General features: G+C 33.8%; 9 protein-coding genes across 22 annotated transcripts in view; 6 read left to right on the top strand and 3 right to left on the bottom strand.

Moving 5' to 3' along the window:
* Positions 1-21478: 21478 nt before the first annotated feature.
* Positions 21479-25705, bottom strand: fd102C (forkhead domain 102C). The gene has a single exon (XM_033334212.2). The coding sequence runs from the start codon at positions 25403-25405 to the stop codon at positions 24188-24190; it is 1218 nt and encodes a 405-aa protein (XP_033190103.1). The 5' UTR covers positions 25406-25705; the 3' UTR covers positions 21479-24187.
* A 248-nt stretch (positions 25706-25953) lies between these two features.
* Positions 25954-39660, top strand: LOC117156911 (putative mitochondrial import inner membrane translocase subunit Tim17 1). Its single transcript, XM_033334425.2, has 3 exons — positions 25954-26124; positions 38893-39178; positions 39461-39660. The coding sequence occupies exons 1-3, from the start codon at positions 25954-25956 to the stop codon at positions 39658-39660; spliced, it is 657 nt and encodes a 218-aa protein (XP_033190316.2).
* Positions 39661-56254: 16594 nt separating this feature from the next.
* fuss (SKI family transcriptional corepressor fussel) lies at positions 56255-77796 on the top strand. The gene is made up of 6 exons (XM_033334449.2): positions 56255-56350; positions 57003-57304; positions 57663-58255; positions 59577-59902; positions 74962-75091; positions 77696-77796. Exons 1-6 carry the CDS (start codon positions 56255-56257, stop codon positions 77794-77796), a joined length of 1548 nt encoding a protein of 515 aa, XP_033190340.2.
* Positions 77797-85229: 7433 nt separating this feature from the next.
* EndoA (SH3 domain containing GRB2 like, endophilin-A) lies at positions 85230-115604 on the bottom strand. Of its 11 annotated transcripts, none has more exons than XM_076617751.1 (13): positions 115513-115604; positions 106939-107036; positions 96202-96270; positions 95725-95941; positions 95343-95476; positions 95116-95182; positions 94098-94163; positions 93414-93514; positions 93137-93240; positions 92471-92589; positions 91589-91681; positions 90767-90882; positions 85230-90354 (listed from the first exon to the last, which is right to left on the bottom strand). In XM_076617751.1, the coding sequence occupies exons 2-13, from the start codon at positions 106981-106983 to the stop codon at positions 90235-90237; spliced, it is 1251 nt and encodes a 416-aa protein (XP_076473866.1). In that variant the 5' UTR covers positions 106984-107036; positions 115513-115604; the 3' UTR covers positions 85230-90234. The 11 variants fall into 11 exon arrangements, with proteins under 11 accessions (XP_076473866.1, XP_076473868.1, XP_076473867.1 ...); XM_076617753.1 differs by having other exon boundaries at positions 92492-92589; XM_076617752.1 differs by having other exon boundaries at positions 93414-93499.
* A 419-nt stretch (positions 115605-116023) lies between these two features.
* Positions 116024-120897, bottom strand: Impbeta11 (importin beta11). 3 transcript variants are annotated; one of them, XM_033334446.2, is made up of 18 exons: positions 120746-120897; positions 120528-120654; positions 120224-120324; positions 120020-120133; positions 119532-119938; positions 119185-119448; positions 118955-119110; positions 118828-118868; positions 118541-118723; positions 118356-118467; positions 118063-118283; positions 117811-117975; positions 117473-117665; positions 117162-117399; positions 116998-117094; positions 116639-116916; positions 116413-116554; positions 116024-116302 (listed from the first exon to the last, which is right to left on the bottom strand). In XM_033334446.2, the coding sequence occupies exons 2-18, from the start codon at positions 120648-120650 to the stop codon at positions 116198-116200; spliced, it is 2940 nt and encodes a 979-aa protein (XP_033190337.1). In that variant the 5' UTR covers positions 120651-120654; positions 120746-120897; the 3' UTR covers positions 116024-116197. The 3 variants fall into 3 exon arrangements, with proteins under 3 accessions (XP_033190337.1, XP_033190338.1, XP_033190339.1); XM_033334447.2 differs by having other exon boundaries at positions 116413-116539; XM_033334448.1 differs by lacking the exon at positions 120746-120897 and having other exon boundaries at positions 120020-120122.
* A 528-nt stretch (positions 120898-121425) lies between these two features.
* Positions 121426-126828, top strand: LOC117156937 (small ribosomal subunit protein eS6-like). Of its 2 annotated transcripts, none has more exons than XM_033334468.2 (5): positions 121426-121527; positions 124397-124601; positions 124716-124861; positions 126274-126474; positions 126575-126828. In XM_033334468.2, exons 1-5 carry the CDS (start codon positions 121522-121524, stop codon positions 126770-126772), a joined length of 756 nt encoding a protein of 251 aa, XP_033190359.1. In that variant the 5' UTR covers positions 121426-121521; the 3' UTR covers positions 126773-126828. The 2 variants fall into 2 exon arrangements, with proteins under 2 accessions (XP_033190359.1, XP_076473798.1); XM_076617683.1 differs by lacking the exon at positions 121426-121527 and adding an exon at positions 121700-121820.
* Positions 126829-128166: 1338 nt separating this feature from the next.
* On the top strand, positions 128167-131331 carry LOC143302545 (small ribosomal subunit protein eS6-like). Its single transcript, XM_076617682.1, has 5 exons — positions 128167-128273; positions 128898-129102; positions 129217-129362; positions 130777-130977; positions 131078-131331. Exons 1-5 carry the CDS (start codon positions 128268-128270, stop codon positions 131273-131275), a joined length of 756 nt encoding a protein of 251 aa, XP_076473797.1. The 5' UTR covers positions 128167-128267; the 3' UTR covers positions 131276-131331.
* Positions 131332-132669: 1338 nt separating this feature from the next.
* Positions 132670-135834, top strand: LOC143302554 (small ribosomal subunit protein eS6-like). Its single transcript, XM_076617770.1, has 5 exons — positions 132670-132776; positions 133401-133605; positions 133720-133865; positions 135280-135480; positions 135581-135834. Exons 1-5 carry the CDS (start codon positions 132771-132773, stop codon positions 135776-135778), a joined length of 756 nt encoding a protein of 251 aa, XP_076473885.1. The 5' UTR covers positions 132670-132770; the 3' UTR covers positions 135779-135834.
* A 1338-nt stretch (positions 135835-137172) lies between these two features.
* Positions 137173-138239, top strand: part of LOC117156816 (small ribosomal subunit protein eS6-like) — a 3165-nt gene continuing 2098 nt past the window's right edge. The window contains exons 1-3 of the mRNA XM_033334190.2: positions 137173-137279; positions 137904-138108; positions 138223-138239. The exon at positions 138223-138239 is cut by the window's right edge and continues 129 nt beyond it. Coding sequence (XP_033190081.1) covers positions 137274-137279; positions 137904-138108; positions 138223-138239 — 228 coding nt within the window. The 5' untranslated portion in view covers positions 137173-137273. The remainder of the gene's footprint in view (positions 137280-137903; positions 138109-138222) is intronic.

The raw sequence follows: 138239 nt of genomic DNA, 5'->3' as shown, positions 1-138239 counted from the left end.
CGCGCGTGGGCGTTCATTCGTGCCGTGCAATCTCTTTTTTTTCTCTCCTCCCTTTCCTGTTATTTCCTCCTTTTCCATTCTTTTCCATCTATTTTTATTTTCCAGTCGCTCGTTCCTCGTTGACCACAAAAGAAACGGAATGCCAAATTCCTGAGAGTAGAGCCATTATAATTGAACACGCATTATTCTTCATGCATAAAGGATATTTAATGTCGGGAAGCGTCATCTCCTACGGACCTACATATCTTCATTATAGGATCAATTAGAATTACTAATTAAACCGCCCTTTATCGACGTTCGTAGCACGATCACGGAGATCTTTTTTATACACTGATTTTTATTATCCTACACGCACCTAACATTTCGTGTTATTCGTTTCGTTGGAACGAGAGGAATAATAAAATTGTGAAACACAAGACACGATATCAGTAATATAATTTTGGAACGATAATACGAAAGAGACGGCAAAGAAACAACACGTGTTCATGAATTGATGTACATAAAAAGATTAAAGCATAAAAAGGAAAGATACACATACCAAATTATATAAGAATCATTCCTCTAACCAACCTTCCACTCTACTCCGCTGGAACAATTATACAAAAATACAATTTTGAATTTTTCCACAACTATCTATAATACATGTCTCGCTTGGTGGAATTCTTGGTCCCCGATGACAGCGAAGAACGAAAAAAGGATTGAATGGCTCAACAACGATTTTCCGGAGCTTTTTTCGTTTCCCACTCGGCGTAGAGACGTAAATATGGCGGGCGAAGTTTCATCCCCCTTTGTGTCCCGGGGGCAGCAGCCCCGCCCAGCCTGCTATTCCACCCCTCGGCAAAAATAAAGGAACAAACGCCACGGCACGCAATCGTCGAAACATTTTTGACGCTGGCACTCGCGAGGGGATGCGACCAAGATGAACAGAGACACGCGAAACGTTCGAAGAATCAAACAGGCAACGAGAACAGAAGAAGGACGGCGAAGGGTGAGGAAAAACGTGGAGAAAAAGAGACGAGTAGTGATGGCCTCAAGTACGTTACATGTAGGTTTGAACATTGACGTTAACGCATTTTCACTGATGTTTCGACTCCAATGTCACTTTACGTCAAAGGGCGAATATTTTATCGTAAAATAGCAAAAAGAGCCCGTTAAGAAGTTTAGCAGAAGCTAAAGGCGTAAACCGTAACGACAAATTTGTTGATATCTGAAAACATGATATAACAAATTTGTTGATATCAAGTATTTCGGTACTCGGGATATTCTAATATTTCGACGAGCGATATTTTAAAAGTTGCGAAAAGTATTATAAATTTTCTTCGTACTGAATATAAGCGACTCACAGTACATTTCTTTTAAAGCAGAAAAAGGTGCAGGGGAGATGAGCAAAGGAGACTTCGCAAAGTGTGAAATGTAAATAGTAGTTCATGAGATAGTTTAAGGTAGTTTTAAGGAACAAACGTGCTTTATAACAAAACCAGAGACAGCTCTAGAGCTAAGATAATTCTCAAAGAAACATATAATAGCAACGTATGTAACCAAATTAAACTTCTGAGCTAATAAGGTATAAATAATAAACTTCTGAAACGAATAAACTACCATTGCAGTAAGTTTCTTCTTTCTTAATATAATTATGATATAATATACAATAATCCTAATGAAGTACAATTTTAAAAAGTAACATTCTAACTTTATGAGGTGAACTTTTGTTATTTGATTTGACTCAGATTCGTAAGTACGGTATTGAACTTGAGCCCATCGCTAAAGACGAGGCAAATGACGGTGAAAAAAGACGAGGATAAAGAGAGAAAGACACACGATGGGATCGGTAAAACGTGGAGAAAGCCGATGTAGGATGGAGGTGGAGGCACACGAGGTGGAGGGTGTTCGAACGAACGCAATTTGCATGATTTTGCATGTTTTAGCGCGTCCTGGCTGCGCCCATCGGGTTTCAGCTTTCTGCCTACGTTTTCCGCTTGCTTTTCTGGCTGCAGCCAGCCCCGGCGCAGGGGGGTGACGCGAAGGGGTTGCGAGCTGGAAGGTTACAGGCCAGCCGGAGAGATGGGAAATTATTTTTCTTGGTTTTTCTCGGCGAGCGGCCTGGTCGAAACAGCGGAATATTAATCGGAAGACAGGAAGGAAGGGACCGCTGTTGCCATTTTAAAAGAACCATCACCTCCCCCATCCTCGGCTCTTCAGAGGAATTATCGGGAAAAACTTGCAATCGCAAGATGTGAAAGGGTAAAGACCAATTACAGGAAGATGGACGTTGCTTACGAGAATTTGTTAATTTTTGCGTGATTTGATTTTATTAAGGCTTGCGAGTATGGAAAATTGGAATTGAAAAATAGACATATTTATCGCGTAGAAATCGTGGAAACATTAAATTTTTCGGGCGTGCTATCTTTTTGTCGCTTAATGCATCAGTCGTCTCTTGAGAAAACGATTGAAACCCGACTCGGTTTCTAAATCACCTTCGAAACAACGAAAATCGTGAGACGAGTGTTTACGACGTTTACACAGAGATTTCTCTGTGATGTTCGAATCGGAACGGGTCCAGAAGGAAGAAGCGGATGGCCGAGGATGAAGTACCGTTTCGAAACCGAGCACAAAACCATCCGACTCATCGCGCGAAATTACCCAGTCGAGTGGGTTCCATCTCTTGGAATTAGTTGAAATTTTCTTTTCGTTCCATTGTACCTGGTCCCCGATCTGACACTGATATAAGCCCGCTTTTCAAACGTTCACAATGGAGATACGAGGCTAGAAATACCAACCTGGCCGTCTCTCTGTAAATCTCTTGTCTTGCGCTTGTGTTTCGTTTCGAATAAAAATAACAGCGGAACAATATTGTCGGTGATTCGACGTTTATTGAACGTTCGATGTCTGGATCGGTTTTCAACGTGAGTCCCTCGATCGAGCGTTGCTATCATTTACGACATATAATTATGATATTATCCGGCTCTTTTAATTTCGATCTTAAGCCGAATGCCACCAATCTACTCGTCTGTTATTAGCTTCGGAATTATAGAAGCTGAATTATCCTTCCATCTCTGAGAGAACGGTGTTTGTGGTTTGACGATATTTGATGCTACTTCGAGGTGCGACAAATCGCTCTGCTTTTATTTTATAGGAAGTTTGCTATGCAAACGTACGTTCGAGTGGATTCTAAGATTTAAGATTGATCGAAGTTCTACACGTTATTCGAAATAATTTTCATCATAGGATTCTATCGGTATATCGGGAATGAATTTTTTTATAGGTAGAGAAATGTATACGTTTTAAACCATAAATAATGTTTAAGTATTGATTATATTTATTATAACGCACTTCACGTTTTTCCACAATTGAAACCTTTGATTTTTCCCTTAAAATCATTTTAACGCGTGTTTTTCAGTTTATCCTTTTTACTCTTAACGAAAACTTGTCAATACCTCTTTTTACAAAGAGGTAGGCTATCTCGACAGATATTTACTCTCGACCGCATTCCTGAATTGACTTTCGGCTTACATCAACACTTTAATCTTTCGGTCTTTACATAGATCAAACTCATCGGTATAGTCAGTAGTATTTTAAAAGTTCTTACGTGAAGGGAAACGATATCAATAGGTGCTAAGATGTTCCACGATGGCCAGTTGTCGTGATTCGCAACAATGGCGCCGATATTGTCAGACATGGAGCAACTTTCACGATGTTTATTTAACTAACAAACCACGATGCACGTATCAACCTCACGAGCTACCGACGTCATTCTTTGTCGATGATATCGCATGCATTTATAGTCACAAAAGTCTTGTGTATAGACTTTGTGTCTGTCTGTATGTACATGCGTGAATCGAAATGTTAACAATGCTGCATGCTGTTCATAGAGACGGAGACATCGAGTTCTTCTTTATATAGAGAGGAATGAATTTTATCTACGCGCATGATCGAGAAATGAAGTAATCGTTGAAGAGCATGCAGCTCTTAAAATAGTTTTGCCTTGCCTAAAATTATTGATCGATATTAATTACACATTATTGCTACGTATCTTAAAACGCAGTAAAATCTTATCAACTCAACAAACGTTCATCTTGTGTTTTCCTTTTTTTCTTATTCCAGCTACAGATTTCATGATTTCTGCAAGGTATTCATTGTCGTCGTTTTTCAATAATTCTTTTCTCGCAGCCAAGCTATAGAATTAGTTTTAAAGATCGTGCAGGATCTCCCTAGAGGTCCTTACAGTTGGTTAGTTCCGCCAACGTCGATCCTTCTTAACACCGCGACAAAAAGCCGAATTTAATCTTTTTGCTTCCGCTTTTCAAGATTTCACGACCGGCCACGGAAAACTGTACAGCTATGGTACATTATGGAACATTTTATAACGGAGTTGCTCACTCACATTCTACGAGTTTATTATTCGAGTGTACTTTCACGAATAAAATCCCCCTACGATTAAACAAATAGTTGAATCTTTTAATGAGTTTTAATGACTATTTTTTGTATATGTATGTGCCTTATTTCTTTAAGAAAGATGGGAATTCATTATTTTTCTCGATCCTTAATTTTATCATTGAAGAGGTGGAACAAATACAACTTGCAACATAAATATATTACGCGCAAGATTATGTTTCTTTGCAAATGTATATTTCATATCAAATATATTAATATAAGGAAGATGTATAATTATAATTAAGGAAATAAAAAGGATATACAATTTTAATCTCGCCAAACATCGAAATTACAAATCAAACATAAAACAACCAAGGAAACTATACCATAAATCCACCACGTAACACAAACCAATACAGATAAAATAAAAAACGCGTTTTAACCACTCCAGTTCACAACAAAACCGGCTATCTTTGCCCAGTGGACAAGCAAAGACCGCTGATAATGTTTCTTTATACATATAGCCGTGGAGCAACTCACAAAGTCTGAAGTGTGGACACTCCATTACGCGGCGGTAGCAGCGACGAAAACGACAAACGGGCCATTTCGACCCAGCTTGTGTGCTAACGCGCTCACACACTGCCACATCTTCAGATATACTGGGTCAGAGACGAAATCTAGTGGCATAGCCTTTTATGTAGTTGCGATAATTAAGAAGTTTTCTATCAATAAATCTCGATATATTAAAAATAAATCGAAGGATATAAGATTAATTATTTCATTATTATTGAATACAAGGAGATCATTAATTGAAAATTATTATTAAATACAATAAAATACAGAGTGTCTTGGTAATCATGGGGTAATCGACAAAGACATGATTCTACGTGAAAAGATAGTCTTTTAGTTTAATGAAAAAGACGTGTAAGAGTTGAAAAGTAGAGTGGAGTAGCCATATTTTAGTAGCAGCGAATGTGTTAACCCATTCCGAGAAAGTTCAACAGAAGAAGCCAAAAGCATTACACAAGTTTGTGTGCGTGTACTTGGTATACACGGTGAGCTGCTGGATCGTTTACAAAAACTTGGACGTTCGTCCACTTGACGAGTTTCGGAGATTCTCCAGGGATCTGAGGGGAGTTTAAAGGAAATCTTCGAGGCTGACTACCGAATTTGTGTCAACTAATTAACATACCTTCGCGGGTTATTGTTCAAGGTTGTGTAAATTATTAACTGAAATTTACTTACGATGGTGAACGTATAAATAAAGAAATACTTATTCGATTAAATTAAGGTAGAGTTGTATTATTAAGCATGATAGATTCCATATTTAATATCATAAAACTTTATACACTTAGGTATTGAAATCTATTAAATTTACTTTATTAATGAATAATTTTAATTACACAATTTGTTAATATTTAAAAGTTATAAACCTATAAATCTTGAGTAGACGATTTTGTACAGGTTTCCCTTACTTACCTACGTTGACTACGAAAGGTATTGGTACATATGCTTATTTTTCAATGGAGCGTTTTCTTTATTCCGTGTATTTCATTTTCATAGTAGATATCGAATTTTCATAATCACAAAAAAGTATTGCTAAATTAAGTGCGTGAAATTTAATATACTCACTCCTAATTAATTAGTAAGTAAATTCTATAATAATTACAAGAGTATGCCAATATCTTCTACAGTCAATGTACACTCTGTACAATCTTCAATATATCGACAAACGCTTCGACATCCCTTAAAGTTCACGATTTACCATTCTTTTCCTCTCCACCGATCAATCCTCCTGTTACCGTCAAATGTCACTTGTCACATCCTAACGAAGCAACGATTCGCACCTGCTGCAGATGCACAGATAATCCTTTCTATTTCTCAAGTTGACATTTACCGCTGTCCCAACCAACGCTACATGTAGGTAATTAATATTAACGTCTTAATAACAATATTAACGTCGGAACGTCTTAAAATACCCGTGGCGCGTGCCTCTCGATTAAACAAGGAAAGAAAAAGAGACAAAGGAAAGAAAGAAAAAATCTAATGAGCTTATTCAACGTCACCAGTCCTGTAATTACCCGCAGGCTGGCATGTACGACGAAATAGTAACCCTGTCTAGCGATTAGCAGCCCCTCGGTCATTACCAAGTTAGCCTAAATAGGGTATAGTGTTTAGGGAGTCTACGTGGACCCAATGCTAATCGCTGCCACTGTGTAAGGACATACGAGCACACGAGGACGTTTTCGAAGGGTGGCCTGTCGCCGGTTTCGCTATTGTTTCGGGGAAACACGTTCAAGCATAGAGTGAAATAAAGGATACGTTGAATGCGAGCCATGCTTGCCAGTTACGATCTGTATAGGGTTCAGTTTTGGCTTTGGGTTGAGATAATTTGACCGATCTGATGTTTAGAATGGCGTGATGGCAGAATATTTGATATCGTTGGAGACGAATTATTATTACAGTATCTTAACTTAGATTAAGAGAATGGTACGAAGGAAGAAATAGCGATAAGTAGATAGCAGATTTTTACAGAAATTCATATTCTTGTAGATACAATGAAGGACGTATAACTCGGAAGAAGGAAGGAAGATGAAAATTCGTTTTACCTATTAAAAAGTATAACAAGTGAACGCTATACTTTGGACATCTTATTACATTTTGATGCATTTTCTGCAATTTTTGCGTCTTTAAATTTTACATAAATGCATAAGAATCCGCAGTCTACTTATACAACAGGCGCATAATATATTCGCGAAAGGTTTTCAAAAGAGTTGAAATACATTCGTAAGTCACTGTACCGTCGCAGGTTACAAGTCGGAGCAACGTCGTCGACGATGGCACGCTGTGATCGCTGTATACCCTTAGAAATTCCGTTCACGTGCAAGATGGCGGCTGTAGTTTGCTCCCGACATGCACCGCCCCTGACTCTGTCTCCCGTTTCATCCCTCATCCTCTCCTTCTTTCACCATCCCTTTCCTATATTCCATCGTCCTTCTTCTTCCCTTCGACGGCCTTGCCCTTTGGAATGACGAGACGACGCGTTTTGTCGCGACGCCTGTGTCGGTTAAGCGTCCCAACAGTTTGTGACGACATGCCCATTACACCGGGTCGTGCTTTTCGCAAAACGGCTCAGGCAGAAAGTACGTAGCACGATGGAATACCCTTGGTGCTTCCCACCACCACCATCAGACAGACCTATTTGCCGGTCTTTGGAAAATAAACGCTCGCGGATACGCCCCTGAATACTAATTTCTTACCCCCGTAGAATCAGCCACGATTACCAGACTAGAACTCACGGTATACACTGCGTTTCGTAACTATGACATTAACGAAAAACTTTCAATTTTTATAAATTTCCTTATATATTTTCATGTACGAAACACCGATTACGTGGTCAGAAAACAGCGGATGTTCATGAATTTGTAAGAAACTCAAGGGCGCCAAAATGCATAAAATGAGCATAATATGCAAAAATATACAAAGTATCCAAAGTAGAGTACTTGTCGTAATATTTAGTAAGCGAACTGAATTTTTGCTTGGATTCCACTTCTTTAATCGAGTTTATGAAAATACGAATTTACAGAAACAACCGTAGTCTAGTGGTAAGAAAAGAAACAAACCATCTTTGAAATTGTATTAAGAAACAACTGACACAATAAAATTGACTCTTTAAAAAGTAAATGTAAAAAACTTGGTAATTATCAAAGTTTGTGAGGTTTGTTTTATTGTTTAGAAAGCCCTTTATCTAAACTTGATGACGAAATTTATTCCATAATGGAAACTGTCATTAAAAAGCAACATACATATTTGTAACACATTTAAGATAACCAAGATTTGCATCGAGACAAGTAACAAAATTGACGAAAATTTAATCGGATTTTTATAATTTTAGTCAAATAAAAATGTATTATTTAAATCTTGGAAATTCTATAATTATGTGCTGTAATTGCTATTGAAATAGGTATACCTCATCGACTGTAGTCTAACGTTACATTCACCTGTCAAAGATTCTCCCTGTAATTTTTCTAAATACACAAGCCACGTAATTAAGACACAGATACCTATAGATCAAAAAACTACAGAGATTATCAGATGCATAATTACATCGTGTCAGATTAATGGTAATCATTCAGAAGATTCCTAGTATCGTGGAACACACTGCTCTCCAGCGGCAGTGCAATGACATCTGGATTGATCAATTATTCCTCGTGTAACAGCCACGCAATCAGCATCGATCAAGAAATGCCACACGGGAAATTCGATCTAAGCGAATTGTGTCATATTTGATAATATTTATATATCTTCTCTTTACAGAAGCGTGCTAAATATGTAACTATGATTTATTTTCATAACGGTCGCTGTACAAGTATTGAAAGTCTTCGCGGAAAACGTTAGAACGTTTGCGTTGGAAATGTTATTTGATTCGTGCGTCCATTGGACATTCTCTGGAGAACTTGATCTCTTCGACAAACTGTGAATACAAAAAAATGAATACTGTTCTTATTTATTTTGTAACGCTCACTGTGTTTCATTTATAACACGCATGATATATTCATAGAAGGGGTTTCTACACGTACTTTCACGAGTCAGCGTATGACTTTGAAAGAGCTGACTCTCAAAGTTCAACCTCCTTCGACTTGGAATTTTTCGCAACGCGAAGTTTTTGATCTTCGACGAACATAAGTTTAATAACCTAAGGGCGGCTAGTTTTGTCAGGTTACCCTAAACGAAACTCGATAGTCCGATTCAGAGTCGAGGTGCCGATCATGTCCCTTGAGAAGATGGTTGCCAGGCCTTCGGGCAAAATTTTACCCTCTGCTCTCCCGGGACAAGTCGAACAACGAGCATTTAGCTAGCTAATACGCGTATTACAGCAGCATTGCTACTTTATGTCCTCGACCATTCTTTGAACCTGTACGATTTCGCCTCTGCATGGAATGAACTCTTTCAGAAATTTCTCTCTTTTAAAACAAATCTGAGACTATGAAAATGAAACGTATAGAGTCTAATGAAAACAAAAATGCTTCGCTCGAAGGTAAGGATGTGCGACAATATTTTTTATATTCAATATATAGCTTCGCGTAATTGTGGAGCGTTTTCGGTACACAAGGCAGGAAGCAAGAAGAAGTCGCAGGTAAGGGAAGCGAGAAGAGAAGAGAGGCAAGAGTCGCGGATGGGTTTTCAAGAAACGTGGTCGATGTTTGCCGCGGTCAAAGTGGTCTCGAGTGGCGTCCATTAGCCGGCCACGCGGTTACGTTCGACCTCTCGATCCCGGTGAGCGCGTGGAAAAGTACACGCTCGAGGAGCAAAGAAAGCCGTGCGTGTGTAAAGAAATACCGTGGAAGACACCTCGATTGCATGGCTACCGGGAGCCGCATGGCAAACATACGGCAAAAGCAACTGCTGCCTGTGTGTGCATATAATATCTCGTACAAGTGGCGTTCTCATCTTTTGCTCGCTTTTTGAAACGTCTCGAGTAACCAGTATGCCGGTTCTAGCTTATATATGAGTATGACGAGATGAAGCTTTTGAACCCTTTCATCGATTGCAAGATCGATTTCTCGGGTTTGAGTTCGTCCGCGAGGTTAATTGTTTTGTAGTTCCATTGCATCGAGTGCATCGATGGATGGATAAATGGATACGTAAAGACTCGCCACGATTAAACTGCAGATGTTTATGCATTTGCGGTGATCATGCATTGTGCATTTACGAATCTCGAGGATATAGAAATGAACAGAATTGTACATGATATGCAAGAATATATAAATATACAAAATATTGTGCAATCCGTTACAATATATATTCATACCAAGAGTTAGAAAAATATCACTACGCAGTTTCCATTTTTTTAGTTGCATTCGTAAAAATATGGAATTGCATAAAGGCCCGCAGTCTAGCTATGATCGTCGTACATCATCCTCTTTCTCGAATGTCCAATAGAGCGCAACGGCAGGGCACGTAAGCGTCTTAATACACTGGGGTGTTTACGCGAATTCGAAATTCAGGCTGCATAGAGGCGTCGTCCGGGACAATCGGGCTGCGGCGTGTTGCCCTCTCGAGACGCTTTCCATGGGCCACTTTGAATCTAACCAGGCAGCTTCACGCACGGCCGAATGTCATTATGTCGCAGGAGACAATCCCTGCCGGTAGCCCTCGAAACGTGGAGGCCTTTCCATGTCGAATTTGTTTCCGATTTATTCGGCCGGCCGACGGGAAGAGAGTTCTCGAGGAAGAGCAGCCGTGGTCCTGATCATGCGCTCGGTTACACCCTTAAGTACGGTGGCCAATCGAGTGTCCTTTAATACCTCACGAGTGCCCACTTCCCGTTCCCTGCCATCGTCCAGGAAAATTCGAATCGTTCCTTCTGTATATAGGACTCTTTAGTGTTCTAAATTAGGTTTTAATGATGCTAAGTAATGATTTTAAGTGGTTTTGTATAACGATCTTATGATAATATTTGATTACATATTATAGAATTTCATACTAGGCGATAATATGTAATAAATAACATAAAATTGTATACAGTAGAACGTCGTTTATATTTATAACGCATTTCGTTTATATGAAAGACAAAGTACAATGCCTATAGTAACTCCATAAACCACTAACAATAAGCGTTAACACCTAATTGATACTATTAGTGGAAATTAACCTACGACAAATTTAAAGTCTTATGAAATATGATGAAAATGTAATTCTATTGCTATTGTATTAGATATTTAATCATTATGTAATAGAAAAAAAATGAAAAGGTTCATTCGGAGAGTGTAAAACAAGATGATAGAAAAGTTTCGGTGTGTTTTAGGATATATTTACAAGTTTTGGCTGCTTTGTTACACGGTTACGCGAACATACACGCGTAATAAACTCTATTTTCATAAGCCGTTGCTATACCGAGGCTAGCCATAATTTCATAACAATAGTTCCATGCTAAATTTCCTCCACATGGGGAAAATCGCGTTCAGCAATGTCGCTGCGCGAAACTGCGTGCATTATCTTACAGTCACCAATTTCATCAGCCGCATAATTCGCCTGTGAAACGTTATTGCACTACACTCGTCACGAAGAAGTAATAAATGCTCTGCATTTCTGTTTTAAATTGCATTCCATTTCGAAGTACGTCGTCAAATAAGAACGAACATTCCGGTTTTCAAATAATTTCAATAATTTCCAGTTAACTCCAGCCTGATAAAAGTTGCAGATAAAATATTTCATTAAAACACATTTCAAGGTCACAGACATCCCGCAACTAACATAATTATCATTTATCAATTCCAAATATTCCACGTGCAATCGCTTCATACGCTATATATCATAAAACATGAGTCTCCTTTTCGAGCTTCACGATGTTATACAACAAAACCTAATAACATTTTCAATCCTCATTATTGGTCGCTAATAACCGCATATGTACAGTTCACGCGACATTTAAACGCAGAAAGAAAAAATACACCAAATTTTTCCGATACAAAAAACACCATAGCTTACATATACACGTACGTGTAACACTTGATCGAATGGAAAAATGGAAAGTTGCGATCGCTTTAGAGGGTGCATTAACGCGACGATAATAGGCGGTGCAAAGGTTTCCTGAATTTGAAAACCGGGCTGCGTGCGGACTACCCCCGTGCATCCTGTGTTAAAAGTTCTACACAGGATACACGGCAACGCATCGTCGTGTCGACAAATGCGCGTTTCGAATTGAACGCAGCTATTGATTGATTCGCGCGATCCAACGCCGGCTACAGATAAATAAACGGCGTCGATACCGCGGCTCGCTTCGTACTCCCAGCACAGAAAATAGCCGAATTCTCGCAAAACACGACGCCGTTTCATAATGCGAATGTCGCTGGAAAATATTTGCTAACAGCGGCTTGGTGTATAGCAGTGTCTGCCCGCGTTCAGATTTCCCAGAATTTCCACGATTCCATTCTGCCAGATCAAACCAGTTAATTTCGTTATAGTTTCATCGATTTTGAATGCCCCAAATGATTCTGTTGTTTTATTTGTTTCATATTTTATTTTATTTTACTCTTTTCCGTGTTTTCGGTATATAGTAAGATGCGAAGCTGAACGTGGTATTTAAATGGAATTTTTATAGAAATAAAACAACGATTTTCGAATCGTTTTACTTTTGTAGGAATGTCGCATCAAAATACCACATGATAAAGTGCGAAACTTATACGAAAATAAAGCATGAAATGTATGTTTCTTTAAACACAAGTCTAGCCTGAAAAGTACAAAATTTGATTCACGATCAACTATAATATAAATCGTATATTGTTCCTCCTCTTTCGACGCAAATCTAACAAAACAGATTTTCGCTTAGTCCGGCAATCTGAAATAAACGAAAATCGCGATGAAATCCACGGGGTGAAATTATTTCGAGACGAACGAGCGATAATAAAGTAGTTTGCAACAGTGCTGGGTAGGTTCCTTGAAATGTTTTTCAAGCCATTGTCGCGACGTTTGGTGTATTTGTATCTCGCGACGAAGAAATATTCTGCGGATGCAGCTGTTGTCGCCGCGGGGTTCTCGACTTTCGCTGGCAATTCTGTCGGAAGTCCGGAACGATTCAATTGTTCGGAGGTATCGAGGCAACGAAAATCATTCTGGAGGAAAAATAATTGCGCGAGATGGGAACGTTAATGCCCGTAAGCGACAAAAGCAGTCACGGCACGCGTGAACACCACAGTTCAACGCGTCCAATTAACAATATTGTGATTTGATGGCAACGTTCAGTGCAAACGTGAGAGATTATGTAACAGTAACAGTCGCTGAATACTCCCTGTGACTTCCTTTCATATGCAACTTTAAACTCGAGTCTTGTATATTGCATCAATTTAAAATTCTTATTGCAGTACACTGTGTTGAGAAAGAAAGAGCAAAATCTCATTCGAAATATATTAAAAAATGAAGTAATATCGCTTCCAAAGCTTATGTTTGCTATTGTAGAAAGAACGAAACACAAGATATTAAGAATTTTACTTTTCGCAATATCTTTGTTCACAGTGCCGATTAGTATTTCGAACGTAATCCAAAATCCTTCAATAATAAACTAATTATGAAACACCCAATAACAGAGTAATTAATAAAATAATCTTCCCAAAACCTTCAACATCCACCGTTGTCTAACCGGAAGTAACTTTTCATCTCTCCAAAAACTCACACCTCACTTTCAAGAACCCACATCCGACCAGAAAATACCAAATGTTTAACCGCCACCTTCTTTCCGCTGTATTCTTCCATCTCGCCCTAGCCATTTACCTTCTCACCGCTCAATTTTCGTTTCATCATTCATCATTAAAAATACGATTCTTTTGTAAAATGTTCGGCGTGTCGCCTCTCGTGCACCGGAAACGCGCAAATAGCCAGATAAACATCTTCGCTCTCGATTCCTGAATCACGATCTATTTGTCAATTGCCGAGTGGGTCGATCCTAAAAATACATTGCAGGACAGCCAATTTTGACAATGGCGGCTATAAATGGATTATTAGGCGTTGGAATCGCGCAACACCTGACACGAAGGGAAGACCAGACCGAGTTCACGCCATAGCATTCCAAAGGCTTTTGGTTCGTGCAGCCAACCGCCAGGGAGTTCCCATTTTACGCGTCCTGTTCGCCGCTCGAAGGATCGACTAATATTTTACCTGCGTGCCGCGGGACAAAAGTGTTGACCGAGGCCCTTCGCATTCATTCGGTCGTGTCTCATGGGAAAGTGGCTCGCGATATTTCGTAATGAGTAGACTGCGGATTTTTATACGTTTATGGAAAATTGGAAAGCATAAAGGTGCACAGAATATATATAAATAATAGGATAAAATATAGAAAATATGCAAGATATAGTATTTTCTATAATATTTAGGAGATGACAATTTTCTTAATTATATTGATAAGGATATGAATTCGCATAAATATTCACAGTCTATTAAGGAGCAACAATTAATCAGTTGGTTTTCTCTTTTTACATAGAAATTGAACCGTAATCACGTATGCAAGCCAAAAAGTTAAGAAAACGAAAAGTGAGGCCGGTCAGTTTAGTTACTGAAAGGCTCATATAACCTTTGCTACAAATTTCTCTTAAGGGAACCTCCATCTATGACAGTTAATTAATGGGTAACCAATTTTCCCACCCCCAATTAACGCAATCAAAAAGCCTCATAATCGACAAGCAAAACGATCAAACCAACTACGTACTTCGATTAATTCAAAGGCTACTCCATAATGATAACACAATACCGCCTCTTCCGACAAGGGAAGCGGAAAGCATCCTTGGCGTCAGTGGTCCGATGCATAGGCGATCCTAATCCACGCAGCCGCAAATCCATTTGCAGAGTAACAACTATCGAGGTAACAAGATCACCGGCCGATTCTGCTCTACTGTACCTTCATCATCTATGATCGAACTCTGTCTGCATACATACCTGCGTATATGTGTAGGTATCTGTGTACATAGGTCTATATGTATACAACGTGCTACCAAAATCATAGTTGCGAAAACGATGACTCCCTGTGTAGAAATAAATCGAAAAGTGTAACGTTTCTTCGTACCACCTTTTTCAAAGCAACAAATTCTTAAAGTTCAATGATTCTAAAATTCCGAGAAAAATTGCTTAACCTGACCCGAATATTCTTCTCCGATTCAAATACCTAACCCTGTCTTATCCTTCCAAACAAATTTTCAAATTCCATTTTCTCCAGAACGGAGCGTCCTCTAAAGAAATCTTATTCTAAATTTCTTACTTTTTCTTACGTTAAGATTCACGCATCAAGCCCAGTTGCAGCCCGATTTTGGAATCACTCAATACGTATTTGTGCGCGCGCGTATATGCATATGTATACAGGTGTGCGTGTATTCTACTCCGTGTGCATACGTGTACCACGGTGCATCCGGTGTGTATGACACGGGTCGCATCGTAGCCAGTTTCACTACATGCATACGCTCTAGCTCCGGCTGCATCATCGGTTATGTGCATGTATATGCATGACGCGTTGCAAGCGTGTAGCAAACAACGCGAACGGACGCGGTCGATCCGGCAATCTGATCTAAATACGTCCGGCGACGATACGCATCGCGAACCTACGCTGATTTCCATCCGATTTTCCTACTTTTTATCTCATACTCGCGATCTTTCTATCGATTTTTAAAAGGTTGAGCTGTTGGCTGAAAGACGTGAAAATGGAGCAGGTTTGACAGTTGTCTTCCTGTTTGTCGAGGAATCGCGGAAGCGCGGCATGAGAAGAATTTGTGGAAGTTTCTGAATTTTTGCAGTTAGGTATTATCGATGGTGGGATTGTATAAAGTGAGAATTTGAATTCATAAATACATATTGGAATATTTATGAGAAATGAAATGGCGAGCCACATGAGAAATTATTAGAACTTCTAACAATTATTGCTTTATGTGTGACCTTACACTGTACGGAATTTATATAGTCAATATTGTATATAATATTATGAGATTCATATCTACACGAATATAATTATGAAAATTGCACCTAAATAAAGAATTGTTTTTATCTATCAGATATTATAACGAATGCTATCGTTTGCATAGCGACAATGAGCCATTCTATGCTGACATTTTATATTATATTTTATGACAAAATATGTCTGCAGTTTCTTTTGATAAGGTAAATACACATTCTATATACAGCATTTTAATAAATAATTTGTTTCGTATAAAAATGACATCTCAGAATTAGACTAGATACAGGATTAGATTAGAATATTTTAAACACTTGTTCGTGTTTCACTAACGTTGTCTAATCTTATCGCAAATAATGCTGAATAGATCTTCCCTAACGAGAAAGACATTAGTTCTAAGCTGTTGTTTGAAAATCCGTAAGATAATCTGTTTTCCTTGAACGGTTCTTAACTGTTTCGCTCATAATGGATCTGATAGTTATGTGAGGTGCATCGAGCACGTTCGATGGAGTAGTAGATGTATAACATTTTACAAGCCGATTTCCTTTTTAACGTTAAATAACGTGTAATTCTGATAAATAATTCGTTAAATATTCGTTTATGAGGAATTTGTTAAATATTCATTATAACATAGAAATGTTTACGTCACAATATCAGGCGGTACTTCAGTATTCTAATTTTCCTGCGAGTTCTTTGCCAGCAACAATACAAGATTTACCAGTTCCTGTGACAAAGTGTTCCATTGTCTCTTGATTCATCAAATGAAACCTTAAACGATCGTATTGCGAGCGACAACCTAATCCTCAATAGTACACTGGCACAGAGGCGGGAAGCCCCGCGATGAAAACGAAAGCAATTTGTTAAATATTGCTTCCGACGATGACAAACGATACGGACACGGGACAGGATGTTGTTCGTTTCTCCAAGATTCTGAAAATATTTCAACGTGGATGAATCACAGTAACTCGGAATTTCGACTATATAGTAGTTACACATCCCTTAAAATATCGTTAATAATAGTGATTCAAACGATATTAGCAATTTTTTAAAGAAATAATCTTTCTTCGGAGGAATGTTTTTCTGAAAAATAATTAACAACCCTGTATTAACAATTCGGTACGAAAAATTGGAAAAATTCGATTAATGGCAAATATTTATGTGGTTTCATGTGGTTTTAAATATATAGGTTTGTGAATTTCAAGCTTTTCACCGTTTGATCAAATACCATAATAGGTTGAACTTTATAATTTTTGAAAAAGATTGATCTGTTTAAAGCTTGTTAAATAATCTTTTATAGAAGAGAAATTAAAACAGTGGTTAACGATAAGACGTTAAATACAAATCTTCGGAACGTGCTTTGTAAGTTATGATACAATAATATAGGCAAGACAACATTTCAGATAGAAAAATTAATTGAAAGTTTCTAGGCTTTAGACATATTTTACCTTCTATCGTTAAATTTGGGAGAATTATAACTTTACGTAGCAGTTATACATCAGGTAATACCTTTCCTTCAAAATTTTTACTTTGTTCTTAAGTTTCCACTAAACTAAAATTTGACGTAGGTCATGTGAAAATTCTTCCTTGTATCCATTTCGAACTAGTTCTTTACATTCCCAGACGATTCTATACCACGAACAGGGTGTTAGAAAAACAGTCAGACGCGTTTGCTTGCTGGAAAGCCCATTGTAACTATGCAAACGTTGATCTGGTTTGTTGTTCCAAACCCACTAAGCGACCTATCGTTCCGAGTTTTCGAATATTTAACAAATAATGACGTAGCGTAACGCTGACCATAAAACGAAATCACGAACCGGGAGACAGATGGAAAAGAAATGCGGTTTTCTCAATGCTTCTTTGTTCAGCGTGATAGATCGAAATCGTGTCGTATAGCCTTATACATTGTTAAAGATATTTTAGAAATATTTTTCTTCGCTATTGTTATTTGTATTATATTTTTAAAAAATAATATGTAATATATTTATTATATATTATAGTACTCGTGGCATTAAAATCTTCTCCTATTATTACTATAAGGGAAAAAATATTTTCCTTTATCCCTGATTTGACCATTCATCCCCTCAGCCTCTCAATTTTTTCGATCAGATCCCCCTGCACGAATATTATAATCCTCGATTTTGAAGATATCGTATCCTTGGACAGGTTGCTGAAATTCTTTTCTCAATTATTTAATAAGAAGATTTAAATAATTTTTAAGGCTACGCTGATGTAACGTTCAATTTCTTCTCATTTATATTTAGCGTATCTCTCGATTATTATTTTAATCGATATCGGCATTCGTATTATTAATTTCTCTACTGTATTTGTTGTTATTTCATTCTAAATTTCGATTCGAATTTTAGACAAACTTCTTCTAGCTTTGCATATAAATTTCGAATATTCCAAGTACATTTGAATATTATCATAAAATATGGTAAGTAGGATATTGTTAAAGTTTTACAAATTTTGTGGAATCGTCGAAGCGTTTGAATTCGATTTCCCGTGAAAATTCAAATGGCAGCTGAGATTCATATTTAACACGTCGAGAACGCCGCAGCTCGGTTAATTACGAATTTTAACGCTGTATCTTGAACACGATTCCGTCGGCTAAATTGTTCGCAAAACTTTTAATAGCGAACCGTTAAAATCAAAAACTCGGCTAAAAGCTGCACCGAACAAAATGATTATATTCTTGAAAGCACGCTTTAAGCACGGCCTAATATTATCGTCGCATTATCATTACCAAACACCTGCAAAATAGCATCGATTTTTATCGATTTTAAACCCGATTATAACTACTTAACGTGCATTATAATAATAAATCCTTTTTATAAAATTTCATATAAAAATATAAGGAAAATTAAAAAATATCTCCTTTATTTTTGTCTCGTAGGTATACCGATATAGATTCACGTTCGAATGTCAAATTCAATTTTCGTAAATATTTCATGATTTTTAATAGAAATTTTATATTATATTATTTTAATAAACTTGGAATAAAAATTTCATATCATATGATTTGGTTTAATAATTCAAAATTTTTAATGAACATTTCAGTGAATTTACAACATACACATTTATATTTTTGATTTGAATGATTTTTTGCAAGGTATATTTGCAATTTGCTTACATTCTATTTTCAATTAAAAATTCGAAACATAATATGTACATAATAAAAACTTTGATATATGTAATATTTTTCACAAAATATAATACTAATAATTCGTCATCTTACTCGTATTATGCCATGAAAATCGTAAACCAGGTCTTTGTTAAGTGTTCCACTTATGATATTTTACATTCGAGTATATTATTAGATAAGACAGGTTTTTAGCAAATCGTTTCGAACATCGCTTCTGTCTTATTTGTATGTTAAAATATTTTGTCATATGATTTTCTCGTCCCCTTATCGAACTTAAAGCACTGATACGATTATCTAAAGAAGTTACGTTGCAATAATTGAAAGTATAATGTGCAATAAGCAAATGAACGATCGACTAGTAATCACTGTGCACAAGTATACATAGATATACTAAGCACATCGACGCACTTTATGATTTAAGTGAATGTAAATAATATTTATCTATTCCATTTGTGTCGTTCTGCAACCTAAAAAATTGAAGCGATGATTCGAAGAAACAACTGATTGATAAAACAAGAGTTCATGAAGTATGTCACAGCTTGAATTATTCTACGATACAAGTGAAAGAAAAAAGTAGTAGTAGAGAAGACATTAGTCGAAAGATAAATATAACAAATTATTTTTAATAATAATATTTGGAATTTTTTGTTTTTCAAAATGTCCAAATAGTCGGTAATACTGTGTTATCGTGAAAATTTGTTATTTCAGGTATACTTTATTCGAAATTACTTAAAGGCAGAGTTTTTCATTTATATGTAACCCCCGATGGAGAATATTTATAATATAATATAAGATTATTATTGACAAAAACAGCCTTCCAATAATTGTATTTCAAAGTTCCCAAATAATTTCTCTCTTTCAAAGACACGTTATTCCTTGGAGTTTCCGATCCTCAAATGAAGCTAATGGTAAAAGAAGTACTAAACACGTTTCAGTCGAGTCAACATCAAAACGCATATACGAAACGTTCTGCATAATTAATCGTTAAATCGTTAAATAGCTTCAAAGTGTATTAAATCGTGTGCTGGATGTTGTTTTCTGACGGGAACGAATCATCGATGATTTTAAGCCGCCACCGATAGAAATGCCTCGAAAAACAAACCGCGTGCAATCCCGCTCTTAACACGAATACCTTCGTTATTTTTCCCGCCTTTTTCTCAAACGGGTTCCGTGACACGCAGAAAAATGCGAAAAGTTGACACAAACATTCCGTGTACATTTGTGCACCGATGGAAAATCCTGAGTGGCCAATGTGGCTATGCACTTTACTTGTCGTAACAACAAACGCTTCTATCGTGGCCATTTAGTCGATGCACGTAAGAACACGATAAGGATTCACGGATATTCTCGTGTGTTGAAGGATTTGCAACGCTGTTAGTTTTCCAACGCGTGTTCGAAATATGTAAATGCTTCCGAGATGCTAGAACAAGATTAAAAACATGAAGTGTCTGGTAATTAGGAATAATTCTTTTGAAATAACAGTGTTTTTATTCTATTAGTGAATAATTATATTCGATATTTCTGGATCAATTTATCGTAACATGATTTTAATCCTATCAGACCCAAAGCCGCGTATACACGTCTATTATTAATTATTTTATACTCAGGTATAATTATTATCAAGAATTATGATTGAAAGCAACTTTGCTCCTGGTAATTATGGTCATCACTCGTATTCACTTAATATCATTTTTTTGTTTATTGGATAGTGAATAACGTTCAATAATATCATATCGTATAATTCATGTAGTTATTAGTATTTTTATTCTTATCTTCATTTCGATTCTATTGCTTTTAAAGAGTTTGCATTAACCGATAAAAGATTTGTTTTAGTAAATGAACATTTGTTTAGTTGAAAACGATTTAACACGTGATTTCAGTAACCGATCTATTGCATTGTAAAAACTGATAACTTTATATTGAGAGAGAAAGAGAAAGAGAGAGAGAGAGAGAGAGATTTATCATTTGTGTAAAGATAATTATATTCCTGCATTTGTTTGAAATAGGTACGTGCATAGTTAGGTTATACTCATTAGCCAAAGTTCACTGAATTCATAGTTCAAATCATTATGCGTGATATTTTCAATCTTCTAATGCACTATACATATTATCTATGTCAAGATATTTGTACGCTTCTTATATATTATTATGCTTACTGCTTGTGCTTTGTTTTCAAATCTTTTATTTTGTCTTAAACACAAAATAGAACAACAAAACTTTGCAATATTTTTAGTCACGGCACTCGTTCATAACAAGTATATCTCTTTCCCGCCGAATTAAACTGGAATCAATTTAACTTTCTTACAAAGGAAAGATCCAAATTTCTCAAATGTTCTCTTGCGTTAGCGAAATTCAAATTCGAAATTTGTTTTAACGAACACTTGTTTCCTCCTAAAAAAGTTATCAACCTAGGACCTTAACCATACAGTCCTGTACAGATTTCCTTTTTTGCTTAGAACTAAAAATTGTCCAATCACGTTAAAAATGCGGCAGGTGAAGAATAAAACGAATCGAGAATTCATGGGAACAGAAACTTTATTCAGCTTCAATTGCATCGAGATGCGGCAGTTCCGCGCTGAGAATCAAGAGAGACAGATCGACCACGTATCTGTGTTACTTAAGGAAATCTTTAAAAAACCGTCTATATTTCTTTCCATTTAGTCATTTGCCATTTTTCATTTACGAACGAATCGTAAGAACCGCGATCTATCTGTCTATCATGGTTCGTGTTCGTGTATGTTCAATTTATATTTATTCGCGTCTGCATGTGTTTGTGTTTGTTTGTATGTTAATTGTGATACATCTCAATTATACGTAGGCACGTATACATAGGTACATATACATACATACAGAAGGGGCGAGAAGTTGCACAGAATAATATTCTTCATATATCGTGTATATCGTTCGAGACGATATATGGATTATAATAAAGACGAGACTATCGGTAAACCTTCGAACGTTCGTATATTACACTTTGAACAGGCGGGTCTGCTTTTCAGTCTGATGTAATGCCCCACATTGGAATTTCATAGTTACGGAAAAACGTATGAAATTACGTATAGAGACACATTATCTTCTATTTTGCGGCATCCTCCTTCTATTTACACAAATTCCTTAGTTCCCAAGCTAGAATTCCACTATCAACGCAAATATTCATAATTAATGGACGTTCGTTATTATCCTTGCATTTTGAGAAGTTTTTTGATAATTTTACCCTCTATGACAATGAACTCTAGCTTAACGAGAAGATTTTAAGAGTGAAAGTGAAATTTATGCAACGTTTAAATTAAATATTTGATTTAAAAATACTTTTATAATTAATCGCGGCGTTTACCATAAATACCACGTAGTTTTATATCGACTGATAAAAATATATGATTAACATACTCATTAATTTAATAAAAAGAATTCAGGTCTCACAATTTTACAGAAAAGGTGAGAAGTACTGAAACTTTTGAGTGACTTTAACGCATATCTATAAGGAAGTAAGTACGATATCTTTTAATCGTCCATCTTGATGTTCATTCGCGAATAATGGAATTCTAAGCTCAAAATCTCCGACTACACGTATTCTTATACATTTATATTTATATAGTACACATAGACTCTCCCCTAACACGTGTTGCATGATACGTGGATTCAAGTACCGGACTCGAACTGAAAGATACATCGTGATTCGTACCGGAAGCGACGGGACATCAGTTCGAACAGCCAATTAATGGAGAAGTGGGAAATTCGTTCGTTTTATCCAAAAATACGCGAAAATAACATATTGCGCGCATACTTCCAAGTAAACAAAAACGGTCATACATATATTTACAAAGACAATTAGATAAATATTAATCTAATTACAAGGTGAAGGATCGAATTGGCATAGTCGAAGGAACAAAAACAATTACGCAATTTGGCACGACTAATTAGCACCAGCTTATTTTAACGATGCACATTGGACCAAAATCGAAATTTCATGGCTTAGATTCTTGGAGCATAGAATTAAAATAATTTTGGATCTTTATACTAACTAATTTTATGCTCTAAAAATAAATTGGATTTACTCGAGCCAGAATCTTAAAATATATAACATACTCGGGTGAAATAATTCCAAATTTTTCTACTAATGACTCTTGTACGTTGAAAAGATATTGGAGTAGGGATTTTTTAATGAATTTTATTATCACACTCAACACTCGAGAGTTGAATAACGATATAACTTTAAAATCAGACAATTCAAAATTTAATTAATTCTGTAAATTTTTGTTCTCTGGATTAAATATCTTTAATTATTGCTTCTTTATAGATAACTAAAATTTATCCTACGGACTAAAATGATTAATTTTCTATCCTTTGGTTTATTTTTAACTTATCAAAATTTATTAATACAAAGATCATTAAATTTATTGGAAAATCGCCCTAAAGAATCTGTAAACTAAAGATTATTACTAAATTATGGATTTTTATTCATTTATGTAAAATTTTAAAGTGCAAAAATATAAATAATACATTAATACACAAAAATATACAATGTATCGAAAATAAAAATATAATTTTAGTTTATATTTTAAATTTTCTAATATTTTCTAATTTTTTATGGATAAAACAAATATCTATTTCAGTTCTATACTTCGTGTACAGCAGAACTTCGATTATTCGAACATCACGACTAATGAAAAATTTAGGAATGGTCCCTGACAACAGAGATTGCAAAACGAAAATAGAAAATGGATAAAATTATGACACTTCTATTCGCAAGCTTTTATTTCTATCTAATATCAACATTCATAAAATAATTACTGAAGTGAAACATAATCGTAATCAAGTAAATAATTCTCCCTGACATGAAAATAAAGTTATTCGATTATGCGAACAGTATAAATTAGCAGTAAGTTCAAATAATCAAGGCGCTGCTGTATTCCTGGAAATAACGAACTTGCATAAAAATCCACAATTCACAGTCCACAATCGTTTCCTTTCTTGTATCATCTAGTTAAATTTTATTCTAAATTTCGTTCGTGGACCACTGTGCCTCAAACCTTCCCAAATACCAACCCTTCAAACAATATAAAAAAAGGCCAAAAGCCGTCCATCAAAAGAATTCCCGACCTCTTATCCATCACCTCTTTATCCACCTCTACACGTCGCTTACTCCCAGCATCGTTCACCTTCACAATCCTCCAACCACCTCGAACAGTCTGCGATTAGTCTCGAACCAGAAATAACTCGAGTAATAAACGCGAAATCTTCCATTAAACGTTGGACCCATTGCTGGAGGTCGCCGGCACGTAATAATTCCTCGCTTGCAGATGGCTCTGAATATGAAGTCCCGAAATCTGCCCACTCTGAATGCCCTGGTTGGACCAGTGACCAGCCGTCGAGATGACCTTAGCCTCAGGACTGGCCGACGGCGTGTTGGGCGACGGCAGAGTATTTGTCTCAGCCACAACATCCACATCAACATCCTCCTCATCCTGATCAGGCTCCTGAAGATCATGTAACTCATCCTCACTGCAACTAAACCTCCTTGCCTTCTGTGGCCTGAGATCGGACTCTATCTGATGCTGGTCATCAGGCGCAAGGAGACTCGCGACGTCGAACTGTCTCTTCCTCGAAGGTTGAAAAGTCGATGACTGCCTCAGAGTTTGACTCTGGAACGTTTGTTGCTGTTGTTGTTGCTGTTGATGGTGTGGATGATGGTGATGTGGCGTCCAGATTCCCGGCATGGGCTGAGAAGCCACTGGGGGTCCTAAAGTAGCTGGAGGAGGTGGTGTGGCTGGTAACGGAGGTGGGCTTGGACTATCTGGCTCCTCGTCGACGGCTAAACCCATGTGCCTTCTCACCTTCCTTTGAGCCTTGCGCCTCCTGAAATCTCCCCGTCGAAAGTCTTCTAGATTCGCTGGATGTATGGCCCAATAATGACCTTTTCCATTAGCACTTCTTCCTGATTTAACGAAACAGTCGTTCAGTGACAAATTGTGTCTTATTGAGTTCCTCCAGCCTGGTCCTCGTGTTCTAAAGTAAGGATAGTGTTCTAATATATGTTGGTAGATGTCCGATAGCACGAGTTTTTTCTCTGGCGAAGACAAGATCGCCATAGCGATAAGGCCAATGTAACTATGTTGAGGTTTGGGCTCTTCCGGTATACGCTGATGATGAGGATGAAGAAGAGCCATGGACAGAGCTAACCGACTGGGATATCCGGCAGCAGCCGCTGCAGCCGGATATAATGGTAGCGGCGCAGGAAATCCTGGACCCATCCCTAAATGTGTTGGAGCACTGGATGGAGGATGCCCCACGCCTGGATGTTGGGGATGCAGCTGCTGAGCCAGCCTCAGTCTCTCAGCCATTGCGTAATGGTACAATTGAAGTCTATAGTGTTCCAGTCCAGGCAAGAAGCCTGTCATGGGGTTGCCCAGACCGACGGCTAGAGGCTCCTTGGCCGGCGGTGGGCTCTCGTTGCTGCACATGGTTGTTTCTTGAGAAACCAATTGTCTAGGAGCCTAGATCACTACCACAATCATGAAACTTCACAGTCTTCATTCAGTGTCTTAATAACAATTCATATGTCGATAACGGGAATTCTTATGAAATATCTTTACATTTAATAGGTGTCACTGGTACGATAGTTCGTAATGTCGCAAGCACGAATGAATTTTGAGCTTGAGTTCGACGAAGCACAGTGGTATTGGAGCAAGTGAAAAACGAAATTAGAGATCGGTACGGAGTGTGGATCGATCGCGGCCGATGTTTTCCATAGGTTTTCAGGCTGTTTGTCACGATGCGCTCCGAGCGACCGACTGGTCATGATTTACGATTCGGCCGTCTGCCAGGAGAGCACCGATGGCTTCTCCCCACTAGGTGCTGGGGGAGAGACGACAAGCTCCGCCCGTTTACCCGGAATAGAGTGCGGGCTTTGTATGCCGAGACCTGAACCCGTGAAACGATCCTCCGACCAATAAGCACAGAGAGGACGGTCGAAGATGGAACCCTCTGCCATCCCGCCACACCTACCACCATGGATATTGATCCTGAGCTTCGTATCTGTTGCGGGAGCGGCGGCGCGACTCGCCGATGCTGCCCGGTTCTCTTATCTTTCGATACGAAGCTCGATATCATTGCCGGCGATCGAAGTCCAGCTGGAGAGACAAGACGATGTGTTTTGAGTAGCAAAGGACCCAAGTATGGGGTAAGTATACTTCCGGTTATTACACTGTCCTCCTTTGTTCCTTATTACATACCGCCGTTCTGACTGGTGACACTCTTGACACGAAATTCACTCAAGACAGCCGTCAAGATTTATTTGATATTATTATGGTCCAAAACAAAGAAAGAATTTCAACAGGAACCACGCATATTATTTCATTGATAAAGTTGTAAGTTGGAATAATGTCTTGTTAATGATAAAAGAAGGAAGAAAGAAACTATAATTAGCTTTGTAGCGACATGATTAATTCATGTAATAGATATTGTAGCCAGTACTGTACCATGAATATGTTACACATTTTAGCGTACTGTACGCGTTCCCTGCAATTTTGCGATTTTAAATTTTTCATAAATTCGTAAAAATCCGCGGTCTAGTTACGATATATTGTGCGGATGAGCAACGAAGTTTTGTTGTACGATTATGTCGTGGGAAAAGGTTTCGGTTTGGATGAAATTATGTGAGTGACTGGTATTGTGATAGATTTTTACTATACAAGGAATTTAGGTTGTAGCATGAAACTAATGTACGATGTGATTCTATCGTTATTGCGAATTAAAGAAAACTACAGGTGTAAAACAAATATAATTGCTTCAACTAAGTTCATAAAAATATGAATTTGTATAAATTTCCACAGTCTGATTATAATTTTCGACTTGTCGAAATTTGTCAACTTTTTACATTTGCTATGAAAAACTACCGAATATTATCGTAATTATAATCAGCTGCATGAAATTGTAATAAATGTTTTTATATGGTTCTTAAAACTGTAGTAGAAACTAAGATAGTTTCTAAACCAAGAACATTTCTTATAGGTACGGAAGTACCTACCTGTTCAGAAACACTTTCTTCCCTTCACACGTTGTTACTTCCGTTCCTTTAGAACGGATCTGAACACGTAACATTCTTTACTTATGTATTAATTTTCATACTCAACTAGGGAGTGTTTCATTACACAATTCTTACTAATGGCAAAGGTACTTTTTTTCTTTCCTCCGTAATTGTAACAAAAAGTCGAGTCTGTAAGTAATCACTCGAAGTTGATTTTGCTGCGTAATATTGTAATAATATATTTGCACCATGTAATATTAATGTAAATTAACAAATGAATTGCGAAAATATTAAATAATAAATAGTAATAATTATAGTAAATAAGCTGTTGCGAATGAGTATATGACGACTGCACTGTAGTCTTCTATTTTTGTTACTTCATGTTCATTGTGAAGACATTTGATAAATACAATTATGATTACATAATTTGTTTCGTACCTAAGTGAAAAACTGATAGATCTAGAATTTGATGAATACGATTACGTATGTGTTTCCCATACTTAATGTTAGTTAAAATTTTGTTAGGTATCACTTTTGGAATATAATATAAAGCGAAGAATCTATTTAGATGATAACTTTTCACACCACTGTACGTGCAGATAACAACGATTCCATATTATATGAAATGTATTCGTATATTTATGATTGCTGAATATCCGAGAGGGTACCTACTTGTATACCGTGACGAACAAATTTTAATCGATTCCCGTATTCCCCGCAGAGAAATCATTGCTTCATAACTTCGACCAAACTTCCAACTTCCAAATCACCTATTTAGTCACTGTGTTAGGTACCTAATTCAAAAAGGGGAGGGCCACTTTTCAGAATTCCCTCCATTTACCCGTAGCAACGAACACGGTCCCTCATTCACAGAGTCCTTTTCGTCTTTACATACGAACGTTACAACAAAAGACACAGAACTAGAGAGAGAGAAAGAGAGAGAGAGAGAGAGAGAGAGAGAAAGAAAGAAAAAGAGAGAGAGGCGCAGAAAGAGAGAGAAAAATGAACCGGTACGCGCATTTATATGGAGGCGCCGCCCTGCAACTATTTGTAAGCATCCGCCATGCTGGTTTCATATCTGCCGTTTCGGCTTGCACAAAAACACTATTTTTCACGAGCGGCCCAGCTGCAATATGGCGCGTTTACAGAACACGCTGACACGGCGTGCATCGACTCCGATTGCAATTGTTGCGTTTCATTGCAAATAACAGTTTCGCGCCCCTCCGCGACCCTCGTTTCACCCTTCTGCCCCCTTCACTGCCCCCTACCTGTTCATGATTCGTTGATATCGCCCCTACTACTGTCGCGTTCCCGCGTTCTTCCGTTTCCATGTATCGTCCACGGAAATACCGACTCGTGTCAATTGGAAGCAACATATGCATCGAATGAAATCGGAATTTAACGAAGAATGGTCATTCGTTCAAACAGCGAACTGTCACCGTTTACCTTCGCGACAAAACCTACTTCACGAAAGGAAGAATTTGTTAACAAATCCAACATCCCATTTATCTCATCCCGATGTTCCAGTAACTCTATATTAGGACCGATCAGATACGATTGTGAAATAGGAGTCATTCAAGTGTCCTTATTGCTATTTTCGCGGCAAAAAAACTCGTTCGGATAAAATCTCAAGGCAGTAGCCAAGGAAACAGTATCATTTGTCGTGAAGAAAGCAACGGTGGCCACACGAAACCTGCTGTCAAAACACAATAAAACGAGAGACGATCCACGAAAGAAGATCGCCGCTCGATTTTTGCCCTTGCTTCAGCTCCAACTCGCGCGATACGTATGTGAACAATTCTTATGCGCGCGCGCGCGTGTATGTGTGTTAGCTAAGTGTACATATAGCAAGCATCGGCTGAATGTATATAGATACCGGTCCATTGTGTAGCGTGGCTAAAATGCTCTTCTCGCGGCGAATAATGGCGATAATTGTGACGAAATGGAGCGTCATTGTGGGAAAAAAGGTACTGTAACGATCGAGGCCGGGTAAGTGGCAGATGTATGGCGCTCGATTGACAGCTTCTCCCATTTCTTTCCTCGCGGTTGTTGCCGATTCGTGTTCTTCCTTTAATTTATTTTTTCCGCATAGAGTATGTTGGTACTTTTCTAGGGCGATATTTAAGTCAGCATTCTTTCGATAAGTATTTCTATTTATTTCGAAATAAGCGTATGTTGGAACTATTGCAAATCAGATACGAATAACATAATACAGAATACAAATATTAAAAAGGTTCAAACATTGAGCTTACGAAAATTTCCGCATAAAATTACATTAGACATTACGAAGCTTTCTTTTCCTTAATAAAACTAAAAGCGAATAAATTGTGTAACATTTTAATAATATGTACTTGATGTAACCTTGATGCGTCAGAAAATTTCGTAATCTAATGTCTTTGTTGTAATATTTTATATTTCAAGGATGTATTTAACTGACTGCATAAGAATGTCGTTCTCCTTTATAGTGCTATAATACAAGTATCATAAATACCTATTTTTCTCTTCATCTTGGACAATTTCCAAATAAATCAATAAAATATATCATTTAAAATCTGGGATATAATGGAACACGATTTGGGACAATGAATTTTATCGTTCGATAGTGAACTATTTGTAACTTCGTCAAACCACGTAAGTCGTTAATCTCTGCTTTGCCAATACTCCAGGTATGTAATCCAGCGGCAGAACAGATAGATACTGAGTAACTTCGATGGCAAGGTTAATAAATGTCGTGGTAGAGAGGCGACCAAGCAACTTCGAGGCATGGGCGGTCGAGTTTCGTGTAGCCGGACTGCACAAGGTATCTGTTAGTTTTGATGCTTCAAAATACGCTCCTAATCGGTTTTCAAACTCCCTCTAAACGCTCGCGAAAACGTAGGATCCGATAAACCAAACTTGAAGATTTCCAGGCAACGGAAACGAGCTTTTGAAATCGTTGAGAATCCAAATAACAACGCGTGAATTAAATTCAATACATAGTATTCTACTTAGAATTGAAAGTATAGTTAGTGTATCATTCTAACTAAACTACGAATTTTTACTACGAATTCGTGTTTCTGTGAATAAAAGAAATGGAATGTAAATAATACTAAACTTTAAATAGTTTACATACCATTGCGATACCAGTCAGATTGGCTAACAGAACGCATCAAACTCACGAAACAGTTATATGTATTTGTTGGAAAACTAGAAAATATTATAGATGAATTATGTTTTCATGATTCGTTCAACTTGATATTTTCTACGGTAAAGCAAGTATACCAGCAATTTTATTAAAAAGTGTTTGTTCAAAGTTTCACTAAAAACAGGAGATGTTCTAGCACTTTTGAATGTCTCGAGGCAAGCAGATATTTCACAAAGCTATACTAGGTACAACTTCCTCCTTAAACTCCCATTTTCCATCTCATCCTCCTCGCAACCCATTCAATTCTCCCGAACAATATTCCAATTCCCTTTAACGTCTTATAACTACAGATATTATTTCCCATACAACCACCATCCTCCCTTCGCATAATTAACTTCACCTCCTCTCACATCCTCCATTCCGTTGAAAATCCTACTCTGAACCAAATCGAGCGACACCAGCAACATTTCTGCGGCTGCACGCGTGCTCAGACACGGCTCAGGAGTAGCACCACGCATCCATTAAATTCACTCCAGCACACCACGCAAAGAGAAAGAGCATTTAACAACGGTGCTTTATGCATATTCTAACGAGCTTGCAATCAACTGGTATTAAACATTAGCAGGGCTTCTGGCCTCGTCCCCCGTGACGCCCTTTATAACGAGAGAGAGAGAGAGAGAGAGAGAGAACCATCCTAGAAAATGAAGAACCATATAGAGAATACAGGATGTTTCAGTATTGATGATACAGATATAAGACAGGGGTAGTTCTATATAAAAGGTAAGTCGAAGATGTAGAATAGTTTTTTTCACTTGACGTTTCGTTTTCGAGAAAATCAAGTTTGAAAGCATACTTATACTTGACTAGTTCCGGACTGGATAGAAATGAATAATTGAGAAGAGGCTACTCTTCCGGTGAAAGTAAGTCTAACAAGGTAGAATCAAACGTTTCATAGGACGCTTCGTTTACGAAGAGAATGAAATTTGAAAATTAATCAGGTATAATTCTGTGTCAATTCTTAGCTAAACACGTCTAAACTCTATTATCTTGAAAATGAAGCTCCAAACGGGAGAATGTTACTCCACGTTTTTCGCCTATTTTGGCATTTAGAACAACCTCCTGCCAATTAGTCAAGTTTATTCAATTTTCAGCCTCGCGGCACAGGGCAGGTGAACTTTACATTTACATATACATTTACATTGCACACATATCCATACAACGATCCGTTCGTCTCTCTTGTCTTTCCGCACCTAATAAGCTCTCGTCGATTATGCACTATTACCCATATCCAAATTCCCTTGCACTAAATAAATTTTCAAATTCGATTTTCTCGACAACGAAGCGCCGTATGAAGAAATTGTATTCTATTTCTTCGGTGTATTTCTTCACGTTGAGTTGGCCCCTTGTCGATTCTACGACGATTACTGGAACACCCTGTGTACCGAAGAGAAAAGGAAGAGAGAAAACGGTACAAGAGGCGAAGAGAAACACGATAGAACCTTGTGGAGAAGAGAGAAGGTCCATTAGCTTTGACGCTGGCTCTCAAAGGGATGCTACCGTTTTAGTGACGTGTACCATCCTGTTTCCTAAGCATCCCTTTTACATTGCGCGACGTTATTGCACCGAGATAGGAAAATATCGTTTCAGGGAACGCTGCGCTCGCTGTCTCGCTCTCTGCTTAAATATTCATAATTTATAAACTCTATCGTGCTAGTCCCGTCGGGGGCTTCCCTGTTTCCCAGCATGAGATTTCACGAGATTCTTGGATCTTCTTTCGGGGATAATGTAGGTAAATGGTTATGTGGCAAATTGTGACAAGTTGTATGGGAGTTTAATGGATTTTGAAGTGTTTTACTCGTAACATGTTATATCTAATGTATACGTGGTATATATATGGGTGTGTGTGTTACATGTTATATTATACATATATCAACCGCGGATTTTTATCCGTTTAGAGAAAATTTGAAGGTAGAAAAATGCACATGTTGTGCAAAGATACATCAAATATTTGAAGTATAGTACCGTTTATAGGACTTGGCACGTGAAATAATGCCTTGCACAACTTAAAAATATGAATTTACATAAATCTGTAGTCTAATTATACACATCGGAACGTATCTGCCGCTTTGTAACGAATCCTTCTATAATATCATTTTTAATCTCTGCAGCCCAACCCAATCTCCGAAAGAAATTTCATCTGTTAAAATCCTTTAACCCTTCAACGATCAATACAGATATTTACCAAACAACTTGAAGAAAGCGAAACTGCCAGCACGTGTACTCGAAAAATCCCGAAAGAAACGCTATTAACATCGATTAGTAGTTCGTTTTCAAGGCGTGAAACTGTCGAGAGTGAAGCACTCGAGAACACGGAGTACCCTCGAGAAGGCGATGACGCGCGCAACGATGAAATAACGAATCGCCACTTGAAAGCGGAAGCGAAAGAAGAAGGGAATCGCTCCACGGGATGCCATTTCTGTTTACATCTGTGGCCTTTCGAGATTTAACGAGACGTGATAGACGTGATAGAGTTTTCGAGGGTGAATGCTTCAAGGAAAGAATAAAGTTTCTGGTCAAATTTAAACGTTACACTCAAAATATTTGGAAAATGATTATTTAATGATATGGAGAAAGCCTTCTCAAACTTTGCGAAATTCGAAAATTATTATTTTAAATTACGATAATACGTGAAGGTTTTCGCTATCAAGTCAATCGATAGAGGTATCCTATACAAAATAGCACGCTCTCAGTCGAATCACACACAAGAAGAGTGTCATAACCATCCTTCACCGACCAAATTACGAAGATAAAAGAGTAAAATTTTCATAATCAGTCGTACTGTTGCCTCTGTAACATCCTTACAGTGACAATTCGAACAACGCGTTTTTCGAAATATCCCACTTTCTGAATCGAACGTCGGATAAACATAAATATGTATAAAGTTTCGAAAGTATTCTATATATGAACACTATTTCTCAAATGTAGCACTGTAAGAGGTGAAAATGCACGATACAAGTGTTGATGGCTTCCACAGTTCACCAGGCTGCCCATAGTACTATACCAACATTACAATTCAAAGACTGCTTCCTCGACAATCAGCCCAACGCCATAGAACTCAAACGTTCGAAGAGGCCACAAAAGTATGGCAAATTCGAGAGTCATCGGAACGCGTGCAGCGCAAATTAAGTATCGGGCCACAGGCCCTTTGTGGTTCGAAAAAGAGGCGCGTAAGGGACACGGGCGAAGAGAATGGAGGGGAAGAACAGAAGAAGGTGGCCGGTTCCTCTTTTCACGCGGCAACTCCACGCCCATCGTTTCACGCGACAATGGTCAGTGTCCCGCGACAAAGGCTAAACACCCAAAATATTGCCGAAAATCCTACTATTCCCTCCGATGGACATTGCCATACTAACAGAAAGAGTAGACGGGTGCAGTGGTCCGGCTAAATATCTCGAAATTTAATCTGTTCCCCTTCCTCTAATCCTGTTACACGGCCAAGCGGTCACGTTTCAGTGGACATCGTCGACAACGAAATCAAGAAGGTGGTTCGAGAGATCTCGAGGACTTCCGCTTGGGCTGTGGCGCGCCCCCGCGCGAAAATTTTGATTTAAACGTGGTCGGAGGTGTTGGTTCGTCCCCCTTTTTGCATTTTAACTGATTCAAATTTTAAGTTTCTCGGATCAGCGGAAACAAAGCGTAAAAAGGGTTCCAAAAAAATTCATCGCCCGTTAATAACATAAATAAAATTTGTTCCTTCTTATTTGCAAATTTCATATGATTAGCTCGCGGATGTTTATACATTTCTGGAAAACTAGAAGGTGCGAAATTATATAGAATATTGGAAGTACAGCGACAAGCGTAATATTTGAAGGCTTAAGTTTGTATAAAAACGTGCGTTATCTAAGAAATGGTTAAAACCATCGTACGATATCTTCCACATACTAATTCTAAATAACCACGCAACAAAATCTCTTATTAAATTCAAAAAATTCTCCTAGTAGCGTGCAATCCTAGCAATTTCTAATTATCCCGAAATTATTTCCAAGACTATCCGCAAGAAACTAATACTCATCTGTAGAGTAGCAATCATTTTCAATTTGAAGACGACGGTAATTTGCTTTCATTTCCAAGCATGACATATTCATCTTTACATGAGGTTGTTGCTCCGCAGAGGAAACCCATAACCATCCACAACTAATTTTAAAAAAAGCCAGCGACCATTTAGCGACTACTTTTCACTCTGTCGAAATGTTTGTCAATAATAATTTATTGCAAAATACGTACAAAAAGGCTACAGCGAATCATTAAGTTTCTCTTTTGAATTCGTTTTTAGTTTACGCTCATTTCGAAGAAATTTAATAGATATAATATTGATTACGCAATTTGTTTCATAAAAAAGAAAAAGTTACTTTATAGACTTAGAACCTTAAGCAACACAGTTTTGTACTCAGCTTCCATATTATCTTCATTTCAAACAAAATGTGCGTAGCCCTGATTCTGTGAAACGAAGAGCTGCTTATTCGAAAGAATCATGACACCGTCGGCGTAGATACACGTTATTATTAGTGGACCAGACCCAGGAACACAATGGCATTCAGAACGATCTGAAACATAGACAGGGTTGTGGACGGCTGTTGCAACAAGTCGAGTGTTTTCCTAGGTTCTCTAAATACGGACCATAGCAGAGGCTTCAGTTAGTGAACCGTGTCAACGTACATAGCCAAAGTCTGTAGAAAATAACAATTTCATGGCCCGCCACGAGTTTCACGTAACATTGTTAAAAATAATGCTAATTAACAATCGTTTTTTAAAAATGTAGGTCGTTAAAAATAAACGATATCAATTGACAGTCACTCTCGAAATAGAGCCTGTTCGAAATAATATTAATCTCAAGACACGAATTATTTCTACTAAGAGCGTTTGATAACAGAACTCGACATATTATTACAGTCGACATAAATACTAGGATGGACGATTAGCTATCAAAAAGATCGATGCAAGGGATTTGAAAAAATCACGGTTCTTTCCGATCGACAATCAAGAATACAAGATCAAAGCCACTCTACCGTCATGGTTAACGTCCAAATGTCGCCAACGTCAGCGAAGTTTCGAATGAATATTTTAGGGTAACCGCTGTCGATGGGATCCCGTTGATGTTGCAACCCTCCCGATGTTGTTCCCGCAAAGAGCATTTGTGTAATCTATCAGTACGTCCAGGAGTTTCGGGGATGAAACCCCTTTGTCGTTCGTGCGAGGTGCTTAAGCGGTTGGTTAAGTTAGAAATGGGGTGCCGTGTCTCCACACACGTAAATCACGAAGCGAATTATTGTTTCACATGATTTCCCATCGATTCCTTAATTAAACGTCTCTCTGTTGTGTTATAATTAATATCACAATATTAATATTTACGGTAAAACCTTTAAATCTTATGTCAAGATCTTTATCACGGAGAGTCTAGAGCACAGAACAGAATTATATTTTAGTAATCAAACGTAAATTATTACAGTCATCGATAATGTAACGATACTACTTATAGGATTGATATAGGTCTCAGTAAAAAAAGTTTGCGTTTTCTATTATTCTCGATATCTTCATCGATAACCTCGTGCTCGTCCACACAAATCCACCAGTCATTTAATCGCTAATACTTCATGTTATACCTAATACTTCAATCTCATATTCCATTACAAAGAATACTATGCGTGGTTTGGCCGCACCCCGCGATACGACCGTTTACACGTACATATTTAACGTTACGTCGCGACTCGTCACAAGGACCCCTTTCAGTTTCCATTATGGAGAACGATTAACAAAACAGGGGATCCCCTTTGTTGCCGACTCCGGCCACGGAGACAACCACCACGCCACGCGACAGCTGTCCGATAATATCGATGTCTCTCGATCTTGATATCCCGATGTCTACTGCAAATTATTATTCCTTATTGTCATATAGATTCCTTTGTTCGTTATCCCTTATAGATTCTTATTGTTAGCTTCATCCTTTTTCGGAATTCGTTGGTTGTTTCGCGATTTTTCATTTCTGTTGTGAAATGGAATATTCTTATATTCGTTTGCACATAAGAATTTGTATACTTTTGTACGAGAAGCATTGAAACTGAACTAGGAATTTTTATAAAAAGAACAGTAGATAGTACTAGTATGTATAGCGATCGGATAACAGGATGCGTGTAATATTTACGTTTTTCTCGCAAAAGATAAGAAAAAGAAAAATAAACGAAAGTAAGTGAATTGAAATATTTGTATAAATTTATCTTATTACATAGAAATAATTCGAAAATGCATTTCTATGCGAGCATTCCGATGCAAAGTTATGATTGAAGAGCAGCGGTACAAATGACGTCAAAATACGAAAAATTCGTGGAAACAGTTGGCATGTGAAGGTTGATGGTAAGGTGCTTATGCTCTTCAGGTTGGTGTTTCGTACAAAAGTGTAGGGTAGGTAGACTTTACGCAGAAGCGGATTGGATTAGGATTTGGCAGAAAGGGTAGCAGAGGAGGAGGTCGAACCCAATTTGCATGCCATAAACCACGTCGGCTCGTGAGATTCAATTTGAAAAAGAGTAGCGGAAAGCCTGGCCATGCACGCGCACATGTACTGCGCTTTCCTTCTTCGGACAATCCTTATTCTATATATCTACTTGAAATTGTAGCGAAATTTTGAATTGTGAAACGATTAAATTAATTGGGTGTTTCAAATAGATAAGTTTTGCGTATGTACTGTATGTATATGTACTATGCTTTTTTCACGTATCTTCAGATAACTTTAAATGATCTTCTTCGGTCTTTACCGAAATTAAAACGAATTAATTGTTGGTCAATATTAACTATAGCTCATACATATCTCGTTTTATCGTTGAAAGAGAAAGTCCAGTCGAATTACGTTGATAAGTTAAGGACAATATTACGAATCAAGAATAATTATTTACGAAAGCAACTGGAGGGAAGCGACACCGAAAAGAATACTTATACGTACAGATGTACGAACATGTGTTTCGCGGCGTTAAATACGCGGTAACACTCGATGGATTTATTCAGTCTGTCATTGGACCCCGTGGCGACATGAAACTGCACACTTATTTCTCGTGTTACACCCACGTACCATTGGGTAATCATCGTATAATAGCCGAATAATCATTTGTACGAGAAGGGTCGCCACGATGAACGCTAGTCGGATAAATAAGAACCGAGGCCGGAGGCTAAGAGACCAATATGGCCACCTTAAACGCGCAACCCCGAGTGTCTAACCCCACTGAGATGTTTATTATTCACTTAGGATGCTCACGTATTATTTGTTCCCTGCTGAGCTTTTACCAAACTTAACCCCTTCGTTGAGTAAGCCAAGTTCTACCGAACAAGTGTTACGTGAAAATATTATGGCTCATAAAAGTATTCGGGCACTTGTTATCAGATAGCGGATTTTTGCAGGAATACATAGAATATGCAAAACTATATAAAACATTCAAAGTATAGGTAACGCTTGTTATAACGTTTAATGGATAAAACAAATTTCATCTGCTTATCATGGGAAGGTTTACGATGACTACAAAAGATGTCGACACGTCGTTGTATTTATTGTAACATTTACGTACTAATTAATTAGGTCAAAGTATATTAAATTCCATATTGTTTGGTAGAACTTTCATATAACAAAGAAAGATTTTATGAAAATGAAATATAGGACCTGATGCTGTCTACGTATCTTCAACTCTACATTAACATGTATATAATATTAATATATAATATAATAATATTATTATTATCATTATTATTATATTAATATTATATATATATATATATGTATATGCAAATTAATAGCCGATAGAAATTGATAACATTCATTAATAGTTTCAAGTGATTTACGATAGTAGCCTAACTTCACGATAATCTTGTAAAAATATTTTACAATTATATTAATACTCTTTTTACAATCATTATAAGAAGACTTGTGAATAGACTTTGGTTTATAATACGTAGCGTTACAGACGTAATCAAGGTAAAACCATGAGCGATAAATTTATGAAGAAATATTGTTAAGAATAGTACTGATCGGTTATGCTTACCATTATTGTCTCAAAGACAACTTGTAAGTAATTGACAACATGGAATATAATCGCGAACCGTGTCCCTGGAGAATAGTGGACGATTGCGGAGGTGCCTTCACCATGGGCGCCATTTGTGGCACACTTTTTCAAGTAAGTCATTTATACATATACAGTTGCTCACTGACTATTTAAACCCTTACCACAGGATTCTTATACGTGTATATTATGCGTGTGGTATATAATATATCCTGAAATTTCATTAACAGTATTATGAGTCATTACCGACGTGATTATTAGCAGAATTTAAAACCAGTTTGAAAATGTAGTGTAAAAATGAATGAAAATATATTTAAGGACAGTAGAAAAGAAAAGAAAGAAAAGGTAAAAGAGGAATTATAAAACATTACAAACACGAAAGAGGAGGAGGGTTAACGCAATGCTTTTTTGTTTATATTTTCCTTGTCTTTCGCTACATTTGATGAAATTCTAAAAATATAAACTACACATTTCTAGATACAAGTATACTATTATTTTCGTTTAAAGAATCAAAGCACGCATCGATTAATCTATACAAAACCTTGTATAAATCTATTTAAAAGAATAACTGCAACCTTAAAATCTTTAAAGCGCGGTCGCTTCTAGAATGGATATATGTGTTACTTTTGTTCATTTAATTTTGTCCAATGATGCATGCGGTATACCAACTGAGAGCTAATCATTTTTCTCTTCGAGCAGAGCGCCATCGGTTTCCGAAACGCACCATCGGGATTCCAACGACGCCTCCACGGCGGCCTAACGACAGTAAAAAACCGTGTTCCTCAAATCTCCGGCAACTTTGCTGTTTGGGGCGGCCTTTTCTCTGCTATCGAGTGCACCTTGATCCGCTGTCGTCGTAAAGAAGACCCGTGGAATTCCATATTAAGCGGAGCGCTGACTGGAGGCGTTTTGGCCGCGAGAACCGGATTTGTATCGATGATAGGCAGCGCTACCGTTGGTGGCATCTTCTTAGCTCTCGTTGAAGGCAAGCATCGCAATCATTATAATCTAAATTAGCCATTAACGGTGGAAAATTACCGTAGTGCGAACATCACACTTATACCGTAGAGAAAGAAACACTCCGCTCGAAAGAAATACAAAGTATTTCATTTTCATTTCTATCTATCTATCATCTTTACGGTAGCTTAGCCGATATTCTGCCACTTAAACCGCTATTTTCCATTTAAACGAAAATTAACATTTACTCGATGATGTTCTCGTAAAAATTGTAAAAATAATCGTCACGTTTTATCTTTGATTCCGAAAGGATTCGGAATAATGGCGACGCGACTTCACGCAGATTCTTTTGCTCAACACATGCAGATGTACGAAATGGAGAATCTTCCGGAGTTCACCGGACTTGCGCCGAAAGCGAGGATAAGTTTCACTGGCGCGCCGATTAACGCGGATGTGCCGATGCAGATGAATGGTAATAGCGTGGAGGTTGATATGATCAAAGGTAGATGAGAACTTTTCTTAAGCTTCTTTATTTTCTATTGTATTTTTTAAGAGTGTTTTTAGAGGTTTGGCAGTGAGGTATATAGTGGTTATGTATTTGTACAAATTGTATTTGCATCTTGCGAAAGAAATTCTTTGTGATTTTCGAAGCGTTTACAGCGGCGAGGAATATTTCGTTTAAGTTTTAACGCGGGAAATTTTGTTAGAAAGTAAGTTTTGTGAGAAACTTATGATTTATATAGTTTTTAGAAGAAATTACTCATCCATTATCTGCGCGTGGCTGCTAAAAGTATGTGATATTTGTTTGTAACTGTATCTAGATTTTTATCTATTGTTATGTAATAAACTATTGAAGCAACTATAAAGTATTTTCTATTATAAAGTATTAGTGGCCAATTAAAAATATCAGCTAAAATTTCAACACGAGACAGCTTCAAATACAAATTCCAAAAATCTCTGTTCCCATCTTCCCACTCGAAAGAAACAAACCAGCGTCATTCTCTCTACCTTACACCTATTTGATTAAAGAACGACCGTAGATTCCCAGATCGGCCGCGATAATCCAATTCCGAATTATCCATGGCTCGAATAGGGCAGCTTTCACGCGCGTGCACCGATGCATCGCGATCGTCATCCAGTTGAACACGCTACAATAACGATCGACGAAATTTCATATTGTTCGATGCTCGCCCCGTATAAATACCCAACCATGGGAGGACCTAACCTAACTCCTGGATTGAGGACCCTTTTTCAAAGGCGTGAAAAATCGTTCAAAAGCATAGGAGTGGCCTTTGATCGTTTTGAGTACTTTTGAAAAAGACTACTTGATATATCGCTTAAACTGGCCTCGACCGAAACACACAGTTTTGAGTTGCTTCGAAAAAGACTGTTTAACAACGAAAGCGTGTACGGGACCCTTTTCAAGCAAAATTTCTCAGTGAACGGTCGCTGACTGTGCTGACTCAATCGAAAAAGGGTTGGAAGGATCGGTTGAGCCTCTGGTAATCCATGGCTTACACGGGCTTGAGTGTAAATATTGATTCCAATCGGTGTCGACGACAATGGGGCTGGAAGAGGCATCGTTCAGAACGGTTTATGATAGTCGAAGAGCGAGCCGCTGTCAAAACAGTCATTACCACCTTGCAATAAACGATCTAGACCTTTTCCGATTTATCTTACCAGATCTGTATTCATTGATGGCAAAGAAGAGATGTCGAAGATAATGTAGTAATGTAGACAATTACAAGGAACGCACAGTTCTGATTGATCTTTCTTTCTACAAATGGATGTAACACACTTGTTTCAAAATTCGAAAAACATATTTCTCAGGTTATCGTTATGAGAATGTGTAGAAACATTCCTCTAGCAATGATGGAATTGTTATTCCTTTACCTTGTTAATTCGGCCGGTAAAAGGTGGTTATGATACTGTTCCTGATTCGAGAAACACTGTCAAATTTTGTGTCAAATATGTAATCAGCGTAAAGAGAACACAGAAAAAATATGTACAATATTTTTAAAAACATTTATTTTGTACTTTTATTAACCCCTAATGCGTTCATTCTTAACAAACTTCATAATTAGGAAACTAAGTGTGTATTATTGTAGATACATCTCTTGACCAAGTACTAAGAACAAATCACTTACGTCTTATGGTACTTATCGACTGAGCTCGATAAAGCATAAAAGTCTACGAATGTAAAATAATTTTTTTTAATTCAATTTATTTAAAATATCGTTAAATTGTAAAATATAAAATAAATGTAATTGATGTGTTTAATTTGTGAGTACAAATGTATTATGCAAATGTCACCATTAAGTTACCGTTAGATACAATAGATATTTACCAATATGCGATAAACTAGCTTCTGGTACTTACCGACCAAACAGGTATCACCATTAACAAAATTAGTCAATGTTTGACTGTACAGCACAACTTAACTATTTAATTATTAATTTATAATATTCACGCTAATAATTTATAACACTTAAGCCATTAATTTATAAAGTTTAAATAATCAATTTATAACATCTATACTATTAATTTATAATAATTAAGCTATGAACTGATAATTCCTCGTGGGACGCCGTGTAATATTGTAAGAATATCGTGGGTTGCGTACCATACAAGACTTTAGTTTTAATTCAAACCACTAAATCGGTAATGTCGCATTTGACATAAAAACGGTAAGAGAGTCAGGTAATCCCTAAAATGTTGGGGGCGAAAGAGCATTACATGTCGCTCCTATTCTGTTCTTAATCAGTGGCACTAATTTACGTATCATTTTTTTTAAATTGACTGATCACAAACGAAATCTGAATTATCTACACTCAATCAATAAGACGCATTTTTTCCTTCGGTCGATAAATTCAGAAGTATTACATACAACTATTGGTAAATTATCTTGTATCAGCAATAAATTAAATATGTATCATATTCAAATTATCAACATCATTGCTAGTTGCTCTCGTTTTAAACGGCAGGTAACTCCATAACATGAAAATGTATCATCTCATGACAAAGAATTTTGAAAAAAAAGGACAGGAGGCCATCGCATCAATATCAATCAATTTGAGACAATGAAAGAAAAACTCTGCAGCGTCATATTGATTAGAAGTTAACGAACAGCTTCATATATTTAATTTCTAAATATTATGTGTATCGAAAATTACACCATATTTTATTTTTAATAAAACGAATGTTTCTGAAAAGCGTTTGTAAAGTATAATTTATATTTCAAAATCTGTTTCAATATAATGTAGAGAAAAACATTTTTTTTATATTAAATATTTCTATCAATTTTCATATCTAATATAATACTCTATAAATAAATTTTTGCATTTATGACAAAAAAAAATAAAAGTTTTTTAATTCCACAAATTAATATTATTCTAATGACAAATAATACACGTCAATTTATATATGTCACATACTAAAAAAAAAAAAAAATAAAATAAAAAGATATTAAGCAAATTCAAAGAATCCAAAGAGCATTAACAAAATATTCAAATAAACCTATAATACATATGTATTGTAGAAGAAAATAACAAATTCCCCTGACAGGCATATTTATTTGATATTTCTCCGAAAACGTGTATAAATGAGCGCATAATAAAGCCATTATTGAGACGTTTATGTCCATGCCTCAACTCGACACGTTTTCGAGACGTCGTCGAAAACGGATCGAACAAAAGCTTGGCTCAATCTCTTTATACTTATGCCAGGACACGTGCCCCACATAATTTACCACCGATGGTTATATTCTATTGTACACGATACCTATTATAGCCTTTACGAGCAACCACGAACAAAACCTTGAAATAGTAAATACCTAGCCTAGTTGCGGCTAACTATTTTCCCAAACTCTCCTTCTATCCTATATTATTTTCAAGTATGATAAAACGTACACGTAGCAAATGCAATTACAGTATTTATTAAATTATTATGAATTTTATCGTACTCTATTATTATATTTAGCTTAATGATTGTTATGAATGATTAAATGAGAACATGAATGAACTTACGTCGATTGTCGTGTAGAGATGTTATATCAGTGATGACCGTACTATGGCCTTCACATGAAATTACTTTTTACAAAATTTGGTATGCATTAGATCAGATCAATAGCACAGTATCACGCAGTTTAAACTACGTAACTTAATTCTTTGTTATCATACTGCAAAGATATTACTCGTTTCTACTCGCAAATTCACAAACCTTCTACTAATAAATAATTTAAAAAGCTATTATTATCATAATAGATACAAATAAAAGAAGTTCATTTCTAATAGCTCTAATTTCTCAGAGATTTTTTTTTTAATATACCAAATTAGCGATGAGTCTTTTTTCTCTAGAAAGAGACACTGAAGTACTTGTATGTGAAAATATGTGATTAATTTAAAAGATATTTTCAGTTTTTCTATTGTGCTTTCTTCGTGTTTCATACAATACTACGTTTTAAAAAATTTAGATTGAAATATAAGTAAAATTTAAATTACTAAAAGTAAATATTAATGTTAAATGCGAAGTCTTCTCTTTTCTCTTCTATAGAATATTATTACCTCCATTTTATATATTTTTTTTTTTTTTGGTGTATTTTTCCTTAAATTTTATTACATACATTTCGAACAACCTAATACATATCCTATACTTTTTTCTTTAATATTCTTTAATCGAAATGAAACAGGTTTTCTATATAAATAGCTTTTTTAACAAGCCCGAAAAGGAAGAAACCTGCTGTACGGATATAAAGTTCATATTTTAAGAAGAAGGAAATGTTTGCAGTGATTCGCTAGTCGACGGTTGATTCGCACGCGTGGAAAACGTTTAAAACGAGATCAGAAGTTTGTTTACGATCGTTTGAGTGGCGAGCTCTCTTGAGGTTCGAGTGTTCATAGGGTGGAAAGGGTCATCGTGTATTTTGCCACGTTGTAAGGGGTTGCGAAAGGAACAGGGTTTGTTGGCACAGTTAACACTTAACCGAGGGTTGCCTCCCTGTGTTCTCCTATTACGCACCTTTCCGAATTGGATATTTTGAAATTACGCAATTATACGCAACCTAACCATAATTAGTAAACTGCTAATAGTTTAAATTAGTCAAAATATTAACACTCACATTATTTATTAGTGCCATTTAAGTCAGATTTACATAGATATTATTTGAAATATCTATTATGTGCAACGACCTTTGTACACATTCATATTTTCATGAACACAACTAAAGAAGTTGGAATCCAGGAAGGCGAGTTAATTAGTCGCTAGAATTATCAATTTCTTGGATTAGTTTAACTTGGACATCTTTTTGACTCCAATAACCGTACTCTACTCTGTACGATATAACAAATTTTTACCGCTATCAATATTAGTATAAAAAAAAGAACAAAACTTATAAAGAACTTCTATCTATCAAAAAATGAAAAAAGAAAGGTAAGACAAAAAAAGTATCATCTTGTAAACCCTAATCATTATATGCAATCTGGCCCACGGAAGAGAGAGAAATTCGCGATCGTGGAAACAGACGAATAATCGCGAATCGATTTCAGAGGAGGAAGAGTGCTGACCACGATGATACCTTATACGATTGCTTCGGAATTGTTTCAGATTGCTATTCGAGCAGCAAACACGTTCAGTTCAGACAAGCAGGTTTGGCTTTCAAGCTCGAAGGGTAGTTTCATTGGGAAGGAACGGAAGGGGGTTATAATCTGTATTATCCGTGGACTATTAGTGTCGAGAGGATCGGGGGTGCGCGGATTACACTTATTACAGTAGATACGCCGAATAACATTATGCATAACGCTTTGCGCGCAACGAACCTCTGCTGTCTCCCCTTTAATTAAAATCTCGCTTCCTGTTAAGACGTATTCTATCGTATGCTGTAGACCTTTCGCGTTAGTTCCACGTTGCAGAGATTCCTCTCTATTTTCTCGACCTCGTGGATTTCTTGGATTTGGCTTTTTCGATTTGTAAGATGGAAATATATGAATATGCGAGAGGCATTTTTTATCTTGCGCAGATATACCTTAATCAGGGATATTTATATTATATACAGGATGGTTGGTAACTGGTGGTACAAGCGGAAAGGGGGTGATTCTACGCGAAAAAAGAAGTCGAAAATATAGAATAAAAATTTTTCGTTTGAGGCTTTGTTTTCGAGAAAATCGACTTTGAATTTTCGCTCAGTACGCGTGCACTTTATCACGTCTCGTTATAACGGATCTCACTGTAGATTTTAAAAAAAATTAAAAAAAAAATTTTTTTAATTTTTATTCTACATTTTTGACTTCTTTTTTCGCGTAGAATCACCCCCTTTCCGCTTGTACCACCAGTTACCAACCACCCTGTATAATTTATACTTTTACTTTATATTACATTCATATTATATATAATATATATTTTTATTTATATATTGTATATATATATATAATTTATAACGGTTATATGGCAAATTTCAAGAGTTGCAGAATTGGCATCTTGATTCAAATGATTTTGGCCAGGAATGACTTAAAAATCACTAAAATTTTGTCTGTTACTGGTAGCCGTTATGAATGACAGAAATTACTTTAACCACGGCTAAAGGCTATCGGCGGTCGAAAAATTCTTCATTTCCATCGATAATGGAATTAAATAGAAATTAATTTTTGTTCAATAACTTTTTGCGTAAAAATTTAAAAAATAACTATTGTTCTTAGTTTCTGATTACAAGCGAAAGTGAAGAAATCAAAGAGAATGCAAGGGATTTCGCGGATAAATCGATCAATTGGCGGTAATAGGATTCTTCAGGGGCGTGACAGTGGACGTGGGAGACACCCTTGTCTCCTCTAGTCGTGTAACAACTGTTGGCCTATTAAACTAATTGACTGTGCAGTATGCCAGCGTGCCCGCAGCGATACTTGCACGGTTACACGATTGAAATGGTGTCTCTAGTCGTCGACGTTTCCCATATGTAACAAGGCGTTTTGACTATGAAACCTGCGTGTCTCGTGACGTCGTACAACCCTCGTGCAGAAATTAGCCACGCATCGTCGCCTCCGAACAAACGATCTTGAAATCGAAACTCGTTATGCTAATGCCGTATCGCAAGTACGACGTACAAGTAGACGAGAACAAAATTGTGAATGACGTAGCTTTACTATATTTTTAGAGTCATCTTTTTAAAGATCTTAGACTTTCGAAGAGTTTATCGGAGAAAAATGCAGACTTTTGTTTTTTAACGCAGAGACGGTGATTTTGTAATCTTGATATTTATTCGTTTCTCTTTCTTTTTCCTTTTGCTTATTTGTAATATTTTTAGTATCGATTAATGATCAATTGATTTGACTTCTGGGACGCTCAAATATAGAAACTTTATAATTTCGAAACTTTTCTTTCGTCGACCCTTAGATCGTGAAATATTCAAATTTTTGTCAATATTCATCTCGAAACTAAAGCAAGATTTTAACATAAAATGTCAAAAGAGGGTTAATCGCTCAATTATAGGTACAAATATCTTTCACAGACGATGAAACTATACCGAATTAATCTTCTGTTTTGTGAAACATAGATACTTACTGGTAAACGTGTAGAGGCTAGTCTACCACAAACTAGGTCCCGGACAAAAGAAGATGGAACGGTTAACTGTAGCCCTTGGTGGCCTATCGGTACTGAAAGGATCGCTTTGATGAGGCTGTGTGTCGGGTATTAAAGCCAGCTTCTTGTACCAGCTAAACGTGCGGCTGATTTGTACGAGACACGAGGCTTTCAGAGGGTTTCACGATACCGATCAAATCCGGCTGGATGCTGTTAAAAACCAATCGCGATACCGAAGATAAGTGGTAGTCGTTGTGAGTAATTCGCTGTTGCTCGGATACGTTTTTAAGGATACAAAGCGTTAATGGTGGTTTATGGACTGCACTGTTGGTGCGTAATTATAGCTACACGTTTGATTTGCCACTGTACTTTCCTTTTTCCATTATTTAAAACCGTAGGAATCGTTTTCACGGGTTATTAGCGACCTAAGAGAATGAAAATTTATGATTGTAGAGTGGTAGATTACGAATTTTTATGAAAATGCGAAAATCCATAGAACGAATGTGTTGTGCAAAAATATATAAAATATCTAAAGTATGAGAAAATGTTTGCATAGATGCCCAACTCGTGTCCCGATTTTCCTACACTTATCCAACATTTACCTTATTTAATGCAAGTATACACATTTTTCGCACACATGATAAAAGCATTTAAACGATCAATTAGCCGCAATATTAATAACTCTCAGTATCCAGTCCATCTTTAGCATTTATTATATGCTATTTATACCGCATATCAATTTTTCACCTAATACAACTTCTATATACATGTTCAGACTGGCTTCAAATTTTACTAATGCAATCATGACAGTCGCGTCTCGTTATAATGCTAATGAAATTTCAAAATGTTCCACGTAATACGCACAGTGCACACATTACAGTTTTCCGTGATAAGTTTACGAATACTTTATCGAACCACTGTATAAGTAGGTATTAAAAACTGAATAAAAAGAAAAACAAGAATCACGGAAAAGAATAGAAAAAAGGTCAGTGCACATCTTTGCGAGTAACTGGCGTGATCCCTCTAACGAAATATCGTTTAACGAACCGCAAAGAGGCTGGTGCAGTTTATACCCCAGTTGGTCATTAGAATTTTTCCTACCCCTACGTGTAATAAATATTGTTGCGGACCCCTGCCAATTATATTATTCCTTCTCGCTCTGACACGCGTCCTTTCACGCTCGACACGCCTAGAAAGAGAGACGAGAGCGACGATGTACGAACATAAGGTCGCGTCTCAGTTTCACATCCCCCTTGGTTTCTCCCAGCCAGCCCCGTGCATTCGAGTGTCCTGAAATCCGTGACTGCATTATTTTATTAATGTCACCAGTGACGTTACGGTGAACACACTGGGTATAGTCGATGGTTAAAAAATGATATTCCGTTATGATTGCTCCGACTAAGCGTGAAAGGTTGCTCGTGCTCTGCATACGGGCATCTGAGAGCACCAAGAGAAATACGATTTTCGTATTTATTTTTTGAAGAAAGAGATTTTTACGCAATTAAACCATGGATATTTATATAATTTCATATTTTAATGGACATGCATTGAATATTATAACGAGTATTTTATTTTAGATATTTCACATATTTTTGTATATCTTTGAGCTTTTAAATTTCTTACCGCGGTCAGTAATGTGAGTCGGTTTAATGCGAGTTTATACTTCTATGAAGTTAGTTAAAAAAACGTAACCCAAGTATAAAATTGCTTTACATATTAGATATTACAACGAGCACTGTATTTTAGGTATTTTACATACACACTTTCGTATACTACATGTATATACTGCGTATTTTTGCGTTTTCAATGCTACTCATAAATGTATAAACGTTTGCAGTTTAATAATCACAAAACCAAATTTTTTGAAAATTATAACTCTTGCAAAAAATCAGAAAAACCATTCCAACACAAATCTCGTTTGATCATTTTTAAAAAGAATTTATCATTTTGGAAAACACCGTCTCCTTGAGTGCACGTTTATCGTGTCTCCCTCACTCATTCAGGAGTCCTTTCTGTGTGCGTGGCTCGAGTTCGAGTATGATCATAATGTTCGGTAAGTACGTGTTTGTAGTTACCCCTGAGGCGAGCCAGCCACCCCCGTCGGCCAAGTTACCCCAAGCTCCGCCTTCATCCCCGTTATCGTCGCTATGGGGTTGGTTGTTACGCGACGAACTCATTCGGGGGCGGTTCTTCGCTACCCTCTTCTATCTCTGTCTTTTACGTTCAACCAACCCTTGTATCTTTCTCCCCTTTTCCCTACGTGCGACGAAGGAACGAGTTACAGCGAAGGAAAGAGACGACGAGAACGTTTCGGAAAGTGTAGCGAAACGTTGGACGCGGCCAGTCGCTCGTAGTCATCCCTAACGCGCTCCTTGATCTTCCGCGTCCGTTCCACTTTTTCGTGGGATCTCCGTTTCTTCGTGGTTCAGCGAGGTGAAAAGAGAAATATTTTCTGCAGATCGAATTATTGCAGGAACGAACCTAGGAAATTTTCGTGGTGATCCCTAAAGCCTTCTTCGATCTTCCGCGACGTTGCGTTTTATCGTGGAACTTATATTCCCTTATGGTTTGACGAGCTGGTCAGAAACATATTAATAGATTTAGTTACTATGAAGAAACACATATCAGTAAGTTAGAAATTGTTATGTAGATTCGTGTGAACGCGATATTTCCAAATACAACGATTTGACAAATTGGAAGAGAGAGAAATAGGAAAAGAGGGTTGATTTTTGATTGCGGGATTTTCGTGGCCGGATTATACGTGACCCAGGATCAGTGATCGGCGAAGGAGGAGATTTGGAAGGCTTGATTAAACAGGTATTTCTTTAATTGATTGAGTTTTTAGTGGACACAAGTACATGTTAATAGACTGCAGATTTCCATACTTTTATGAGAAATATAACTCTATTATTTTCCTTGCGTGATCTTTTTATTATTAAAAGAATGTCTCCGGTTTCAAAAAAATATAATAGAATCATTATTGATGTTGATTGATATTGATGATGAGAAATTCTTTTAGTTACTGACACAAGAGTGCGATTGGAATAGGAAAATTCGCGGACCACTGTAAAATTAAAAGTTCAGTAGTGCACAGAATGCACATAGAATGCAAAAATGTATAAAATTCAAACTGGGATATTCGTTACGATATTTAACAACTGAAATAAGTCTATTTTAAATTCATAAAAATTTGAATTTGCACGAATATCCGCATTTTATATATGGGAGATTGGTGATAGTGTGGAAGGAGTTGATTGTACAGAACTCAAGTGTGAGATGCACGTGCTTTGAATGGAGTTTCGTTGGGTTGATTTGTATTTGGCTCGGGTTTGTTACGATTTGTGGATATTTGTCGGTTTTGACAGAGTGAGTCGATTAGTTAACGAAAATTATCAAATTTTTCTCAAATTACAAAACGGGAAACTAAAAACTAAAAACTAAAACCGGTTAGCTTTGGTTTATTTAATAATTTTTATATTCGCAAACCTCGCGTGCTTCCTATAACGATTTTTGCAAATCAATTTAGTTAAATTCCTACAAAACCCACAAAAAAAATATTTTTCACAAATGTGAAGAATATTTGACTATTTCCTTTAGAACTAATTAAGTCAAATTCTTCCAAAGTTTGGTAAAACGTGTACCTTTTCTATGACTTTTAGAGAAGTCTAATTAAATTGATTTACTAAAATTGTCATAAGAAACAGGTGAGATACATACGTTTGGAAATGTGGAAATGATTAACCAAACCAAAGCTGTCGGGTTTTAGTTTCTCCTTTTTCGCAATTATTCAAAATATGTAAATGCTGTTGGCAAAACTAATATCAACACCTATGGCGATTAAATATGATTTGTATTTCAAACTATTTTATTTTCATTATATTTTGGATACTTTTTATAAATTGAAAGTAAAAAGATTGTACCTTCTGACATTCAATACTTTCAAACTAAATCAAAAACATCATTAACACAAAATATGAAAAATCAAAATCTCATTCACGGTATAAACACTATTTATCAAATATAATACTGGTAATCGTTAAATAAGACTCAACTCAAAGGATACTCAAAGCACTATAAAAATCTGCAGTTGAACATTTTCAAGGCCGTTTTTAAATAAATTGATACCAACTATGCGTTATTGTAAAATTTCGATCTTTTTGTTTTCCTTTAACAACAGTTCTAACTAACTCAAAGAATATGCAAAGCGTTATAAAAATCTGTAGCCTGACACTTCACGGCTGTTTCTAAGTAAATTGATAGCCGATTCACGAGTCGGGGGTAAACTGGTCCCGCGGGACATCGAGGGCTTACATCCAGCAGAAAGGGGGCTTGGTTTCCCCGTAGTACGTTGCATAGTCAAGCAAACACCATAAACTGTTTGCCCAGAGATTAGTCGTGCATCGCTTTGGATTTAACTCGCGAAAGATCTTGAAAACAACAACCTGTTTTAGAGGGTCCGAATTAATATTAGTCGAACGCCTTCGGGGCTCAGGTGACCCAGGGAAAAAGTTTCGCCGATATTACAAGCATCTGGGAGCAATTTCACGAGTTACTAAAGTTCCGCCGTGTTCCAGTAATTTTTCGCTTGGCTACTCGTAAACGATTGCTTCTTTTTTCGTCGAGACATCGAACCATCTGCATCGTTGAGAAATATGTCCGCCATCTTCTCGTGTGCATACCAATCATGCTTTTCGTTCGATTTATATACGAACAGCAAATACAGGAAAGAACATAACAAGTTCACCTTTTATGATTCTACTGAACTTTAACTAAGATAATTACTTGCTAGGGTCATAAATCTTCTAAAAATAAACGATAAATCTATCAAATTTTACGTACCAAGATATAGTTATATAATTTTCAGATATCAGGGATATATTTAATATGATAACGTCTTTATAGCATTTTTATGGATAAAAGATAATGCACTAAAAGTCGAGGCAAATTTCCTCTAACAGATATTTAACCGTTGTTAGATGGTTGCAAAGATTACGGGCTGGTTGTTTCATTCTCTTTAAAAACTATAGGGGGCAACTTTTAAATATCTAAAATTTGTGAGTGTCCAGTTATCTGAACTTCGTTCTTTTCTCTCCTATTATTCTCGTATTTTTCATTAGGTACGCGGAATATAACAGGCGGCACTTGTTTAAATTACGTAATCCTCTTGGGAGATTGTCGAAGCAACGAGTCATCGTTTGACGTCTGTAAAGAGGAATTAAAATGCATCCCGTTTAGGATAACGTAAATATTTCTGACTACAAAAGAGACGCAATTTGTTACGCTGCTGCGACGGGTCAATCCTTCAATTGTAGCGAGCTGTTCTTTGAATCTTAATATAAATGTTTTTATACCAACGAATGAAACTTGATGTAAGACAAAAACAGTCTCGTGCTCGTGTTAAAATAAAAGCATTTAATATTGAATTGAAATATATAATTAATAATCTAGTGGTTATGTCGACTGATTTAGACATTTTATATTTGTTTGCTGATTACGTTTTACGAATTTTTAATTTGGAACTGCCGTTTGTCTGCGAGCTTATTAATTACTGCTAGCTTTTTCGTCTTTATTCAATAAAATCGTATACTTATGCTACTTACCAGTAACATACTATTATTATCGGCTAATAAAGTAGATAGATTGTTACATAAACTATATATACAGGCAATCAGCGAATATCCGAGAAAGAGATTTTGTTTTATCATTAATTTGAGCACTATGTTTGAGCTTTTGAATTCTATTTCAGTTATTTTATGTTCATCGTAAACGTATTCTATAAATACAATAAATACGATTTTGATTCATTATCCTCTAATCATCTACATACAAGACCTTATTTTATCCTTATTTTGCTATCACGTATTTACTATCTATCATCTATCTGACTATTAACCATATATACCTATTATCTGTTATAAATGTTTATCTAATTGCCTAATTTACCTACTTAACTGCATATCCTCTCTCTTTATTTGCACTTTCATTTTCCTTTTTTCCCAATTTCCTCACCCACAGCTCTGCCCTTTCCTACTTCGTTTATTATCTCTTCTATATTAATTGCTCCCTTTCTAATTCCCTACTGGCCTAAGGAGCCTACATTCCACAAATTAAAAAGTTATAGACCTAGAGCCGTAAGTACACGCTTCCGTACAGGTTTCCCACACAGCAACGAGGATACGATCTCACTATTTTCTTGTACCATGTCATAGCCAGTGAAAAATCTCTTTCTCCTCTGTTTACCTCTTTCCATCATATATACGTTTGTTTGTAACTGTATGGAATAATGTTTCCCGTTTCCACGGAGAAATAAGCACGCAAAAGCAGAGTGCACGTGAGACAAATGGACACGATACAAGATAAGGGATGGTTGTATGCAGTGGAGGGTAGTAGTCGGCGAACGAAGTCGCGAGGATAAGCGTACCCGCGGGCTCGCGGATTATTTAAATGCAAACACAATGTTGTACCGAGGCGCATTGTTCCCCTCTCGGTTATTTTACAATTCAATCTGCGATCCTCGGGCTTCTGGAGGCGGCGCGGCGGCAGGCTTCCGAGGGTCCAGAGACGGGCTCGGGGTAAGCTTGTTCGTTCATTGTAACGTTATTAAATCTTTGCGCTTCCATTATGACTACATCGTGCTCTCATTTCGTCTATCCACCTTCTCTCTCTCTCTCTCTCTCTCTTTCACTTTTGCCTCTGCAACCTCTTGCTATACCTTTCGACTCCTGTCCTTGTACTCTTGTCTTATTTCTATCTCTATCCTGATTTTTTTGTTAGGATGCAATCGCGGTCTCGATCACGGTTTCATTGTGCAGAAATTATTATTATTTCTTTAGGAATCTTATTGGTTAGGTAACGAAGTGTATTTGAATACGCATACACTGTAGTTCATAAATATTAGAAGAGTTTTTGGTTTCATATAAAGTGCGATAATTCATTATAAACAAAATGGTTAACGAATCGCGATTTGTTGCATTCGTGCAAGGTAGCGACGTACAAATTTATAAAAGCTAAGAGTCGCAAGAGAAACTCGATAAATGAGAAAACTGGGAAATGTTTGATCAAAATCTCAATTGAAATTTGGAATACGTATAATGACGACCGTATAAATCAATTGTGGGCACTTTTAGTGATATCGTCAAACACAGGTCTTAATTATTTCAGGTCCTTATTTTATTTCTACCATATTTTTATCTTGTGCTTCTATTCAGAAGTTCGAAATTGCTTACATTAGAAATATTTCCAAAATCTTGGAAATCTTGGAACTAACCTATCGAGCGTAACTTATATCGATCAATTTGAAAAGGTAGACAACGACTCTTCTTATCCAAGAACTTCCGCTTGTTCAATCTCATCGGATATAATTTCTGCCGCCAACAAAAAACCTACAGCAAGACTCGCTTCTCTTGATCGCGATTCAATTAGCTAATGAACGTGCCGCTAAGTAGGGAGAACAAACGCCACGACCATTAGTAGAACGTACGCGGCCGTTTCTAGTTTGTACTAATTGTAAGTAGCGAGTAATTAATGCGGTCGATTCGAGTCCGATCTGTCGAACCGCTGACCAACGGCATCCGAGTCTTCTCTATAGAGAAGAGGGGATTGCAATCGTGGAGGGTTGCAACGTTTCCAACCGTGCAGGTGAACTGAAGAGAGGGAGGTAGCTGAACTGGAAGTAGGGGGTTGTTCCGGCTCGGATACTGGCATTGTTTCACGGTGGATGAGAATTTAATTTGCGCGACGGAGAGAGACAACCTCTGCCGTCATGCTAGAAAAGGTACAAGTAATACTGTGTGTGCGTGTATATATATATGTATATGTACATGAAGAACAGAAGGAAAGAACGAGGAAGATGGTAAAAATAGAGTGAAATACAGACACAACATACATATCCACGGACCAAAATGGAAGAAAAGGACAAATATAGAGAACAGAAGAAAAGAAAGAGGGAAAAGAAAGAAACATAGACAAAGAGCAGTATATATCTCGTATATAGAGGACAGGAAGAAAGACAGAGGAAGAGAGTTGAGGGCTGGATGGGTGCTGGCTTGTTTAAGCGTGGGTGGGGGTGTCAAATTGAATTACCCCCTCGTTCTACGGTCCCCGGGGACGTTTGCTGGAGCACTGGCGCTCTCTGTGCTTCTACGTCAGGGCTATGCCCGCTTGTAAATGGGTTTTATCTGCGTGCACCGTTGTACGTGTAGCCGTATACACACTATACCTTCATGGAGGCGTTTTCAATTAAAATCAACATCGAGGGTTCCTTCCATCTCTCTCTAGTTTCTATAGCATTCTGGTTGTCGTTGGTTTACTCTCTCGTTTCTGTCTGTTGGTTGAATCGATCATTCTTTCTCTTTCTATCCTGACTGCGCAAAATCAGATCGTTCCCTCTATTTCTCTTTTTTCTTTGTTATATCTACATCGCGTCTCTCTGGTTGCTTCTCTCTCTCCCTCTACTTCTCTCTCTCTCTCTCTCTCTCTCTCTCTGTCTCTGTTTTTATTTTTGGAATCCTTTTTTCACCGGTTTATTTGGTAGGCGGACGGCCTCTCATGAAAAATTCACGGGCTCAATGAAATCTTCGCCGCGCGTTAAACTAATGGAAAGAGGCTCTGCTGGTAGCACTCGAGCACTTATTTCAGATCTCCATCTTCTGAGTGAGAGAAAAGAGTGTAAGAGGATAAGGAACCCGATGCGACCCGTTCTCCCATCGTATTTTCTTCTTCCTCTTCTGTACTTTTTATATTTTGTTACTGATTTCTTTTCGACGAGGCCACCTTTGCTTGGAGATAAAGCAGTGTTTGAGGAATTCTGAATTTTGTACATCGCGACGGAAAAGTTTGTCACGTATAGGTATTGGCAATGGGGAAGTTGTAGGAAATAACTGAAAGAATGCGATGATGTACTTTTTTTATGTATTTAATTAATAAAAGTAGAGTTGATCGATTTGGCTTCTGCGAGACTCAATTACGATCGTGTCTCAATACGATTTCAAACATAGCGTATTTCATTTTTCGTGATAATAACCACAACATAAAAAATTGTTAGATGAACTTATTATTATAAGACGCAATGTAGTGTTATTAACAGGTTAAACAGCCACAAAATAGTCACAACATGACAAAAATAATTTCATCAAACTAAATTGCATTTAATGATGTTCATTGGTCAATCGTTTCGATGTCAGATGATCAATAGAGCGTAATAAATATAATTACAATGGAAACACAAAACGGAAACAACTAAAGCGCAATAATATCATACAATAATGCCAACAATACAGAACAATAATAACATACGTCGTTTCATATTACATTTTTCCATTGAATAATAGTATTATTACATTCATATTGAAAAATATTACAGAATTTAAACCGATCGGTGTAATTCGAAAAGCATTCATTAGCGTGTACGTATATACATGTATGAGAGACAAAGAGAAAATAATTTATCAAGTGGGCTTTGCGAGATGAGTGCCTGTAAAAACTGAACTCGATTGTTATTTCAGGAATATTCTTCTGTTTTTATTTTTGTTGCAGTAGAATGGATGGGCCGGCGGTATTATCGATGCCGCCGATAACCGCGCCCCAAAAATCAGCACAATCGCCGCAGCCACAGTCGCATTCGAAATCCAATCAGGTATCGCATGTGTTTTTATATTATGGGATTTTACTTTTTAATTGTTTCCGGTGAACGTTCCGCGATCACGAATTATCCGCGTTTATTTGAAGATAAAACGCATTATTTCTTTGGCGGTGGGAAGGTTTTAGTATTATTTTTGAACAATTTTTCCGAAGCCAAGGGAATTATTATTGTATATTATTTATTTGGATAGGGCAGATAAAACGCGATATTCCGAAACAAAGTAACGTTATTTCTTTGTCTCAGCGTTAGCCAATTAATTGTAAGTTGTCATTATATGAGATTTCGATTATATATGAAATTGTAGAAATTAAAATATAGTGAAATTTCTGCGAAATCAAGGGAATTATTATTACATATTATTATATGGTATTATTTATTGGGATAGGGAAAATGAAACACTTTACAAACGAAATAACATTGCATATTTCTTTATTGTCGTGTTTGTCTCGCTCAATGTTGGCTAATTAATTGTAAATTATTATTATACAAGGATCGTATATAGAATTATAAAGATTAAAATAAAATCTGAAGATACATTTACTTTGGTTTATAATTTTCATCTTGTTTACTTCTTTCTTTGTAGTTCGTATCTCGTATAGTATCGTTCTTAACATCGAAGAACCACGTTGTGAACCTAAACCATCAGGAGTTGCAGGTGGGCACTGTATCTCTCTATGGCATTCACATCGTGTCCCTGGTGATCGAGGGTCAAGAAAGGCTATGTTTGGCTCAGATAAGCAACACGTTGCTGAAGCAGTTCAGTTACAACGAGATTCACAATCGCAGGGTAGCTTTGGGCATCACCTGCGTGCAATGCACTCCCGTCCAGTTAGAAATCCTCCGTCGAGCCGGCGCTATGCCCGTTTCCTCCAGAAGATGCGGCATGATTACGCGAAGGGAAGCCGAGCGTCTCTGCAAATCGTTCCTCGGCGACAATGCGCCGCCTAGGTTGGTTTACTTTTATCAAGCTATCTCACAAAATTGTTAGGAATCATATTGTTTCACTCCATAGAATGTGTTTTAACATGTAAAGGTGTCTCCTTTAACATAAAAACATATAATATAATAAATTCCTTAACTTAACGTATAAAGATTTTTAACGCTAGAATTATCAAATTCGACAAAGCAACGAATTTCAGAGTTTCTTTTTTTACGACTATTGAAAATATGCACAATTTTAAACCTACCTAAACCTAATCATTTTGGTACATATCGAACTATAAATTTTCTTCTAACACATAGAATCTAAATTTCTCACATTTAGAATCGCCGCATCGCTATTCAAAGACACTCTGTTTTCTTCAAGATTACCAGAAGACTTCGCTTTCTCGGTGCACCACGAATGCGCCTGGGGCTGTCGAGGCGCGTTTCTACCAGCTCGCTATAACAGTTCGCGTGCGAAATGCATCAAGTGCGCCTACTGTGGCCTCTTCTTCTCCCCCAACAAGTTCATCTTCCATTCACACCGAATCGGCCCATCGGACAAATACGTGCAACCGGACGCGGCGAATTTCAATTCCTGGCGTCGTCACATGAAACTTTCCGGAAATCCGCCGGACGAGGTGGTGCACGCGTGGGAGGATGTGAAAGCAATGTTCAACGGCGGCACTAGAAAGCGATTGCTTAATAATCCAACGTCAAGGGAATCGCCAAGTCCTGCAAAGCAGCCGAGATCATCGCCTACGGCGCAAATTCCGACCCTCGTGCCGTCGCCCACGCATCCACGTGTCCCTCCATTTCCAGAATTACCTCTACCGTTGTCTAGAAGCTTGGTGATGGACTATGTGTGGCATCAACATCAACAGGCTGCCGCTGTTGCTGCCGCCAAGACACCCGGTTTTCCATTTTCACCCTACGCTCTCCCGTGGCTCGCTAAGAGAGGACCAGTGCTCTTTCCTGGTGAGTTCGTGATATCTTGGAGATTTGCTTTTTGGCATTGATAATGCATTTGATCTATTATCTTCGGTGAATTTAATTGCGCGTTTTAACGATATATTTCATTACACTTAGTATATTTGACTGGTGTATTTCTGTGGAATATTTTAATTTGACATATTTTACTAGAACGTGTATATTTTATTATATTTAAATTAGCCCAAATTCTTCTATTCTATTAAATTCTAGAAATTTGCGTTTCTATAGTTAATAACGCAGTTTAGGCAGATTGTAATGCGTAATATGGCAGATTACACGCGTCGCGAGCAGAAATTACATTGCGGAGGCAGAGTTCATTAGTATAATTACAGGGAATATGTGAATGTGAAGAGTGCTACGAAAATTATTAATCGGTGCAACGATCATGTTCCCACGCGTGTAAGGTAATGGTCTTTGATAATAATTATTAATGCACGTTCCACTATGCAGTCATACATATGTGTATTCGCGCGATCGATTTAACATGGCTATTTCCATTTTCTTGTCAGAGTTAGTATTAATCACTTAAAATTGTTTTAACTAATAGCAGACAAAATTTCTCGTGCAAAGAGAACCGACCATTAATTCGAGTGGCGTGCAAAAGTTACCAGTGATACTAACGAATTTTAGCCGTAAATGCACAAGCTATTTAGAGGATTAGCTTAACCGTTGCTGCGAACAAATATCGTTAGTTAATGTTTTGAATTCATTGCCAGGATTACTCACAATATATGTGCAACTGTACCTATCTATTTGCATAGTATATTTTGTGTGTATCTATTTCTATGAAATGTCATATGAAAGAAGCGCTGCTTCCTTGAGACGCTTTATACACATTTGAAGAACGTGGAAGGGAGAAAAGTTATTGAGTTTTTAATTTTTACGTAGAAGAACTTTCCATATAAGAATTGGAAAATTCAATTATGCATTCAGATGGCATGTTGGTAAAATTGTATTGTTATTTGATTTTCGGAGTTTTTATTTTTAAATATTTACTTTTGCCATTATTTTTTAATAATATTACATTTTGATTTTTTATAAATCTTTATGGATTTATCGTCAAATGTTTTTCTTCATCTTTTTCTCTACATTATTCTACTACATTAATTCACATTATTCCAGAATTATTCCATCAACGACAAGTCAAAAGCCTTCCAACCACATATAGCTTTTTCTCAGAGACTTATTCATATAGATTTGTCAGAAATATTTCTAATCGTTGTATTTTCTATTAACGTAATAATTAATATTCTTCATAAAGCTAACATAACACATAGCGTAACATAACATTTTTCTTTTCTTCAAGGTCCTCTACCACCTCCAATAAGCGGTTCCAATCCAACCGAACCGCTTATACCAACGGTGAATCCATCATTGCATCAGTCTGCCTTTCGTCCTGTGATTCGTGGACCACCGATAGTTGAATCGGTGACTCAAGAACAACCATCGGATACCTCGGTATCCCAAAAAGAAGATAATTCTGACGACGAAGTGGATATAGAGACAACAGAAGACGATCCAGTGACACCTTTAAACATTACTGCACAGAATCTTCATTCCGTTTCAAATTCAGCTACCAGTAGTCATAGTGGTCGTAATTCGCCACAGTGTTGGAGTCCTCCTCGAGAAACGGTGAGTGATTATTTATAATGGATAGTTAATATAGATTTTCAAAGACAATTGATCAAATAAAAAATCTTCGTCTACAATGGAAATAAATGATACGTTCTGCCGTTTTCAAATTCTTTAGAGAACTTAAAATCAACAAGAAAGCATTAGAATTATTTATGGATGCAAAAAGTAAATTTCGAATTTGAACAATTCGACATTGCTGAATTTTATTATTCATCACACGATTATTCTGCGCATAAATTAATTAGATTACAATTTATTTCGAAATTATTTATGTGCTAGGATTATTTACAGACCAGAGAACGAATCAGTTTTCCAGTATCATTCCTAAGAAACAAAATCGACAAATTAAAGAAGACCTAATCTCATCGATTTATATTAATGACTCGATTATACATTATCTATCATCGGTCTTAAACAAAAATAGAGAATAGAATAGAAACCAATATACTAAGGACATTTATAGGCGCAGTTTCAAGCATTGTATTAATTAATGGAGACTCCATTAACCCAGTATTAGAATCAAAAGCGTAGCAGTACAATGTTTTCGAACGACAGGCACGTGGCCATTGTTATACCCTTTGAGCATAACGAATTTACGAAAGGTTCCATCGTCACCCATTATCAGCACCGATAGGTCCGCAAACACTTGGCACTCTACGAGTCTTTCCTGAAAATATGTCGACTAACCCTTATGGTGTACACAAACTCGCGATCGGTAATTCGCAACAATCACGCCCTAATTCGAGTAGGTACTTCTGCACGTGGCCCATCCACACGAAATATAGGGTTAAAAAGCAATGCGAGTGAAATTAGTTTATCTACCACCTTGTTTCTTACATATGTTTCTTTAATTACGTGCGAACACAAAGCGAACTACCCTTATCGTTAATGCTACTAATATCACTATGTTTCTAGAATTTTTATTTAATAGAAACCGTTGTCTCGGAAGTCAGGTTTCATCTATCGGATATTCTTCAATGACTTACATCTTTGGACGTAACAGATTTATTTTCAACCGTGTCACATTAAAATTTCCTCGTTTAATCTTAAAAATTCATTAAAATTTCATTAAAATCGACGAAGTGTATAGATACTTATCATATCTTTCTTCTATATTAATCAGAGATACTTTTTCCATAATATATTACAAACCTCAATGAACACTTCCGTCGAATCAAACAAATTTCAGCAATCTTCCACGAGTAACAAGCTGCCCGATTCATAAGTTCTCCCTTCACCATTCCTTCAGTTCAAACACCATCAACACCTTGAGTATCGGATTCGAAGGAGCGTCCCCTTTGACATAGCCAGAACTGGGTCCAATATTAATGATCGGTATACAGGAGTCCTGTGCCCTCTCGTTACCGTCGATACAAGCCGTCGAATCAAGTAAATCTGAGAGAGAAAGAGAGAGAGAGAGAGAGAACAGAGCAAAGAGGGTGAGAGTTTCCTGCCACGTAATACTACTCGACGTCCCTAGAATTTGCTCTGCGGTCTGACTGCTCGTGCGGCTGCCCCCGTCAATTGCGATAATTATTGTGTCAGTAAATACTCCGTAACCATACGAACTAACGGGCTCGCGCGATCGACTGGACATAATATGCTCACAGCGTGTAGATACACTTATGCCGGCGATATAATTAAATGAACGACCGCGATGTTATGTTGGCGTTATGCATGGAGTGTCATGCAACTTGACTACTGTCGTTTTGCGAGTCGAGCACATCGGAAATTAATTATCATATTAAGGAAATCACGGAAGTAATCGAAAGCAGGAATTGCAAAATAGCACGAGCCCACTTTCAGAAAACAAGTTTCCTGTTTATCCTCTATAATTCGTTATTAATCTTGTGGATTTTTCCTGCGAGCGCTGATTATACATAGGCTCGCAAAAGTATGTAACTAGACTAAACTTGATAAAACTAAAATTAAGATTGCGACTACTTAGTGAACATAGACGTAATATCCATTTACCATATCGAAACCAAAAATATACTGGGTACTCTTCTAAATGAAAATCATCCGAGTATCCGATCATTCTATTAATACCTCCACCAACGTATTTAAAAAGAGTGTATGTACTATGTTTTCTCAGAAAACATTGTTTCAGAAAGTAATACATTAGAGCGTCAGCGAGGATCTTTAATCATTGAGTAGTGAATAAAGCTATATATTCTGATCGTTTAATAACGGAGTATATTTGTGTTAGTAAAAAAAAGAGTAGCTCCACCCGTGAACGCCGTCCCCTTCTGTAAACGAAAAACGAGATAATTCGGAGTTACGTGATACCTAGCAAACAAGTTTGCACCAAGTTAATCGAATTAAACCGAGTTGTAGCCAGCAATCTACTGTAATCGAGCCTGTCGGCTTCTAGATAATATTACTCTACATTTAGATCTCATTCTAAATATCGTATACACGAAAGGCGTACATGCTACTTTTTATTCTAATTATAATTTATTGCAAATTGTGTAATTATATATATTCTGCATAATATTCATGCAATTCCTCTAGTATACGGATTTAAGCCAGAAGCCTCGAGCGACATCATAATCATACCAAAACATTCCTCTCGAAGCTGTATCCCATATTAATGAGACAACTCTATAATCTCAACTCGTCGTTTCCTCTTTCTCTCATCTAAAAGAAGTATTAACAATTAGCAATAATTATCCATGAGAGTTAAATGAAGGGTGGAGAAATGAGTAACAGAGAGGAAGACATGAAAAAAGAGGCAGATACAGGAAGGTTAGGGTTCGACCGGGATAAGCTATCCGGATTGCCAGGCAGCTTTTCAATTCCCCCTTGTTGGTGTCGAGTGGGACAGATCCGTACTTTGTGAAGAGACTCACCAAAATCTCTCTCTCTCTCTCTCTCTCCTTCTCTCTCTCCCTTTCTCATCTCGACGACATCAAGTGTGTATACGTTGGTTCACGTAGCCATAGATATATCAGTCACAAAGGTACCCACACGGACAAGAGGAGAAGTGGAAAACCCAGTTACTGCATCGCGCGACACACAGAGTCAGGGCCACAAGTGTATCACGGTAACTAAGTAATCCCCGAACGTTATTTGCAGTTATTTCTCGCTTGGACAGATCGGTCGAGGAAAGTAATCTACACGGAGATTTGGTATTTTCATTTTCGCCACACATCTGTGGTATGGTTAAGGTGGCGGTTAGTTGTGTACAACAGCTCACTATGCTTACAGTAAATATCTTGGAAACTTTTAACGTTTTCAGATTTGTTTCAAACTTTACTCTTGCTTTACTTGCGATCGTATCGTATGAAAGAATTGTTGTCTGTCCGTTGAACTAACAACAAGATCGAAATATCAAAATTAAAACGATCATAGTAGGGTTAAAGAGAAAGGAAGTATAGGAATGTAAATTTCCAAGCGAAATGTGACTACCCCGAGGAAAAGTACGCAATTTCTTTCCAAAAGCCGTCGCAATGGATTCATTCAGATAGTAATGAGGATAAAAGTGAAGCGAGAAACGTTTAATGTATTCGAACGCCACGAAATAAGGACGAGGCGATTATCGCTTCGCGAAGTTCCTCTGGTCAATTAAGATCCTTTTGGTCGATCGTGATTAACGAACATCCCTAGTTCGCGTCAATTCTCCTCGCATCGGGTTTTCGTTAAAGAGGAAACACACGAAGACATTCGCAGATCTTCTCCAACATCCATTTAAATGCAATTAAACGGTGTCACGTAGAAGCAGGAAGAGGAACAGCAGCCAGGAAACGTTTAAATCAAACTTCGGCTGGTTTAGTTAGTTTCGACCGCAACTTTTAATTGCGCTTCGACCGTCTGGAGAGCCATTAGATTTTCGAAGGAGCGCCAACTGTTATACAGACTTCTTTGGAATTCTTATTACGTGATGCCGTCTCACTCTTCGAGTAAAAGAAATTGACTTGTCGTCGTAAATAACCAAATTGGGATAACGATAATGCGAGAGTTGATTGGAAACCTAACTATGAACATTTTGTAAAAATGTATATTTATAAAACATTAATAAAATGTTACTACAAAGAACGATTATTTTTAGTCAGTTGTCAACTTTCGCGAAGGCGAAACGTCAGGGATATCAAACGTGAAAAGATATCAACCTCAGAAGAGAATGGATTAAAGGAAAATATGCATGTCTTGTAACTTTATTTGCAAGAAAACTTTTCCAGGAAGGGAAAAAGCAACTATGTACTGTTGAGAATCGTGTAACAGAAACCTATTTCTTTGTGTTTGAAATGTTTTAAAACCACACGTTAACAACATATAAATAAGCAATTATAGTTTAAACATATAGATTGCGATGGAAAATGTTAAAATAAATGGTTTTATGCAAAAAAATATGTTTTCATATCAAGCAATACTGGTCTAATGCTTTTCAAGTAAAGCAAGCACCAAACACCAAGTAAAAGAAGGAAAATTAACGTAAAAGAATAATTATATATATTTTCTTGATTGTTTAAACATACTAAATACTTAGGATATCACGTGTTATATCTTATCCTTAGCAAACGTTAATTAAGAAGGTCCAGCTGGCATTTTTAACAATCGTTGAGCACCATCAAAGTTTCTCCCTGCTTAGAATGAAATGCCAACGTTTGACCTTATATACTATGAAACCCTTCGGGACTCTGTGATTAAATTGACTATATCGCACGAATGTACGTAGGTTATATCTACTCACGAGCATCTTCTAAAATAAAAGTTAACCCGGTAACATTTCACTTGATACGAACCTGCTACGTTCAAGTACCTATCGCTTTACATTGTTCAAAATTGCATCATCTCAAACATTTATGAAATATATTAATCCAAGAGAGTCGTAGGTAATACAATTGAAAAAAATAATTATGTAAGTATGTAATAACAATAGCGACCACAAATATTGCCGTATATATTTCTTACGTTTATTGGAAGACTAACACTTTATTTAGTTAGTTTAGTTTACTTTATTTAGTGGTAAAGTAATACAATTCTATTTATTCAAATGAAACAACGAAGAACTCTTAGACAGAAAATCATGAAATGACAGCAGATATCTATTATAACAAAGTAAACTTGAAATAAGATGTTTGAGAAAATTATTAATTACACATATCTTCACCCTTAGAAATTTAAATTAACTGTATTACATATAGTATCAGTTAAGAAAGATTTTCCTTTGAAAAAGTACTTGAATTAAATAAACCTTTCATTAAAAATCATCTCACAAAACCCACATCAAACGTTCTTTTAAATTACTACATAGCTACTTTTAATGCAAATTAACCATCGCAATGAAAAGTTAATCGAGACAGTTCCCTTCCTTTTAAACAAAGTGTAGCGTTCAAAAGATGAAGACTTTCGGTGAAAACATTTTTAAATGGTAAGGGAAAAGGTAGAAACACTGAGTGAACCAGAGCAGAGGGGAAAATAAAGGGTGGAAGTTGGATTGAATTGAAGGGTGCTGGGCGGAGCTGACGATTATAATTAAATCAACAGTCACCGCCCACAACTTCCATAGCGGACCTTCGTTTCGTCCCACGATGACATTTCTCCACGGGCATCTCGCGCAAATCGCATTAGACCAACGAGAATATACACGAGAATATGTATGTAGCTTCGTTTCATGCAAGCGACGCGTGTAATTGCATGCCACGTGTCCTAACGCTGAATAATTTTCACCACGAATAGGATTTTTTCAAAGGAGTTCAGCTTGTTTCGTTTGCTCTTTTTCCGTTTGAAAGGTAAATGTGATAAATATAAGATATACAAGGTGTTCCAGTAATCATAATACAATCAGCAAGGAAGCGATTCTACGTGAAAAATATAAGTCAAAGATATAAGATTTGTTCACACGACGATTCATTTTCGAGAAAATTGGGTTTGAAAATTTGTCGAGTTTACTTAGACTTGGCTAATTGCTGGCTAATGTTGAACGCTTAATTAAAAATTTCGAACTTAAGCTTTGAAAGAAAACTATAAAATTATAAATATATTAAACTTAGAAAAAATGTAGAAAGATTAGCAATTTAATGGATAAAAATATTGTCTTATCCGTAAACACTAGCGCTATTCTTTCTAATTTTCCATTCCACTAGGCTCGAATCGATTGGAAATTGCCGATCGGTATGTAAAAAACATGATCCGGCCGCATTGAACACTGTCGAAAAATAAAATGTATTTGGGCGGACCATCGATGAAAAGGCGACGAAATTTTGGTGCATCGAGGATGAAACTCGTTAACCCCTGGTGCTGTGTTCACAGTACAGCTGTCTGAATAAGAGGGTTTCAGGGAAAAATTATTTCATAACTCCCATGCGAAATTGAGAATCTACAAATAATGTTCCACCACGATAAGCGGCAGCCACTACGCTCGCGTAATTTACATTTCCATATGCTACTACTCATCCCTCGAATTAAAATGTCATTATTCTCTTCTTTCCAACGCAAACGATTCATTTTCATAATTTTTTGGATATATTTTAAAAGGAAAGATTATTCGTATATGGGAATTTTTACGCTTTCTCGTTAATTATGTTTTGCTCTTTTTAATAATGATATTGAAATTTGAAGAATTTGTAAAGTTGCTTCTGTAATTTTAGTTTCATATATTTCTTTATTTTTTTAGTCTATAAGAATAGTTACGAATAATAAATAATTATAATTACCAAATAGCACATGTTTTATTTATAATATTAATTTTTATTCATACTAAGCTATTTTATTAGCTACTTGTTATGCTCTAAAATTACTTTCACTAGATATACAACTAACGAAGAAATATTACTGGATAACGATAATCAACGATATTTTTCTGTGGATAAAATGAACATTTATGCAGACTATTAATCATCTAATTTATTACTGTTACTTTAATGGCGGCTGTGTTTTGTGCCGACATGTAATGAAGGCTCTATCATGATCAACTTATATTTGCATAAAAAACAACCATGACATCTGTTTAATATGTCAGTCTAATGTCTCTACTTCCATAGCAATTTATAAAGACGTTTTCTATAAATCTGTCTAAAATCAAAGTAGGTAGGTATATCTTACATTGGCAAAATTTGAGCAAAATTAAATTTCCAGTATTTATTAAAATTACAATACTTATATATTTCCCGACATCAGTAAATTTTCTTAATACCATAGGCTTAATAATTGTAAAATTTATTTCTATATCTCTGAGCGACATAATCACTGTTTTTTAATTTAAAATATCATTCCAAAAAAAAAGTTTTAATGGAATTCTTTTGTCAAGAAAATATCAATTTATGCCAATCTAATATGGCGTTCAAATTATATTTACCAAAATTATTCCACAAAGTCCGAAATTGTAAAAGAAATAATTTAAAAATACCCGAAATAAATCATTCTTAAGCATCAGCGAAATATATGTATATATAGGATTAAAGAGAATTATATTATTCGCAAAATTACATTGCAAAGTTCGAAATTGTAACAAAAATAATTAAAAAATACCCGAAATAAATATAATTATTATAATAAATTTAAATAAAACACACAAGGATTATAATTAAATGCGGACGTAGTAAAATGGTATGAATCAACGAGTGGATGAAATTAAAAAATTTCTCAGTGAAACAGAAGTAACGCGGACGAAGGGAATCCGATGGCGCGAGATCGGTCGGACAACGCTCTCGAATAAAGCCGACATTATAGGCAGCATAATCAATTCCCCGGCATAATTCCGCAACACGCTATGAATTTGGTCAAGATCGACCGACTGGAAGTGATTCGACTAACACGATTGCGTACTAACTTTGCACGCGACGAGCGGCTCACATTCCCGATCCAAACTTGTACAAATCGCACTTATGTCCCATTATTTTAACCCCCTCGACAGAAAGATTCCTCCTTCATTTTACCAATCGCCTAAATATATCTACGTTTTTTACCGTTCTCCTCGCTGTTCTTCTTCTTCTTCTTTCTTTTAAAGGACATGGAACGTAACGAATAATTTTAGGCAGTTTAAAGTTTCATTATATTGAAAACCTACATAGGAAATAGTTAACGGTTCGTTAGAAGTAACCAATGTCTATTACTTGGATATTTTTTAGATTTTTATTGAACAGAATTAATATTAATAATAACATAGCACAAGAATTTATAAACACTTTACTATATAACAACCCAACCTAACCAATTACGTAGCCAGGAAGCAGTAGCAGACTTATAAATCACCAGACGAAGACGAATCTTAGAATTAGCCAACCGATCCATCTAACGGCAAGCCAAAAACATAGAAAAGCACCAGTTGAGAATCCCCTCTCGCGGATGAGTTCCGCGTTCTCCCATTTGTAACTCCGTTCAACCGGAGCAAAGTAGGTAGAAATCCTTTCCCGCCCCCATCATCGGAGCCCAGCCTCGCTTATACACCCCCTCTATCTCGTCTCCACCCTTGCTTGCAACGCTTTACACGAAGTGAGGCCCATCGGCATCGCCAGACCGAAAACTCAACACGCTCGTCTGCCCCTGTACCAGCAGCCCATCCTCGCGTTATGGCTCGCTCAATTGTTTCAGCCCCGTTGATCCAATAAAGGATTACGGAGAAACAATCGTAGCGTGCGCCAACATCCCCCTCGTTCCACCTTCCTCCACCTCTTTCACCCTGTTTCCTCCTCCTACTCTCTCTACTCTCTACATTGGTTGTTCGTTTCTGTACAGCGATGGATTTTTGTTAGCCAGTAAACGTAAAAGCAAAAGTTTCGACCGATATGGATACGCAAAGGGGAGAATAGAGACGTTTTTTAGAGAGACGAACCGATTGTCGCACAATCAAATTGCGTGTCAGTGTGTAGTACTACAAAGCAGTTTTTGCGATTGGTTGTACGAAAAGGATTGCCTGAACGATTAAATTTTCATCTAGCTACGGTGAGTTTAATTGATACGGAAAGAGATGGAAAGATAGAGGTGAGTTACGTTGTGATGGGGGTGTTCATTTTTGTAAAAGGTTTTTGGGGAGTATTTTTTCGGAAACTGGGCGGGCTGAGGAAAGACTGAGTTCTATGGGTGAATTTTAATAATAAGCTTTCATCACGATGGAAATAGTCTTCCTTATAGTATCGTGCTTAAGTTCTTGTAAAGTACACGACGCCTTCTAGGTACTCGCACAAATAAAAATACTAATTTCCTCCTTGGTAATAGTACTAAATACGGTGAAGCTCTCGTACTAAATTACTGAATAATTGCATAGAATTCGCCTAAAATCGCTCTCTATCACTTGCCTATTTTCCTCTTTTAGGACATATAATAAGGATTTGAATTGCTCGGTTCTTCGCCTTTCTTGGGATAAAGATCTTTCCCGAGAAGGTCTCAAGTGTGTTGTAGAGTGGTTATTATATATGATAATTTTCTTATGATGATTATTTAATAAATATCAACTCGTGAATAATGGAATTGATATGGAACTGTATAATATAAATGGCAAATTTTATTCAAACATAATAGGTTTCAAATATGTTTCGTTATTTTTGAAGATTCAAGGGATGTAAATTTAATAAAAGAAACTATGAGATCGTTTCCCATATCTACTCGAGCAAATTTGGATTATTTGAAAAAGGAACGTATCTCGTATTCGCTGTTAACATGTAACTGGCCCATCTCTATGTTTTTTTTTTCATTGAAGAAATCTTTATTTTAAGTGTTTGCTTTAACTGTTAGCTAGTATTTTTGGATCATAGATGGTTACAATAATCTGATTTACGTTTTAATTGCGTTGTTTAATTTTTAAATACTTAATTCTTTCATGTTAAATATTTTACATGGTATATATCATTAATGACAGATATTTATAATACTTTAATACACCTATTATTAAGAAATAATTGATCAGTTTGCCAATATTACGCTATAGATGTTCACAAAATTTTCTCCAAAAATCAATACATTTTTATCATACTTCTTTATCTTCATCTATGGATACCGTATTATTTACTTTTCGGTTTTATCCTATTTTTCTCTCACGAATCGTCCTCAAATTTTTCGAAACTCTCCAATGCCTGTAAAAGTACCGATAGCATCTATGCTTATCACGTACAAGCGATATAATAACAAGGTAATCTGCTAAGATACGTAGCTTGGTTCGTACACCTTGAATTTTCGCAATCGTCTCTACTTTTTCTAACCTCACCCTTTGTTTCTTGTCCGAGATCTATCATTCGGACAATTTACCCAAGGGATTATGTGAGAACGTGCAGGGAAGTTGGAGAAAAAAAACGAAACATTATGTCATTCGTTGCGTCTTCAATGCGCAACTCCTACGATGATAAAACGCAGTTATTTATCTTTTGCTTGTACGTGAAAAGCATTCCAAAAGAATATAACAAAGTATCACGCTATTACGTCTACTATTTTATAGTAAATACCACAAATAATTTCCTATACCTTTTATATTTCTACATCTAATAATTTTCTACATTTTCTAATATTTCTTTTAATTAGTTTTAAAGTTAATAAAAAGGATGATACTGAGGTTGATCATTTCTATTGATTATGGAGCATACGGCGTTGAAATCCGCAAATTATCGTAACGAATCGATCCGTTACGAAAAGCCAATTCATCGCTCAGATTTACTCGCGCATGCAACGAGGTTGCACGGATGTTATAAACAACATATGTGCCAATTGTAAGGATACATGGGGTACCTTACTCCATCGAACACCTGTTCGTTGCCATACGCATTCCCAAACCATACTTCTCACCAATCACGCTAGCAAGCTCTGTTCCGTTACAATTATGCGAATTTACGCGTGTACTACTATTTTTAGACTGCCGATGTTTGTGCAGTTATAGGAAATTTAAATACACGAAAATTTATAAAATACCCATATTATTCGAAAATAGAAAAAATATTCACAGTACTAATTATATATAACGTTTACAGAGTAGAAGAAATTTCTCTTTAAATCCAATCTTTGTACATGAATTGATAAAAATATGAATTTGTATAAACACCCATAGTTTAATTATTGGATATAATGTGTTTTGTGCGATAGATATTTGCAAAGAAACAAGTATCCTTAACACTTGAATACCGAAATTATGAAATTTGTACATAAATTTGTACATGGTAAACAAAAGTATTGGCGCAAACTAGCTTTCCTTGTAAAATACCGCGAAAGATTATCTACCAAATATTGTAAGCATTATACTTTCGGTAGTTTAGATAATTTTTCGTATTGCCTACATATGTACACTTTGTGCAATTTTCAAATTCTCTATAAATACATAAAAATCCGCGATTTAATTAACTCTTTGATGCATAGTGGAATAAAGGGTCCTGCTGCTTTGATAGGTACTTATACATTCAAAGTGGAATGTTTCTCATCCCTCCTCAAATTATAAGATCGAAACACAGTAACACCATCGACTTCATCTTGCCATAGATATAACTAATGCATGTTTGATGGACGCACAGGTAAACGCATGTACTTACTTACTGATTTGGTCAATACGTGTCCACAATACGTCCAGAACGATCGTAGTTATAAATAAATTTTCTGTGTGATTATGGTGTTTCTTCTTTTTTGTCTTAAAATTTTGCGCCCCAGACAATTAAACGGTACAAATTACCAGTGGAGATTAGAACTAGAATCGCGCGGAACATGTGAATTTCGCAATCCGCATGGCATCGTGAGAATCGTGGCTCAAAATATAACGTGGAGCGCGTCACAGCAATCGCAGAGATGCACGATTCTAGATATCGAACAGGCAAAACCGATTGCAAAGCGTGATGCCTCCATCAGCCTCTAATGAAATATTCAACCCGGCCGTAGAACGATTATGTTGTCACGTAACGCCGCCACGGAAGCCACGCCGATTACATTTACTTTGTGATCCGCGAGAGATTGGTCACCGCTGTCTGTTAACAACCTTCATGTTGCCATTAATGCATGCTCCACGGAACCTCTATAGTATTGCGAGGAATTTTCTAGCAAATAGAAATTTCTCGAAGTAATATTGAAAACAGCCGAGCAGCGACCTCATCGCAGTAATAAACGACGATGATGATAGATTTATTGATTCCTCTATGACGCTACAGGAATTTTGGTTAAGGTGTATCTCATCTAGCAAACTAGCATAAACAGTTAACTTGCAATAAATATCTTACAACTGTAACTTCGGATTTTCGGCTAAATTTTGAATGTAGGTATTTTGTCGGTTTATTTAAGGATTACCTCAATTTTCATGAGATACAGGCTAAACATTATAAAAATTGGGAAAAGAAATTAAATAACAAATAATGTATAAATACAATAATAAATGAAAAGAAGTCACAAAAGTATGTTTTGGAGCAAAGTCTATCGATTAAAATCTACCCTTTCTAATGTTTCGACTCGTTGAATTATTTCACAATAGATAAATCGACCCTCTTATGCCCCTAGCGCGTCTCGTCAAGCTCCTGTGTACACAAAACGTAATTACTTGAAATCCCAAACACCATGAAAATTTTATCGGCGCCTTACTCGTCCTGATCTATTATAGTATCGAATAACGACCAATGAACGACAAAATGGAATTAAAAATTTTAATTAAGAAGCCTCTTTTAACGTTCAATGGGTCATCTTAGTAAAAATCATATTATAAGAATCTATGGTAGAAAAATGATCACCCTTATTTGCATAGTACTATTATTTAAATTAGCTTTCTTTAAAGTTTTCAAAAAAATAATGCAAGAGAAAATGAATATAGGAAATAAAAATAATTTATTTTCCAGTAAAAATGTTATTCTTCATTTATTTTCTGTGTGATAAACGGCATGTAGGATAATATGTAAAATATAATTGAAATAGGCACATGTTTTTATAAGATAAAAATAGGAATTTAAAAATACAACATTAATAAATATTAAGTAGTTGAAATTAAACATTTTATTATATTCTCCGATAATGTTTCCAATCTTCCTACATTATAGCGAAGCGTTATTATTAACCTTTCGTTTCATAAAAGAGAAATGGTGCTAACAAATGTTGAAATGTGAAATATTAACTGATTAAAATTAATTGATTATACATTTTCCTCGATATACGAGTTCGTTCATTTAAGGCTTTTAATATCAACCGTCATAAATTTTGTTATTTCTCCTGCAATTTTACGATCTTCATTTAGTACAGTATTGTATTGTAAAGATAAATCAATATTTCATTGTTTTTATGATAGCTACAATAAAGATTCGAGCGTGCAAGAATATAATAAATATTAAGTGCAATTAAAATTATGATTGTTCATTTCTACTATACGTGCGTGCATCTAATAATCGACTTCTATCTTTATTTTATTACTTGATAAATATTTTTCAGATTGTATCTCTTTTAAAGTTTCTTTGTATAATCAATTTTATAATAAGATATAAAATATATTAATTAATAATAATTTTTCATATACATGTACAATTATCTACATTTAATACACCAATATTTGATATTACCAAGCAATAATTAACATTGGAACAATAGAACGGCCACTATGTTATATTTTCAATTTACTAAATTAGAACTGGGCATAAAAACTCATTTCCCAATCGAGTGTCTTATTTAAGTAAAATGTACGATTAGTATCTGATGTTAGTCAGAGAAGTCGATGCTCTGAAATTATACAGCAGGTTTGCTTGCAACACATTATGTGTCATCGATTTTTCTGATATGATTCAGTGATTAAATCAGTTCTATGAAACAGCCGCGTGACAGACATTATTTAAAAATCAGCGTATACCTTGATCTCCGTTCATTTCGTGACACGAAGCACGCGAAAACTATGAATACTAGGCATTCGACACGCGAGGTTGTATTTTTAAAGAGTCTTAGTCTTGTGTCTTTTACTAACGTAAATTACTATTTCATTTATTGTTTCGAAATATAAATAAATAATGTCAAACGAATCATTAGTTACAATTAATTATTATTGTTTGAAAATATGAGTAAATAAAATCGAATTATTATTTCATTTGTCGTATGACAAACATAAAATAAATGTACTATAGCAGCTACTGAAGTGTTCCCTGAAATAATTTTTAAATGGACGTAAATTACGCAAAAAACTATGCATAGACTATAACTTACATTAGGATAATTGAATTGCAAATGATAATAATGAAAAATACAAAAAATAGCACACTGACACTAACTTCTACTTTATATCCAAATATTTCCAAAACGCGAAAATGGTGGCATATAGTAAAAAGGGACAACAACTTCCGGAACCAGGAATAATTCACGCGAATTGATCGGCGCCGTGTCGAGGGATTAAATTAATTTAAGTAATTTGACGATTGCTATCGGCGGAAACATTAAATAAAGTACCACGTCCCGCTTGTACAGGTAGCTGCGTTTTAGATTATAGATCGTCGAGTAAACCAACGTTGGTCACAACACATCAACAGGATTGTGGCCATCGTTGCATAACTGAGTGGTCGTTCATGATGATTGGATGGTCATGTTCACGTTAGCTGTCCTTATTCCATTCAGTCATTTGTCATTAACGGGAAAAAGTGAACGTCACCTCTGGACACGTGTTTATGGCTGAAGTTTAACATCATTCTTCGATTTTGAAATCCGATTACTATGGTTCTAGTGGTTAACCCTTCTGAACGATTGAAAAATAAACGTCCTTTTGTCGTATGTATTCGTAATAATATAGTAATATAGTAATAATTTGAGAAATACTTTAATTACATAGAATTTTGTATAACTTTGTGTACAAAAGACAAGGAATGATAAGATAAGGATAAATAAAAGAAATAGAAGATTTCATCTTTACAAATTACGGAAATATTGAGATTATTCTAAATCTCGAAAAATTTGACCACGAACAAAATGTTTCGCATCATAGGATGTTTCTTCGAACAAAACAATTCATTCCTTAAGCATTTCACCATATTAAAAATAACGGAAACAATGCTTTGTAATAGGTTTACTGAGCGCCCTAAATGTAATACGTTTTTCATATTTGTAAAAAACATTTACTAAAATGAATATTTTGCTACTTATTAATGTGAAAAGATTTCGAAAAACTAAAATCGATATTCCGATTGATTCTGTCTTAGGAACGAGAAGCTGAAAAGATAGCAGAGGAGACAGCAGCTATGCGTGACGTTAAACCAGAACTTCAACCTGCAAGAAGTCCCGACACCTGGCAAGGGAATAGCTTTTACCGGCATCTCAATGTAATAAAAGGTATGTAATATATGTATAGTCACATAATACCAAATAGATATTGTTTCTTTTTACTTACAAAATGTTCTGTTTGTAGTATAATCTTTATAATTTATAAGTAATAATGTTGTAAGTAAAAATGTATGTGGGAATCGTGTTAACAGAATTTATCTAGGAAAGGAAAAATATATAAATTCATTTATTTAATTTCAGCAGTCGATAATAAAATATATAATATACAAATACAAATTACATACAGCATCAATTATCAACTATTTAACCCGAAAATAATTCCTACTAAAATCCATGAAAATATCCTCGCCGTATTTTCAAAAATTCCAATGCACCATTATGATTATTTCCAATCAACTCCAGAAACCAAGCAGTAACGAAATTGCTGCCTAACATCTCTAACGTGATCGTTTGCCACTTAGAGAAAATCTTCCAAAATAATTACCATTCGACAACTAAGCAATAGAAATTATATCCAAATATCGTCGTTTAGAGACAATTCTGTAAAATAATTACCATTCGACAGCTAAATAATATAAATGATAAACATCGCTTTGGTAAACGTTTAATCTGCTCGGTATTTTGGACTAGCTTCTCCTCTGTTATTAGCAATTAGTAATTAGCGTGGCACGAGTGGTGCAAAGGAAGCTCGGGAGTTTCAATTAATTAGAGTAATTAGTTGCGACCAGAGTGTTAACTGAGAACGGAGGGTTGCCTCGATATCAGACGCGGGGGTGGATCTTGGAGTTGGTAATAACAGGAAAAGGGGTTGAGGGTGAACTCCTCTCTCGACGAGGAGGCGTGATTTCCGACGACGCTTGCGCACTTTCGCTTCTCGAGTTCAAGTATGGCACGATGCAATCAAGTTTAACTTTCCTTCCGTTAGAAACGAATTCCTTCCTTGTTTCTAAAAAAAATGTCTAAATACAGTCTACAACTCTGTTTAAATTATAGAGTTCGTTGCAATTAATTTTCTTTAATATAATATAAAATATTATGGAATTATCGGGTTTGATTCCTTATATATTTTTACTATTATCTATATAATTTATATAATTTAATATTATATAATTTAGCATGCACATAATATAATTGTATATATTTGTTGAAAATGACAACGTGAGTTCGTGCTCGCCATCCATATGTAGATGCGTTAGTTATAAGAAATAGTAAGTAGAGGATGATTCTAGTTACAATCGATAGATTTAATCGATAAGCTTAAGATGCCTTTTTGTTTTTATCCCCAGTTTTTGTAAGCGCATGCAATAAAGGTTTTTTTGGCTCAGAACGGTGTGATAGATTTATCCATTCAATAAAATAATAACTATTCTGATCTTACCATTGAGTATAGAAATAACAACAATATTTTTGTGTATACATTATATTTTTTTCCTTTCTCTTGCAGTTATTCTCTTCAAACATTAATACTAACATGTAAACATAGAGAAAACACAGAGATAAAGATACACAAATAATCAATGAAAAATATGTTTAGAATATTATGTATATGTGTGTTGCATACGTTTACTTATATGAAAGCATATAATACTTCGGCTGGAGCAGGAATCACGACATTGAAAACGACCGTAAGCTGAAAATAACGAGATAATCGATCTACCTTATATATGAATGCCAACATGAGATCATCGATAACAAACGAAAATGCTTTGACTAACGTAGACTTCTTGAAGAGAAAGCTTTTGTCCATTATATCGAATCCCTACAGGATATAATTTACCGTATTTACAATTATTCAATAATGTTCCATGAAATGTAATAAAAAATTCCATACAATGCAATGGAAAAGATAGAGAAATGAGCGAGGAAATGTTCAGAATGCAATGGTGGAACGTCTGAGCATTTGTTGCAGACAAAACAGTTTTTTATAAATTTATCCTAATATTTTTTTGTTCGCAATGATTCACGAAGAATCAATTAATGCAAATAAAATCGTAGAGTTCCCTTTAAAAAAAAGTGCAATTGTACCTTATAACTACACCGAGACACTTCTGAAAAAAATCGCACTGCATGATGATAGAACTTGACAAACGATGCAAAACTTGCCTCTACAATTTTATTCCATCTGCAATAGGAACAGAGTTATAGTTCGAGCCAGTTACTAGATTCAACCTGTATATGCACATCCATCGTGATACTTTTCCCATTAAAAATACTCAATTTCTTAGCGATGATCAACTTCTAAAAAACAACAATCGACTTACCACAATCTAATACTATCTCTGATTCACAATATGTACTATGATTCTAATCTGCCACAAAACATAATTATTCCTTATTTCTAGAACTACATTGCTCTTATATTAAATTTATATATCTTTTATTAAATTTTTTATATTAAATTTTTCATAGAAAAAAATAGGAGAAAGAGAAAGATACCAATCGATATGACGGAACCGATCGAAAGAGCTCACCTTTAATCGCGCCCAACTTGCTCGACTAACTTTTCAATTTCGCCGGAGACCATTCGCCCGGTTCATTACCCATTCAATCTAAATGAATAAATGAAACGGTTTTTCGATTTTGTTTGTTTCCTTTGATTTGGCTTTGCACGCGGAGCGGAATTTTGTTAATTTTCAACAATGATGATTGCAGGAAGTGAGCCGAACGAGAGAACGAGTGCGGATTGTTCCGCTTGCCATCCACGAGGAATATTTTACGGCCAGATTCATAGCCCGTCTGCGCCCACTAATTAATCGACACGAGATGCAGTAGCAGCTGAAAGAGGATGAAGAGAAGTAGTGTGAGGGATGGAGGTTAAAGAGAGAGAAGGAGAGAGGGAGAGAGAAAGGATGGAAAGAAAAAGAAGAGGAAAAGAGAGAACGGACGAGTAGAAGAGGGAAAGAGAGGGAATGAGGTAGAGAGTAATTCAAAAAGACACTGTAAATTAGGGGTCTCCGTCGGCATTCAGCTTCGGATCCGGTGAATTCCAATTAGTTTAAAGCGCGTTGATCTGATGGCTCTCTTTTGCCTTTTTGTCTTTTTGTAAGTGTACAATGAGAAAATTGGGAATTTATAAATTTTAAGTTGGAAAAGTAAATTTCAAATATCCAGGATCTTTCTATAACAATATACTTGAAAATTTTTCATTTAAAGTACGTTGGCTTTTATAAGCGTTAAATGAAATTTCTAACTTACAAATGAAACTATATCCAGTAATAATTATAATTAATTTCAAAATTTTTCGATGGTAAAGTTAAAATTAATAAAAGTAAGAATTGATCGATACAATTCATTATATTTATTAATTGATAAATTATTGCGCAAGAAGGCCCAGAAAGTTAGACGATGGAGATCCTTATATTAAATAATCATTTCACTTTCTAACCTCTCGATTTTTCCATTGACGCAATCTTTCACCAGGCGAATCTCATTCAATTTTCATCGCGGAGACGTAGCAAAACTAGTCTTAATCGAGTAGTGTGGATAAAAATGTTACGTATTTTTTATTATTGAGCAAACTCACGAAATGCACGAAGACACGAAAAAAACACAAAAAAATTTGATCGTCGTCCTCGTTCTTACGCTCATAATTAATTTTGTAGATCAATTACGCTCGCACAAAAAACACTATTATAAATATTCGTGTAACTAATTTCCACGATATAGATACATATACATAAAGAACTTCGCTCAAAACTTGTACGTATCTAGAGATATTTATTTTCGATTCTTATGGTGAACTATATGAATGCGTATAATCATCAAGTTTCGTGCACATAGAGAATTGTTTGTATTACAAAACTTTGTAATTTTACGAACAATTGAACTGTACGTACGTGTGTAAATGGCAGGAAAAATGCAGTTAGTCACGAACTTCAAATACGATGACAGAAACTTGATTGTGGAAAGGACGATCAATAGTCAATTATACTTCTCCCTGGAATTAAAATAAATTATTCTTTGACGTTAACTAATTACAGAGAAATTACAGAGAAAAAAATGGAGTTCATATCAAAAACTATCTTTGACAACTTTTATCATTATCTGTTATAAAGATATTCCAGCATTTTTAGCTTTTGTCTAATCAATCTGCCCAGTATTAATTCAATAATGATTATACATATATACAATGACAAGTGTATAAATATAGAAATGTTACTCGTAAATTCAACTATATATTATTATATAATTCAATTATAAATTGTATTACGAAAGAATTTATTTCTACGATACAAAATTTCTTATACTTTCAAACGCTGTACCTAAATAAAGAACAATATAAGATTCTTTCTTCTAATATTAAATTTACCTTAATTTATTTTATAATTAATTACTCGAAATAAAAATTGAAACATTGTTCTTTATTTAGGTACAGCGTTTGAAAGTATAAGAAATTTTGTATCGTAGAAACAAATTCTTTCGTAATACAATTTATAATTGAATTATATAATAATATATAGTTGAATTTACGAGTAATATTTCTATGTTTATACACTTGTCATTGTATATACGTATAATCATTATTGAATAAATAATATATATATATATACAACCTGTGCTTGCCATTGTATATTTCACGCACATTATTTTATTCATGTGGCAATATGAAATTAATTAATGCCTACTTAACTTATTCATACTACGGAACTGAAGCATTTCTGCAACGAAACATATTTCGATTTCACGATCATTGGTATGAATTCCAGGGTTAAGTACGATTCACTAAGACGTGCATGCACAAACATGCATTCGAGGATTCCTTTACATTGTAATAATTACTCTACTTAGTGCATCGAGGAGCTAATACAGCTTGAAATTGGCTTCTCTGCGCGAGTCGATATGCTGTGCAATATAGGTACTCCTTACGGTTATTAGCCTCTCGAGCGAATGGTTAGTCGTTGCGATCGCTTGTCCGATAAAAAAGATAGCGAAAATATGTATGGAGCGGATGTTCCTGAAAATTAACGTGAAGATATTAACAGATTCTCTTCATCGACACTTTTGGAATTGAAGACCATAGGGATAAAACATGATAAGTTACATTATTTGCGTTTCATGTCGATTTTAACTCATAACTGGTATACTTAAACCATTTGGGACCATAACAATTTAGGATTAGGTTACTTAACTTTGGAATTTTTCATTTAATTTCACTTTATTACTAGTTTCACTACTAGTTTATTTACTAGTTTCGTAGAGAATATGAAATACAAAATAAAGTGAAATAACCTAAACTTTATAAAACGATACCATTTAAGAATTAAAATTCTAATTACCCCGTTTTTAATTCACCCCTTTAATTACTTCTGAGAAGATTTTAGTTCATCCCTCCTCTCCTTGAGACTCAAATTACCAAAATTCGACTATATATCATGTGTTTTTATCTTCAGATTCAACTGGTTGTTTTCGTCTTTTATTGTTTATCGTTTATCCCATGTGGTCTTCAGCTACGAATCTACATATAAAGGAAATGTATTACCTATACATGAAACATTACAGTCAATGGGGAGAATCTGTGTTATTATGTCGTATCGTGAGGTACGGTATTCGATGAAAGTAATTTCCTCTGCTTTTTATCTCGTAGAATACCGGTGTATACGCAACACAGCTGTAAAGGATGCCGTGTAGATGGTACGAAACGTATTGTTGATAAAGTACATAACAAGTGTAAGCGGCAGCATATGGAAACACTATGTGTAATCCGAATAACAATAAAAGTTCTGATCACTGGTGTATGTTGATTATGCTCTATTTATTCATAAATAGTATTTTATTTCATTGATTTGTTTTTTGTTCCTAACATATAAATTGTGAGAAATGAGGAGATGAGTTAACATCAAAACTCCAAAATTTTGAAGTGCACAACAATTTTTAACTGTTTTGCATATAATAAAAAAACGTAAAAGAAACAAAATAGAACATTTGCATGGTATTGAGCAATGAAAGAAAAGTTTATTTTTAACTCTATTATATCTTTGCTACTTTTAATTTCGGAAATCTTCTTTATATAAAAATATCAATATAGATATATAATTAATGATAAGATTTTATATAATACACAGCAAAGTTAAATCAAATTATAAAACATAAAACCAAAAGTACGAAGCAGTCACGTAAATATAACAAATACAAAGATACATTAAGCTGACCAGAAAAAAACAAATCTCTTTCGATTACTGGAGAAACTGGTGTATAGTAGAATGCACGGTGTAATTTTGGTCGTTGGATGTATCCTGGCTGTGAAATCCTCGGGGAGCACTCCCGCTTACACGAGGACGCTCCAATGAGCAGAAACCCTTAACAGATACAGCTTGTAGTCCCTGGACGATCGTCAGCAAAATTTCAGATTTCGACCACATATGGTACTCACGATACTATTTTCGTAAGCGTATCGGCAAAAGAAATATGAAGAACTCAATCGTCTTTTCATAAAATATACGCGATCGTATGTACTACTTACATACAGAGGAAAGTTATCTTTAACGTTCAGAAAAGAAGTTTATGCAACAGTCATATTATATATTTTTTCAAATACGAAATTTGAAAATTGTAATTTTCTTCTAAAATGTTTATTTACAGGAGAGTATAAAATATGTTTTTTTAAGACTTCTTCCGTAAGTAATTAAGATAATAAAATATAATAAAAAGATAAGATTAATCGCTTTATTCGAAATTAAGTTCTTGAGTTTAATTGACTCTATGCTTGTAAATTTAACTATTATTCATAGTTTGTATAATGCAAATGAAGGTACTTGAATTTTCACATTAATCCGACACATATAAATCATTTTAATTCTATTTTAATTAAATACGGTTTCAGAAGAATTAATGTTTCTGGCTTTCAAAAATATCACATACATTTTATAATAATAAAATAAATTAAATATAAAATATAGCATTTAATATTCAGAATTTTATACTCAACTATAACAATAATAGCCATTAAAAACAAAAAAAAAATTTCAATAGTAATTATATAAAATTTGCATAATACACATACCTAATGCTAATATAAATCCTAATTAACCGTCAATTCCAGAAGACTAACTTCACGTTTCCTTTTTATACATATAATAGTTTGTTACACGTTCTGCAGGACACCCCATATTCCTGAACGAAACAAACCTTTACAAATACTCCCGGTTTCAGAGTCTAGATGACCCTTTATAATGGCACATGAGCATGTATTGTCGGGACGTGAGGTAGTTACGGGAGAAGTCAGCGCGAGAAAAGCCAGTCGTACTTGTAGATTCCTCCCGAGAGGCAACGGTGTCTTCGTTCGCGAAGCCAATTTGCCGGAACATTAGCCGCAGACGGTGTTTCTTCAACGATGCCTATTATTGATATTGCCCGTTTGCGATCGACTATAATCGATAGAGATACTTCACGAAATTCCACTTGCTTCTTTTCCAACAATAAAAAAAAAAATACAGATTAATCATCTATTTGATAAATACTACATTTTTCTTAACTGTTAACTGGTATCGTTAAACTGTCAATTGTTGATATCGTATGAATAATACACAAAATAGAATCCACCCACAATGTGATCGATAAAGGTGACTTCGATTCTTGCGTGATACAGGAATTTTGAAGTAATTTTGTCCAATACACTGCCGAAATGATTTAACGTCAGTCTTCCAATCTTAAATGTTTGCATAATGAAACAATTAAAGTGATGACAATAGTAATAGCAATGTTACGCCATATGTTAACTTAACTCATTATAATTTAAATCGTCGCGTTGCATTAATTCTCATAAATAATTCTACCATATGACAAAATGTGTCATAATAAATGCAAAACAAGTTTAAATATAATCGTTTCATTTAATATTATAAAAAACATTATGCAAGCGAATGTTACGAACTTTGAATCACAAACTATATTGGAAAAAAGAAGAGAGGAAAAACATGATGTTTTTACCTATGGCCCTCGTGCAGAGGCGAAGAATGTATCGGAAGCCAGTATAACAAGCAAGGATTTAAACACAACTTTCAGTCATCTACAATAAAGTCGACAAGCTGAGTATTTAAAGAAACATTTTAATTGCACGAGGTAAGCCGCTTACGTGCCCCCTCTCGCATGCATTAATAAAAACGACCCTCCTGTTACGGGATGCGAACAAGCAGCGGGTATTGTATCTGCCAGAAAGTAATTCGACTTTTCCCTCGAAGAAAAGCGTCCCTGAACGAATATTTCTTAAACTCTAGAAGAGGAACAATGAATGATATTCTGAAGGATGTCGCTTTGTCAAATCGTTGTCAATTGAAGTATCAAATTAAATTGGCATTCTCGATGAGATTAAAGATATTTATTTTTTGCAAATTTCTGAAACTCTTCCTTTCCCTCTTTCTTTTTTATTTTTTGTCAGTTCTCACGTTCATTTAAAATAAAAATGTAAACATTTGTGAAACCTATTTAAAAGAATTACAAAAGGAACCTAAGCTAATAAAAAATTATTGAAAAGGACTCGTATAAAATAGATACAAAATTTAGAATAATTATCTCGATCTGTGAAAATTTTATAATTAAATTACATGCTTTTAAACGGTAGTTCACTTCAAGTATATCAATCCATATTGTATAATCCATAAATATCAACTTATTAACTTCTACAAATGTAAAAACTACTATTTCGTTGATCGATTTTATGTTCTGTGTATATTAATTAAACATTTCTTTATCCTTTCCGATGAATACCATAACCAAAAGAAATAAAAAAAGCCTACTTTTGAAACATCTTGTATAAAAAATTCTAATCTAATAAAACTTGAAATAAATATAAAATTAACCTATCTATTATTTCACATATAACTTAAATCCTTTAAAATATCCTGAGATTTATTTTGAGACTTTTCAGCTTGCTAAACACTGGTGAAAAAAATTCCACGACCAGGAGCACATAAAGAGAAACTAGCTCTGTAATTGGGCATGAAAAGGCTGTATTTTCCGCGGTTAACTTCGGGAAAAGCTGAGTTTGCGGTAGCCAGATAATAACGCAGCTCAAGAAAACGCGAATAGAGGCTCGATCTTGCGGCGCGAACTAGTATGTGGAAGCGACGCCACGTGGAGAGGATGCTTTATGAGGGTTCTTTTTGAGTTGATGGTATGCCTTGTTACCGGGAAGAACCGTGCTCCCTCGGGTAATATCATATACAATTATGTCCACCGAAGGGCAGATATGCATTATGGATGCAGCTTTTATGCCCAGTAAATCATGTCGCAGGCTTGGTTAACTCTGCAAATGATCTGCAGAATCACGCCTAACCACCTTCCCAAAGATAAGCAAGCCTTCTTTCTTTTTACGATTGATACTACTTTTTTTTGGGTTTCAAATGTGTATGAAATGAGGTTAAGAATGATATTTAATATAAATGAAGCAATTAATGTAACTGCTGAGATAAAGAACTATTGTTTTTATATTTGTTGGTTGTATCTACTAGAAAGTAAAAAATAGTAAATGTATTATAAAATGGAGGTATATTTTTGTATATTTTATTATTTATGTATTACGAATAAAAAATTGTAACAAATTTTAATAAACAATGAAAAATATTAAATTAGTTAAAATAACTAAAATTTAATTTAGTAAAATATTTTACACTAGATTTTAGGGAACCCGTCATTTTGTTGCATTTTGAATTCCATGAGGAAAATTACACGAACCGTTTATACTTTTCTTCTACCATTTGTACTCACTTATCCATTTAACGAGATAAATATATATCGAAATTCATTTTCTTCAAAGCTTTCTCGTTTTGAAGTTTTCTATGTGATATATCTATCTCTTTGGATACATGTCAATTTAACGCAATCGAAATGTCGGTAAATCTAGTGTTAAAATTAATTAAACTTTTATTGTACATTACTTTTTAGTATACATCATTATGTTTTTAACGTAATATATTTATTTCTATTATGCAATATATTTACTATATTTTACTTGATAATAAATTAGTTAACAGTACTCTTTAGGTTTTATGTCAATGCAGTTTAATTATGAAGTAGTTTAAAAAAAAAGCATTTAATCGTGCTGATTGAAATAAATAGAATAAATAGTTAGAAAATATATAGAAAATTTATTGAAATGAATTGTATAGTATGTTAAGTGTTATTAGATGTTTAACAAACTACTTTAAAATGCAAAAAATGAAAGATCTAAGAAATCATTGAAGACCGAAAGTAGCATGACATAGAGCACACTTTATTTCTTAATTAGTGATAATAATTATTTAGCATTGATCGAAATCGAGTACATATCGTATATTCCTCTTCGATCGAAGTTCAATAATCATAATAGATTAATTTATTAATATAAGTGTAATTAATTGTAATGTATTGTCTGAAAGTATCACTGCGTTGCATCCACTGGTCGTCTCTTCGCACTTCGTCAAGGACAACCAAACAAATTAACAAGAAAACAAGATCCGAGACAAGAAGCTTAAAAAACATAACCTACAAAAAGAACAAAGGAAGAAAAATATCCCGCTTCCTTTCGTGTTTCTCGATGAATTCCAAACATTTTGACGCTTACAAAATATAAGTGGACCAGAATCACGAGAAATTTGAAAGGAAGAGTTTCGAATAAAGAACCGTGGGTTATAGAAGAACGATGAAAAGCTAAACTATACAAGATAGGAGGAAAAAAGAATAGCGTCTGTAATTCGAGTTTTCCAGACCAAGGATGCTCAGTGACTGCGGGGGGCGGTAGATTCAATGTCGCCCCGACCCCGAAATAGTTAGATTACAATTAAAATGCGGAGAGCTTGTCGTTTCGAACGAAATTTATGCGTTCGAAAATAAGTTAACCTCTACATAAAATACACTACTTGAAATAATGTTTTTTTCAAAAAGTTCGTAGCATTTTTATTATAAATTTCTATTGAATAACGAAACGTTCGCTGCTCTTAGTTGAATACTAGAGAGAATTAAGGAGGAACACCGAAAATTCGTTAATAAAATAAGTTTCCTTTTTTCATTGAAAGGATGTTGAATCTCATACATTTAAGAAATTTTGAGTCGTAACTGATAGATTCACCTTTATCTCATTCACTGAATATAGTATAGTCTCATTGTTATTGCGCTCTTTGTAAAGCTTATTCGAAAGATAAAAAAGTGAAATACTCTGGAAGGCGGTAAAACCTATTTGAGGAAACCCATTACTGAACAAACAATTTTTTAGAAATAAATTCGTGAAATTATAGATTGCGAAAATTCCAATTTCAATGAAATCTTTCTTAACTTTCGCTAAGAATTTTCAGAACACCCTAAAATAGTAAATCTACCTACATATACATATTACAAATAACGCATTTCTATAAGAAATATAACCTAGTAAACGTACGTATACATATGTACTTATATATATATAAAATGCTTCTTCGTCGCCATTAAGAAAGGTAAAAAAAAGAAAAACAAGAATAACGATTACTAGACTGCAAGCATTTACACTCTTTTTAATATAATTAAGAAAATGAAATCTAAGCAAAGATCTGTTTCACTATACTTTGAGTATTTTATGTAATTTTGCACTTTGAGATTTCCATAAATATATAATATATATTCAATACATAAATATTCGCAGTCTAATAATCGCTGTAAAACTATTAACATAATTCTTTAAAATAAACAGTCAATTCGAAGCTTCGAGCGTGCTCCATCGTTCGAAAAGGAGGCAAGCCCTCCGCAGAACAATATTCAACATTTAACAATAGCCAACATTTATAGAGTAAGATACCGATCTGTTTTTTTTAGTTATTCATAGATCGTTTCATCTCGTTCTCCTTTTATTTTTCTCGACAATCGTCGATCGTATTATAATTCCCAGTTGACAGAGATTGTTGTTATAGGTCCGCGAGGGCAACAATAATTATCACTCAACGAGAATAAATCCCTCATGATACTCTTTTTTTAAACGTACATATGTATGTATGTACCAGTGCAGTGTTTCTCAAACCGCAAAAAGATAATCTCGATGATATGTCTCTCGTTCTAGAAAGATACTTATATTGCTATCGTTTGCATGTGGACGCAAGTTACAAGATTCCCAACCTTCTCAATCATGATTTTATCTAACTATATATCTCTCAACGATTCTCGACAACGCTTGGAAGATGAAACTCACGCCTCACTAATTCGCGTATTTTTATTAATTGACGAAATTCTTTAGCAGCGGCTAACGCTCGAAAGAACATAAGGTTATCACAACCTGTGGTTTTGTAGCTATAAGCTGTTACATTTTCGACAATTATAATTATGAATACATTCTCTGTATGGCACCTAGTCGCTACAATTGTTACGTTCTTTCGCGTCGTTTTGCTCTGCCGAAGACAAAAATCACAAAGAACGAGAGTTTTGTTCCTCTATTGCGTAATAAGAAATACGTAATAAGATTACGCTTTCATTCGAAAGATCATTGACATCTAACATCGAAGGCATTTGTTTATTTACTATCAGATTTATCTTTTCCCTTTTCTTTAATCGTGCCTTTGAGAAACACTGATCCAGCGATTGTGACTTAAACAGCATGACGTTAAAATTTTAATATTGCACAACATCGATAACACTTCGATTTTTTTTGTCGGAAAAAGTTTTATGCGACTTATGATGAATTACAATAGATAAAATTATATGAATGTCTCTTCTTCTTCGTTTTCTTTTTTTCTCTTTCTGTTTCGTCTTCGCAATGACTGAACGCTGATGACGATAGTAGTGTGGTATTCAAATACATCAGCTGATAACTCGGAACGATTTTCATTTTCGTGGCAAATCAAACTATAGGTTTCGTTCTTAAGAATTTTAAATGTCGTAAGAACAACGTTCCAATTCATTTCTCCTCGATTCTTATATTTTGTATCTTCAAGAAATAAAATATGTTATAATTTATATCTTTTTTGAAGTTAGGATTCCCTTTTTCCTTTTTATCGTCATGATAACTAAAAAGAGATCAGGAAAAGATCAACAGGTAATAATTATTAATCTTTTCATTTTGCTCATAAAATAGACAGTAAAATTAGTTATATTATAAAAATTTATATAGGTTAAATTTTAATATTGGTTAAATTAAATGTAATGTGTATCACGGATATGTACATTAAATGGTTAATAATTAGATTGCAGACCTTATGCATTCGTAGGAAATGTATGTAATGCAAAAATATACAAAACATTTAAAGTATCGACGACAATATTTAGAGAATGAAAGAAGTCCTCATATCCAAATACACATAAAAATATGAATTTACATAAACTATCGTAAATTATATGCGGATTTGAAATTTTATAATCTGTTATAATCTCTACATTAGGAAAGATCCCAGTCATAAAATTTTTAATCATGAAACGCACTCACATTGGAACGTCGTTCTTAGCGAGTTGTTATAATTCATAAAATACCAACTATATGAAACTGCTATTGGAACAGTTAAAAATATAAAGTAAGGCCAAGAACGTTTTTCATCATGGAAAATGTTTTCATTGTAACAGTAAATGGAAAAATATACGAGTACCAGTAATAATAATGCCATCGTCGTAGTCATCACTGTTGTCGCCGTCATCGACAACATATATGTATATATATTGTATATGTATATAATATGTAAGTTATATACTCTAACATTATTATATTATGCTTAGCAAATATTTTGTTTGAAGATTTTTTACCTAAAATCCACGTGGCAACAAATAACCAAGTTCCTTAATTACTTTCATTGTTCTGGCGGTTGAACTCTCGTACAAAGTCCAAGAAGAATAGAAATTAAAATATCTAATCTCTAAAATACTTAGTAAAGTAAAATCTATTTTATTCCGAAAATATCGCGTTTTACTAGTCATTCGAATTAATTTGCTAAGAAGTTACACTTAACAAGAACTAAAATCTTAAAAAAAAGAAGACAATTTGAGACTATAACACAGAAGGAGCTCAGAATTAACAAGTTTTAAATGAATTAGAAATGCTGACTGACAGAAATACATAGTTAATCATATTCTGCGTCACGACTCGAAACAGTCAGAATGGAAAACATGGAATATTTCTAATTATTCATTAAATATTAATCGACGACTTCGTGGAAGAGGTTCGCCGCCATTTTGAAGATCGCTTAACTAAATTCTAACTTTCTAGTCGGTGTCACCTAAATGATTAAAAAAAAATGACAAATGATACGAGATAAACGTTGAAAAAATGATAGAGGAATGAAAAGGAATTACTATACAACATACGAATCCATATTAATAATACGAATTATGTGGCTTCTTTTTTGCTGCGCCGTGCGGACCAACGCAAAATGGATGACATGATTTCAATTACCTCTCTCTCTCTCTCTTTCTCTCTCTCTCTTTCTCTCTCTCTCTCTCTCTCCCCTTATATTAGGAACAATGCACTTGAGAGCATGATGAACAAATAACAAATGTATGGAAAGAAATATACAAGATGAAAACATGAACGTTGAATGAAATCATGAAATATGAACATGATATATCGAGTGATTCAAATACTTATGACTGAAAAATCGATTCCGAGCAGATCAACCATCACTTAATAGGCAATATTATTTTGTTCTATGTCTACTAAATGAGTATATGATTGTTGATTGAATGAACGGGAAAATACTTGAGGTAAAAAGTATTTTGAAAAATTTCAATGCAGTCTTGGCGCTCTGATGTCTTTGTGCAATAAAACTTTGGTGAGAAATTAATGATATTAAATCGATGACACATGAAGCGACATTAAAAAGTGAGAAAAGAGCCGCCCTTGACAGTGGACTGCCATCGTAGGTACTTCATGATGTATAACATTGTGTGTACATGTATATCTCGTGTACGTGTATACGTGTGTTCATACTTAATTGTAGTACTGTAAGTCATGTGTTATATATATATGTATCTGCGCGCGCGAAGGTCCTTACGTCGATAAAAGACACTATAACATTATATATGTACATTAACATGCGTATAGAGCTATTCCTGGGGACAAAAGGAAAGAAATAAAATAAGTGAATAGAGTAGAACTTGAGGATTCATCCATTTCGAATAAGCGAACCATAACGCAATAAGTGATTTCAGTAGGGAAGAGAGTAATCTTGAAAGAGAGATTTTTAGGCTAATTGTTTGTTAATTTAAGGTAATTCTCGTGGTAAACGCTGATGAACGAATGCAGGGTCTTTGGTTTCGAGACGCACCACGTCTCCTTAAGGTAATGGCACTACGACTTGCACGTAAGTTACTGGGAAATAACCCGTACGACCGTTCAGGCTACCCTCGAACCAGTTCTCGTCAATCTTTTTGGTCAAAGTGATCGTATCATTTTCCTGAAATATAATACACCATTGTTAGATACATTACTTATTTAAAAACATTTCTTTTTACATTTGGACAATTTTTCTAAACCTAATAGCTTCGGAGATATTCCGTTAAATATGTTTCCAACATTCAACTTCGGGAGCTGTTTTCACTCTTTCAACATGAATATCAGTACATAAAAAAGATATGTGCCAAATACTTTTTCAAGAACTACATCATACTACATAAGTTTTATTAAAATCTGTAATTTACATTTGAGAATGTTTCTATGTTAATTCACTTTTATTTTCAATGCCTCAATTACGATAACAAAAAATTAAGTTACAAAATATTTAATTAAATACATTTACCAATTCAGATTACTCACACAAAAAAACAATCAGAAATGGAAAATTGTATATATAATTGTATTATATTTACTTTAAAGCCGAGTTCTCCAGGATTTTCTGCCTCGAAATCGTACAAAGCTGTACAGCAAGGTTGTCTTGTCATCGGAGTCCTGGCTGGCGATTTGCTCGGTGATGGCAAGGGCGAAGCTAGAAACCATCAAGAATTTTAGAATTATATTAGATACAAATAGATAATGCAACAAAATATTAGGCTTGCTGCAACAGTCTTAAATTAGAGCACTACAGTATCTAAATAATTTGAATTTTATCTTCAATAAAATAAAACATAATGCAAAACTAAATGTATGATAATATCTGATGATCAACTTAAACAGCTATTCTCGCTAAAATCTAGATAAAATTATGAAGTACAGTGAATCACATTAATATTTAAATACGATAATGTCTGAGATTTATATATGCAGTGAAAATTAAATTAGAAAATTAGATTTCTATTGGTTCTAAGTAGACTTTTTATATAATTTTTATAGAGAAATCTACAACAATCCAATAAATACTATATTATTAAAAAATGATAGTAAACAACATAATGATCTTGACATTCAAGTTTTATTGTGAATCACTATATCTTATAAAATTAAGAAAAACAAAGTATTCCATAACAGTACACACAAAAAGAAATGTATAACCATTACATAAACATGCATGTATATACTTAATGATCAGTAAATGGCTAAATTAGGATACATCGATAGAAGATACACAAGAAGCAAAATAGTAATTACTTTCTTGCCCTGTTTGCGGTGCACGAAAAGCGATAGAATTGAAATTGAATAATTAATCGATCGATCGAAACCTACGATAGGAGAAACCAACCCCATGCAAAATTTACCATTGGCAGATTGTGGCGGGTTTCCGGCTGGAAATAGCTCAAGCTGCGAGCGCTTCCCATCCCCATGAATCGGAGACCCGGCTCGACTTGCCCCTACATTGTGTCAAAAGGACAGACATTCAGGTATACGAGAGTATACACACAGAACAGTCGGATAACGTGTAATGAATGCGTTAGAGATGAGTTTCGCGAAATTACGTTGGTGAGTCAATATATACATAGTTCATACTTGCGTACAATTATTTCTCGAAGTATCAAAAATACAAAAAAATTATTGCTTAGCTTGGAAACAGTAAAATAAAATGCATTCAAGGTGATAGGTAAGTAATCGTGTTAAATGTTTAATTAAGTGAAGCAATAATAATAAGTGAAGCAATTTCACCTTTTATCACCATTAAATAGATAAATAAATAAATTTATATAGAATAACTTCCTAGCATTTGAAAAAACGAAATGCTAAACCCAGAAACATTATATAATATTATTTATCAAAATTAACATAAAACTGCAGGAAAATTTGTTATTCAATTTGTTAGCTCTATTACAATCTCGACGAAACCATAATAAAAAAGAAGATCAATCTCCACATTGAAGTTCAAATATGATTTCATCGACTTTTATATCTTACTATTATGTCATATTTTAGTGTGTATGTAATATATTCCTTTGAGTACAAAAGATAACAAAAATTTAATGTCCGTTTAACAGTCAGAGTAATGGCGAGGGAAACTCAATCAGGAAAGAGTACAATGTATACGACTATAGTGTATAGTTGCAGGACACGCAGAAATGTTGCATGACAGAGGAAACAAGAAACAGACAGCCAATTCACCCGCAAGAGTCATTATCTTGGATGTGAACATATGTGTGAATGTGTTTTACCGTGGAAGGAGAAGTTCCCACCGTTCATAGCATCCGATGTAGGTAATGCATCGACGTGTAAATCAGCCAATGTCTTCGGTATGAATTCCATTTTTGGTTTGTTCGCTGCCTCGTCTTTCCTGTGATTAAAAATAAAAATACAATAGCATAATCATTACAAAATTATTGTGGATAATAAGTGGAAGATTATTTCATAGCATAAAATAATGTTATTAGGAACCTTAAAACTATAGAAATTAGAAAAAATTCATATAACAAAAGTAAAAGATGTATAGATATTGTTAATAAAGACCACTATAGTGCGATTCTACATCTTTAGATCGATAGAGATTCGTTAAAGAAGTTGCTACAAAATTGTCTTTAACTTCGAATTTCAAACCTCCACTGATCCAGAGGTATAATGTTGCACTGTGATGATCTTTAACAATAGTATTCATATACCCTGTACATAATATAATCACATTAAGTTACACAAAGAATCAAAATTCTTTTTTAGAGCAATACAGAAAATGAATTTCTTAAGTGAAAGTGAATTAATATATAAATTGCCATAATTTTTCAATTTATTAATTAACATTTATATTCTATACATTTTCTTGTAAAGGATTATAAAAAATAAAAGATGTTCTAAGTCTGGTGAGATATGTATACTGTATCAATACATACTTCTCCAAAAGTGTCTCTGTTAGTGTTCTTAGAATCTCAGTACACTGCTGATGGTACTCCAGGAGACCTTCACTGAATGTTGCCAACTGTGCCACTTGTTCAACCTAAGGAAAAAGCAATGAAAAGCAACAATATAGCAATATAACAATGATAAGCAAACATCTTTAAGTTTTTATCGTGTTAATTGCTCAATTCTTCCATGAAGAATTTGATACATCTCTATATAAGAACTTGTTCAAGTAAAAATTAACACACATTCAATTAGTTTTTTACTTACATCATTCTCCAAAAGGTTGAACATGCCCAATTGTGCCAGATGGAGACTCTCTGCAAATTTCTCTTCTGCTTGACGAATTTCGTCGTCTGAAACGTGAGAACCTGCTCGCAAAATTTGCGCCGGTGAAGGTATTAAAAATTGTACTACAGGGTTGCTTAAATGCCTATGTTTGATACATTATAAGATATACACACAACAAGGAGTAAAAGTTAGCGAAATTAAACCATATGAAATGCCTAAGTACTTTGATCGTGTACATTCCTTCTTTCTCGAAACACAAGCATTTATAATACAGATATTGAAGTTTCACTAGAAAATATATACAGAATAAGTACAACACATTCAACATTCGCAGTACCTTTAGTGCACTTCTGAATATATTTATATTTGTTATACTTAGTATTTTTAGTATAATCATCTGAAAGGATTGTGAATTACTATGATATAAATCTACATACATTTATTTTAGAAAAAATATACAAAGATACATCAAAGATGAAAAAAGAAAGATTATTACTTGGATTGTTATTTATATGCACATAATGTAACGTAATCATTATGGATTTAAAGGAAAATAATTAAAGGGTTGATTATTCTATATGTTTCTAAAAAAAGCAACTAAATCTAAAAAATTGGAAATAAAGTGAGGAATTTAATAACTATTGCACGTAGGAAATCACATACCAGTGTATGGTGAAGAGGACTTCACTGGACTTCCAAAATGAGGACTGGCTGATCTTTTTCCAGTTGCTAATTATTAAGAATGCAGACAAACAAACGGAAAACAAATATTTTTCTCTCATACTAAACTGAAAAACTTAATGATTGATAATTTGCAAATAAATATGGACCTTCATACGCATTAAGATCATCTGCAATAAATAATCTGCATTTTAACTTGATGAAACACCCCATATAAACAAATAAAAAATTATCATGGTAACATCAACCAACTATAATTTATCTATGACAAAGTGCACATGCAGCAGAACATGCGAATGGAATGCCTGTAAACTAAGACAATGAACTGAAAATGAAGGAAGAACACGCATAAATCATTTAATAAAGCTGCATTTCTTGTCCGATTTTAGATTTTATCTTTACATGTTATCTTTATTTTTAGTAGAGTGACCCATAAAACTATTTGAATACTTATAGAAATCTTCTATGAATGTGTTACGTGTGTTATACAGAACTGTTTGAAATTGCATTAATACTGTAGTGAGATATGGCTATCATGACATAGAACTTTTACCTGTCATATATTAAAATATTCCTTCTTAATCATAAATTGTTATTACCATATAAAATATAACATAACGAAATCGAGTCTAAATAATTAGTAAGTAAATGCAATAATAAATACAATGACATGTAAATACTTTGTGTAGCCACTGTACATCTGTTTTATATTTTACCAACGTAAATCATGATACTTCTATCTTACTACAATACCAATGAAATTTCAAAATATGTAACAGGTATAATATATCCATAAGAGGTTTTCAGAAGTGTTCGAACGCTTTTGTGAGCCACTCTACGTGCGTATAATTGCAAACGACACGCATCGAGTTTTTGTACAAAGACATGATGTATGTACAAGGTGTGCAAGGACACAATGTGCGCGGCCCCAATGTGTTGTGCTTAAATAAATCAATAAATATCGCAGAGAAAGATAAAGTCAACTCGCGTCCAAGTATACCTTTCGCTTGACGTCTCCGCTTGCAATCGAAGTCCAGCCTTCGTCCCTGAAGCTTTTTCCGGTGATGCTGAAAACAAAAAGGGATATCAATTCCCGTTCTCGAATACATGCACTTTTCCCCTCTTTCTTTCTTTCTGTCTCGTCGCGTATTCTTGTCGCGTTAAACTGGGACAACGCTACTCAACGAGTCAAGAAGAAAAGCCAACTTTTTTTAGTAACCAACCTACCATCACTTCTTTCAAGTCTTTGGTCTGCAAATGGTGCAGAGGCTCCAGGAAGTTTTGTTTAATGTTGTCGTCCAGAGAATATTTCACGTCCGCCATCTGCTTCATCGCCTCGCCCATTTCAACCAGAGCCTGAGCTGCGAACAGAAATTAGGAAAGATTAATGAGCCGAATGTTTGCTTGTACTTAGATGCATAATTTATGCGTCTGCTCTACTAGTTTCTTCGTTAGGTATGCAATTACGAAAGTTATGGGTTGAGATGCGAATGTCCTCCGAAAGTTAAAGTAGCGGCACAGCTTTTTGGTGATAGGAAGTGAATATGAATGTTTTAAAATAACAATTAATTATTAATTAAGTCTAACTATATGGACTGAACAAACGTACCGAAAATACTATCCTCTCCCAATTTCTTTCCATAAATAAGCATGCAATCGCCGAGAACACCTTCTGGTTGGGGGTAAGTCGAGGCTTTTGCCTGACCGCTGAGCTTACTGATGCCCTTGACCGCGGCCATCTTCGCTCTTGCAGTTGGATTTGGCTGAAGGAACTCTTTCGTTTTCATTTGTAACTCCTCCACCAGCTCATACGTGACATCCGTTTTCTACGATCAAAATTATATCATACTGTACGTTAGCTTAAATGATATTACATTATCAAATTTCTACTTTTATTTCGTTTTCTTATTTATTTCTATTTCTAAATAATATTTCAAAGTACATAAGGAGTTCATTTCTTTGAAGTAAAAGAGGTGCGAACAAATTTCATCAAGAAGGTTTCATTGGCGAGAAGATTGATCGAAGGTTAAAGGCGATGCAATAAGAACACCTTCCGGAAACCTTAAAAATGTAGAAACGTACTCACCCTCTCCATATCCATGAAGTCAACGTCGAGTTTTGTTCCTTCCGCTCCGCCCATCTTCTCTGTCATATACTGGAAATACAAATTTCATTAGAATTAAATAATAAGATTAAACATTATAATTTTATCCTTCAAATAGTACTGCTAGATTATGTATGTATAACTATTATAACTTATGTTAGATTACTGAAACTTAGCATATCTAATTTTATTTTATATTTTACATTCTTCAAACTAAGTAATCTAATTCCAAATTGTTATGGTTGCCTGTGATCCAATAATACCAGTTAAGAGTTAAGTACAGTCGATCCGTGGTAATTCGAAAATCGTGACAAGATTACATTTTGTTTATTCAGGAAGCCTTCAAATTCATGAAACATAAAAACCTTAAAATCTGCAGGTACACGCGAAAATAGTAAATGATTCTTTCCATTGTTGCTTTTCGAACTGAAGATCACAGGAATAATTTTAAAATTTTATGTTTCTAACTCTACCTTTTTATTTATTTCTGGGATTAAATATATGTTTTTATGGATACAGGCGAGCCTTTATAACTCGAAAATGTCTACAAGATTACGGATTTATCCATTATAAAATTTATATGAATGAAAAATGTCTCATATCATGACAAATCTTTAGTGTTTTTTATAATAATTCACAAAAAAGATCGTAATGCAAGAGCATGAATGGATGAGCGTAACTATTTTTCCGAAAGTAATCCTTGGTTTTACCGTAAATAATTAAAGGGAAAGACTCTTGGTATACGTCTGCAGTAATCAAGAGGTGTGCTTGGAACCTATAAATAACGGTGTAATGCAAAGTTACTTAAATAAATGCAAAGTACATTTGCATTTATTGTTACTGAAATAAATGCAAAGTACATTTGACTTACATGCGACCATCCTGCAAATTATTAATTTCACAATAAATAATGTCGACTACTGATTACTAATAAATAGAATTTAAAGAAGTTATGAAACACATTTCTTTAATGTCTTTATTAGAGAAATTTTTATTGTTTTTAACTCTGTGTGTGAGAGATTAAATACTTGAAATTTTATAATTTAGTAATTTTTTAATAGATAAATTAATAACGAGTTTTTCATTAACTTAATAAATTTTCGCGATCTTCGTTTCCTCTCGGTCTTGTTTCCTTATATTATAATTACGTATATTACGTAAATATTCTCTGACACATTTAATAAAATTTTTCTTTTATTAACTTCATTTTATGAATGTTTACTACACTTTTATTTACACTTTTATTATATAATAAATTATTTAATGTATTATGTAATAAATTATATAATAACCGGAACGTTAATGCATGTCATTTATGTATACTCATTATTGTTAAATGTATAAACGAACATTTGATTAAAAACAAAAAAAAGCACTTTTGAACTGATTATAATTATGCAGGAACTGAATATTATTTGCGCATATTTTTAATTTCTTGAATAATACTCGTTAATTCATGTTGATTACTAAATAATACAAGAGAATTTATATTACCTATTTTTCGTAAAAATCACAAATTTTTTACTCTTGTAAGTTGAACGCAATGTCAATCAATTCCTTATTATTTTCAAACATTTATTTTTATTTTCATAATCTATAAAAAGAAAATATTAAAAAAAAAACAAATTTTTGTATTATTTCCTATCTTTTTAACGCTGCGTTAATAAGTAGTATAATTTCTACTTTAATTATCACGCTCTCTTTCATATTTTCTCTATTAATTATGTTTCAGGAAATTGATTGTACATAAACGAGCCGGATAAGCTGGTTAAATGAATTTCTACAGCAATAACAAAGTTATGAAGAACAATAATTATCTTCTTCATGATACACTTAAAACTGCATTTAAAATCTTCACAATGTGTCTCCAATCATATCTGAAACCTCAATGATGTACTTTACAATTTGTTAAACTTAGTTGATTTAATTTAGCTTAGTTTAGTCTGTTTAATTTTCAAACTGTAACTTTCGTATCAATTTTCTGCCTAAAATTGTAACTGGTTAGAAAAAGCAGTTGGATTTATAGAAATTACATTTAGCATATTTTTTATACTCATCAATTTATTAAAATTAATCAACTTTATATTATTTTTGTTGAAAGTTTTCTTATTCTTGACGTAACGCAAACTTATCTCTACTAATTAGAAATAGTGAAAGTAGGAAGAGTGAGGTCATTTTTCGTTTCGACCAGGTGAATGATCCACAATTCCTATTTTTAACTAGCACATCAAATATTTAATATTATCTAACATGAACATTTTCTGTTTGTAACCGTTCACTAAAAAATAAATACTCATTGTTTTGTTTTTCTTGTATTTTCATATTTCGTATTATATAGACATGCTTTTCATCTTATTCGATTTTTGCTCGTTAAATTCACCTTTGCTATTTAAGGAAAAGGAAGTACGTCAATTTAATCGCGCGATAGATTTTAATAGATTTAAATCTCTTGCTTTTTATTATTGTGTTCTGTTGCTCATAACGTTATACATTTGTATATGCAAGTTTATGTTAATGTTATTCAAGAACTTTCGTTCGATAATAAAAACAATGGAGATATTTATATTATACAGATACGATACAAAATGTATTTGTATAATATGACGACTAGATAAATCTAAAATGGAAACAGTCATATCAATAACTCATATAGTATAGACCACAATTATGTAATGAATTAATAGTTTCAAATATCTTTGTTTAATATTGATTATTGATTATTATGGCGGTGATGATTGTATGATAAAAATGGTTGAATATCGGTCGAGAGTTCCTTCGTACTAGTTGCCAAGATTTCAGAGGTATACATCACTTTAGATCAATTGACGACGGGTATTATTGATCCGGAGAGCCTATCGTTTCTGGCAGTGGTATTTTCTTCCCTTTTCAAACATCTTACCATACTACATATATCCTTTGCCCTCGCCTCTGACCTACGGATATCTCTCGTTCATAGGAAATCTCGTTTCATCTTTCAAGATCATCTCGGTTTACGAGCAATTAACCAACATTGACCAATCGACTATCACAATATATGTGCTCGAGATTTCTACGATGCTTTCTTTTATGGCGACAGACGGGCCAGTTTCCGGTTGTCCATCATATCCGGCCTACAAACGAGCTTTCTAGAGCGGTTATATCTTTTTATCCCTTAAATGTATCGTTTTAAAGTTGGACATTACGGAAGTGAACTATTTTTATTATTTCTTCAAATGATTATACAAATATAATTTCTATTTCATTCGTTATTTATTTCATTTATTTTAACGCATCTAAAAGTTCGAGAAGATTTTCTTAATAAATACATTTCGTGCCATTCCTTGGTCTTCTCTCTTACTTTGCATATATGAATAAAGATTATCACGGTGGCTTAATTCTTTTCATTTGAGAAACACGCAAGTAATTTCAATGAAACGGGAACGTATGAATGAGGATTGCAAACATTACTACGCGCCCTTTCGCAATAACAAGCAAAATATTCTACACATCTTTTCTCGAAGAAGATGAATCGTCTACAATGTTTGAAACGCGAAATGAAAGCAATTCATTTTACATAATAACAACGCATATCGCATCGCGAACCCACCCACAATCTCTCTTTCTCTTCTCGTTTTTGTTCAGCTCTGTTTAATTCGAAATTATCTTCATTCACTATTCCATATAATGAATATAATAGAATTTCAAACAATATCGCGAGAGTGTTGTTAATCACATGTGTACTTTAATTCTTTTCCTATTGAACAATTCATGATTTATAGGTAGCATTTTTATTCGTGTATTTTTATATATGAAATTCATTTGCATAATGAATAAGTTAAAAGTCTCTCATTTTTATGAAGTTATGCCGAGATAACTTTGGAAATAAATAATACCGTATCTATGTTTGCAGGAAGTCTAAAAAGCTAAAACTACTTTATCGTTATTAACTTTTAATCTTATAATTATAGAAGCTTCCGGTTTAAAGCTAAGTTGAAAATCGTTTATTTCTATTAAGTGATCGCGTAACTTAATATAGCAAATCTACGATAATCGCGAATATCGAGTCGTTTGTAGTTGAATCGCAAGTTACAGACGAGAGCAACACTATGTCAAGATCCTTGAAAAGTGTAAAAGCCAAGCAACACGATTATTTGACGAAGGTCCCATACGACCGTGACCTATATTTAACAGTGACCCACTTGTGAAGCGGCATTACACGCAGAAACATAGGTAGCGCACCGTTGCCGATTACACGTTGTCCTAGAGTAAATCTGACCCACATCCGGTAGTTGCAATATCACATGCTGTTTGATTCGAATTTATGCACCGATTATATTGTAATGCTCGCGACGTTACAACTGCCGATGAAATATTCTGAGAATGGTTACCATGAAAATCCGGTTTCTTGGAATTATTCGGTAAATACGGTTACTCGCGTTAAACTTTTCCTTACAGCGCACATGGCTGCGAATGTGGCTTTTGTACGTTTATTATTAAACAGTTTTCTTTTTAGAATTAGGATACAATATAAATAACCTTAAGCTAACGAACAAATTTCAAGTAGTAAAGAATAACAAAAAATAAAAACAGATAATTTGTAATTTTTCAACTCCGCTTATAAAATTTCATTTCTTTTGTTATCAAGTTTGTTACTGTTGTGCACGGATAAGTTCTTATTGATACTGGCAGCTCATAACTTGCCATTTTAAAATAGTATTAATAATATTTCGATCGTGCGCAAACAAGTTCATTTCTTGTAAATCTTCTTCGTTTATGAAGGACGAAAAACGTTGACGTTAAGTACGAAAAAATCTTCCTCATATCCTGCATTAACCTTCTCTTTAAGGCGCACATGGCTGCGAGTATATTTCCTCTACTCGCCACGAATATTCACTTTGGATAAAAAAAGGGTTAGGATAAGATAAAAATGTAACCTTGACAACTGAAGAAATTAACAGATGTACAGATAGCTGGTTTGTTCCAATCTCTTTCCTCGAAGAAACTACATTATTAATACGTAATCAAACACAAAATCAAAACAATAATTTCAGATGTAATTAGAACCGAGCATATTATTATTTGAGCACCGACTATAATCGGCGTTAGTAGTTCTTTACTCTCAAATTTTCGAACTTCTTTCAAATTATTCTCAAACTTCTGAATTTTTCACTGTCCCTTAAATTATTATTTTGCAATTGATGATGATGATAAGATACCATGATAAGACTATTTTAATCTCTAATTAACACATACATTCTATCGAACATATTACCAAATGCTTAGTTAATTTACTTAATGCGTTGCACATACATACATACATACATTACATTAAAATGATATTTCCGGAAATTGATTATAAAGATGATTTCCTAATTTCTAATATAATAAAATTTCATATCTCTCTATGCTGGTTAATATATAACACAACACAATTAAGAATTAAAACATAATAGTAGCTTAGTATTACATATTTCATGTTTATAAAGGGCAAATGAGCACCTATTACCAATAGCACTTGCTAACGTAATTATTATTACCTATATGCAATAATTGCGATACTTTGAATAAATGTGTAATTCATGCAACATTTACGTTACACTGTTTCTATAATATTCGTAGTTAAAATATTCGTAACTAAAATTTTAAATGTAGCTGCTACGAAATCAATTACGTAAAATCCAAAACTATATAATTGTTACACGCATGTCAAAATTAATATGTAAAGCTATGTTATATCTATAATAAAAGTGAACATTTTGTAAATTTTACATAATTTATACCACACCTAATATTTTAAATTTTTTATTTCTAAAAGAAGATCATTAGAATTCTTTTCATATTCCTTTTATTACAAGCATTTGATTACCATTATATAGTTCCTGATTTTTTAATTATAAAAATAATACTTTGATATTTGTAATTAGCATATAAAAAAAATAAACTGACAAACCTAAATTATTTAAGATTACAGGATAATTTTATTTTGCAATTTTCTGTAGTATATTTAAAATTATTCTTTTTTTTGTTGGTCATTAAGAACAATAAGTGAGTAATAAACAGTAACTCTAAAAGTTAATTAATACATTGACAAAAACCGTGCCATGATGAACTTTCAGAACTGCGACTTCAAAAGGATAAAAATACATTTACGCCCTTGGTTGGCGAATATAAATTTTCATGAATCGGATATTGTCTTTCTATGATTGAAATAAAAGTCGTTCTTGCAACCTCGAGTATCATTTCCCAGACTCGTTTAAAAAGCCGGTAAATTTGAATTAATACCCGTATAAAATACACGGAGAACTTCATTGAAACCGTACGCTATTTGCATTACTTCATAGAACAATCTTGCCATAAATTCTCTCTTTCTTTCTACACCATACATATGTATAACAAAATAATTACATTCATCTGTTTCACGATATAACGATTTCAATTAATTTTTCAATGAATATTTTCTTTTTAATTACACAGGAATAAATTGTTTGACACAGACACACTGAGAAAAGAACTATATACAAATTGTTCTATAATAGTAACTGCAACTGAAAATACCATAATGTACATATGTAAGTACAGTAGTACTTCATTTATCTAAATATACCTATGAATATCACTCATTGCAAAGCAACCCCTTTTATATAATATAATTTGTAATTATTAAAATTTTATAATTTTTCAAAAATTATATAAGATTATATTTATCCAATTATTGGTCTTTGCAATACTTATCTTGGTTTGAGAAAGTTTATCTTTAACCATGTAAAACTATGAACACGTCTCCCATCTCGCATTTAATAAGTGTCAGCCTAAATAAGAATTAATTGTTCCACTCAAGGCGCATTGTGACGAACGAGACCCCTGTTCACGGGTCAAAACACTGTACTAATGGTTGGAACGTCGATCGATATGAAATCGTAATTATTCTTAGTTACTTTCTCTATGGCCATACTTTACCTTTATTTAATATTGATCTTTTACGATTACGAACTAGAGGTTTAACGAATTAATTCATATTAATGTTGTACATTTGAAAAATGAAAACTGACAATAATAAGCTTCGAGAAGAGAGAATCAAACTCAAGTGGAGCCTAATGATATAACAGAGAGAAATCGATATTCAAAAGTAAATCACCTCGAATATTTATTTATTTTTAATCGTCAATGAAGGGAAACTTAGCAAGTATAAGTAAAATAATATCGTGATTACGTGAAGAAATAGAAAAGGGAGAAGTTTATTGGAAAAGAACAAATATAAATTATTGTCGATAGTAAGCCAGGCAAATTGAGTTTCAGGAAAGAAATAAATATTGTATTTCGATCTGCGTTGAAAATTCCACATTTTTTATCTGTTGGCTGAATTGAATTCAGTCAGCAATATCAGTTTAACTTCATCAAATTTCCACATTAAAAATGTTTGAATCGAATTTTGTGAAAACTTAAATATTTCTGATATAGAAATTCAATGAAGTTAAACTAATGTATGCTTTTGATCTCATAAAATATACTAATAATATTTAATTAAAGTACTTCTATAAAATATTTCGTTGAACGTGAACGTATACAGAATTATTTTACGATAAAACCATGTATAACGGTAAAACTAATTATCGACAAGGACTATCCGATAAGCAGTTTAGGATACCGGTAAATTGATCATTAAAGAACGATATAACGATACAAATTGCACTGCAAGACTGATTTAATGTACTGTTTGTTATGTTCCTCGTATTGTTCCGAGGACAACTTGCTTGTTTCAGTTTTCTGTTAAAAGCGATTAAGAATCAATAAATTACATATTATGAATGCATGAAATAAATTGTATAATTGGTCGTAGATAATCTTTCAATTCTATTAGGTCATCCCATAAGTTCGTGCCGTTTTTCGAGAGGTTATATATGTTATTTTTTTTAAACACCTATGAATCGTTGTCTTAGGTATTTTCAGAACATTTGACATCTCTTGAACTGTCAAACTTCGTGATTTTTCAACAAGATCCCGAATTTTATCTTCGTCTGTCTGCGGAGGACGCCCGGAGCGTTCCTCGTCTTCTAAACAAAAATTCCCAGCTCTACGTTGGAACCACTTCCTACAGGTGCGAGATGAAAGCGCATTTTCTCCGTAAACAGCACATATGTTTTTCGTGGCAATTGTTACAGAATTTCCTTTCCGAAATTCATATAACATGAGATGTCGAAAATGGATACGCATTTCACTCATGATTTTTTACTGTTAGAAGTCACTGTGTTCACTATATTACGATCTTATATCCACGAAAATCTGCTCTAGCCTGTTCTCGATCAGCTAAGCTCAAGTGCATTGGCTCCTTATCGCTGTATGTTTATAAATCGACACATGAAATGTATACACAAAAGTCGCCACGAACTTATGGGATGACCTAATATAAAAGAGTATTTTCTTTTATCCTAATGAATAAGTTTAATAAGATATATTCTGTGGTACTATTTCAAGTGGAAACTTTATAATAATAATTTATTATATTATGGTAAACATATAAAATATAGTATTATTATATAAATAACTAACATAATATTATTTGAAGTTACAACGAATATAAATAAAAATTAAATTTAAAAGATTATTATGTTTTGAAATTTTTCAAAAAAAAATAGTTTAAAATTGTTCTATTAATTATATTAGTTATATCAATTATATGTTAAATGTTATTATTTATTAACTAAAAATTGCGTAAACTTTCCCTTTTTCTAATGTTTACATATTATAATTAATGCTTCTATGGACAGTTTTCATAAATAACGATATGTTCCAGTTGAACAAATTGTTAAAAGTACTTTGTAAAATATTATCGAAAATTAAAGTAAAAATAGCATTTGAACCTGCATTTGAAACCTCAATAGTGCATTTTAAAATCTATCCGTGCCGTTAGTTACCGCATTACGATCAATTTATATTTCGTTCGATAATTATATAAGACGAAACTTTGTTGCATCGTATAGGAATAATCATTATCGCCCACGGACAATCCATATATTTTCACGAATATCACTCTGACTTATTATGAAACTATAAAGCAGTAAAGGAAAGGAAAAAGTGATGATCCAATAATTCGAAAATATGGTTAATGTATACTTTATGACCAAAAATTATACTTCAAGAACTGAACATAAAAAATACAATAAAGAAGTATATCAAAATTTCTAGATTTAAAAAAAATTTAATTTTAAAATCTCAATTTAGCAAAGAGAAAGAAAGGAATATATATTCCATTCATTTACATATGTATGTTTATATGTATTAACTATCTTGCTATAACTATAACTAAATTACAATAAAATAATATATATTAAATAGATATAGATAAGAATATATATATATATATATATATATATATATATATATCCAAACCTCCAAACCCCAGTTTAACAAAAAGAAATATTCTACTCGTCTCTTTGTCATTGTAATACCGAAATATGCAATGTCTTCGAAATCATAATACGTGCATAATAATGATTTATCAAACGGTGAAATGCAATTGAAATCATAGCGTGACCTAGTAAAAGTCAGCGATATACGTGCGACTACAAAGGGACAACGGTGATTCCCCGGTGGCGAAGTAAGCTTGAAAATCTGGCCTCAAAAAAACTCCACGAATCTCGGTCAGTTAACCGTGCGTAGGCGAGGATAACGCGACTTCGCCTCTCACATTCATAGCATACCGTAATTACATTACAAGAGACATTGAACACCGTCACATAAGTAACATGCTATTCCATAGATTGTAAAGTGTGGATCGCGAAATGATTTTCAAAGGATAGTATTAAATATCAACATATAGAGTAATTAACATCCCTTCTACACGAAAAACAATTATTCGTTATCCTTTATCTCCCATTATTATTTGAAACAATGAAATATTTGGTAAATAAATTATTTAGAAATAATTTACATTTCAAGTACGATTTTGAAATTTATTTGCAAATGGTTTTATTTTCAAATAAACTTTCTTACTATTTTATTTAGTGTAAATACTTGATTTTTTCGCCTATTATTTCTTTTCCAAGTAAAAAGTGACCAACTCTGATTCTGAATCAGTCACTGGTGGTCCGCGTATTAAAACAGGGCTGCTAATTATGATAATATGTTCAACTGACTCCATTGCGTATTCAGTGCTGTATTAAATTGGGAACCTGTGCTAAAGACTTGAAATTCTTTTTGGATCGAAAAATTATCTAATTTGTAACATTGTAACATAGAGTTCTGTTTAATATTTGAATATATTAAATTTTACGTTCAATTTTTCATTCCACAGTATTTTACTACGTTATTAAATGTTCGTTTCATGAAAATTACGGTAGCAATAAAATTCGCGTTGATAAAAGGTCACCGATGAGTAAACCGATAAAGTAGTTAACAAAAATAAAATTCATATCCAAGTTAATTAAACATGTTAAAACTCTATTTTCTTGAAAACAAGGCCTTAGATTCGAAAAAATTATATGTATTCTATATTTTTTACTTATTTTTCCACGTGGAATAACCTCTTGCTGGTTATGTTTACTCGTACCCAGACGATAAATAAACAAATTCACGTTATTAAGCAAACTTTTAAATTCAATTTTATCAAAAATGAGATGGAATATGAAAAGATTTTATTGTCTATTCCTGATTTATTTTTTCACATAGAATCACCCCCCCCCTTGTTGATTGTACCATGAGAAATGCGATATAAACAAATATTAAATAAAGTTATACACTCACCTGATTTGCTTTGTTAATCTGTTTTTTTAACCCTGCGAACGCCATGGTGGTGTTGATGATACTTCTATTCTCTCTCTAGACAGAAATAAGCAGAAAGCCTGTAAGCAGAAAAAAGAGAAAAAAGGATAATCGATGTGTGTGTGTCGCGAAACGATCGCAGCAAATTTTCGAGAAACGAAGAGAGGAAGGGTTTGAATTTATGACTGGTCGGTTGGTTGCTCGCCAGATCCAGCCATCCACGGACGGATGATTTTCAATGTTATCGATCGACCACGTTTTCCAGCATCCTGACTTACTTCTGATGTAATAAACGCCGACACACATGTACATGCTAATCCTTTCCAATATTTCACACACGCGTATACAGAATCAGTGTGACGAAAAAATATCATCAGAAATGATTAACAAATTACGAATATATTTAAACGAGGGTATTCTGTTTTAAAATACCTACCTCGTTTCAAATATTTATTGAGATTTTTTTTCAAGAAATTGGAACACTTTCTGCATTGGCTTTTTGCATATATGTTTAGTAACGTTTGAGAAATATTCACAAATTTTTTCAAGTGAAAATTCTAAACAATCCTATTGCATTTCAATCATTTTCAACTTAATTGTATTCTTCTGATGCTAAAAAATATCTCATTTGAACAAAATACAAAAAGAATATTATTATCTTAAGATAAACATCTTCTAAAAGAATAAAGAAATCTTTTCTTTTTGCTAAGGTGAAAGTAAGTTTGAAATAATAAAAATAATAAAAAAAATTCATGGATGAAACTGACTGTATACTAGTGATAGCATCAAATTCAATATTATATACACATATGTAACTCATAAATCCTATAAATAATTTCATAGAATTTGAATAGTACTTGTAACATACAACGTTTCATTAATTCTACTTGCCAAATATTCGATCCTCACAAGCTGGCTTCGAACCCTGGAACGAGTACTCGAAACGAATAGTTCAATATCAGCAATCGAATTACGAGAATCAGAAAAACACTATCATCTTGTTGAATTTTTCTAAAAAAAAGGAAAAATCTATAGAACTGTAGATGATATATAGAATTCGTATAAATTTTATTTGAACGTTTTACACTTATAAGTATTTAAAAAATGACTTTAAGCGATTGGAGAATTTCCGGAAAGACGCTCGTATAGTTTCGAATTTATTTGATCAGTTCGATCGGTTCTACTTGGGACTATTCTATTATTTTTATTTGCTAAAGTACTCGTAGAAGATGCGAATCTGATGCGTTTAGGTTCGAATCTAGTTGAAAGTAGTTTCTTTCGAAATACTTATATGTAGAGTGTTCGAACCTCATTGATCAATGTTTGAACATACTTGTAATGTATACTTTCCAATATTGCATATATTTGCATGGATATGAAAATATAATAATAACTGTATCATAATATATTCATCATTTTACAAAACAATTACTATTTTGAAGAAACTGATACATAGGAAATGGAACAAAGGAACAATTTAGAAATATAATAATCACAGAAATAAACTTACAAGATATAAAATTGGAACTAAATATAAATTCATAAGTATTCAGTATTAGGACACTTTCGAAAACAAGTAAATCTGTAAGGCCTATTATCTGTTTAATTAGACAATTAATACCAGATTGTACCAAAAGTTCATACTGAATGTTAAGAAAAATTTATCTAGAATTAATCCTTTTACCATCTGTAGCTTTACGAAATGAATGTCGGCATGAAAAATTGTTCGTCTTGACTAATAAATCCCATCACATAGCTTTTATAGCCTTCTGGTATATTTCATTTCTCATCTATTTCTTTTGAATAAGATTTATAAAGGCCATGATAAACAATAACGAGACTCTGCCATATTTGTTGAATGAGACAGATAGAGGTGAACATGATAGCTACGATTCAACACTTCTTGGATATACGAATCTCAACGTTGTCTCACTTCAAAAAAAAAGCTGTTTCATTAACAAATTTTCGACATTTCTCTTTAATTCTCGTTAATTAAAAATTATCCAACTAAAAACAATATTTGTTCGAACGTTCCACTATTCCATAGAAATTCATATAATAGAAACGCTATCAACTTTTTGTATAACCTAATACACTTATACAGAGTTCGAATCTAATCGATGAATATGTTACTCGCAGTGTGTTCGGGCTCATCGCTAATCCTGACGCAAATTTTCATAGAAAATTACATCATACGTTTTAGTCCTAGCGAGATTCTTATAAGGCCTTTCCGTCATGGAGCAAAGACTCCAAAAATAGAGTGTCACGTTCATAAAGAGGAATTAACGAGTGGCGTCCCTCTTAATAAGCCGCGCGCTTCTTCGAGGAGAACAGAACAAGTGTCAGACGAATAAGGGCAAAGGTTGCATTGGAGGGAAAAGGATTCACCTATGCATTTAATAACGGGCTAATAATGACTGCTAACGGTTAACATCAAGAATAATACAAGTGTACACTGGTGTTACATAGAACTAAATTCCCTTCTAATTGACCCGGTGCTGACATGACAGCGCTGGTCTCCGCTCTACGTTCACCTTTATTTGTGACAGTGTTAAAAACACCCAAAATTCTATCTATTTAACTAAAATCTAGCATTTTTCTCATCTTTCAAAATATGTAGAAATATGTCAAAAATATCTCTCTTTTAGTATCCTCTATCTTATAAGTAAAGTTATGTCACACAATGTGTTCCGAAATAATAATATTAAAATTAAAATATGAGCAATTAATACTAAGATTAAAATACAACAAAAGTAACATTAAAATTAAAATACGAAAAGTTAATACTATATATTTGAAGTCGAATGAAGGGAACTTTAGTTTTCTGAGATTATAGCTACAGAGGACATTCGCAATCTGAAAGTTAACCATCATGATAACGTTGAAAACACGAAGAAAGCAATAAAATATGTTCTCAACTATCCGCAAGCAAAATTGGTCAGAAAATGACCAATGAGCCAAAATTCGTGCAAAGAGGACCAAACGACTGGCAATTGCTCTAAATTCTAAATATTCCAGAATAATTTGTTTCCTTTCCACAAATAAAAGACACTCGGACCAAAGAAGCAACGTATATCGAGTATAATACACGGACTAACAGATAGATCGAACTTCTGAGGGATTCTTAACAGATGCAGATGTAACGATAGAGCAGACATCTCACCTTATACACGTCCTTGCGGCACTTTTAAAACCGTTGATGATCTGTGCCGTGGATAGTCCACAACTGAGGAAATCGCGATGAACACGCAAGTGAAAACTCTAGGAGCCTAAAGCGTAGAGATCCGCGTGGACCGCGATCACCACGAGCACCACCGACTCGTACGTAGTCGGTTTTGCACACTGCGCCTCCAACTCGAGGGGTAGTTTTCAACGCGACGATCGATACCCGGCGACCAAAATCAATCTGTCTCTCTCAAACCAACATAGTAGAGTATATCGCATTCTCTATCTCTTTCTACTTCCCCCACTCTTTCACGCGCACGCTTGCCAACTCCCTCTACCCTCACTCTCATGCCTTCTCTTTCCACGCGCATTGTCCATTCTTGTCGCATGCACAAAAATTACATGAGTATCTCTGTTCAACATTCGCTACATCATATCCCCACTACTTGTCTCGTTTGCGATTCCTACTTCCACTTTGTCGTAATTGTCTCAAGCTTTTGTATTTACTACACTTTCCCTTATTCCCTTTTCGTTCCTTCCTTTAACCTGTTTTCTCATTTCCGTGGGTTTTTCTGGACTTCCAATAGGTTCCAAGTGCACACGCTTTTTTTTTTTCTACAGCTTTTTCTGCAAGCCGCTGCGTGTCGCTAGATTTACGCCCACGCACCGTCTAATCGCAACCCCTTACGGGATCAGCCACGTATTTTTGTCGTTTGCAAAGGCAGCAAAGGAAAGTGGCGCTGAGGATCGTGGAAATGAAGCGAAGAATGGTGTTCATTTTGACTCGATTCATTAATTCCATGCACAGTAATGTTAGATATAAATTAGATCAGGTTATATTTGATCGCTTGTAAAACAGACAGAGTAGAAAGACATTGGAAATAATAGGCAGAAAACAAAAAACGATGTTTCTGTGGAATTAATAGAGTAATACTGGATAAAAATTAGGTTAGGTTAGGTTTGACCCTTTGTGAAATAAGCAAAATAGGAAAGTAACATTGATGATCGCATAGGTTTGTAGATAAGTTACACGAAAAACATATTAACAGTATCTATTTACATTGTATTTTTAAAATCATTGTCAATCAGTCCCGTATTAATATTTAGGTTCAAGCAGAAAATTCTGTTCGTAAGTCCTGGGACTATACAGAATAAAAACACTATGTGAAGTATTGTATTCCGAACCATTGTTTATCAAAAATCGTTTAATCTTTTGGCAATAAGAGTTGAAAGACGAAAATTGATGAATAAAGAAACTAAAATAAACATGACGATAATGGAAATAACTTTTACATATATTATCACGAAAAATATAAACTAAGCCACTTAGATGAAGATAGTATATAGAGTGTAAAACGTGTTTAATAAACATATTGGACATATGACAACTACACTGCCTGTGAATCTGAAATACTGGATGATTTTCAATATTATCGTTTTTAGTTTAGATCCGGGGTTAATATTGTATAATATATACGGTTTATCCAGCCAAAGGGCTAAAATCGAGAAGAGAAGAGATTTAATTTGCCGTTAATTTGAGCGCTATATTTAAACTTTTGAATTTTACTTTTGTTACTTTATGTTCATTGTGAAAACATTTAATAAATATAATTTTATTTACACAATTTGTTACATAAACTAAAAAGTTATAGACCTAGAATCATAAGTATATCACTTTGTACGAATTTCCCATGTTTATCTGATGGGAATTTCAACTTTGGTTAACTTTGAAGATTATTATTGAAGGTTATACGGCATAACATATGTCGAAAGTATGCAACAGAAATAACAAATCAACTAATTGAATACGAACCTCTACTTAGAACGATTTTATCGAGCAGAAAATACACGTAGCTTACAAGTTTTTGTTAGATTTTGCGCTGTTTCTTATTGATCCAGTTTGAACATTCGTCGAGGTATAATATCTTGCCAGCATATATTTGCCCATATTTACTATATTTTCTTCCTTTCTGTTTTTGCCTCAACTATGTAAGTGATGTAAATCAACGTGAATCTCCTGCTGTGTATGGGATATCTCAGAATAAGATTTTGAAAAACGTGTAAGAAGTTGTTGTTGAGAGCTTTTATTATTTGGTTAGACAGAAAAAATTTATTATAGAAAAATAGCATATTGTAAGATACAATTCAACGTTTACTTCGATACGAAAATTTGACGTTTTTGCTTTCCAAAAAACAATAATATCTTATTACAATTCTTATGGTTTACAATTTTTGAAATCTTTTTATGAACAGGCTATTGACTCGAAACTTCGCGCCATCACATTATATACCTACAACACTAGTTTAGGCTTTCCCCCTACTCAGAATGTCGCGAAAAAAAGAAATGCACTACAAAATGTTCGATTCAAATTATTAAGTAATAAAAAATTACGAAAATGCGGAAAAATCGATCTTTAGTTCTTGAAACATTGCTGTTCTCTTCCGTTTTTATAATATAGCGAAATTTCTATTTTACAACTCGTTTCTATTTTTCGTTATCAAATACTATGCTTCTTTTGTAAGAGATAATTTAAAATATTTTGCTAAAATTTATTAAGCAAACCAATCGTTTCCAAAAATTATAAAACTGAACCTATAATTTCAATTATCGCTAATCTATTATAGTGATTGATGTAACTATATATAATCAATGAGAAGTAAACAAATACTAACAAGATTTTTGATACTCAATGAACAAGCTTGTGCATTTCTATTGCTAAAAATACATACCAAATAAAAACCACAGGAAAAGATGTGATAAATCCATTTTTGTTAGTTTTTTAGTTTGATAATATTTGGTAGCTAAAAGAATATATTTTAATATGAAATAGACGAAAACGGAATAATTATATACAAACCCATGAAAAAAACACTATCTAATACCTATCTAATTTCAATTAATTTTTCTGGTATGTCTATAACGAAATACGCATTATTGGCGTTCTTCGTTAGGACCGACACTAGCACCTCGGGGATTCAAAGGATTTTACATGAAAAGGTCACGGTGTTACATGCAACGAAAGGGGCGCGAGAAAATATATTTGTTTGAAAACTCATGACTCCCATTGACAAAGAAAGGGCAAAGAAGCGATACGAAATATTTTTATCGCAGTCCTAAATGAATATTTATCATGATATTTATCATGAACTCATTCTTCGAATTACTATTACCTTAATATAACAACAATAATTATAATTTCGGTAAAAAAATAAAATAAAAGTATCATCTATAAGTGAAGAAATTAAATGTTAAAATTTCGTAAATCTCAGACATTTGGTCAGCGAAGAATCATAAGAGAAATACGATTAGGTCATGGTACTGCTATCATTCGATAACATTCTGTCGCTTTGTACGCCCCCTATACTGAGTATGCATCCGCTATACAAACCACCCCCACGCGGGCCTCTTGAAAATAGTTCTAAAAATATATGCCGGTTCAGCAGGAGACAATATTAATCTGCCAAAATTGAAATAACTCTTACTTTCATTTTTCTAGAGCAGCTTTCCATTATGAACTCTCTTTAACGTTCATAAAATAAACACGGAAAAGGAAACAATGATATCGCAACGAAGCGTGAAATATCTCTGCAATTTTCTGTTAATTCTTTGTGTTCAAATAACATTTTTCTATTTTGTTAAAAATATAGCTCCACGATCACGAATTTTATTTTAAAAAATTCAATATCATTTTCTTATTATGCAATTGATTTGTTTACAATTGTATCAACCATATAGCTTTATCATTCTATCATGAATATGGTATCATTATAGATGTTGTTAGGACACGATATTCATTTTATAATTAATTTCTTTGCAAAGATTATAAAGAAATTAATTATAAAGAAAAAACTAACCTATCTATAATATTTGTATTTATTTTATCTCTTGTGATTGTCACTTTACTATGTAAATAATAAATATGTATACAGATTAAAAAACAAACCTATGTTATGTCACTTATAACAATTTATCATTTATCAAAATCTATGCTAACAAAGATAAACCTGTACTTATCTATAATTAATTCCATCGGAAGATCTAGAATTGTACAAAAGTAATAGATAGCAAATTTTCAATTCATATATACGAATATTCATGCCAACGTATCATAGTTTTCTTTTTTTTTTATTAATGACCCTTTAATATAAGAAACATATGATGGCTATTTTGGTAAATAGCCTCCTTATACTGATTTTAGAAGTAGGATGCTAATGTTAAAAAGGTTAATGTTAAAAAATATAAAGAGTTTACATAAAAAGAATGAAATGAACATCTGCTTTTGCCCAATGAAGATTCCAAGAGAGAGAGAGAGAGAGAGCTACAGGGTGTCCTAGTAATCATAGTACAATCGGCAAGGGAAAGATTCTACGTGAAAAAAAGATTCGAAGACATTCGAAGAACAAGTTTTGTTCACGTAACGTTTCGTTTCCGAGAAAATGGAATTTGAAAATTTATCAAGTGCCAGATAAATTCTTAACTAAGCACATACAAACTCTATTTTCTTAAAAACGAAACCTTTACGATGACATTTTATTCTGCATTTTTTACTTATCTATACAGGATAATGTCCTGCTGATTGTCTATTTGTACTCAGTCATGAATTAGCCAAATCACATATACGAACCAAATCTCCAAATTTTATTTTATCGAAAAGAAAACACTATATGAACAAATTTTAATCTATATTTTTAATTCATTTTTCATGTGGAATCGCCTTCATGCCGATTGTACATTATTTCTGGAACACCCTGTATATACTTTGAATGCGCATCGTATACTACGATCATCAACAAATATTAAGTCATTCATAATTAATCAGTTATTAGCGACTAGAAAGTATATTTCTATATGTATAATGTACTTACTTATACATGTACATATCTTGTTATTAGATATTCAGCGTGAAAACTATTTTATAGAACCAATAACATTGTCAATGTTTTTGTTGTAATTAAAAAAATACATTGACTTGTATATAATTTTTTTACAATTTAATCTTGCGTGTTTTGTGTATTGTCTGCAATTTAAATATTTCACCAAAATTTAAAACGATAATAACAATGATACCACGCCATCAATCACAGATGTTACTGTAAGTAACCAAAAATGAACATGGCGTCCACTTAACATTTGTTTTCGCTTTAAACCTATTTTGTAATTTATGAAATCGCAATATCACTATACACGTGTTTATTGAGTTGTTTATTGAATGTACAAAAAGCGTATAAAATCAATGAATATGTCAAACAAGTACACCGACCAATCGAATATTATATACAGTACATCCGTGTATTGAATAAAGATACTGATTCAAACATTTTTTTGCACAAAACATTAAAATTAGTTATTTTAAGGATAATAATGAATGTAATTTGTTTTAGAATACTCACCTTGCCTCAATTTAGTGAGAACAGAGAACTATTTGAAACTGGAAATGGGCAAACCCCCTGCTACGATTTGACATAGACGACAGCTGTTTGTAGTTTGCAGCAGCAACGCTAGATTGCTCTTAATCATAATCACCAAGAAGCGGGAAAAATTATGAATTAAAAATGCCTTTTTCTACTTAAATATATAATTCTTATATATATTACGAAATTTAATAATTTTTGGAATAGAACAAATATGATTATAGTACTATTACATTCTTAACTGCAGATTATTAGATTATTAGAATATAATTCTTCATAATCAATTGCTATAATTATACTACTTAAATTATAGTATTTGTAATAATTTGAGTAAATCAGTTCAAAATCAAACAACTATTTGTATATGAAAGCCTTTCTTTCCCTTGTAATAAATACAATTTAGGTATGGCATTACCTTATTGCGGGAACACTTCAATTATTAGAACTTATATATATATATATATACTTTAAACAAATGAATAAGATAGAATTTTGAAATGTCAAGTCTTTTATTATCAACATTATTAGTACAGTGAAACAGCTAATATAATACAATAAAATAGTGCCGTTTTATAATAAAGCGCCGTAAAGCTTTTTTTACACGTAGTGGGCGTTTAACATAATATTTTGTTTTTCTTCTCTTTCAATTAGACTTTCTCCTTTTTCATAAAGATACGTAAAGTTTAAGTTCTTTATCAATTTCTGGATGAAGGGTTAACATCAATTGATTGAACTGGTTATCTCCAATTAATCTGCGTAAAGTAAGTAACTGAAATAAAAACAAAGATTTTTAATATATAACAAATACATAATTGAATTAGGAGGTTTCTAGCATATAATAGGTACATAATTGTAACTAAAAGTGAACTATCTCTTTACCTGATTTTGTAATGTATCTTTCAAAGATATACTAGGCAAAGGATCACTAAAATCAAGTCTCCTTTTTCGCTGTTCGTGTTTATTTCCATATTCTTCATCATCATGCTGAGATGGACTAGACTGCCCACTAATTGACAAAGATCTAAAATAAGTAAAAATGCTAACTTTTATAGCAGTATGATTTTTTATTGCAATTATATGTATTGTACGAATAATTTCTACGTACTCAATGGCATATCCAATATTTTCGCATCTTATGTCGTCAAGTTTGGTGATGTCATTGAGAGTTCCGACGATATTAGATATTATTAGTGGAAAATAATGAAGAACGCAGGGAGGACTATCAGGTCCAAGAAGTGAACAAAGTGCAAGAGCTAATAATTTACGTCTTTCTAGTAGAGGAATATATGGCATTCGATTAACCCATATACGTATTATTTCTCCCAATACAACTTCTTCTCTAACTTCGTTTCCACCCATTTTTCTGGTTAATTCGCTTATTACCTAAACGATTATTTTAATGCTTACACAAATTATATTAACAAATTGACAAATACATAAATACAATATATGAAATGTTAATACCTGTATAAAAATATCTTTGTAAAACCATAAAACTCTTGCCACGATAGATAAATACATAGTCATCGTCATCGTAACTTCTTCTTCCTTATACATATTTCTATCAAAATTCAAATAAATATTAATGTGTATAACTTGATATAACATACTGAAGCAACTATACTCACTCAAATATAGTTATTAAAACAGGTTTAATAAGTTCTGCACCTTGCCGAGGTGAAGCACATAAACATAGTTCAAACACTGTCATTATCATTACAACTCCTTCCGAGTTCAAATCTCCTAAAAGTGACCTAAGTGTTTCGATTATAATCGCTCCTCTTTGACTTAAAAATTCTTGGGGACTTAATATTACATATGCTTGAACTATATACAAACATAATTTTAAATGTTCAAATGATTTTTCTGAAAAATATAAAGAGCATCAAGTTTTCTGGATGCTTATAAGAATCATTATCAAATAGAATTATTTACTAACCTAATACAGCAGGCAAATTTTTAGCCAGTTCCATTATAGCTAATGTTGGCGCAGCTGCATTTTGCAGTAAAGCTAACCATAATTGCAAGCCATCTTCTAACAAATAAACGTGACAATTTTGATTGACGTCACAACTTAATGCAATAACACCTACTACTAGTGGTTCTATAAGGACGCTTTCAGAACCTAAAGCCTAAAAAATAATTCAAATGTTATCTATTATTTAAAATTTTCAATAAAATCATTGAGTTATATATTTGATTTATCAATATCAAGGTCAATAATTTGATTTATATTAATATAGTTCAATTCATTAAACAATATAAAGAAAAATGTACCTTTTCCAGATGTACAAGTGTTGAAATTATAGCACATCTTAACATATTATGTTCTTCACATTCTTGCCAAAGTGCTGGCAAATATGAACTGAGGGCTCCAACAAGTGGGTTTATTTCACTACCAGCACGTTCAATCATAAATGATAATACGTATAATACATACATCTGAAAATTATTTAAAATATGTTTTTGTGAACTACAACAATATTTTGAAAGTAACATATAACAGTATATATATGTATATATATATACCTTGGTATCACATTCTTTTACTTCTTTTAGGAGCGAAAATAATAAAGAGAATGCTGGTTCTAAATATGGCGAGAATTCTTCCGGATTAAATTGAAAATCATCTATCGCAAGTTTTAAAGCATCGCTTGCTGCTAAACGAACACCCAGATCTTCTTCAGGACTCAAAACTTCAACCATAAGTTTGTATAATTCTGGTCTTAACTCTGTACTTAACTTAACAGCTGCAATTTTGTTACGATACAAAATTATTACATAATAAATCCTACTTGTTTAAAAAGCTGCACTTTACTTACTTGTCCAGCGCCCAATAAGCCAACATACTCGTCTTCTAATAATTCTATAATTGTTACTTCGAATTTTCAACTCTTCTTTTAAGGTAGTTGAAAACCATTGATCAAAATTTACCTAATAAATAGAAGCATGATAAATTGGATGACTGACTATTTACACTGATTTTTTTGTGATATTTTGTTCTCACCTCGTCATATAAATCAAATGCAGCCAAACCAACTGCATTATATACTGCATCTTTTACTAGAATAGCATGCAAATTATTCGGGTCAACTGGTTGATGATGTCTTTGCATTAATTCAACTAAAACTGGTACAAGAACTTCTCCAAAATGATGGAAAATTACTACAAACAGACACTCCGTACAAGGCTAAAGAAAATAAAATATTAATTATAAAGTAAATAAAAATGTATAATTTTACAATTATAATTCATTTATAAATATTTGTAAATAGTCGGCTATACAATATTTACCCTTAAACTATATTTCCATGATTCACCGCCATCATCGACAACTGAAAACAGTATAAATAAAAAATATAAAACATTGTATGTACATATATATATATTCATATATGTATGTATGTATACAAATATTTACCAAAACTTTCTGGATCTGTATCCCATAATTCCAATTCAGCAGGTGTTAGAAGAAAATAATGTGTTACGAGCCTTGAACAAATTTCTGCTAATGTTTCAGGTGTAAAAAATTCTTGTCTCAATTGATTTGCTCTCAACGTTAACGGATTTTTCGTATCTGTATTAACAAATTTTCAAGCTTAATAAATCACACCCATAAATTTACAAAATACCATTATCCATCATATATACCTTTAAGAACTTTAGCTGGTTTATAGTATGTAGATAATAAAATGCCTTTCATTAAATTTAAACACTGTATAACAAATCTTTCAAAAGCTAGGGCTTGACCAGCTTCAGTAAAACAATAAAAAACAGAAAATTCTAATGATGTTGGTATTAGTTCTACATAACAAAATGGATGCATTTCTAATACTCCTATTAATACTTTAGTTAAATGAATTATAAATTTATCGCATACTTCCATCTGTATACCTCTTGAAATTAATGTTTTTCCTAAAATTATATAAAAATCATTATTAAAAGAGACAAATATATAACTGATATTAAGGATAGTATCAGAGGAGAAATATACTAACGACATTCAAGACAAGTTCTTGCACGTTCAAAAACAATTTCTAAGAATGACATAGCATCATGGGATTCTGAAGGCTTATTAAACCCATTTACAATAAGTGTTCTAAGAATTCTCAATAGAAGCAATGCTTTTTCCAAAGCTTCCTGTATCTGATTTGTGTCTGCTCCATTTGATGCCATTATAAGAAAAGATTCTGTGTAAGTATTCCACACATTCAGAATAAAACTGAACACACTACTGGTTAATTCTTGGAAGAGTCGTCTGTCAGGAACTAAACGTTTAGAGGCTAAACACTTAACAACATGATGTAATATTAACAGTGCCCGATGCTGGGCCAAAGGATTTTGTCCTCTTATAACATCCAATAAGGTTGGAATTAATGAGCGCCATTCTCTAGGCCAATCATATCTGCACAACATTATTTCGTTTAACTTATTTTATGAATCAGAGAGAAAAATAAACACAAATTATTTAATCAATATCAATTACCTTGCAATTTTAGCAATAAGAGCTGCCAATTGGATAGCTAACTGATTTACAGGTTCTTCAAAGTTTATTATTAAACGTAGTCTAAGAAATTCCTTTTCGTCATCTGCAATTCCACTGTAGTAATAATGCATGTTATTTAATTATTAATTTACATTAAGATGTTAATACTATTAGTCAAATTTGATTGCGTTAAATAATACTTACTTTGGAGCATTCTTTCTCCAATATTTATCAACACCATTTTTGAAACATAAAATAGCCATCCATCTAATATTGATACTCAAGGAATGATTAGAAAACACATTCTGAAATAATTATTAATATTTTACTTACAATATAATAATTAGACTTTCGTTAGTAATGAAAATAAATAACCTAAAATAATCTTACATACATAAGCAAATAGTATATGCTTATATATGCTAGTTAAAATAAAAATGATCAAGAATAAATTTTTGCCTCCTTACAATCTAATCAAATTTATTTTACATTTATTTATGCAACTTACATATAACGCAGTGTAGAATCCCCTTTCAGTTTCCCATTGTTTTAGAGTTTGTTCAGCTGGTTTCAAAATAGTGGGATCCTGACTACCCGCTTGTTGAAGGACTTCTATCACTGCGACATCCATCTTCCTACAAAAAATTAATATATTCAATGTTTTACATTAAATTCAAATAGCTCATTATTATTTGTTTTCCTCTGAAAAGATCAACTAAACTTAACTTTTTTCGGAAATATCTATGTATTAAATCAATACATGACGAAAATCATCAAAGACACTCTACATCAAAATGTCACACACGCCCGCAAGTCGGCATTTCAGAACGCTGCCCCCCTCCTGCTCTCGTCTCTTTCTACAAAATGACAGTTATTGTTATAGTGTAAACCACCTTATTACACATAAAACTCGATTCTAATCTAGATTTACTTATCCATTATTCATATATCGTCATAAGATATGATCAACCTATTATGATAATGTTATTTATTCATGTACTTAAGCAAAAATTCCAATTTTTGCAAAGAACTATCCCAGAACTAAAAACTAGTTCTTTCTAATAGACAACAGTATAAATAATACTTTTGATAGAATATGTTTCAATATTTACTTATCTTCTAAAGATAAAGAAACAATAATGTTTCTTCTTGCATTTACATATTTTCTATATAATAAAATATCTACATACACATTAGTGATTTTAAATATTTGAAAGAAATGTTATTAATTTTCTTCATATCTGTTTATCAGAGAAATGTAATTCGTTGGTGAATTAATTTACTACTAAAAATTTAAGTTATATTTTCTATGAAAACATAAATATTAATATGATTTGTTTACAGATTTATAAGGAGTTTGTTTATTGCTATTTTCACTTTAAAATTTCATTGGACTTAAACCGGATATCCGGTGTACGCACTCTACTACGCAGTCAGTGTCCGCTTGTGCGATATATGGTCTTTCTGTTTATAGCTCGCTGCATTGCTTGATACTTGTCACAATGAAAGTACGTATCCAATAATAATTTCAAAATCTAACAAATATTACAAACAGTTACTATAAAAATTTATATATTGAAATGCTATAAATAATTTTAGATATATATAATTTATGAAACATTCGTTTATCTGTATACTTAACCAATTTTAAAATATGACTTATTTTATTTATCTTCAACATAAATAGCATCAAGCAAGTCATATCCAAATGTAGAATACTTAACCCCTTATCCTACGATATCGTGTGAGAGACATGGTACGTCGATCAGGCCAAATATAAATAATACGTGTGAGAGACATGGTAAGTCATTCGGACCAAAAGTAAATAATACGTGTGAGAGACGTGGTACGTTCTTCGGGCTACACGCGACAAATACTTACTAATTTTCTTGGCCGCATTCGGACATGCAGATATATTTTCTTGAAAAATATTAGAAAGGTACCCTCAAAAATGTCTTCAAAAAGAATATTAAGCGTTGTTGAGGACATTGAAAATTCAGCTAGCATTGCAAAAAGTGATTTGATAGATACTTTAAATAGTGATAGTGACAGTAGTGATATTTCACTTCTTGTACGAAAACGTTGTAAGCGACTGATTATTGAAGATGATACCGACGATGAAGACCACAGTAATCATCAACAATCAGAGCTATGGATTTGGAAAGAAGAAACTAATGATCCAAAAATCTGGAACTATACAGAGATTCCTGGCATAAAAGTGGCAATTTTGAGTCAGTTAGGTGAAAACAAAAAAGAATTAGATTTTTTTAATATAATATTTGATAATATATTTTGGGAAAATATTGTCACAGAGACGAATCAATACGCAAACCAAATAATGAACAATGAAAATAAAAGACTAAAAATAGATAAAACTTGGTTTCCCGTAGACAGTGGTGAAATCAAAATATATTTTGCACTATGTATAATAATGGCTGAAGTTAAAAAACCAACAATTCAAATGAATTGGTCTAAGAAAGCAGTTATAGAAACTCCAATTTTCAGAAAAACAATGCCATTCAAAAGATTTCTGCAAATAACTAGATGTTTGCATTTTTCAGATAACAATTCAGTTAACAATACAGATAAATTATGTAAAATAAAACCTGTAATAAATTTTTTTAATCAAAGATTTAAAGAAGTATATACAATGCAAGAGAACATTACTATCGATGAATCATTGATGAAATATAAGGGACACTTATCCTACAAACAATTTAATCCGTCAGAAGGGTTTGGTATAAAATTTTATAAATTATGTGAGTCAAAATCAGGTTATTGCTATGATCTTAAAATATATACTGGTAGTGATAAAATAAATTCTGGTGACAGTGCATCTGAAAGTATTGTCAAGGAGCTATCACAGTCAATATTACATAAAGGACATACTTTATATTTAAACAATTGTTCTCCAAAACTGTTTAAAACTTTAATTAGCAGTAAAACTAATGTTGTTGGAACAGTGCACTCGAACAGAAATAATATGCCAAAAGATTTTTGTAAAGTAAAATTAAAAAAGGGTGAATATATAATAAGAAGCTGCAATGGAATACTGGCATTAAAATGGAAGGATATACGAGACATTTATATTCTTTCTTCAAAACACGAAACAGCAGAAATGACTGAAGCAGAAAAAAATCAATTCAATTGTACTTCAAAACCAAGATGTGTCATTGAGTACAATAAAGGAATGATTGGAATTGACCGGCAAGACCGAATGCTAGCGTGCTTCCCTGTGATGAGGAAATGTATGAAAGGATACCGAAAAGTTTTCTTTTACCTCTTTGATATTGCTCTGTTTAACTCGTACATTTTATTCAACAAAATAGATACTAACAAAAAACAGACTTATGCTGAATATAGAATTGAAATAGCCCAATCATTACTAAAAAATATACCATTACCAGAGTATAAACGAAAAGGACGATTATCGAATGGAGATTTACCAGAGAGATTGCACGGGAAACATTGGGGTCATTTTCCCAAGCATATAGATCCAACACCATCGAAATCAAAGCCATCAAGAGCCTGTAAAGTTTGCACAAAACATAAAAAACGTAGTGAAACAACGTGGGAATGCAAAAGATGTAAAGTTGCATTACATGTACCAATATGCTTTGAAAGATACCACACAACTGAAGATTATTAAATTTTTATAAATTTTATTAAGACATTCATAATTTAAAATATATGTTTCTTTAGGAATTGTAATAAAAATGTTATTGATTTATTATTGACTTCAAGATAATAAATCTTGCATGTCCAATGATCAGTTGGTAGTATTTATTTATCAAACATCCTGCAAAATAAAATTAATTGTGCCTTACACACGCATTTACAAAAAGACATGAACCATTTGCACAATTTCGAACACTCAGTCAGATCGTGAAATGGTTCGACATTTGACCAACCTTGTTGTTGCTTATGGCACGCACTATTGGAACTTAAATCATAAGGCAAGAAGCTAAATTTTCTTCATATGAAACATTAAAATTTACAATTTTCATTATTATACTATGAAAGCAAGCATAACCTCATTAAAATGTCTTAGACGTTTAACTTATATGTCACTGTACAAGTATAAACGGCCGACCTTTGCGAATATATTTTATGGCTATTATCAAGGAAAATATGCTTTATAAATATAAGTCAATTGAAGTCTTATTACAAAGTGATATATCTACTGTTATTTTATAGCATAGTAATCACGAGTTTCTTACAATTCCCCTTGTAATTTGAATTTTTGTTCTAACTTTTTAATAAAGCTTTATGCAACTATGTATATAGAACATTTTTTATTTGATTATGTACATTGAATAAACTGACAAAGGCTGTTAAATCTTTGCATATTCTGTATGATATTTATGTGTTTTCTAGTTGAACGTATCATATCCTGCAACAGGATGTCAAAAACTGTTTGAAATCTCCGATGAGCATAAGCTGAGAATTTTTTATGAAAAGCGTATGGGCGCAGAAGTAGAGGCTGATGCTCTTGGTAACGAATGGAAAGGATATGTCGTTCGTATCTCAGGTGGCAATGATAAACAAGGATTTCCTATGAAACAGGGTGTTCTGACTAATGGTAACACAAGCATTTTCTATTTTAATTTCGTTTGTAACAACTTCATGTGTTTATGAATTTTATAGATTTGGTACAATGCATTGATTTTGATTTTTTAAAAATTCCTGTATCTAGGGCGCGTACGTTTACTGCTCTCAAAAGGACATTCATGCTACAGACCTAGACGTGATGGTGAGCGCAAACGTAAATCTGTCCGTGGATGCATCGTTGATTCCAACCTTTCAGTACTCGCTCTTGTCATTGTCAAAAAAGGAGAAAAGGTATTAATTTGACTGTACTTTCTATCTATAATCCATGTTTCAGGGTGTATCTTAGAATTGACTTATTATCTTACGATACTATCGTAAACATGGAAGATTAACTATCGTGTTGATTTGGGAGACTGTGTTATATAATTTACACTTTTTCTCAGTGTACAAGCGATACACTAAAAGTCAACATATCTATGGCTGTAATGATCAGTGAGTTAAGTTATTAAAACGTTCACGCCGGCGCGTACCACCGGTGGCTCGCGCTCGAGTTTCACATCGGGCGGCGTGCACCTGACCCACATTTGGATGTTCCATCAGATGGTGTGTACCACTGAAAATGTAGTTCGTTTAGTAACTAGAAAAAGTCGCCATTTGAAATATTTGAAAATTTAAACGGAAATTTAACGCCTATTAAATAAAAAAGAAGTAGGATTTATTTTATTTCATCTTAATATTATAAACGTATAAAAGAAAAATTCGATAGTAAACACAGCAATTCAATATTATAAACTTAACTTAATTGTTTATATATTTCTATGCAATTTTTAAAAGCATTTCAAACAAAGTGCTAGCTGGCTCTCACAACGATTGCAATATATCGTTACTTTTTTAGTTTTTTTTCGTGACATAGTCTCTAATCTAATGTTTTTTTTATATAAACATTTGTAACATTCCTTACATCTTTTTCTTGGCTTTCTTACAGACCCTTTATGTGAATGGAGAAAATGTGAACATTTTGTGAAGGTATTTGCTTTTCAATAGCCATTTCTGCAATGTGGTGATTATTGATCAAAGATGAACAATAATTTTTTTCTCTAAATTGCAAAATATTAATATCTTTATTACATCGTCTTTGATATATGTACCACAAAATTATGAGGCAAGTCCCTCACATTAATTGTATAATAATTTTTTTGTACTATTTAACGGTTTTCCGTAAACAACTATAGTACGATGTCATTTGATAGGATAAGTCATCACCCTTTTCTGTATTATTATAAAAAAAATCATCAGGCTTTAGTTCATCATTTTTTCCTTGAATAATTGTACACATGTGATTCTTGGAAGTAGTAAACATATAAACTGGTCTTTTGTCAGTCCATTTAAAAAATTTAACTCTGCTACGATTTTCAAAACTCACAATGTGATCCCGTTTTTGTTTTTGTATCGCCTGTGGCGGTAGAAATTTTTTGTTTATTTTTACAGTACCACAAATAAATGTTTTTTTCTGCAAATGTTCTTCAACCAAAGGGACATTCTTATAATAGCTATCTATAAACTGCATGTGGCCTTCAAATAATAATCCATATGAGCGCTGTCCCACGGCGAGAAATACAAAAAGCAGCGCCCACGTGAACATGTTAAAGAACATTTTTAATGCTAAGAAGCATTTAATGTATAAGTTGATTAAATTCTTACAGGATATCCCGGATTTAACTGACAAGGAAGTCCCACGCCGTTTAGGACCCAAGAGGGCGAGCAAAATTCGCAAGCTATTTAATTTATCCAAGGAAGATGATGTCCGTCGATTCGTTGTGAAACGACCAATTCAAAAAGAGGGCAAACCACAGCGGTCGAAAGCCCCTAAAATTCAACGTCTTATTACCCCACTTACACTCCAGGTTTGTACATATATGTATTTATATTGTATTGTTGTTTTGTTTCAGTTAAAATTTTCCAAAAGTAAGGAGTTTATGATAAAATAAAAATATGTTTATATAGAGAAAGAGGCATAGACTGGCTCTAAAGAGGAGGCGTTGCTTGGCTCGCAAGCAACAAGCAGCAGAGTATGCGAAGCTGTTAGCACAACGGCAAAAGGAAGCTAAGAATAGACGTCAAGAAGAACTAAAGCGAAGACGTAGCGCTTCTATGCGAGATTCCAAATCATCCAATCAGTCTGCACCTACCATTCAGAAGTAAAAGACTGCAATGATACGATCTAATACAATATGAAACTAATAAATTGTGTATAAATATGTTGGAATACTTTGTTGACCTCACTTATATGTTCCATATTCGTAATATTCATTTACTCACTATTATACTCATTTAAATTTATACAGCATATACCTAGGTAGAGGCTTATCATTTTAATTAATTAATAATTTTTAAAGATTCTGAAGTGATCTAGGCCGAGTTATAGTGTTTAGCAACATCAACGGTAATTTTAATAGTACTCCTATTTTAAGACGAATATCAAATTTAATTTCTTAACATTGTACTAAAGTTTAGTTCTAGCAGATCCTAAATTTATTAAATTCGGTAGAATTTTTTACTCCATGTTTACAGCAAAATAATCTTTTGTCTGATACTTTTTGTTTTAATTTCACATACATTTTTTATATAAAGACGTCACAATATATTCCATATCCTATTTGATATTCTATAATGAACCTAACTCTGCAATTGCGAATAATATATACAGAGATACATATGTAGATTGTAGATAAAGTATGTATAATCTGTAGCAGTCAAATAATGTTTACGTTTACTGCCTCGTCTCGTTGGATAGACACTATATATAAGCATAATCTACATAACCTCATTATTTGTACACTAAGTAACAATTTTGTTGATGTTATCATTGATTGATCAATGAAAAGTCTATTATGAATTTAATTTTTAATTTCCCTATTTACTGTAAATATTGTTGATGATATAATTTAAAATTTTAATGAACTACAAAATAATGATTTAATCATTATATTATAATCATATGTATGAATAGGACTGAAAATACATTAATAAAAACAACTTATCGCTATTCTTTCTCTTTCTACAAAATGTCAGTTATTGCCATAGTGTAAACCAGCTTATTACGCGTAAAACGCGATTCTACTCTCGATTTATTTATCCATTATTCATATATCGTCATATACGATCAATCTATTATAATAATGTTATTTACTCATGTACTCAAGCAAAAATTCCAACTTTTCCAAAGAACTATCCCAGAACTAAAAACCTAGTTCTTTCTAATAGACAACAATATAAATAATACTTTTGATAAAATATTTGGATATTTACTTATCTTTTAAAAATAAAGAAACAATAACGTTTTTTCTTGTATTTATATATTTTCTATGTAATGAACGTACACATTAGTGGTTTTAAATATTTGAAAAAAATGTTATTAATTTTCATCACATCTGTCTGTTAGAGAAATATAATTTGTTGATGAACTAATTTAACATTAAAAAATTAAGTTTTAAGTAATTACTATATAAACATAAATATTAATATGATTTGTTTACAGATTTGTACAGAGTTTGTTTATTGTTATTTTCACTTTAATATTTCATTGGACTTAAACCGGATATCCGGTTAACGCACTCACAGTACGCACGCAGTGTCCGTTAATGCAACATCCCATCTTTCTGTTTGTAGCTCGCAGTGCTGTTTCATACTTATCGAAATGAAGGTACACATCCAGTAATAATTTCAGAATCTAACAAATATTACAAACAGTTACTATAAAAATTTATCTATTGAAATGCTATAAATAATTTTAGATATATATAATTTATGAAACATTCGTTTATCTGTATACTTAACCAATTTTGAAATATGACTCATTTTATTTAACTTTGACATTATAAACAACATTAAGCAAGTCATATTCTAACGAGGAATAACTTAAATTTTCTTCAGAGCATTACAATTTACAATTTTTATTATTATACTATGAAAGCAAGCATAACCTCATTAAAATGTCTTAGACGTTTAACTTATATGTCACTGTACAAGTATAAACGGCCGACCTTTGCGAATATATTTTATGGCTATTATCAAGGAAAATATGCTTTATAAATATAAGTCAATTGAAGTCTTATTACAAAGTGATATATCTACTGTTATTTTATAGCATAGTAATCACGAGTTTCTTACAATTCCCCTTGTAATTTGAATTTTTGTTCTAACTTTTTAATAAAGCTTTATGCAACTATGTATATAGAACATTTTTTATTTGATTATGTACATTGAATAAACTGACAAAGGCTGTTAAATCTTTGCATATTCTGTATGATATTTATGTGTTTTCTAGTTGAACGTATCATATCCTGCAACGGGATGTCAAAAACTGTTTGAAATCTCCGATGAGCATAAGCTGAGAATTTTTTACGAAAAGCGTATGGGCGCAGAAGTAGAGGCTGATGCTCTTGGTAACGAATGGAAAGGATATGTCGTTCGTATCTCAGGTGGCAATGATAAACAAGGATTTCCTATGAAACAGGGTGTTCTGACTAATGGTAACACAAGCATTTTCTATTTTAATTTCGTTTGTAACAACTTCATGTGTTTATGAATTTTATAGATTTGGTACAATGCATTGATTTTAATTTTTTAAAAATTCCTGTATCTAGGGCGCGTACGTTTACTGCTCTCAAAAGGACATTCATGCTACAGACCTAGACGTGATGGTGAGCGCAAACGTAAATCTGTCCGTGGATGCATCGTTGATTCCAACCTTTCAGTACTCGCTCTTGTCATTGTCAAAAAAGGAGAAAAGGTATTAATTTGACTGTACTTTCTATCTATAATCCATGTTTCAGGGTGTATCTTAGAATTGACTTATTATCTTACGATACTATCGTAAACATGGAAGATTAACTATCGTGTTGATTTGGGAGACTGTGTTATATAATTTACACTTTTTCTCAGTGTACAAGCGATACACTAAAAGTCAACATATCTATGGCTGTAATGATCAGTGAGTTAAGTTATTAAGACGTTCACGCCGGCGCGTACCACCGGTGGCTCGCGCTCGAGTTTCACATCGGGCGGCGTGCACCTGACCCACATTTGGATGTTCCATCAGATGGTGTGTACCACTGAAAATGTAGTTCGTTTAGTAACTAGAAAAAGTCGCCATTTGAAATATTTGAAAATTTAAACGGAAATTTAACGCCTATTAAATAAAAAAAAAGTAGGATTTATTTTATTTCATCTTAATATTATAAACGTATAAAAGAAAAATTCGATAGTAAACACAGCAATTCAATATTATAAACTTAACTTAATTGTTTATATATTTCTATGCAATTTTTAAAAGCATTTCAAACAAAGTGCTAGCTGGCTCTCACAACGATTGCAATATATCGTTACTTTTTTAGTTTTTTTTCGTGACATAGTCTCTAATCTAATGTTTTTTTTATATAAACATTTGTAACATTCCTTACATCTTTTTCTTGGCTTTCTTACAGACCCTTTATGTGAATGGAGAAAATGTGAACATTTTGTGAAGGTATTTGCTTTTCAATAGCCATTTCTGCAATGTGGTGATTATTGATCAAAGATGAACAATAATTTTTTTCTCTAAATTGCAAAATATTAATATCTTTATTACATCGTCTTTGATATATGTACCACAAAATTATGAGGCAAGTCCCTCACATTAATTGTATAATAATTTTTTTGTACTATTTAACGGTTTTCCGTAAACAACTATAGTACGATGTCATTTGATAGGATAAGTCATCACCCTTTTTTGTATTATTATAAAAAAAAAATCATCAGGCTTTAGTTCATCATTTTTTCCTTGAATAATTGTACACATGTGATTCTTGGAAGTAGTAAACATATAAACTGGTCTTTTGTCAGTCCATTTAAAAAATTTAACTCTGCTACGATTTTCAAAACTCACAATGTGATCCCGTTTTTGTTTTTGTATCGCCTGTGGCGGTAGAAATTTTTTGTTTATTTTTACAGTACCACAAATAAATGTTTTTTTCTGCAAATGTTCTTCAACCAAAGGGACATTCTTATAATAGCTATCTATAAACTGCATGTGGCCTTCAAATAATAATCCATATGAGCGCTGTCCCACGGCGAGAAATACAAAAAGCAGCGCCCACGTGAACATGTTAAAGAACATTTTTAATGCTAAGAAGCATTTAATGTATAAGTTGATTAAATTCTTACAGGATATCCCGGATTTAACTGACAAGGAAGTCCCACGCCGTTTAGGACCCAAGAGGGCGAGCAAAATTCGCAAGCTATTTAATTTATCCAAGGAAGATGATGTCCGTCGATTCGTTGTGAAACGACCAATTCAAAAAGAGGGCAAACCACAGCGGTCGAAAGCCCCTAAAATTCAACGTCTTATTACCCCACTTACACTCCAGGTTTGTACATATATGTATTTATATTGTATTGTTGTTTTGTTTCAGTTAAAATTTTCCAAAAGTAAGGAGTTTATGATAAAATAAAAATATGTTTATATAGAGAAAGAGGCATAGACTGGCTCTAAAGAGGAGGCGTTGCTTGGCTCGCAAGCAACAAGCAGCAGAGTATGCGAAGCTGTTAGCACAACGGCAAAAGGAAGCTAAGAATAGACGTCAAGAAGAACTAAAGCGAAGACGTAGCGCTTCTATGCGAGATTCCAAATCATCCAATCAGTCTGCACCTACCATTCAGAAGTAAAAGACTGCAATGATACGATCTAATACAATATGAAACTAATAAATTGTGTATAAATATGTTGGAATACTTTGTTGACCTCACTTATATGTTCCATATTCGTAATATTCATTTACTCACTATTATACTCATTTAAATTTATACAGCATATACCTAGGTAGAGGCTTATCATTTTAATTAATTAATAATTTTTAAAGATTCTGAAGTGATCTAGGCCGAGTTATAGTGTTTAGCAACATCAACGGTAATTTTAATAGTACTCCTATTTTAAGACGAATATCAAATTTAATTTCTTAACATTGTACTAAAGTTTAGTTCTAGCAGATCCTAAATTTATTAAATTCGGTAGAATTTTTTACTCCATGTTTACAGCAAAATAATCTTTTGTCTGATACTTTTTGTTTTAATTTCACATACATTTTTTATATAAAGACGTCACAATATATTCCATATCCTATTTGATATTCTATAATGAACCTAACTCTGCAATTGCGAATAATATATACAGAGATACATATGTAGATTGTAGATAAAGTATGTATAATCTGTAGCAGTCAAATAATGTTTACGTTTACTGCCTCGTCTCGTTGGATAGACACTATATATAAGCATAATCTACATAACCTCATTATTTGTACACTAAGTAACAATTTTGTTGATGTTATCATTGATTGATCAATGAAAAGTCTATTATGAATTTAATTTTTAATTTCCCTATTTACTGTAAATATTGTTGATGATATAATTTAAAATTTTAATGAACTACAAAATAATGATTTAATCATTATATTATAATCATATGTATGAATAGGACTGAAAATACATTAATAAAAACAACTTATCGCTATTCTTTCTCTTTCTACAAAATGTCAGTTATTGCCATAGTGTAAACCAGCTTATTACGCGTAAAACGCGATTCTACTCTCGATTTATTTATCCATTATTCATATATCGTCATATACGATCAATCTATTATAATAATGTTATTTACTCATGTACTCAAGCAAAAATTCCAACTTTTCCAAAGAACTATCCCAGAACTAAAAACCTAGTTCTTTCTAATAGACAACAATATAAATAATACTTTTGATAAAATATTTGGATATTTACTTATCTTTTAAAAATAAAGAAACAATAACGTTTTTTCTTGTATTTATATATTTTCTATGTAATGAACGTACACATTAGTGGTTTTAAATATTTGAAAAAAATGTTATTAATTTTCATCACATCTGTCTGTTAGAGAAATATAATTTGTTGATGAACTAATTTAACATTAAAAAATTAAGTTTTAAGTAATTACTATATAAACATAAATATTAATATGATTTGTTTACAGATTTGTACAGAGTTTGTTTATTGTTATTTTCACTTTAATATTTCATTGGACTTAAACCGGATATCCGGTTAACGCACTCACAGTACGCACGCAGTGTCCGTTAATGCAACATCCCATCTTTCTGTTTGTAGCTCGCAGTGCTGTTTCATACTTATCGAAATGAAGGTACACATCCAGTAATAATTTCAGAATCTAACAAATATTACAAACAGTTACTATAAAAATTTATCTATTGAAATGCTATAAATAATTTTAGATATATATAATTTATGAAACATTCGTTTATCTGTATACTTAACCAATTTTGAAATATGACTCATTTTATTTAACTTTGACATTATAAACAACATTAAGCAAGTCATATTCTAACGAGGAATAACTTAAATTTTCTTCAGAGCATTACAATTTACAATTTTTATTATTATACTATGAAAGCAAGCATAACCTCATTAAAATGTCTTAGACGTTTAACTTATATGTCACTGTACAAGTATAAACGGCCGACCTTTGCGAATATATTTTATGGCTATTATCAAGGAAAATATGCTTTATAAATATAAGTCAATTGAAGTCTTATTACAAAGTGATATATCTACTGTTATTTTATAGCATAGTAATCACGAGTTTCTTACAATTCCCCTTGTAATTTGAATTTTTGTTCTAACTTTTTAATAAAGCTTTATGCAACTATGTATATAGAACATTTTTTATTTGATTATGTACATTGAATAAACTGACAAAGGCTGTTAAATCTTTGCATATTCTGTATGATATTTATGTGTTTTCTAGTTGAACGTATCATATCCTGCAACGGGATGTCAAAAACTGTTTGAAATCTCCGATGAGCATAAGCTGAGAATTTTTTACGAAAAGCGTATGGGCGCAGAAGTAGAGGCTGATGCTCTTGGTAACGAATGGAAAGGATATGTCGTTCGTATCTCAGGTGGCAATGATAAACAAGGATTTCCTATGAAACAGGGTGTTCTGACTAATGGTAACACAAGCATTTTCTATTTTAATTTCGTTTGTAACAACTTCATGTGTTTATGAATTTTATAGATTTGGTACAATGCATTGATTTTAATTTTTTAAAAATTCCTGTATCTAGGGCGCGTACGTTTACTGCTCTCAAAAGGACATTCATGCTACAGACCTAGACGTGATGGTGAGCGCAAACGTAAATCTGTCCGTGGATGCATCGTTGATTCCAACCTTTCAGTACTCGCTCTTGTCATTGTCAAAAAAGGAGAAAAGGTATTAATTTGACTGTACTTTCTATCTATAATCCATGTTTCAGGGTGTATCTTAGAATTGACTTATTATCTTACGATACTATCGTAAACATGGAAGATTAACTATCGTGTTGATTTGGGAGACTGTGTTATATAATTTACACTTTTTCTCAGTGTACAAGCGATACACTAAAAGTCAACATATCTATGGCTGTAATGATCAGTGAGTTAAGTTATTAAGACGTTCACGCCGGCGCGTACCACCGGTGGCTCGCGCTCGAGTTTCACATCGGGCGGCGTGCACCTGACCCACATTTGGATGTTCCATCAGATGGTGTGTACCACTGAAAATGTAGTTCGTTTAGTAACTAGAAAAAGTCGCCATTTGAAATATTTGAAAATTTAAACGGAAATTTAACGCCTATTAAATAAAAAAAAAGTAGGATTTATTTTATTTCATCTTAATATTATAAACGTATAAAAGAAAAATTCGATAGTAAACACAGCAATTCAATATTATAAACTTAACTTAATTGTTTATATATTTCTATGCAATTTTTAAAAGCATTTCAAACAAAGTGCTAGCTGGCTCTCACAACGATTGCAATATATCGTTACTTTTTTAGTTTTTTTTCGTGACATAGTCTCTAATCTAATGTTTTTTTTATATAAACATTTGTAACATTCCTTACATCTTTTTCTTGGCTTTCTTACAGACCCTTTATGTGAATGGAGAAAATGTGAACATTTTGTGAAGGTATTTGCTTTTCAATAGCCATTTCTGCAATGTGGTGATTATTGATCAAAGATGAACAATAATTTTTTTCTCTAAATTGCAAAATATTAATATCTTTATTACATCGTCTTTGATATATGTACCACAAAATTATGAGGCAAGTCCCTCACATTAATTGTATAATAATTTTTTTGTACTATTTAACGGTTTTCCGTAAACAACTATAGTACGATGTCATTTGATAGGATAAGTCATCACCCTTTTTTGTATTATTATAAAAAAAAAATCATCAGGCTTTAGTTCATCATTTTTTCCTTGAATAATTGTACACATGTGATTCTTGGAAGTAGTAAACATATAAACTGGTCTTTTGTCAGTCCATTTAAAAAATTTAACTCTGCTACGATTTTCAAAACTCACAATGTGATCCCGTTTTTGTTTTTGTATCGCCTGTGGCGGTAGAAATTTTTTGTTTATTTTTACAGTACCACAAATAAATGTTTTTTTCTGCAAATGTTCTTCAACCAAAGGGACATTCTTATAATAGCTATCTATAAACTGCATGTGGCCTTCAAATAATAATCCATATGAGCGCTGTCCCACGGCGAGAAATACAAAAAGCAGCGCCCACGTGAACATGTTAAAGAACATTTTTAATGCTAAGAAGCATTTAATGTATAAGTTGATTAAATTCTTACAGGATATCCCGGATTTAACTGACAAGGAAGTCCCACGCCGTTTAGGACCCAAGAGGGCGAGCAAAATTCGCAAGCTATTTAATTTATCCAAGGAAGATGATGTCCGTCGATTCGTTGTGAAACGACCAATTCAAAAAGAGGGCAAACCACAGCGGTCGAAAGCCCCTAAAATTCAACGTCTTATTACCCCACTTACACTCCAGGTTTGTACATATATGTATTTATATTGTATTGTTGTTTTGTTTCAGTTAAAATTTTCCAAAAGTAAGGAGTTTATGATAAAATAAAAATATGTTTATATAGAGAAAGAGGCATAGACTGGCTCTAAAGAGGAGGCGTTGCTTGGCTCGCAAGCAACAAGCAGCAGAGTATGCGAAGCTGTTAGCACAACGGCAAAAGGAAGCTAAGAATAGACGTCAAGAAGAACTAAAGCGAAGACGTAGCGCTTCTATGCGAGATTCCAAATCATCCAATCAGTCTGCACCTACCATTCAGAAGTAAAAGACTGCAATGATACGATCTAATACAATATGAAACTAATAAATTGTGTATAAATATGTTGGAATACTTTGTTGACCTCACTTATATGTTCCATATTCGTAATATTCATTTACTCACTATTATACTCATTTAAATTTATACAGCATATACCTAGGTAGAGGCTTATCATTTTAATTAATTAATAATTTTTAAAGATTCTGAAGTGATCTAGGCCGAGTTATAGTGTTTAGCAACATCAACGGTAATTTTAATAGTACTCCTATTTTAAGACGAATATCAAATTTAATTTCTTAACATTGTACTAAAGTTTAGTTCTAGCAGATCCTAAATTTATTAAATTCGGTAGAATTTTTTACTCCATGTTTACAGCAAAATAATCTTTTGTCTGATACTTTTTGTTTTAATTTCACATACATTTTTTATATAAAGACGTCACAATATATTCCATATCCTATTTGATATTCTATAATGAACCTAACTCTGCAATTGCGAATAATATATACAGAGATACATATGTAGATTGTAGATAAAGTATGTATAATCTGTAGCAGTCAAATAATGTTTACGTTTACTGCCTCGTCTCGTTGGATAGACACTATATATAAGCATAATCTACATAACCTCATTATTTGTACACTAAGTAACAATTTTGTTGATGTTATCATTGATTGATCAATGAAAAGTCTATTATGAATTTAATTTTTAATTTCCCTATTTACTGTAAATATTGTTGATGATATAATTTAAAATTTTAATGAACTACAAAATAATGATTTAATCATTATATTATAATCATATGTATGAATAGGACTGAAAATACATTAATAAAAACAACTTATCGCTATTCTTTCTCTTTCTACAAAATGTCAGTTATTGCCATAGTGTAAACCAGCTTATTACGCGTAAAACGCGATTCTACTCTCGATTTATTTATCCATTATTCATATATCGTCATATACGATCAATCTATTATAATAATGTTATTTACTCATGTACTCAAGCAAAAATTCCAACTTTTCCAAAGAACTATCCCAGAACTAAAAACCTAGTTCTTTCTAATAGACAACAATATAAATAATACTTTTGATAAAATATTTGGATATTTACTTATCTTTTAAAAATAAAGAAACAATAACGTTTTTTCTTGTATTTATATATTTTCTATGTAATGAACGTACACATTAGTGGTTTTAAATATTTGAAAAAAATGTTATTAATTTTCATCACATCTGTCTGTTAGAGAAATATAATTTGTTGATGAACTAATTTAACATTAAAAAATTAAGTTTTAAGTAATTACTATATAAACATAAATATTAATATGATTTGTTTACAGATTTGTACAGAGTTTGTTTATTGTTATTTTCACTTTAATATTTCATTGGACTTAAACCGGATATCCGGTTAACGCACTCACAGTACGCACGCAGTGTCCGTTAATGCAACATCCCATCTTTCTGTTTGTAGCTCGCAGTGCTGTTTCATACTTATCGAAATGAAGGTACACATCCAGTAATAATTTCAGAATCTAACAAATATTACAAACAGTTACTATAAAAATTTATCTATTGAAATGCTATAAATAATTTTAGATATATATAATTTATGAAACATTCGTTTATCTGTATACTTAACCAATTTTGAAATATGACTCATTTTATTTAACTTTGACATTATAAACAACATTAAGCAAGTCATATTCTAACGAGGAATAACTTAAATTTTCTTCAGAGCATTACAATTTACAATTTTTATTATTATACTATGAAAGCAAGCATAACCTCATTAAAATGTCTTAGACGTTTAACTTATATGTCACTGTACAAGTATAAACGGCCGACCTTTGCGAATATATTTTATGGCTATTATCAAGGAAAATATGCTTTATAAATATAAGTCAATTGAAGTCTTATTACAAAGTGATATATCTACTGTTATTTTATAGCATAGTAATCACGAGTTTCTTACAATTCCCCTTGTAATTTGAATTTTTGTTCTAACTTTTTAATAAAGCTTTATGCAACTATGTATATAGAACATTTTTTATTTGATTATGTACATTGAATAAACTGACAAAGGCTGTTAAATCTTTGCATATTCTGTATGATATTTATGTGTTTTCTAGTTGAACGTATCATATCCTGCAACGGGATGTCAAAAACTGTTTGAAATCTCCGATGAGCATAAGCTGAGAATTTTTTACGAAAAGCGTATGGGCGCAGAAGTAGAGGCTGATGCTCTTGGTAACGAATGGAAAGGATATGTCGTTCGTATCTCAGGTGGCAATGATAAACAAGGATTTCCTATGAAACAGGGTGTTCTGACTAATGGTAACACAAGCATTTTCTATTTTAATTTCGTTTGTAACAACTTCATGTGTTTATGAATTTTATAGATTTGGTACAATGCATTGATTTTAATTTTTTAAAAATTCCTGTATCTAGGGCGCGTACGTTTACTG

The sequence above is a fragment of the Bombus vancouverensis genome, chromosome 4 (assembly GCF_051014615.1).
Source record: "Bombus vancouverensis nearcticus chromosome 4, iyBomVanc1_principal, whole genome shotgun sequence".
Lineage (NCBI taxonomy): Eukaryota > Metazoa > Arthropoda > Insecta > Hymenoptera > Apidae > Bombus > Bombus vancouverensis.
Note: the sequence above shows the minus strand (reverse complement) of the source record. Positions and strands in the feature narration are given on the sequence as shown.

Coding starts and splice junctions, on each gene's coding strand:
- fd102C (XM_033334212.2), bottom strand. CDS start 25,405: ATGTGCAGCAACGAGAGCCCACCGCCGGCCAAGGAGCCTCTAGCCGTC.
- LOC117156911 (XM_033334425.2), top strand. CDS start 25,954: ATGGATATTGATCCTGAGCTTCGTATCTGTTGCGGGAGCGGCGGCGCG. Junction 26,125..38,892: donor GCAAAGGACCCAAGTATGGG/GTAAGTATACTT, acceptor CTCTTCGAGCAG/AGCGCCATCGGTTTCCGAAA. Junction 39,179..39,460: donor CTTCTTAGCTCTCGTTGAAG/GCAAGCATCGCA, acceptor TGATTCCGAAAG/GATTCGGAATAATGGCGACG.
- fuss (XM_033334449.2), top strand. CDS start 56,255: ATGGATGGGCCGGCGGTATTATCGATGCCGCCGATAACCGCGCCCCAA. Junction 57,305..57,662: donor GGCGACAATGCGCCGCCTAG/GTTGGTTTACTT, acceptor GTTTTCTTCAAG/ATTACCAGAAGACTTCGCTT. Junction 59,903..74,961: donor GGAGTCCTCCTCGAGAAACG/GTGAGTGATTAT, acceptor ATTCTGTCTTAG/GAACGAGAAGCTGAAAAGAT.
- EndoA (XM_076617751.1), bottom strand. CDS start 106,983: ATGGCGTTCGCAGGGTTAAAAAAACAGATTAACAAAGCAAATCAG. Junction 95,477..95,724: donor GGGAGAGGATAGTATTTTCG/GTACGTTTGTTC, acceptor TTCTGTTCGCAG/CTCAGGCTCTGGTTGAAATG. Junction 90,883..91,588: donor CCCGCCACAATCTGCCAATG/GTAAATTTTGCA, acceptor GATGGTTTCTAG/CTTCGCCCTTGCCATCACCG.
- Impbeta11 (XM_033334446.2), bottom strand. CDS start 120,650: ATGGATGTCGCAGTGATAGAAGTCCTTCAACAAGCGGGTAGTCAGGAT. Junction 120,134..120,223: donor TGGAGAAAGAATGCTCCAAA/GTAAGTATTATT, acceptor TTATTACTACAG/TGGAATTGCAGATGACGAAA. Junction 118,724..118,827: donor CATGGAAATATAGTTTAAGG/GTAAATATTGTA, acceptor TATTTTCTTTAG/CCTTGTACGGAGTGTCTGTT.
- LOC117156937 (XM_033334468.2), top strand. Junction 124,862..126,273: donor TTGTCAAAAAAGGAGAAAAG/GTATTAATTTGA, acceptor AAATTCTTACAG/GATATCCCGGATTTAACTGA. Junction 126,475..126,574: donor TTACCCCACTTACACTCCAG/GTTTGTACATAT, acceptor ATGTTTATATAG/AGAAAGAGGCATAGACTGGC.
- LOC143302545 (XM_076617682.1), top strand. Junction 129,103..129,216: donor ACAGGGTGTTCTGACTAATG/GTAACACAAGCA, acceptor TCCTGTATCTAG/GGCGCGTACGTTTACTGCTC. Junction 130,978..131,077: donor TTACCCCACTTACACTCCAG/GTTTGTACATAT, acceptor ATGTTTATATAG/AGAAAGAGGCATAGACTGGC.
- LOC143302554 (XM_076617770.1), top strand. Junction 133,606..133,719: donor ACAGGGTGTTCTGACTAATG/GTAACACAAGCA, acceptor TCCTGTATCTAG/GGCGCGTACGTTTACTGCTC. Junction 133,866..135,279: donor TTGTCAAAAAAGGAGAAAAG/GTATTAATTTGA, acceptor AAATTCTTACAG/GATATCCCGGATTTAACTGA.